The sequence below is a fragment of the Coenobita brevimanus genome, chromosome 59, assembly GCF_032717465.1.
Source record: "Coenobita brevimanus isolate Jiangsu-jjx chromosome 59, ASM3271746v2, whole genome shotgun sequence".
NCBI lineage: Eukaryota > Metazoa > Arthropoda > Malacostraca > Decapoda > Coenobitidae > Coenobita > Coenobita brevimanus.
The window spans coordinates 29,402,744-29,546,922 of NC_137012.1; the positions used below are offsets into that span (position 1 = coordinate 29,402,744).

At 39.3% G+C, this 144,179-nt stretch overlaps 8 protein-coding genes across 14 annotated transcripts in view; 3 read left to right on the forward strand and 5 right to left on the reverse strand.

Annotated features, from left to right (window-relative positions):
* The window catches only part of LOC145402882 (neuronal calcium sensor 2), a 123,951-nt gene extending 120,537 nt beyond the window's left edge, over nt 1–3,414 (forward strand). Inside the window, exon 5 of the mRNA XM_080274790.1 lies at nt 2,219–3,414. Within this exon, the coding sequence (XP_080130916.1) occupies nt 2,219–2,401 (183 nt within the window). The 3' untranslated portion in view covers nt 2,402–3,414. The remainder of the gene's footprint in view (nt 1–2,218) is intronic.
* The window catches only part of Nca (neurocalcin homolog), a 171,095-nt gene extending 135,729 nt beyond the window's left edge, over nt 1–35,366 (forward strand). For 2 of the 3 annotated variants that reach the window (XM_080274792.1, XM_080274791.1), the window contains exons 2-6: nt 21,132–21,194; nt 25,727–25,839; nt 26,663–26,781; nt 32,754–32,945; nt 33,767–35,366. In XM_080274792.1, coding sequence (XP_080130918.1) covers nt 25,770–25,839; nt 26,663–26,781; nt 32,754–32,945; nt 33,767–33,964 — 579 coding nt within the window. In that variant the 5' untranslated portion in view covers nt 21,132–21,194; nt 25,727–25,769 and the 3' untranslated portion in view covers nt 33,965–35,366. The remainder of the gene's footprint in view (nt 1–21,131; nt 21,195–25,726; nt 25,840–26,662; nt 26,782–32,753; nt 32,946–33,766) is intronic. The other variant, XM_080274793.1, reaches the window with a different exon arrangement.
* A 16,953-nt stretch (nt 35,367–52,319) lies between these two features.
* LOC145402822 (uncharacterized) lies at nt 52,320–62,129 on the reverse strand. Of its 2 annotated transcripts, XM_080274730.1 has the most exons (7): nt 62,022–62,120; nt 61,517–61,697; nt 60,240–60,397; nt 59,677–60,046; nt 53,815–53,891; nt 53,206–53,363; nt 52,320–53,125 (listed from the first exon to the last, which is right to left on the reverse strand). In XM_080274730.1, the coding sequence occupies exons 4-6, from the start codon at nt 59,836–59,838 to the stop codon at nt 53,252–53,254; spliced, it is 351 nt and encodes a 116-aa protein (XP_080130856.1). In that variant the 5' UTR covers nt 59,839–60,046; nt 60,240–60,397; nt 61,517–61,697; nt 62,022–62,120; the 3' UTR covers nt 52,320–53,125; nt 53,206–53,251. The 2 variants fall into 2 exon arrangements, 1 of the variants encoding a protein (XP_080130856.1); XR_013897879.1 differs by lacking the exon at nt 61,517–61,697 and having other exon boundaries at nt 62,022–62,129.
* A 1,736-nt stretch (nt 62,130–63,865) lies between these two features.
* Nucleotides 63,866–71,838, reverse strand: LOC145402821 (116 kDa U5 small nuclear ribonucleoprotein component). The gene is made up of 5 exons (XM_080274729.1): nt 71,810–71,838; nt 70,832–71,125; nt 69,553–69,740; nt 68,326–68,494; nt 63,866–67,457 (listed from the first exon to the last, which is right to left on the reverse strand). The coding sequence occupies exons 2-5, from the start codon at nt 71,120–71,122 to the stop codon at nt 65,178–65,180; spliced, it is 2,928 nt and encodes a 975-aa protein (XP_080130855.1). The 5' UTR covers nt 71,123–71,125; nt 71,810–71,838; the 3' UTR covers nt 63,866–65,177.
* A 1,481-nt stretch (nt 71,839–73,319) lies between these two features.
* mRpS18B (mitochondrial ribosomal protein S18B) lies at nt 73,320–86,617 on the reverse strand. 4 transcript variants are annotated; one of them, XR_013897880.1, is made up of 8 exons: nt 86,483–86,617; nt 84,813–84,931; nt 78,260–78,376; nt 77,640–77,805; nt 76,638–76,735; nt 76,430–76,475; nt 75,324–75,454; nt 74,683–74,820 (listed from the first exon to the last, which is right to left on the reverse strand). XR_013897880.1 is itself a non-coding variant. In XM_080274731.1 (7 exons), exons 2-7 carry the CDS (start codon nt 84,858–84,860, stop codon nt 74,661–74,663), a joined length of 720 nt encoding a protein of 239 aa, XP_080130857.1. In that variant the 5' UTR covers nt 84,861–84,931; nt 86,483–86,617; the 3' UTR covers nt 73,320–74,660. The 4 variants fall into 4 exon arrangements, 3 of the variants coding, with proteins under 3 accessions (XP_080130857.1, XP_080130859.1, XP_080130858.1); XM_080274731.1 differs by lacking the exon at nt 76,430–76,475 and having other exon boundaries at nt 73,320–74,820; XM_080274733.1 differs by lacking the exons at nt 76,430–76,475; nt 86,483–86,617 and having other exon boundaries at nt 73,320–74,820; nt 84,728–84,853.
* LOC145402825 (tetratricopeptide repeat protein 5-like) lies at nt 80,281–88,705 on the forward strand. The gene is made up of 11 exons (XM_080274734.1): nt 80,281–80,408; nt 81,597–81,721; nt 83,381–83,513; nt 83,804–84,015; nt 84,276–84,368; nt 84,735–84,884; nt 85,105–85,158; nt 86,498–86,683; nt 87,392–87,508; nt 88,077–88,277; nt 88,404–88,705. Exons 2-11 carry the CDS (start codon nt 81,698–81,700, stop codon nt 88,521–88,523), a joined length of 1,290 nt encoding a protein of 429 aa, XP_080130860.1. The 5' UTR covers nt 80,281–80,408; nt 81,597–81,697; the 3' UTR covers nt 88,524–88,705.
* A 20,658-nt stretch (nt 88,706–109,363) lies between these two features.
* Nucleotides 109,364–116,384, reverse strand: Atg13 (Autophagy-related 13). Its single transcript, XM_080274794.1, has 8 exons — nt 116,150–116,384; nt 115,682–115,900; nt 114,793–114,922; nt 113,120–113,312; nt 111,879–111,992; nt 111,425–111,626; nt 110,184–110,318; nt 109,364–109,582 (listed from the first exon to the last, which is right to left on the reverse strand). Exons 1-8 carry the CDS (start codon nt 116,300–116,302, stop codon nt 109,364–109,366), a joined length of 1,365 nt encoding a protein of 454 aa, XP_080130920.1. The 5' UTR covers nt 116,303–116,384.
* A 3,210-nt stretch (nt 116,385–119,594) lies between these two features.
* The window catches only part of LOC145402826 (uncharacterized), a 44,399-nt gene continuing 19,814 nt past the window's right edge, over nt 119,595–144,179 (reverse strand). Inside the window, exons 10-11 of the mRNA XM_080274735.1 lie at nt 136,974–137,267; nt 119,595–128,076 (exon numbers count right to left, since the gene is read on the reverse strand). Of these exons, the coding sequence (XP_080130861.1) occupies nt 127,337–128,076; nt 136,974–137,267 (1,034 nt within the window). The 3' untranslated portion in view covers nt 119,595–127,336. The remainder of the gene's footprint in view (nt 128,077–136,973; nt 137,268–144,179) is intronic.

Sequence of the window (144,179 nt, forward strand, 5' to 3'; positions counted from 1 at the left end):
AGAGAGAGAGAGAGAGAGAGAGAGAGAGAGAGAGAGAGAGAGAGAGAGAGAGAGAATTATTAATAGTAGTACATGCAATAAAATTCCACTTATCATTCTCTCTCTCTCTCTCTCTCCCCCCTGTGTGTGTGTGTGTGTGTGTGTGTGTGTGTGTGTGTGTGTGCTTATCTTTTATTCATTTTTTTATCTGTACCTCTAAACTTTTCCTTAATCTCTCAGTACGATAAGAAAAAAACGACGAAAGAAAGGGGGAACTTTAAAAAAAATGAACGAATAAAAGGGGAAACTTAAAAAAAAATCCCTTGCTGATGGACTTCTAATTACTTCGTTCAGTTCGCTCGAGTGCATCTGTCAACACTCGTTCTGGCGCGGGTTTTTTATTTTTTCGTCTTTTTTTTTTTTTTTCCCTCTTCGACGTTTGTGTCTTAATTAAATTTCAAAATGGCTGTGTTTGGCCTGGCGGGATGGGTGCGTTGTTTTTGCCTCTGCCTTTAAGGGATTTCCTTGGTGGATATTAGACTCTGAGATGGGTAGGTGGATTGACAGGCAGATTGATGGATTGATAAATTGACATGGAATGAAGGTGATTTCTTTTTGTCCTGAAGGGATTTTTTTGGTGATATTTTTACTCAGATTGTTAGATAGATGGATTGAAGGTAATTTCATTTTCTTCGCTTGTCTTTAAAGGATTTTCTTGATGGATATGTAGACTGGAGTGGTTAGACATAGACAGAAGGATAGTTAGATAAATAGATAGGTAGATGGATGGACTGAGGGTAATTTCGAAGTGTGTCTGTCTTGAAGGGATATTCTTGATGGATAGACTCATAGATGGTTAGATAGACAGACATTGATAGATAGGTTAGGGGTAATTTTCTTTTCTTTGTCTTTAAGGACGTCGGAGCTAAATATAATTATCAGTTATCTATTTATTTATCGATCTATATCAGTTTATCCATCTCTTATTTTTTTGTAGTTAAGAGGACAAGCGCAAAAAATTTAGCGATTTTTTTTGTTTCGAAGGTCGTGAGTGAATTTTTTTTTTTTTTTTGCAAGTAAGACAATTTCCCCTGCATAAAAAAAAGTAATTATTTTTTCATAGGTAAGAGGACGTTGAAAAAGAGAACAATATTTAGGGCATTCGTAAAAAGATATAGATTTTTTCATATGTAAGACAATTTTCCCTGCTTAAAAAAAGACAATTATTTTTTTTCGTAGGTAAGAGGACGAGGCATTATAGCAAGTGGGTGAATGAAGTGGAAAATAGGATGAACAGAGACCCGGAGTCCATTCACCAATTTTGAGGCCCATTTTCTGCCCCACCACACGCTGCTATTAGAGAGAGAGAGAGAGAGAGAGGAGCAGAAAAATGAATACAATATGTGATTAGTGGAATAAATGTAAGAATAGATTATGAAATTAGAGAGAGAGAGAGAGAGAGGAGGGGGAAACAGAAAAATGAATGTGATTAGAGGAATAAATGTAAGAACAGATTATGAAATTATGATAGACACACCACAGAGAGAGAGAGAGAGAGAGAGAGGTTGAATGATCGCTGACTTTACGTTTCTTGATTGACGAAGACTTGAGTAGGGAAAAAAATACCTGCCGTTTTCCTATGATGTCTAATTTTTGGCTGCAGATGAGAAGAGCAACATTTTTTTCGTTTTTTCACTTTCTTTTTTCTTTCTTTTTGGTGTGAAGTTCTGTTGTGTGTAGCATGGTGTGGTGTGGTGTGAAGGCAATGTGTGATGCAGTGTGGTAGTAAGATATGTAGTATTATGTGATGTATGTTGGTGTGAGGTGTGCAGTATCATGTAGTGTGTAGTATATGACAGTGAGGTATGTTGTTATTGTTTGATGTGGTATGGTTAAGTAGTCCTTGGTGTGGTGTGGTGTAGTGGTATGGTATTTATTATTATGTTATGTAGTATGTTAGTGTGTAAACTGGCCAAGATTTTTGTCCTTTTGTTGCTAGTTACACATAGCTTGATGGCACAGTGATGCAATACTTCAGCTTTACATACTTTCCATAGCACCTTTTCATGACTAGCATCATATTGTAGTGCTTAATCATTGTTACAGCCAGGCATTCAAGATGGAGAGGTGTCAATTTTAGGCCAAGTTAGAGTAAAAAGGAGTATAACATCATTAAGCATGTAGTGAAGTGCTGTCATTCCCCCCCCCCTCCCATCTAATACTGCCAACTTTCCCACAGGCCATCTACGATATGCTGGGCACCAACTCTGCCAGCCGACCTGCAGACAGTGCCGAGGAGAGAGCCAAGGCCATCTTCTCGAAAATGGATGAGAATAATGATGGCAATCTCACTCAGGAGGAATTCCTCAAGGGATGTTTGCTAGACGAAGAATTGTCAAAGATGCTTACCCCGGGAGCTTAAAAGTTGCAGCATCTTTTTTTGTTTTTTTGTTCCGAGAGGATGACTATTGGTGTTTAGTTTGAGCTAGACTTGAGTTGTGTAGCTTTGGGACTCGGAAGGGGAAAGGACGCAAGCCGACTTTTGGTTTGTATTTCAGGATATCTTTCGAAAGCCTTGGTGGAACGATCCTTTTTGTTTTTCTTTCTCCTTTCTTTAATCCCCCGAGGCACTTGAGATGTTGTTTGGGTATGTGGATGGATAGGATGAATTCTTTTGTTGCTCCCACGAGGTGGAGTCAAGTAGAGTGACCTACTGCTTGCTCCTGTGTGCTCATACTGGATTTGTTGTATGCCCAGGAGTCTACACATCTCTTTATTGTAAATCGCAAACATTAGTCTCAGTAGCGGAAGTAGAACATTTTTACCTTAGCGACTGTGTGAAGAGAGTACGAAACTGGTAAAATATGCACACACACTTGAAGGCCTCATGCAAGTATACTTTGCACATACACACACAGTCACATGCACACCCACAGACACACATACACTAGCACACACAAATGTACATAGACACAGACACAAGTACATTAACACACACATAGTCACATACACAGCCACATATATAAACACACATACACTCATACACACAGACATAGACACATGTACAGCCACATACGTGTACACAAGCATGCACATTTGCACATAAAAACAAAGTTTTTCTTCGCCTTTCTTGTATCCGGGATGAGCACAGAAAATAATTTCTCCAGTTGCTACCCTAGTCCAAGACAGTCCCTCTCACCAACTGTCTGTAATCCTAAGAAGCCATTTGCGAAGATAGTGAACGAGGCTTGCGAGGAACCAGAAGGATAATTTTAAGAGTCCGTAGTCATTTTGAATATGCAAACTGTAAACATTAGGGTCCTGAAAGAATTATATATATATATAAATATACGGTACCGTGTAAATGATACGACGTTGATGATTCATATGAGTAGCTTAGTGTATTATTGATATTCCCATGCATTTAGATATGAGGGTCAGGGTATAGTTTATATATGAGCCTCTTAGCAAAGGTTTTTTCTATGTGTAATGTGGCGCTATTAAAGTAATCATTAAACTCGACATTTTTCTCATTCTGGTATATCCGTATGTTAACTCTTTTAGCACAGAATGCGAGGTAGACCAAAAGACACTGATAATTATGTATTTAAATGTGGGAACTTTCTGACTTTGTAGAATGTAGGTGAATGTAGACTTTTCTTCCTTTAATTGTTAGCTGTGAGGTTATCCCAAATGCACAAAAAAAAACGGAACGATCGGAGCCACATATGGTATGGAAAGACGTTGAAGTAGTTGGAGCGTGATCGTTATCGTTTGCTGCGGCACACTGGTAAGGGGAAACAATAGAGTTTAAATGTAGTTCGTTTATGATAACCCTAAACTTTGCAAACTTTTAAAAGAGCCAATTGTTGCATATATCTCCCATGGTTTTTGGTCCATACACCAATAAATACTGGTAGGTTGAATATTTGCGTGAGTGTGATGTTAATAGTCATTTACAACGATCCGCCTGTAGGTACTGTTGATATGCATTACCCTGGTGTTCTGAGGATGACGTTGGGAGGCCCACACACTGGGAAAGTAAACACCAGATCGTGCAGTTTTAAGGCTCATGTTGTCATATATGAACTAGAGTAGCCATACGCCCACCATTCTCACCCGCGATCTTTTCGTGGTCCTTCATATTTCCTCCGTGATCCGTTGTGAATAAGCGACCATCCTTTCACCCATTTTCCATCTTCTTTTGATGGGATGACACAGCATTAGTGTAATTAATGCAGCTTCTGTATTTCCAGCCATAGCAGACATTATCTGACCCTCATAATGCCACTACGAAGTTTATGTCCAGTCACAGAGATTAACCCAGTTCATGAATAATCTTTCCCAATGCCAATATGAAGTTGGTTCATGTCCAGGATTATGAAACCCCAAACCAACATCAAGTTCGTTTATAGTCATAGGAAATTTAGCCTCTCAGCATCTTTTTAACACAGCGCACAGTGTTGATGTTGGTCGCAGAGACGATGAGTCACAAAGCCATAATCTTGAAGGTTTCGGTTTTCATTTTCTGCCAGCGTGCCAGTCACTCAGTTCCAGCAATACCAGTCACACTCAGGAGCCGCACTTTTGGTCTTTAGTCCAACTCCACCTTGACAAGCCTGTGCATATTTGGCCTAAAGATGATGAATGATGTTTAAATGTATAGATGAATGATGTATAGGCCACTGTACTTCATATAAAATTGAGATGCATTGACTGCTGTGTAGACAGCTGTGTATAGAGTCATCATATGATGAATGTTATATAAGCAACTGCTTATAGAGCCAAGAAGTGATGAATGTTGTGTAGACAACTACATACAGTATAGAGCTGGAGGAGGATGAATTATGTATAGGCCGCTTACCATGTTGAAATATGGTAAGTGCTGCATAGTGCCAAGAGATGACTAATGCACTGCAGACAGCAGTTTGGATTTCATATTTACCACCCTTGACAGCAAGGGTATTCATAGTCAGTGTTGGAAGAGCATGGGAGGAATGGTCCAATGCACAGTTTACACGAGAGAATGGAGGAAAATAGTGAGTGATGGGGAGAGAGAGAGAGAGAGAAAGGAGGTCAGAGAAGGAGTAGAGGGAGGAGGATGACAAATGAGACGAAATGAAAACAGTAACGAAAGACAAGTGCAATACATACAACACCAATAGTTTTGTTTGTCTTGTTTAAACAGATTTATCATCTAATACTTTGTGGTTAGTAGATGCAGTGTGATGAAATGTAGAAAGGAATGGAGGAAGGATGATATGATAGTAAAGATTAGAAGAGAGAGGATTGCATGGACTTAGAAAATATGTAGGAAGAAAAGAGAGATGATATCGAAAAAAAGCAGTATATGAGGAAAGGAGGCAGGAGGAGATGCAAGGGGATTACACATGGGATATATTGTTTCATTTTCATGGCTCCAACGTGCTTGCATATGTCAGCCTTGGTCACCTAATGGTGACTCTCCATGCTTTTCTCTGTAGGGAGAAAAAGGGAAGATGACACAGGAAGGAGAAATAAAACATGTAGGGAGAAAAGAGAAAGAATAACATATAATGAAGTATATAGGGAGAAAAATAGGAGTAGAAGAGGAGGAATACACGTACACATAAAAGAAAAATATGCAGGGAGAAAAGAGAGGGAATTACACAGAAAGAAAGCAGTGTGCAGGGAGAGAAGGCAGGAGCAGAAGAGAGGGGATTACACATAAAAGGAAAATAAGAGGGTATTACAGAGAAAGAATGCAGTATGCAGGGAGAGGTGGCAGGAGAGATGGGGAGACAGTAGCATGCACAGACTTCTCATGGTGGACAATTTCTGATTGGCACTAAATTTTAAAAGTCCGGCCCACACCGTTTTCCGCTAATTGAGTCCCGCCACTGACCACTTAAGTTTAGATCCCTCCTCTGTAAATAGAAATGTAGAGTGATAATTGTTTTACACTCAACACAGCGAGTCCCATTGCAGTCATATACTGTGCTGATTCTTTTACAGCAGCGATGTGTTTTCAGAGTTTATTCTTGCTACATCCAGATTCAACTTAAAGCTCTTTCGTATTGGAGAGGTTACTGCAGGCTGTATCTGACCATCCCCAGTTTGAAAAGTTGCTCTTAAGGTGGATGTCATCAAAAGGTAGCAACAGTAAAACAGAATATATCGTCATTGTGAAGGGTTGAAGCCAGCTGTGGTTTTCTTTAGAGATTTATGAAGGAGTTGCAGAGTAATTGCAGTAAAGGAAATATGCAGCAAATGGCACTGCATTATGTCAGTTTAATAACTTACAGGTTGCCAAAGAAAGGGCATTGATGATAAATGAAGATTAACATGTAAATGAAGGCTGTCGTACATAATGTTTTGTTTAAGCCGATGTGCTGCAAAAGTTACTCTTAAGCTAATGGAGACATTATAAAGCTTAAGGATGTCATTTATACAGTTACCAATACTTTTTAACCATAAGAAATAATATATCTCAGCTCACAACTCATACACATGCAGTAAGAAAATAGCTTCAATACACACAATTTTTGCATGAAAATTCATTCAGATACTTTTGATAATGCAGTATGGTATATACGGTAGCTAAAACTTGTTGTATGCATTTTGAAATAGAAGATACAATATACTGTAGTAGTACAGCAAATACTCAGTCTCTGTATTCTTGTTTACTTAATGTGAGTTGAAGCAATGGATAAAAGTGTGGTAACCTGGATAATATCACCAAAATACTTATAGACAGTGCTGTAATGGGAGAAAGGCAAGTGTGGCCATATGTCTTTACCCATTTTAATATGTCTTATACCCACTTTACTATATCAGGAGCACCAAATGAGCAAGAGGATACCAGTAGTTATATGCTGTTATGCTTGGTTGCAGGAAAATTAAGTGAAATATTTATTTAGATATACATATACAGTATGTTGCATTTTCCAGTAAAATTATTTAAAAAGTTTTATTGATGGTTTGCAAGATTCAGTAAATATTCTGATCACTGCAAGCTTTAGCACAGTTGACATGTTCAGCTCTTGTACTGTATTACTAGCATGATACCACTGCTGTGTATATCCTACCTAGAATCCTGAACATTTACACAACATTTAGAATGGTAACCACTGTTTGGTGGTTGAGCTCTCTGGTAAATGGCAGTACATGGTGGTACTCCATGATATTTAAGATGTAGAGCCAGATCATATTAATGGTAACACTGTGTGATTGTTATGTTTTTTCTCAACCTGAAATGGCAGCCACTGTTATTATGAAGAAAAATGGTAAACGTTTTTAGTGCAGTGATTGCTCTTTATAGAATTTATTACGTATTGACTAAAAAGTTTTTGTTTGTACATGTTTCGCCATTCACAGGTGCAATTCATTTTACATTAATTTATTATCAGGATAAAATTTTCTCTTTTATCACTTCCAGATGCAATATGTACTGATAATTACAGCCTTGCAGAATGTTAAATACAGCACTGGTATTGGTTGTGGTGAGAGCAGCATATGGCCAAGAAAACCATTACCATGACAGCACTGCTTATAATATTGATGGGCTGAAAATGGGGGATCTTTGTTATGTTTCTTTGATGTCTCTATTTTATTCATATTGTGGCAGCTTTAATAACCATGGCTCATATCCATAGACAAAGTTCCGAATAACCCTGTGTCATAACTCAGATGTTGATTTACAGGAAGAACAAGAGTTATGGGAGGTTTGTACACTCTCTGTCTTGGTCTTTCATGTAAAACGATTATGACGAAGGTGACCATAAGCATGTTTGTGGATTTAGCCCCTGGTTAGCAGGAAAAGCACAGCCAAAAGCTTTCTTGTAATGTGCATTTACTGAGTGGTTTGTACAGTACAGTACTTGTGTAACTGAATGCTACAGAGAAGTGTGTTTGCTTTCAACACCTCAGTAGAGTGTTTAGGAAACTATTATGTATCAAGAATAATATATTGTACATGGTGTTTTAATTCATCTCCAACTATCATGTATCGAGGAAACTGTATTGTCTCTTAATTCATCTCAAAGTATCATGTATCAAGGAAACTGTATTGTCTTTTAATTAATCTCATCCATTGATTTATTTTTTTTAGGAAACTGTGAGTCAGCTTGAACGAAGTGTTTACTACAGGTTGGAAGGCAAGCTTGTAAATCCCCTTAACCCTCATGATGTACTTTTTCCTTTACCCTTGCTGCTGCCAGAGAGGGACACCTTCATGGGGTGGCACCAATATGACTGGGTGGTGGAGCTACCTGGGTATACAAACATCCCTCATTCCCTTCCCAATCCCCCAAATGGAAGTTTGCAAACTGTGGAAGAGGGGCAACTTCAGCCTCCATTCCACCAGGTTCATGTTCAGGTGAGCCAAGGGTTGCAGCTACTACTACTACTACTGTTAGTGTTACCAGATCATTTTATTGAACTTAGGAAAGGCCTCTCATATTGATGGGGTTTACTAAGGCTACATAAAACCCCTGTCATTCAAAAAGTCTGTCCTAAGCTGAAGAAAATTATCAGGCAAGACTAAAATGAAAAAGGCATCCCCGGGCTCAGTGGGTTATTTGGCATTTTGTATTCATCCGTGCATCGTGAGAAACCTTAACCCCTTCTGTGTGATGACAATTTCTTTATTTCATTCCTGCTGTTGCCAGGCTATTATATTTCTTTTTAAGGATGAGCTGTCAATGAAGGGGTATTAGAGACTGCTACTCCCGCAGTATACAATGTTTTTAAGTGTTTCAGTTTATGAGGACTCCTTTAAATTGAATAAAATCGTTTGGTGGTAGCAGGAATAATGATAAATTGATGCCATGGTAGCAGATTGGTTTAGGTGGTGTGTATGATCAGCAGCTGTATTTTCTACCCATGATAGGCATCTGTATGATAAACAACCTTTCAGTCCAATGGTGTATAGTATAGCATTTTTTTTTTTCTACCTCCCCATGATTGTATGCAGCTCTTGGGGAAACTGCTTGTACTGAGGGTTGTCGGATGCATCTAATCCTTCCAGTTCTGAAAGTTTCTCCTAAGCTAAACAAAACTGCCTCAAGGTAACAAGAATAAACTAAAAAATATGTCATTGTAATGAAGGGATTAAAGGTTTCCCTCTGTGCAGCTTCCATTGTAAATGTGATTAGATTGAACATGTGTCTCAGAGCCTAGCTGAGTCAGTGTGTGTGTGTTTGTGTGTGTGTGTGTGTGTGTGTGTGTGTGTGTGTACTCATTATCTCATTCTGTCTCCCATGATATAAGGTGTCAGAGAAGTAATTGCAAAAGTTAACTGTTTGATTGTTTCTCATGTTTTATGAAGTTTATATTTGTAGTTTATGCCAGTGATTGTTTTGATAATTAACTGTTATACTTAAAGTGTGTTTAACAGGTTTATTTTCATAGGTTTATTAAAAGGAGCACCCAGAGCATTAGCTAAACTCAGCACAGTCAGTCCTCATTACAGCGTTCCTTTTATTTTTTATTTTCCTCCTAAGTTTTCAGTAAAAGGAAAAAAAAAAAAAAAGTAATTTAAGTTTCAGGGTCATATTCTAAGTGGTTTTGGAGATTTCTTAACATCACTTCATTAGCAGTTTATTTTGCACATAACAGTTCAATAACCTCATTTTTGTCACTAATATGAACTGTATCAGCATAAAGTACATACAGTAAATGACATAGCAAGAGATTATTAAGGTGTAATTATTCTGCACATTTTAGCTCAATATCCTCCTCTATGTTATTGATACAAACAATGGTATATTCATCTTAAAGCATACAGAGTAAATAACACAAAAGAAACTGTTAAAGATATACAAAATAAGTCACTAACGAACAGGTGCTACAAACTCTTCTATACCACCTAGAATACAAACCTTACTCTAACTGTGAAGCTGATACTCAAAAACTCCCCCCAATTCATGATAACTATTCTACTTAAAAAATTTTGAAATTCTGTACAGTATTCTGTTATAATGCGAACTGGCTGTATAATGCAAAGGGAGCTTCCAGTAATTTATTGCTCATTCTGTCTATGTTTTGTTCAATTTTGTGATGCCTCTGGGTGATATCTGTTCACTAAGCCAGCATTCCATTGTTCATAGTTCATCAGTTTAGGCAGCCTCCTAACACCTCTTCCTTACCAGTTTATTTATGCATATGGCACATTAATATTCTTTTGTATGTTATGTATGCAATCTATGACATTACCGGAAAAGCAGAAGTAACGTAAAAAACAATAAATTCTCTTGTATGTTGTTCATGCAAGCTGTGTCATTATTATACAAAGCAAGGCAGTATAAATGCGTAGTATGCAGAGTAAATCACCGAGGAATAGGTGCTAAGGAACTTTCTTAATTGACAAGAATGTGCACCCCAGGTAGCTGTGTTTCTCCCCTCACTATATCAAGCATGAATTTTTGTGTGGCAGAACAGGCTTTCATTTTTTAACTCAATTATTCTGTACTCAGTTCCCTAACTCACTTGTATAAACTCTGAACTTTTGAACATTCCTACCTGAGTCAAAAATTTCTTAACTCATATAAATTCTAAACTTTCAGACATTCCTTCTTATGTTTAGCATTTTCTAACACACTTGTTTAAATTATAAACTTTCAAACATTCCTTCCTAAGTTTAAAATTTCCTAACTCACTTTATGATTTCTAAACATTCAAAAATTTCTTCGTACAGTAAGTTTAAAATATTCACACTCACCTGTATAAATTCTAAACTATCAAACATTCCTTCTGAAGTTTAAATTACAAGTACTGTACTTAAAATGATCTTTGGAATAGTCTGGAACTTTTGGACATTCCTCTTTATGTTAACATTACTTAACACTTAATTTTTGCAGAAATAATAAACTGTCATTCCCCCTTACATTATTACTTAAACTCGATTAAGGGAGTAACATTCACCTTTGAGCATTCCTTCTTATGTTTAGAACATGTCACAGTTGATTGTGGAACAGTTTTGACATTTGAAGCATTCCTTCTTATAATGTGGACTGTGGTACCGGTACTTATTTGTTGACCAGCATAGTGCAGTGCTTTGAACTTGTAAACACCTTCTTGATGCAGTTGTTGGGTACCTGGCATAAGGTCACTTCTATAACTTTGAAATCTTTACGATTTTTACCATTGCTGAGCCTTCTGAGTAGTCAAGCATCTTTACTGATCACTGCAATGTCGAAATTACAGAAAAGCAGTCCACTGTTGTGCTATACAGGTACAGTAGGAATTTGAGCTCCAAAATCATGATAATTGACATAAGCTGCATGGATTGCTGTACACAAGCTTGCAAGTTATGCCCTATCAGTTTCAAGAAAGGCCACCATAGTCTCAGACATTACTACTGTACTGTGGTCACAAAATACTCCTTATATATTATTGAATGATGATGATGATGATGATGATGATGATGGAATTCTTAAAGTCACACACACAAACATACTTGGCTGTGTATCTATATATCTGTCTGTCTCTCTTACTTACTGCACCAAAACCATATCCAATCTTCCATCCCCTCCCATGACATACCACTTCCCTTGCCATTTGTACTCTCCATCTGTATACACAGCACAAGCCTAAATTTAGATGTACTGTAGTGTTAAATTATGAGTGTATGCTGTCTTTTCACTGCATTCACACTGAGCACGGAATAAAATAATCTAATTCAGAGCAGAACTGAAAGGATTTAAATGTGTTGGAAGTATTTGTAGAATCCCAACTTTATGTAGCTACCCAATGTTGTACTTTGAAAACTGAAAATTTTGTCACTCTACCATTACCATAGAAATGTCAGCTCATCAAAATTGTTTAGGCGTAAGAGAAACACGAATCACATCACCCCATTGTGAGGCTAGACCCCCCCCCTTCCTCCCCTTGCTACTATTGCTCGGGTACCTCAGCACCGTCATTTTTGTAGGCACTGGACTGTCATTGATCTACTACATTATCGTACTGTCAGTGTTTGGGTACTGGTACATTATTAGTGTGCAGCTGGCTTGAAGAAATTGATGTGGAGGAGAGGCCAGATTTAGTCTATGTTTTGCCATAACTCCTTTAATCTGATGACTTTTATTCTCAGTACTGTGACACTAAGCACTTTTTATTACTTCGATGGAAGGTTTTCAAATTTGATCCTACAATAACCCCTTTCACCAACAGTGATTCTTTATAAGATGAAGAGAATTGTCTATTGGTGGCCAGATTAAAATAAAAAGCTTTCATTTGACAGTAGGAGTTATCGGGTATAACATAGAAAACCTGGTTCCTTGTTTACATTTGTTGATATTCTGAAAACATTTGCAGTGTACACCGAGCCTACCCAGTGTACAGGTATGTCGTTGTCTGGGTACTATCATTTTCATGTTATTTCGGTGCCATGATGTAATTAGGAAAGTGTAACCCCATCAAGGTACCACAATACAGTATTTTGTATCACTGGTGTGTATTCCCACTGGCATAAGCTTCTTAGTATTTCCTCCTTAGCGACTGTCTTTGCATACATAACCTTAATATTGTCTTGTATGCCAGCTGTATCTTTTTAATATTGATATATCTTGCTTCAGTAACATATATCTATCTAGTTATTGTAAGACACCTTATTCCAGTAAGGGGTAGCCACAAACTAATCACCCTGCCATTTGACAGCCTTCCCTCCAACTTACACCCAACCTCTCCCATATATATCTCAATTCCATCCCTCCCTCTCATCCTTGGTCTCCCCCTCCTCCCCCCAGTAACATACAAGAGGATATGAGGGTATAATGTGCAAAATTAATCATTAAGGAATAGATGTTATGAGGACTCCTATGCCACCAAGAACACGATCTGCTGTCATATTTGGATACCCTTTTACTGTTGTGTTGGTACAGTATTGCACAGTTGGGAATTAGCTTTGGAAACATATTAGGGGCTCAGCGCATATACACTCAAAAATAATAATCAGTATCCCCCCCAGCATACAAAGCCAGGGTCACTGAGCATCCCGTGGAAGATAAAACAGATGGCAAAAAGAATGTGAGGGTTAAAGTTCAGAGTGAGATGAGAGGGAAGACCGTGGAAGATGATACCGTACCTATTGACTGTGAGACAAAAATGCTGAAAAGAGGATATGAGTGAGAATGAGCATCCAGTGAGATGGCAGGGAAGATTTTATTATTATTATTATTTTATTTTTATTTTTATTTTTTTGGGGTACAGTTCTGAGTCATAGTTTCTGTTCACCATCTAATCCTACGCTGGGCTGAAGGGAGGTGGAGGCTATGGTTTCGTAGTGAACAAAGACCCATTGTCCAGTGATAAGGTGGTAATTCAAAGTGTATTTAGGCTGCATCAGGAATAGTTCGTAATGACTGCTATTTCTCTAACATGGAAAAGCTTCACACCACAGTAACAGGCCTATATTCAGTGTGGTATCCTGGCTACAGCTCCCATTTGGCCACCAGCAGAGGTGAACATAAGATAACAGAAAATATGACATAAGTGTACACCAAATATGGATTTTGTATGCTATGTAGACTTCTTAGCACCCCTTCCTCAATGGTCTGTTTCTGCATATAGCAACTAAAATTCTCTTTTTTGTAATTTATGTATACTGTGTCATTAGGAAAAAGCTATAACTAATGTCAGTCTGTCTTTAGCTCTTTAGCCAAATGCCTTAATACTGGAAGGGGTGGCCACAAAATAATCACTTCCATGTCACCCTGTACATTGCCATCAGGCTGCCCTCTCTTCAGCTCACATTACCCTCACTCATATACCTCTCCACCCCATCCCTCCATCTCATCCTCAGTTTCACACTTCCCCTCTTCCTTGTATAAATAACATACAAGGCAGTAATAAAATGTAATGCACTAAATAGACCACTAAGGAAGAGCTGTTATAAGCCCACAAAAATACAGCCCCAGGACAGTAATATCTGTCACATTGAACCGTACATTCCTATCCATATTTCATGTACAGCAGATACATAATTGTTAAAATTAAGTGAGGGACTAGATTTTGGTTTTGCTGAGCACATTCATATCTCTAACTCTTTCCATATACAAATACAGCATACAGATGAAAATATTGTACCTCATGACGATGCACAACTCTGCCATTTTAAGCACAAGATCAGCACAAAAAAGATAAACCCTGAAACACTTGTACAATACTTGAGTGTATCATTAAGGACTATTGTACTATTGACTGAAACAGATAGGATTATAGGTATGCACAAATAGCAATAATATACCAGAAAGTTGTCCAGGAATTGGTACTATAATGAGAAAAAATGTAATTCTTGCATTTCTGTAGGTAACACATTCAGTACGGTGATGTCTGGAGATTATTCATGTTGCCTTCAAAAACTGTTAAGTCTGCTTCGCAATGGCCACTCACACTGAAGAGATTAATGAAGGCTATATCTGATCCCTCCAGTGTATATATATATATATATACTGTATATATATATATTAAAGCAGACCAGTTTTTTTCTGGTAATTAGTGAAAAGAATGTCATTGCACTGAAGTGGTGGATGCTTTCAGTCCATTGATCTCTGTTATAGATACTCATTACTACCACTTAACCATTATATAGCATTCATTTTAGGAGAAATGTTTCTTTTGAAAGGGTTTGGAACAACTCTCATGAAACCCTTCACTACACGAGATCTCCCTGAGACTGAATATGATCGGAAGGTACGAAAAATTAGATAGAAAGAGATGTCAAGGCACTGAATTCATTAAAAGTTATTTGAAACATAATTCAAAACATTAAGCCTCACTGATCAGTGAAATGAGCCCCTTGCCTGCTTCCTGCCTCTCCATCTTGCTATCATTTGCCTCATTCTAGCACCAGGCACCCATCCTAGCCACCCCACTACCCCCTGCTCACCCCTACCACCTCCTACCCTACCCTCTCCACTCCGTGCCTAGCCCCATCCACCCCTACCCAGCCCCCAACTACCCTTCTGTGATATAGCTGTTCTGTGGCATGAGTGCGGTCCTCTTTGGAAGTTAGTGAACGTGGCCTGTTAACCCAAACGGACCCAAGATTCTGATGTAGAGAGGAAGTTAAGGGAGCTTGGGTCTATAAGATGTGTGTTTATTTTACGAATGATTAGTGTATTTATTCATTTATTATGTACGTTTGTAATGCAATTGAGTCTGCCTATTTATTGTATTGTATGCCTGAATTGCAGACCTAAGACTTTGGTCCTGAAAAGCTAGGAGGGTCCATAATCTGTGTCAGCTTTGAGTAAGACGGTACATTCATTGATTTACGGTTTGTCACGGTGAGCCAATTGAGTCTCAGCCTGTGTATGGTAACTTTACTTAAAATTGGTGATGAGCATTATGAAACTTATGACCACTTATCCAGTTTTTAAGCTAATTTAGACTTAGATTTGTTGAGCATTGCAGGATCTATGATTTTTTTTTTTGTTCCCTCTGAATATTTCTTGGTGTGTCTCATGTAATTACAAAGTTTAGGATGATCATGTCCAAGAAAAAGTCATGATATTATACTGTTGATTTGCCTTTGCTTGGCTCAACTTTTAGTAGACAATCTGCACAAATGGTAATACTTGTAAATAATACTCTAGGATAAGGGAATGTGCCATTGCTTCTGAAAATTATGCCCAACTTTGTTTTGATACTGTTGTGGTTAAAGGTTGTATTTTCGCTGGCTTGAGAGCTTTATGTCCTTCTTCAGCAATTTATTTTCACTATCACCTCTGAATATTCTGCTGTGTGTTACAGTTGCAAGCTGTGTCAATATTAGAAAGGCATAACAAGATCATAAGGTATAAAGGTAAAATGTTACTTTTTTTTATTTTAGCAAGGCACAAATGGCACACAAAGTAATACTGTATTAGGGTGAAATATATTAAATAAATTGCTTAGACAGAAGTGCTACAAGGCCTCTGATGCCAGCAAGAATATGACCCTGGGAGGTCTTCAGTAGTTCCCCGTGTCAGTCAGTACTTAACAACTTTCTGGTTGCTGTTTTGCCAGGAAGAGTTGGGTGGTTCTTGGTATGGTTTGGTACTGAGGGCTTGTCAGGAGTAACAACTTTAGTCATTTGAAGTTAGAATTACTCTTGGACACAAATTGCACCTCTCCACACTTGCCAATACTCCTTCACTTGAACTTCACTTATACTGTAACCATAATTGTAATCTGGACTATAATTACAAGTGATGGCGTCAGAGTCAAGGAGTATGGGCAGGTGTGAAAGAGTATGAGTCACAAGAGTAATTTTGATTTGAAATAGACTTTACCTGTGAATATACCATGATCTTGTGCAAGTTATGCCCAATTTTGTTTAATGCTGTTGCAACCGAGAGGTCTGCAGTAATGTCCTATTTGGTTAAGCAGTACCTATTTCCTTAGCACAAATTGAATGTTATAGTCAACATTCAGTAGCCTTTCTCATCATTATTACAACATTAAGGTATAGTGGAGTAAATTACCAGGTTATCATGGAGCATAAACAGGAGTGTACCTGTGCTGTGACCTTCAGAGAAATTACTGAAGACCTTTCGATGCCAGTGGATGCCTATAAATTTTCCAAGAGTTGAGCTAGTGGTGAGATCAGTTGTTCTGGGTAATATTGTTTTCTATATACACAAGACCCAGATGTTTGCAAAAATGTACTGAAAGATTTATTCTGCTTATTTCAGTGCTGATCTCTCTACTTGAATGATTTTTTGCAACAGTGGAAAAAAATGTGAAGAGAAATTCAGTTGCCTGCAGATCATCTGATGACAAGTTCTTTACAGAATACTGTTAAATAATACTGACATGAATTATGAGGAATGTAAAGTGGTGAAGAAAGCCAGTTAGCTCAAAGAGTAATTCTGTATGTAACACTTAGACTAGTTTTGTTAAGAACCTCGAGCCCCCCAATTTTTGAGTGTCTGCGCCGTCACTACTGATACGAGCGGCCAAGAGTAGCCCCCAAAGGTAGCTTCTAGACCCATATCCCCCTCACATGTAGACCAGAGTTGCAACCCAAGCAGCTATCCAGCATGTGGTGAGGCCGACATGCAAACCCCAGTCCAGGTTTTGTTGCTCGTTAAGTGTTAGATCGCCTGCCCAGTGATGAGATGTTATTTTCCCACCCATCCTTCCTTTTCTCAGCATTTTCCCTTTATCCTTGCCCATTTTTTTTTTCCTTATCCATCCTTCCTTTTCTTTTCCCTCTCTTTTCTACTCTTCCTCTTCTTAATTGATTATTTTCTGTTTCTGCTTTCTCATTGAGATTTTATATTGTCCTGGGTTTTATTATGTTTTCAAATTTACTTTCTATCAGCAAAATGTCTCAGAGTTATTCTCCCTTTATTTCTTATTCCTTTCTACCAGCATTCGATTATCGTGACATTTCACTTTCACACTTTCCCTTTTCCTTATTATTTTGATCTTTTATTTTAATTTCTTATTTTTTATTTATCTCACTGCCACTAGTACTACTGTATACCATCATTCGAAGCTGGAAATGCTTTATCTATATAGGTGTTGCAAACCCAAAAAATTAATTGCAATACTTCATAAGTTAATGCCCTCTGTCCCACGCCTTAATGTCTGTTGGAATTGTTGTTTGTGAATACCTGCACTGAATGTTGATTTTATTAAGGGTGAACTCTGGTGGATCCTTCTGCTGTTGGATTGGTTGTTGCAGATTTCAGATATTTAATGTTGAAACTGTGAGTACAAATTATATGTAAAGCACAAATGAGGGCTGCAGTATATTGAGAAATGCTTAATTAGAGGGATTAGTTTTGCCTGTATTCCATATTGTGTGACTTATTTATTCTCTGTGTGTGAGGTAAATACTCATTATATACAGTAATGCAATGTAGTGATAATCAGTAAGTTGCAGTGTTGCTCTAAATGTATCAGAATTTCAAATGACTGTTTACTGTATCCTGTACTGTACTGTGTTAAATGAAACTAGATGTGGGAGATTGTTCATGCCTAGAAAGGTCCATAGAATTAGTTAAAAATGGCCACAGGAGCCATGGTGAGAAACACAAGCACTGACAAATCTATTACTAAAACCTTTTGTACTAGGAGAAGGAATTTTTTTTGCAAATCACTACATGTTTTGTCATCATTCACAGTCTTGAGCTGCAAATGTTATGGCCAAGACTCATCACTGGGCAGCTGAAGAAGAGGGCATTTTAACACAGCTGAGAGATAACTGACCTGTGTCTTGCTATTAGTGCTATGTCCTGTTGAAAATGAAGAATTGTACTCACACATGGAAAAGTTGTTGACCAGGGAGACAACTGTTTTGACCTGATTTGGGCCCAAAATTGCTTTATATCCCCAACAGACAACTTTTCCTTGAGTGAGAATTGTATGATTCTTCTACAGTTAAACCTCTGTGGTTCGCATGTCGGGCTTCACCGGGGTCGGAGATTGAGTGGAAAACTGTACACTTTGCTCAGGGATGCTGAGATCGTTAATTCCGTTCTTGACCACATATGGCACAGATCAGTCAAACTTATGATGCAGTAAGTTCAGATTATTATTAATTATTATTATTATTATTATTATTATTGTTATTATTATTTTTATTTTTAAATCCATGGTAGATTAAAGAAAATTACTTACTATTTTTCCCATGCCTTTTTTTTTTTTTTTTTTTTTTTTTACTAAGTCCATGGAAGGTTACAGATAATTGCTTATTAAATTTCTACTGATAATGATAAAATTGCTTGACTCGTCTAGTTTACAGTTTCACCACTTAATAAAAAAATAAAAAAAATTGTAATAATTTAAGCACATCTCATACTTACGAGGGCTGTCTGTACTGTGATTATTTAAATGAAGTTTTGTGCTTTGGTTCATGTTATTGTTTTAAAATTATATACTGTACTTTGTTTATTTTCTTGTGATTTTATGATGTGCTCAATATGCCCGTGCTTTAAATTTATGGTGTTTTTTCCATGACATTTTGTGCTGTGGTTGATGGGCTTTGCTGCAGTGTTTGATTATATAACAATCCGGGGGCTGTGTTTCAGTGATTAAGTGTGCAGTATTATGGTGGATAATTGGATAGCCCTCTTAGGCCCTTCAGGTACCGTGTTATCTGCAGTTCATGCCGTGAGACATTGACAGTCGCGTCTTGGGTCAGTATTTTTTGTTGACTGTCGGCCATGAGTGGTACCGGTAACTGTATTTTCTGTTTATGATTAATGTTTATTGTTTATCATCAAGTTAAGTGTTGTTGAATTTTTAAAGGTGCAGTATAGGTTATGACAGCTTCAGGTTAAACATAAAGACTATTGCAATGTTTTGAGTTAGATATGATGATCTCATAATATACTGAGTACATTTTGGGAAGTGTATATCATTGTCACAGCCACACCTGAGCTAAGTCTAATACTTGGTAATTATCACACCCATGAGCCAGATTTTTACCTCTTCTCGGCAGAGCACTGAGTTATTTATTTTTTTTACAAGCTGAAAAGAGGAAAGAATTATAAAAAAAATCCCATCAGCCAAATTTGGAGCCCAGTTACAGCACTTCAAAGAGTCCATTATTTTCACAAGTCCAGAGTCAAACTTGGACTTCAGTACCAAGGTTTCCCTGAGCTAAGTGAGCAGTTTTTGTCCCAATCTCTGTCCCTCATCTCACTCCTCATCTCACATGGGTTGCACCGGCCTTGTTGGACTATAAACTCATATATATATATAAACCTTGTGTTTTTTCCAGTAATAAATATAATTGAAATTTTAGGAGTTGGTTTGATGTCCATGTTAGATTTAGAAACATGTAGTATTGTCAGTGGGAGTAGCTAATGATGCCAGTATGTTTCTCTATCTCTGTCTCTCCTTTAAGCCTAGCCCTGAGACCCTACACTCTTGCTTATACAGTATGGGATTAAATGGAACTGATTGATGATGATGATGATGATGATGTACTGTGTGGTTATCACATAAAAGTTATGGCATTCAGTGAAAACTGTTATTCAAAATATCATTTCCATATTAAATTATCATGGCATTTGATAATTATTGGTAAGGTTCTCTCATACCAACACTTCCCCCATCACACCCTCAGGATGATGATGATGATGATGATAATGATGGTCATCATTATAAATATATGTTTTATCATATGAAAATTGCAATCATGGAGTAAAAAAATTTCATGGCATTCAATTATTACAATATTATTATTATTATTATTATTCATGGCATTGATTTTGTGATTCTTCCAGCAGTTTAGCCTAAAGTTTTGAGGTGCAATGATAGGTAAGTTTCTGGCCATTTGTAAATAGAGTGTCATGATTATTGATTAGCGTTTCTCGCAGTTCTTTTAAACTGTGTTAGGTTAGCTGGATATGGTTATTGTACATGCAGTTAATGACATTATTTTAGCCCTGTATAATGTTTGGCAAGGTATTGATAATGTTTATGCAATTGGTGTTTTAGCTCATGTGTTTATGCGATGTTCACTTTAACTAGGTGGTGTAAAACTGCTATATCTCCTCCTTGAATGCTGATCTGTGACAATAGATCAGGGTAACACTAGATTCTGGTGCTAGTCATGAAGTTTATGCAGAGGATGTTGAGCTACAGCCCTGTCCTTTTCTGCCACTGAGCTACTGGAAATTAGCTGCAAAAAGATGAATATCTCCTCCTAGTTAGAGTCAATGCGCTGCAGTATTATTTTTATGCATAATTGGTGAACAAAGAGATAAACTAATATAAAATGACAAGGGATTAATTATTATGTAGTGCACTTAATGTCAGTACTAACTTTATAATTTACATTAGCTTCTGTAACACTGTAACCTCTTTAGTTTGATGATGTTTTTTTGATTTTGTTCATGCTGTCTCCAGATTAATCACCTAAGATAGACTTTTCAAACTTGAGGGATTAAATACAACTGTCATTAACTCCCATCATTGCTTGGAGTCTCATCTAAGCTAAAACATTATCTTATAGTAGGAACAATACACTGGTGTACACAGTACATCATTCAAATGAACTGGTTAATTGAAGCAGCTTTTTTTTTTTTCTGAGGAGTTATAGTCATACAGTATTGTACATAGAAACTATTACTATTATTTCTAGTATTCTACAGTATTAGTATTATCATTATTTATTTCTTTCATTAATTTCTTTACTTATTTATCGATGATTGTGTTTTGTTCCCCAGGACTGAATACCACCAAGAGTCAACCATCAGCACCGGGTGTCAGCTAGTCCACAGTATTTAAGTGTAAGCAGTTACTTGGTTATATCTATTTCATTTTATTCATACCATCGCCTAGTGGTGTTATTCAGCTTTGGGTATATTCTTTGATCTGAAGGAGTAAGATACAAGTACAGTATAGCCTTAAGCCTTTCGGGTCGCAAGTAGGTCTATACACATCCGGTCTGAAAAATCGCATTTTTGACCAAAAAATCATGGTTTGCAAATTTAAAAAATATATATTCAGTAAGACCTCGATATAACGGACTTCAGTAGACCGGAATTCGCTTTTATCAGAATCGAGGAGATATTGGACTAAATTCCTATACATTGGAATAAGTCCGATAAAGCCAGAAGCAGTTCGGACTGTCTGACCACTTCAGCTAGGTTCATAACAATAAGGTGAATAAAAGACACGTCTATCAGTGAACAGTACAGTATTATTATATATATTATACCAATTGATTATTGTAGTGATGGTATAATGGTGTATAATACAGTACAATACTGCAGTGGTAGTGAAAACAGTTTAAAAATCGTTGGTGTGATCTGGACTAATGTCTGATATATTAGAAAAAGTCCAGGTTAGGAGGGGGAAGTCTGGATGTCGCTTTTATCAGAATTTCACATTTTCGGAATAGCTTGGGCCCCGATTAGTCTGTTAAAGTGAGGTCTTACTGTAATGTTCATGTATAAGGAAATGATATGCATCTCTCTACAAAATATTAGGGCTCTACTACCATACAAGAGCCATATTAACGATGGTGAAGTTGCATAGCAAGTGATGTGTGGTGTCACAAATAAATGCATTTCTGTATCCAAATGATACAGAAACACTCCTACTAAGCTAAAATCATAAATCTGAGTTTATTTCTTCTCAGTTGTATTGTCCAATACCCAGGAAATCAGTAAATATTGAGAGAAATACTGATAACATTCACCAGCTTCCTATTACAGTTTTAAGATGGGGGCAAATAGGCGAGCCACAATCGTGGCCAGGACACCCATACCGATAAAGCCACAACTGTGACCAGGAGACCTGTACTGATAAAGCACGATCGTGGCCAGGAGACCTGAAAGGATTAATAACCCTTCAGCAAGAGAGGCCTGTCAGTGAATTAAGTTATCTGTGAAAAACAAGAAGTTAGAAAGCACTCGAGCACATACAGTACCTCGGTCAGCGACAGTAAAATTTATTATTTACTCCTGTAATTCCCGGTCTCACATAGGCATTTATTACATAATGCTTAAAGACCATGGACCATGCAATACCCTTTTCCTTTAATGTGGCCTAAAATCACCATGTCTTCATCCTGAATGCAGAGTTGTAACAGTAGATTAACACTAAAATATGATACTAGTCATGAAGAAGTGATATGAAATGGGTGTACAGCTTTCGTATTGTATTTTTCTGTCACTGAGCTACATGAAAGAAGCATCCTAAGAATGAAAATATGGATCAAGTTAAGGTGAAGGAACTGTACCTGATGGCAACACTGAATGTCATAATCCTGAGTCATTTTCCTTATGTCTTACTTGCTCTGAGTCTGGGCATTTTTCCCTCCACATTCATGACTGAAGCCTTCTTCAGCTAGTCACCGTCCCCCATCCCTTGAATGTGTCCAAATCATCTTAATGTACCTGTTTGGATCTCCTTTCTAATATCTCTAATGCCAAAACTCTCTTGCGTAAACCCTCGTGTATAATCACCTGGTATAAAGTAATTCATACAATCAATAAAATTCTTGAACCTTTATATATATATATATATATATATATATATATATATATATATATATATAGGTGGTGGTGACCATCATCCACTCACTTGATGTAGTGCTGCCTACTTCTTCCTTAGCTTTTATCATTCTTTTTCTGTGCCTGTCCTCCTCTCTTCTTATATCTCCCATCTTTCCTGTCACTTCTTATTGCTCTTCTTTCCTTTACAGGTGGCTTTACATTGAGTGACAAGCCAAATGGTTTCCTGTAAGCCAAGAAACCATTTACAATGCTGGGTGGTAACCATATAACCAACTCATACGTGCTCCTTACGTGTCAACAAGTGGGTTGATGTAGGGTTAGTGCCCCTCCCTGTAAAACCAATAACTTAAAGTCAAATGGCCACCCCTTACGGGATTATGGCATCAGGCAATAGATATATATATATATATATATATATATATATATATATTTAGGAGTGGCAGAGGATGTGTGGACCAAATATTTGCAGTGAGACAGATAGTAGAGAAGGCTTGTGAGAAGGACCATAAGGTGTTTATGGCATTCATGGATCTGGAAAAAGCACATGACAAAGTGGACAGAGAAGGATTGTGGAAAGTTTTGCGCATGTACGGTGTAGAGGGTAAGCTGTTAGGTACCGTCAAGAGTTTTTATGATGGTAGTGAAGCATGTGTCAGGGTTAATGGGCATCTAAGTGAATGGTTCACAATCAGTGTGAGCGTGCGACAAGGTTGTGTGATGTCCCCATGGTTGTTCAATGTATATATGGATGGGGTGATGAGAGAAGTGAAAACACGAGTAATGGAGAGAGGGATGGCATTGGTAATGAATGGTGATGGATGGAATATCTCAAATTTGTTGTATGCTGATGATGAAGTACTGCTTGCAAGTACCGGACAAGAACTTGGTAGGCTAGTGCAGAGTTTTGCTGATGCCTGTAAGCGTCGTTCCTTGAGAGTAAATGTAGAAAAGAGTAAAGTGATGATTATTGAGAGAGAAGGTGACTCCCAGTGCAATGTAACAGTGAATGGAGAGAGAATGGAATTGGTGAGAGAGTTCAAATACCTGGCTACAGTGATAAAAAAGAGAGGAAAATGTGCAAAAGAAGTTGAAAGTAGAGTGACACAAGGAAGAAAAGTAGCTGGTGCAATGAAGGCCTTGATAAGAAACGGAGGCTTGAGTGTTGCAGCTGCACGAGGCTTACATGAAGGAGTGTTAATGCCAACTTTAACATGGATGTGAGACTATGGTGTGGCATGAAAATGAAAAGTCAAGAGTAAGAGCAGTGGAGATGGGACTGCTGAGGAATGTATGTGGAGTTCAGAGGGTGGATAGGATACAAAATAATGTGATTCGTGAAAGATGTGGAGTGAGGAAGTCGGTGGACACCAGAAATGAAGAGTATGTACTGAGATGGTATGGTCATGTGGAGAGAATGTTTAACAATAGAGTGGTGAAGAAGGCATATCAGAGCAAATTCGATGGAGGGAGGAGGCGAGGTAGGCCAAGGAGAAGGTGGAGAGATATGGTGGATGAATGTGTGAGGAAGAGAGGTTTGGAAGTCGGTGAGGCTAGGGAACTGACAGGAGATCGAGCTGGCTGGATGAATTTTGTGAGAAGATGTGCATGATCAGGGATTTTCGGCACCCCTTTTTAACGTGGCAGTGTCTGGATTGACTCTGTCGGATACGATATGTAAAGCTACAGAACGTGGTGAATGTTTTTGGCGTATCCGATAGAGCCAGGATTCTGGGGGCTTGAATGATGAGTGAATGGAAGCGTGGCCCATTGGATTGGTCAATTTTGGGCTGTCTGGACATTGCTACTCCTCATCCTGCCCTTGGGTGGGAAAGGAGGTCCGAATGATGATGATGATATATATATATACAGTATATATATATATAGATATATATATGGAGCCTCTGTGGTACAGTGGTAAAGTGTGCGTTTTCTTACACTGAGGAACGAGGGTTCGCACCCCGCCAGGGTCATAAACTTTGGGAGCGTTCTTCTGGCCATGTACTGCATTGGCGGACACAAGGGGTGCTGTGGTTGAACCAGTGTTGCATACTATAAAGTATGCTTGCACCCAGTCGGCTTGCGCGGGCTGATTACACTTGGTTCACAGACTACACACACATCCAAAGCCACTCCAACACTACAATTACACTTACAAGCACGTCTCACACTACATACAATCTCTACTAGACAGCCTAAGCCACATGGTAGAGATACGTTGGCTGTATCATCCACACTTCGGTCAGGATAGGCCAGTCCTGCAGTGGACACTCAAACGGCTGATGAGATGAGATGAGATATCTATATATATATATATACTGTGTGTGTATATATATATATATATATATATATATATATATATATATATATATATATCTATCTATCTATCTATCTATCTATATATATATATATGATCACTGTCATGACTGGTTTCTCATTATGTGAGTGTTTTCTCACGTATATAGTCACTACAGTGCTAAATTCTCTGTACTGTCAATTATTCTGTAATCAGTTTTCAAAAATACATCCCAGTTGTAAAACAAGGATGTACCGTATTCAGATTTTTTTTGGTCAGATGTGCCCTGTTTATCCATTTTGACATTCAGATTTCAGTGCATTCCAGTCTGCATGCCTGTCAGTTACCAGATTTCAGTGTATTCCAGTCTGCATGCATACTTTTCTGTCGGTTACCAAGTCTCACTGCCGTACAACACAGCACATGCTTTGTGGAGTAGTAGTAAGAACAAATTAATCAAAGAACATAACTAATTGAAGAAGACACTAATGAGTGGTTCTATCAGTAGGTGGTTGTGTGTTTGGGTGTGGAGTAACAACACAAACAACATGGGAAAGCAGAACAGCAAACTCAAGCCAGAGGTTTTGGAAGACCTCAGATCCAACACTGAGTTCACAGGTACAGTTCCAGTGTTATTCCTCTCTTTCATCATTCCCACCTCCCTGTTTTGTTCCATTCCTTTACCTTTACCTCCTTTCTTCTTTCTCATCTCATTGCCACTCCTCCACCTTTACTTTTCTCCCATTTTTCCTCCAATCCTCCATACCTCTTGTTTCTTGTAACCATGATAACGAAAGGGATAACCCGTAAACAGCAGCTGACTGTGTTTATATGGCTGTATTTCACTCGGGTAGTGCCAGACAATACTGCTCGACATAGAGAAACCTCCAGTCATTCAAGCACTAATCAAAGAACCATGCTTATGATGATGAGGAGGATGATAATGACAATGATGATGATGATGATGATGATGATTTTGTGATTACAACAGTCAAATACATAAGCACTCAAGTTGGTACTGCAGAGGCATAAATAACATAGAAAAAAATAGCAAGATGTAATATGCAAAAAAATCACCGAGGAAGATTTGCTAAGAGCCTCCATATCCATTCAGAATATGGCCCTGTCTTATTATCAGCCTTGTTTTATGATGAACCATTATGGAATAAATCACTTATATGATCTTAACATCTCAACATTTTAGCACCTTTTTTATATAAGGTCACCAATTACATTTATCTGATGACTAAGATCCCCTACAATGACAATTTTTCGATATACGATCACCAGTCTTGCATATACAATCACCAAAATCCCTACATTCAGTATATGTTCAGTCATTATTCAGTTGGTTTCCCATGAATGTAACCCAACGGCATCGTGAGGTTGACCCATACAAATATGTTTGGCCTGTCATTTTAACACATTTTCTCCTCTTCAGACTCTGAAATTCAGGAATGGTACAAAGGGTTCTTAAAAGACTGCCCAACCGGACACCTCTCAGTGGAAGAGTTCAAGAAGATATATGGCAACTTCTTCCCCTATGGCGATGCATCAAAGGTACGCACATACATAGGCAAGATAAACATAGAAAATAGTGTCCTTGCTCCCGTTTGTTGTAGTATGCGTAGGCTTTCTCTGACCTCTTTCAGTCCAGTGATGTATATTCAATTTTATTCATGCTATTTCCAGACCATTATATTCAACTTAGAAGAGAGTTTTCAAATATGAGGGGTTAGATATAGTCGTCATTAATCCCTTCACTCCTGTGCTAGTGTCTTAAGCTCAGTGGAAGTACCTGGAAATAACAAAAATTAAACAGAAAAGTACAGCATAGGATTACAGGGGTCAATACTGTTACGTCTTTCTTCAGCAGTAGAAAATTTTATGGTTTATTAATATCTTTCTCTTCTTATTTGTAATGTAGTTTTATAAATAGTGAGGACCAGCTTAAAGTGTTTGTGCTTTTGTCAGTTATACTCTATTTAGGGTAGTTTTATTCATTTATATTTATTTACTATTTGTAGCATTAGGAGGAGTATCTTTTTTGAATCACTGGTTCAGTTTCTTATGTTTTCATTTATTGTTTTTTGTATCAGCTTGAAGTTTCTCATGCTACCATATGTTATTAGGTACTGTACTCAGCTGTATCTGCATCAAGCTTTTGTCACTACATGACTTTTAACTCCTTCAGTGCCTGGATGCATTTTAATTTGTGTCCTTGCTGATAATATTCTTGTTTTATTCAGCCTTAGGGACACCTCTCAAGTGAAGGGGTTATTGAAGGCTATTACTGACTTCTCCAGTTCAGCACATCTCCCCAAAGCTGAATAAAATTGTCTGAAGGTAGCAAGAAGAAATAATTACGGTGGATCACCACACTGAAGGGGCTAATACAATACAGTAATCTGATTCTGCATTAGTGTCTTTGGTCATAACTTATAGTTCCTGTACCTTTACTTTGAGAATATTTAAGTTTGACATCTTCATTGGATTTTTCATTTGTTATTCTGTATTTCAGTTAACTTATTTACTTTACTGGATTCTCCTCTTGCTACTCTGTACTGTATTTCAGAGTTTTCACAAGTAGTTTTTACCAGTTATGTAGAGGAAAATTTCTTTCTTGTAAGACAAGAATTTACAACATAGACAGTATATAGTATAGTGCCTTTATAAGCTACAGTTTGGGTAGATTGCTTAGTAATTTAATAATCATGTAGGGCAATATTTAACTAAATGCATGTGTATATGAGAGAGGGGGGTGTGAGTTGGGAGCAGGGGAGTGAAATGGCGGGGGACAGGGCGACTTGGAGGCGATTTGTTTGTGGCCACCCCAAACGGGATTGAGGCGTCTGGCAATAGATAGATAGATAGCATGTGTTTCCCTGTAGAAAGTAGTTGTAAATACTTTTCCTCCTATTGTAATTTTTTTTTTTAGTACGGTTTAGTATTTTTCAGAAAAATGTCAATTTTCCCAGCAACTGCAGGGCCACTTTGTTTACAGTTGTTACCTTGATGTGTCATGTAGTATGTAACTCTTCAACTGGTCAAGATCTTACTTTGCTAAATCAGCCAAGAAACCCCTTCCAGTGTTGTCTTTTTGCAGTTACAGTATTTTTGTAACTTCTAGAAGATGTTATTCAGCATAAGAGAGCACCCTCGTATGAAGGGGCTAATTAAGCCTCTATTTAATCCTCCCAGTCTTGAAAAGTCTACCCTAAAGCTGAATAAAATTGTAGTAAGAGTAAAATGAAATATACATCATCAGATTGAAAGGCTTAATCTGAACTGGGTTCCCGCATTAGTATTTATTTCACTGTTTTCAAAGACTAGTTTTGCATTTATTTTTTTCATCTCCATTTCTTGTAGATTCATTCTTATTCATTCTCAACCATAAATATGTTCTGGCAGTATCATTATGAATAGATAAACAAATAGGCTAAACTGCGTTATAACTGGCTGTCTCTGTAATAGCATCTCCTACTTTTCTTCTTGCCTGTCCTTGTTTTTAGATCCTTAAAAAAAAACGTACTCAGTTCTGATAAAGAAACTACCATACTGTTTTTACCATTAAGGTATCAGCTGGTGTGTCTGTATGTTTGTTGCTTTATTCCAGAGAATAATACATTTGTCTTGCTTACCCAGTGTATAGGAAATATGCAGTGTTCAGTACAACCAAATTTCTGACCTTGATAGAGTTGATAATATGAAATATCTGACAAAATTTAGTGCCAGGTATGAGAAATTAATCCTACCTTTATACATTTTCAGATAATCAGACTCTACAATTAATTATTTGAGAGTAAATGGATATGTTACACCAACCATGTTAAACGTTCATGCTCCTTGGCCAAAATGTATGATACTTTTGGTGATGATGATGATGAGGCCAAAATATCAAACATTTTACAAGGAATAGGATTAGTTAAGTGAAAGGAAATGAATAATAATAGAAGCAAGTTATATCTTTATACACCATGGCTATAACGTAAGATATTTTTGTTGATGAATATGTTGAGGTGAAAATACTATACCAGATAATGTACCAAATTCTTGATGAGGCAGATTTACACCTGCAAATTCAGTGACATATTTTGTTGTTATACTCTTCCTATTTGCAAGTGATATTATTCTGTGTGAGGAGGGTCTATTGTAACAAAGGGGTTAATTAGAGGTGTAGCTAACCCCTCCAGTTGAAAAAGTCTCCCAGAATTCTAATAAAATTGTCTGGAGATATCAAGAAAAAAGAAAAAATGTACTTGGACAGAAAGGGTTCAAGCTGTTTCAATAGAATATGTTCTGAAAGTACAGAAACTGTAAGTGTATACTGGTACTACAGTACTGTATTTGTTCAGATTCTCATATCAGTCATTAGTTATGATCATAGGTAAAACAGAGTACAGTACAGTACATTAGAACACTTACTTAGAAAGATACAGATTTACAATTGAAAGAGATATTGTGTTTTATTTTATTTTTTATTGTATCCGAGTATATAATCAGTCATGTTAATCCCTTCATTTTTATAGCATTTTTTGTTTTGTTCATACTGCAACCAGATAATTTTACTTGACATTGGAGAAACTTTTAGGACTGGAGAAATCAGATATGGCATTTGTTATTTCCTTTAGTTCTAAGAGGCCTGCCCACGTGGAATAATATTGTCTACAGGTGGGAAGAGTAAACAGACAAAAAAATAAGAAGAAAAGAAAACTCATTGCAGAGAAGGTGTTATGAGAAGCAAGGCAAGACATTCCTTAATCTGTGGCTGAAGTGTTGTAGTGTAGTGTGATGGCCGCAGACAATCTTGGGGCAGTATTCACATTTTTTTAGCTGGCTTTCAATACCTTTTCCTTACTGGTGTATTTTGCAAAATACTGTAAACCATAATTGTCTCCCTGTGTTATTTGTCTCATTTTAAGATTGCCATACTTTATCCTGTCATTTCTTTGTCTCCCTATGTTAGTTTTGTCATTTTAACATTGATGTACTTTCTGCTGTTCTTTTTCACCTTATACTGTAAGATCAATTTAATTTGCATAAGTAACATACAAGGAAATATTACTGTAATGTGATATATGCAGTGTATTGTACATAGTACATCACAGTAGTCTCCCATCTGATATTTATTTCTCTTTTGCATTGATATTGTTTGTATATGTAATCTGCATGAGAATATTTATGTGCCATTGACAGAAATAAACTGTTAAGGAAAAGGTGATACAAAGCCTGCTAAGTTGATGAGAATACAGTCCTTGGTCACTCCAGGGTCCTAGGCAACTACACTGGCTGATATGAACCTCAGAATTATACTTAATATAAGTTGCATGTTAGTAACCTACCAAAATAGACTAATTCCCAGTCAGTAGATCTCATCTAAGTCTTTACTGAGCAGTATTCTCTTTTATTAAGTCACAATTTTACTATATAACAAACTTTAAATGATTGTAATACTAAATGTATGAAAAAAGTACTCTGTTTTCACATTGTGAATGTCAGGACCAACTGCCTAGCCCCGGGCTCCTACGCTCCTCATTGGGGAATGTGGGATTGGATGATGGATGGATGGATTTTTGGTGGGGAAAGCAGCCTCACCTTGAATTTGGCTCTCTCTTGTATCTTGTTTTTCTCTTGGAAGGAACAGTTTGCAGGCTTGTGGTCTTTGCTTCCTTCTTCCTTGCATTTAAAAAAAAAAAAAAAAAATCAGTGATGAATTAGCAGTTGTATTTTGGTCAGCCAGCTGTGTTGCATGTGTATGACCCTGGTGGTGGTCTCTGGACATGGCTGTCATAATCATTTAACTGTCACTGGCAGGTAAGAATGGTACCAAAAGAGACAGAGCAAAATTTAAGAATGTCACCTCAGTGTTTTGGCTACTGGCAAATTTAGAAAAACATTCTTAAGAAGCCATTAGCTAAAATCCTGAAAATAAATGGGGCATCCCTCACTGAAAGACCCAACACCGCACCCTAGCCAATACATGAACTTTGTTGGATAACAACATTTTAACATGAGGTGGTGAGTCTTTTTGATGGGATAGGCCTTAAATACATACTGTACTCTTAAACATTGCACTCTCTCTCTCTTTGCTGCCTTTCATACCTTCTATAAAATATGTGTCAGTATGACTTACATTAACTGTCTCTATATCTTACAGTTTCAACTTTTGAGCCATTTTTGTACCCTTGCCCTTGACAACATACTGGCTCTGTGACGCCAAACCAAACGTCAAACCTCGACCCTCGTAACCCCTATTAAAGGTTTGAATGACATACTTTCCGGAGTGAGCAGCATGGTACTAAATATACTGCAGGTAACAAGACATTTTTTGCATTGTACTTTTTGAAAATTGGAGCTTGCCTGAGGACAGTGCTTGTTTACTAGAAATTACGTGGAGAATTAAGTAGGTATTTATGATAAATGTGTCCCACCCAGTGCTGACTTTGAACTCCATCAACACCTGATTATGACTTGAAGCAGTGTTGGAACCTGAGTGAATTAATCAGTTAGTCTGATTGTTCACAACTAATTAATAAAAAAAAATAAACCACATGGTAATTATGAAGCATGCAGAAAGCTGAAACTAGATATGATCATTAAGTTCCAGAACTGAGTATAGTGTCATGAGCAGAGGCTTTTACCGATATGCCATGGGAAGGGAAAAGAGACGAGTTACAGTCTTTTGGGGGGATGCAGTCGTCCGAGATCAGACAACTGTAGTTCTGAACATTGAAGGATAGGAGATCGGCAGGTGCCACTGGCAGCATATACTGTACTGTACATGACTGAAAAACCTTCATTTGTCTCAAAGAAATTTGAATTTATGCTTACAAGGTAATACTGTCACATGTGTTGGTATATTCAAATTCAAAACCTTCATGTGGCAGTACAAACAGTTATGGCAAGAACCAGTCCCACAGGTTCTCATATTGGTACTGATATAGGGATGCAACACCTGCCACTGAGTATTGTGTTGTGAACAGCCTTGTACCTCCTGTGATATAGGAAAGTAGGGCCAAGACTTTGTCTTCCCTTTGATTTCCGTTCCTATTGAGAGTGAGCCATACTTACAATCTCCCCACCCTGTATGAATGTAGGAATTGGATCACCAGAGAATAACTGATAGAAAATACAATTTTCAGCTATGATGATACAGCACAAAAAAATGCATCAGCGCATTCAGCACCACCTGTAGATTACAAAGCACAGCCGTGTGTTCCAGCATCTCTGCAGTTGACAAATTCAACTGCTGAAATTGCACAGTAAATGATATTAGGCCAGCTGTGCAAAAAGTTTTTAGATATACTTTTAACTAGGGTGATAACAGTTGCACATTTTGTTTGTAGTCCTGGAACTTATTGATCATGTCAAGGATGATTAATCACTCAAAATTTCAATAAAGGACAAATAAATAACACTCAGGCATTACATAAACAAAGGAAAAGCTTATAAAGCCAAAAAAAAAGGGGGTCCCCATCCGCTCGAGGTTTGACAGTGTGTATGTGCAACCCGTCATCACTCCCCCTCCCAAGCAGTTTGCCGAGCACGTCTTCCGAACCTTCGACGCGAATGGGGATGGCACCATTGATTTCCGGGAGTTCCTGTGCGCCTTGTCTGTTACGTCAAGAGGCAAGCTGGAGCAGAAACTGAGGTGGGCGTTCTCCATGTATGATTTGGACGGCAACGGGTACATCAGTCGGCAGGAGATGTTGGAAATTGTTACGGTGAGGAGAGGATATGGATGGTGATTATGTAAGCTTTGCCTGCATCTCCCCAAATCTGTCTGATGGTCTATCTATATGTCTGTGTTTATCTATCTACATCTGTGTATATCTGTATCTATCTGTCTACGGTATGTCTGTTTTTGGATATATACCTGAAATTGTTGCATTGAGGAAAGGATATGGATGCTGACTACAAAGATCTATAGTGTATATTTACTGTACCGCTGCGTATTAAACCGTGTCAGTCTATCTTCTGGAAGTTATTTATCTCTTTATACGGTACAGTGTATCCATCTATCTGCTTATCTATGAATGTTATTGGATATGAGAGAGAGAGAGAGAGGGGGGGGGGAGTGGAAGATGCATTATGACGGTACAACAGTATTGTGATCCCCACAGAATCTGCAACGTGTCTTACAATACAACCCTGAACATTTGCGTCCTTGTTGGTTGTATACAAGATGATGGTTAGCATTGTATGGATGGATAGTTAAAGTAGTTATGGTAATAAATGATGATGATGATGATGATAATGACGACAACGACGATGATGATGACAGTGATATTAATATTGATGATAATACTGATGATGATGATGATAATGATGATGATGATTACAGTGACACTGATGATGATGATGATTACAGTGACACATGATGATGATGATGATGATGATAATGATGATGATGATGATGATGATGATACTGGTAATGATGATGATTTTTTAGAATGTTCTTCTGCTCCAGAGATGCCAAATGCCTCACACAAAATTTCATACTGACAAAGCGAGAAGGTTCCTACATGATGTTTGCCATTTGCAGGCCATATACAAGATGGTGGGGTCGGTGATGAAGATGCCCGAGGACGAGAGCACCCCAGAGAAGCGCACTGACAAAATATTCCGCCAGATGGACAAGAACAAGGACGGGAAGCTTAGCCTGGAGGAGTTTATCGAGGGTGCTAAGAGTGACCCATCCATCGTGCGTCTGCTGCAGTGTGACCCTCAGACTTCGCAGTGACCTCCCTAGACCCCCCTTACCTCCCCCCTAAATGACCCCCTAATCCCCTCCTAAGCTAGGTCATCAAACCCCCATGGCACTTTGTAAACTCCATTATTAATCCGACAGGGCCTTCTAACCTCAAGTGATTCCCTTGTTCTCAAAGCTAACTCATCACCTAACTTTTCTAGGTTACTAAAATGACAAGACTTTCTACAGAACTGTTTTACGAATCTGAAATAAGACTTTTATGCAGTATACTCTTAGGCTACTAATATGACATGCCTTTCTATACTACTAATATATCACTAACCACACAAAACTTTATACTGTATTTCCTTGTAACTAATTTGGTGAGACTATTTTTTTTTTTTTTTTTTAACTCGTACACTGAGACTTTTCAAACTTTAAAGTGAAAATGGTAGAACAAGACAGGTGTACTGAAACAAGATTTTTAAAACTTCAAAGTAAACAGACGCTGATGTGACTCACTGCTACAGATAAATCCCTACACAATGTACAGTATTCTAAGACTAGACACAGATACATATTAACTTTAAGCTTTGCATAATTCACTGTTGCCGAGTAACACGGATGTACATTATACCCCACCGTTTGGAAAAGAATTAACAAAATCCGTATGTCTCAATAAGCGCAGTCTTGTTTTTAAACTTTTTCACTTAATACAAGGAATCAGTCTTGAATCCACTGAGACTGACTGTAAGCCTTCGCAGTCTTTGTAACGTAAATAACAGAAGCCATTTTTACACTCAATCTCCTACGTACTTTGTAAACTCCATTTCTATTACCTTTCCCTGCAAGCATTCCGATGTCCTTCCTTTCCCTCTATCCCGTCCCATAAACGTCTTGTCTTTTTCAACAACTGCAGAGAAATTGGGCCATAATCTGGTTCGTTTGGGAGCTATCATAACACCTCTTCCTTAAGTATACAGCTTGCATTTTACACCTCGATAATCTTCTTGTATGTTACTGACTCAAAGTATGTCAATACTGAAAAGGTGTAAGTAAGATTCAGGAGAAGACTAAAGTGTAATATGCAAAATAAATCACAAAATAAGAGGTGCTGTGAAGTCTCCCATGCCACACAGACCACTAGTTGCCCCCCTCCCCTTTTCTCTCTTGTTCGAATTCTTGTTGGCTTAAGAGGCTTCCTGATGCCTCCCCATTACCAGTTTATTTTTGTGTCTGGTACTTTAATGTATTGTTATATGTTATTTACTCAGATACAAAAATTATAAACAACATACATGGTATTAGTAAGCCATAATATGCAAAATAAATATCTAAGGAAGAGGTGTTTGAGAACCTAAGCCGACGTGGATACAACCCTCTGTTTCTTTATCTGTCTATCTAGCTATCTCATCCCAAACACATCTTGCCTTTTCAACAACTGTAGAGACAAATCTAGTGGCACCCCCCCCTTCTTCTCACGTCACTCGAGATTCTCCGTTTTATACGTTGCCTTGAAAAGATCTTGTCACCGCTCTCCTTCCCTGTCCTGAGCATTTAGCCCCTGGTGGGTTAAGAGAATAGGTGCTTGCAGTCCGATGGCACTGTCGTCTGTCTGCGTATTTCCCAGCCCTTATCCCCTTCAGTCTGGTGATGTATTCTTTATTAATAGCTATAAATGGGGGACTTTACTTAACTCCTCCAGTTTGTAAAGCCTCTGCAGTGCTGAATAACATCAACTGGTAATGGCTTTATTGGACTCCAGTTTTCGGAATGTCTTTCAAGTTGAATAAAGCCACCAGGATAGCACTGAACAATAAATAATACGTCATCACATTGAAGGGGTTAAAACACCGCCATAATGTGTAACATTGGCATAATTCCCCACAAACTGGGGAAGATAGAACTTCTTAGGATTATTATATGGGCTGATTGTTTAGAAGGGATAATTGATTTTTTTTTTTTTTCATCTAAGCCTGACTGGGGGTAGTTTCGATTTTTTTTTTTTCTATCTTGTAAGTGCCAGAACACGGATAATTATTTGTTCTTATTCGCAGTGCCCGTATGGGAATAATTTTTCTTATTTCCACGGGTCTAATGGAGTGAATTATTGTACAGAGCGGGAGGACTTTAACCCCCCCCCACCCCCTTGCCTTCTCTCTCTCCCTGTTTGTACTGCATGTTTACCTGCACAAAACTTCCTTGTCTGGTGCTCGCCACTGTGTCAAAGGGTCATATTTTCATGGGTTACAGAGGCCCCCCAGTACCTCTTCCTTACCTGTTAATTTCTCCATATGATACATTATTACTATCTTATACAGGGTGAACCGTAAATAGCACTCCACACGAAACTCACGCAGCTGTATCTTGTGTACTGCAGGGATGGTTCAGTCAGCTAGAGTGGCCATGGAAGGAAGGAATAATGAAGAATTAGCACCAGTAGTGTTGGCGTGGTTGTGACAGTGGGTGTAGGAAACGAATAAATGATGCAAGGTAGATACTGACAACACCAACTAAGCCGTCTCCACAATACACAAGATAACACCCCAGTGGAAATGAAGTGTTAAATATGGGCCACCCCATATGTTATTTGTGCAGTCCATGTTGAAATTAGCAAGACATAACATAAAAGGTACATTAGTGTTCTCATGTGTTATTTGTGAAATCCGCTAATATTAACAAGATGCAGTAGAATACAGTAGTTGGGTGTAGTGTGCAATACATAGGAAGGGAATTAGAGGGAAGGAGGAAGGGAGGAATGAAAGAAAGGAAAGAAGGAAGGAAAGGAGGGTGGGGGAAGGAAGGAAGGAAAGCAGGAATGAAAGGAAGGGAGGTAAGGAGGAATGGAAGGGCATAATGTGCAAAATATATAACTTGGAAGAGGTGCTAAAAAGTCTGGTAAACCAATGAGAATATGGACCAATGAACAAAACCTATCAGGTGAAGCAGCACATAGGATTTGTAAGAATTTTTTCAACCATCCCACTTGTACTTAAGCAGACGAAAAAAAAAAAAAAGTTTAGCGGAGAGTTTTGGCTTTTTCCTCTGTCGGATGTTTCTGAGTCATATTACATACCATTTTACATGTATTCCATTTTTTATTTACATTTTTTGTCAACTGCATGTTTATGCTGGCAGGTGTTTGATATTCCCATATTCCATGAAATCCTCCTGACAGAAATAAGAATTTTTAAAATAGTGTAATGTTTTGTAATTTTTAAGATTATGTAAAGTGCTGGTAATGAGCTTTCTGGTTAGCATACTTGTAGCTTCAGTGGTTCTCATTATCATATTTCTCAAAAAAAATTCTGGATCATTTTTCATATTGATAAGTGACAAAATACTGTACTTGGATGTTGCTTGAGACTTTATGCTCTTCTTTATGACCCTAAGGCCAATTTTTTCCTCATTAACAGTGCTTGGCGAATTTTTCCGAGTTCTTGTTTGTCTGTCGTGCATGTCATTTATCTGGTAATGTTAAGACGAAACTTCACGCAAACATTTCTACCATACGACGAGTGAAGGAGGTTGCTTGGCTCCTTCAGTCTGGTGACATATTTTTATATTTTATTTGTGGGATTTCCAGACGATTCAGTTCACCTTAGGAGGGCACCAGTGAAGACGATAGCAAACCCCGCAAGAATGAACGGTCTCTTCTAAGGTGAATAAAAATCATCTGAGGGTAGCAAAATTAATATGAAAAGATGTCCTTGGATTGAAAGGGTTTATATTTCCCCCTGCAATGCATTTTCCTCCTCAGTCAGAAGTGGTGCGAATATGGGAGCTGCTCGGCTATCTGAATGTGATCCCAGGTTGTCCCTTGCCATATGCCATCAGTGTGTTTCTCCACCAATTCTGTTTCTACATCTGTGCCAAAGTGTCATAAGGATTTTTTTGTTTTAATTTATATATATAGAGAATAACTGATTATACTCCCCAATCCACTGACACTTAACCACAAAGAGGCAGTGGGCACCTTCCTTCATTTCTCCTGTTGGTGGTGGAAAACTGTGGGTATAAGATGCAGTATATAGAGGATGTAGCGTACCCACTGACGACTTGATCAGGGAAGAATTACCTGTATAAAACTGAATTTTGAGCCTTTAACCCCTTGAGTTGAGCAATGTCCTTTTCAGTGTATTCTTACTGCTACCAGATGATTTTATTCAACTTCGGAAAGGTGTCTCATAATCGTAGAGGTTTATTAAGGCTGTATTTAACCCCTCAAGTTCAAAGAGTCTGCCCTAAGCTGAGCAAAGTCGTCTGGAGGTGGCAAAGATAAAATGAAATGGACATCCTCGGGCTCGCTGGGTCATGGCACGTTTATAAAGCGAATTTATATCCTGTCTGTGTTTTCTCTCTACGGGGATTACAGCTGTGCCCAGAAATGTAAACATGATTGCTTGGAGTCCCCTCATACTGTTTAGTCCATGAGAAATGCTTATATCAAATTGGTTGCTTTTTGATGCTCTTCACTTCTTTTGTCAGCATGTAAAGACTGTGTGAATACACTATCTGGGTTTTATTCTAAGTGGCATTGGAGATTTCGTAACACCTTTTTGTTAGCAATTTATTCTGCACATTACACATCAGTATCCTCTTGTATATTATTCATACAAATATCAATATTATGATTACATAAATAACATACAGTAAAAAAGAATGGTGAGGTGTAACATGGAAAATAAATCACAGAGGAAGAGGTGCTATGAAGTCTCCTATGCCACTTGGAAATGACCCCAAATTTCCTTCCACTTCTCAAGATCTATACTTTATATACCATGTAAGGACGATGTTGTGAGTTTCGTTCTGCCTTGTCCTGCCAGACTCTCCTCTGTTTCTCTACAAGTGATTAGGAACCATGGCTAATGGCAACCCTGTACTCTGAGAAGGTGGTCAGTGGTTAGTTCTGCCATTACGCATCCAGATTCACTCACTCCAAGGTGTTAACAACTGTAATTAGTGCTTGTAAAAATATTATTTATCCCAGTTACATAGACTTTTTAGTCCACAAATTCATTACAATATTATCACGGTATAACCGTCAAAGAAGTTAATCAAAAGTAGGAATTTATAACTGATTCTAATAAAATGGCAGAGTTTGCCCTGAAGCTACAAAATAAACAGCCATGGTTCTCTCCTGTTTCCCCCCTGTTAATTTACCATGTTTAGTACAGTAATGTTATTTTAATTTACCTTGTTTAGTACTGTTATTCTTCCCTTCAGTTGCCCCTCACTACCATGAACACAAAAATGATTTCATCCAAAGACCCATTTGTGCCATTGTATAAAATATGAGTTGAAAGTTTTAATTTAACTTGTTGATTGGGTGATGTCCTGTTTCTTTAGTTCTTTCTGCTACTGGGCGATTTATATTTACCGTAATTTAGGGACGATCTCTTTTGTCGAAGGGTTTAATTATGGCTGGTGCTGGAGATGGATGTCTTCAAGTGGTGGCACTGATATAACTGGATGGAGGGATCTGCCTGGTTTTACAAGTGTCCCTCAACTTCCTTCCTGCCCCACGAAAGGAGGACGGTGGGCTGCAGGAGGGAGGCAACTTCAGTTCTGCAGCCCACCAGGTTCACATTTCAGATAAGCCTAGGGTTGCAATTACTACGTGCTACTACTAAGGCTGTATCTAACCCCTACAGTTTAAGAAATCTATCCTAAGCTGAACAGAATCACCAGGGGCAAGAACAACATGAAAATGACATCCCCCTTGCTGAATGAATTAATATTTATGTTGCTAGACAGAGGATGTTTGTGTTTCCTGGATATGGTGGCCATCTTACAACTTTCATACCGTAGTGGACACTGCAATATATATTTTCCTTATGATCTGGTGTACGTTATGAGCGGCTCTGGGATATATTTTTACATAGTAATTTGAAGATATATTTTGAAGCATATTTTGAAGTATATTTTTCCTTGTAATCTGGTGTACTTTATGAGCGGCTCGGGGATATATTTTTTCTGTCATATCCATCATAATATGAAGGTGTAAGTTATTAGTGGCTCTGAAGTCTATTTTTCCTCTTAATCGGGTGTAAGTTATTAGCGGATAATTTTGTAGATGTGTAGCTGTACAAGGACTATAGAGATGTATACTTTCTTGACTCTGGATTTGACTTTTTATATAGCTTTTGACTCTACATCTATGGTGAATGCTGGAAGATGCCCAACTTGTCTTATTTGTTTCCTGATGTATTGTGTGTAGTGAATCCTCATTATGTGCAGCCTTTTTGGTTTATATTTTTATTTTTCTGTTAAATCCACAGTAAATTGCAGAAAGATAACCCATTAAAATTCCAGTGTAACAATGTAATATCATAGTGTATGCTGCATTATTTTTATGTTTTTATTTCTTGTTAACTTCTAATGTAATTGCAAAAATGTACAATAATAATAATAATAATACAGTAATAATAATAATAATAATAATAATAATAATACAGTAATATAAAATTCAATTTGTATTGTATCTATAAAGCTGATTTGTCATTCCCCCCCCCCTCCCAGATTTACAGTAACAATTGTATGAAGTTTGTAATAATATATGCTCTCCTTTTTTATGTATGTTATTTCCTGTTAAATCTATAGTAAATTGTAAAGAAAAAATTATCTATAAAAAATTTCTACTGCTATGAATAAAGCTGATTTGACAGTTTCCATAAATTTACAGTAACATTTGTGTAAAAAATATTGTGAAACAGCTGGTCTTTATTGCAGTTAACCTTTATTGCCTTTATATTGTGTTATATCCCCAGTAAGTTACAGAAAACTTTTTGTAGTAGGCAAAGATCAGAGTTCTCTCAAACTTCCAAGGGTTATTACTGATATACAGGACATAAAACAAAAATACGATATTTGGAATTGTATGGATAAAGTTACAATATTTTGGAACTGTATGGATAAAGTTACGATATTTTGTACCGCATCCCCGGCTTATAATGAGGATTTCCTGTACCATGTATCCTATTCCTGAAAAGCACAATGACCCGATGTTTCAGATGGACTCATGGTATTCAGATGTGTATTATTCAGATGTAATTGGTTTATCTGTAAATGGTAATATATCCTGAACTGAGACAACCTTCTATTCCAAATGTAATTGGGCTGATACAGAGGTGTTGTAAGGAACTGCCAGGAAAACAGGCTTATAATGAAAGGTACAACAGAATGCCAAGGTATGTAATGTTTCTGCTGGTTAACCCTCTTGAATCTGAATTTTTTTTCTTTCTTTCTGTTTTCCACCATGAATGTTTTTTTTATAGTATGTTCTAGCTGCTACCCGATTATTTTATTCATCTTTGGAAAGGACTCGCATATTCTAAAAGTTTTATTGTCTCTAACCTCTCCGGTTCAAAAAGTGTAATTTGAATAAAATCGTTGAGAGAGATCAATTAAAATGAATACTGTAATACTGTATATATGATACAACTGATGATGTTAATTTGTTTCTGTTGGATACTGCTTCTTAACTGTGTTCCTGTTGGTTATTGCATATTGACATTTGTATATTGCATACTGATGTATCTATTGGTTACTGCATATTAACTGACATTTCTGTTGGTTATTGCATACTGACATTTCTGTTGGTTATTGTGTACTGACATTTCTATTGGTTATTGCATCTTAACTGGTGTGTCCATTGGCCATGACTTGGTAGTATTCTGAGAGAGGAAGTTCATCTTACATACAACAACAGTCTGGGTTGGTAGTATTCTGAGAGAGGAAGTTCATCTTATTACACATACAACAGCAGTCTGGGGGGGTATTTCCTTGCTGGTTAACCACTTCAGTCAGTGATGTGATTCTTACCTCATTCTTGCCACCAACACACAACTGTATTTCGGTTTACGTAAGATCTCGTACTGAAGATGTTTATTAGGCTATATCAAACCCATTTAATCTGCAAAATTTAAGGCTATATTTAACTCATCCAGTTTGCATAATATTCTTTATGCTCAATAAGACTGTTTGGTAATAAAGTTGCAGTGAAACAAAAGTGATGTCCCTGAGTGAAGGGTTGAAGGAGGCTCCCCAGCATCTCTTTGTTATTGTTTTACTTCTGCATTTGCCTGTTGTCTTATATGTTATTTATGCAAACTATGTCTCATCATAACCCCTCCGAACTAATAATGTACTTTTGATTTTATTTTTGCTAACTCTTTATAATTTTATTAAGCTCAGGAGGGTGTTCTGGAACTGGAGGGATTAGATGCAGCTTTCATTTACCTCTTCAGTACAGGATATCTCCCCCAAGCTAAATATAAGAGTCAGGAAACAATAGAAGGAACAATACATAAGTGAAATAAAATAATCATATAATGGAAACAGTAAAAAAAAAAAAAAAAAAAAATGAACTGAAGGGGTAAATTATTTGCACTATCCTCTTCCTTGGTTATCCAGTTCATATATGAGATTTTTATTGAAATTTTCACTTGGTTTTGTTGGGCAGAATATTATCAATTCTGAATTTTACATATACTATTATTTTTGTCTCTCAGTCTAGGTCTTTTGTGTGTGTCATCTTCTCACTTCACCTCTCATTTTAGGACAGTGTCTTTGAGTTTTAACCATGTCTTGAGAAAATGTAATCCACTCTGTCAATTTACTACACCTCAAAACCTACTTGCTGACTGGGTTTTTCAGTCTGGTTATGTATTGTGTGCATTATTTTTGTTATTTCCAGATGTTATTTAGGGCAGGAGAGACTTTTCAAACTGGAGGGGTTATGTACAGCCTTCATTAATCCCTTCAGTACTAGAGATCTTTCCTACGCTGAACCCAACCATTTGGATGTGGCAGGAATAAAACAGTAAAAGATGCCATCAGACTGAAAAGGTTAAACTTCAAGTCGAAAATGCAGTAAGCTGAGATTTTATTGGGCTGTGACTTGACTTTAGGCATGTTAGTGGAACCTCATCCTTTGACAAAAAATAGGTGTTGCTATAGCTGGTTTGTTTTTGCCTGACAGAATTGGGCCACTTCCACGACTTGTGTGTTGTGGTTGCATGAAGATCAGCAAGCCTTAGTTAAGAGGTAGGAAAGAGTATCCTTGGTTACTAGTTAAATTAACACTTCAATCTGACTACACTCAGCCATTATCAGAGCTGAAAGGTGAAAGGGGTTAGGGATTTTTGCCAGATCAAATCAAGTGTGATGTAATTCTGCAGTCCATGCTAATAGTGGGTTTATCATAAGTGCATCTGACAGACATGGTACCTTGTGATTTATGTACAGTATATGGTACGGTACACACCTGAAGGCAATAATTGATAAGCTCTTGAGCAGGCAAAACCAAGGCAAACTAACTTGTCATTCACTCTAACCCCCAAGAAAAATGCCCAAAGAGGATGAAAGTAAGGCTGAGTTCACAGTGAGATGATACAACAGAAACTGGAAATTCATACACATCACTAGCTTATCGGTTTGTCTGCAGGGAGACTACGATTATTGCTTTTGTATGCGCAGTGAAATACTAAAGTTTGTTTGCCTCACATCTTTTTCATCGATGGATTCACAAATGTCTGCATGTGATGTAATGGACTGAGGTACAAACTGTCATTCATCTGTGGGTGGAAATATGCACCTTGTCCATTATGAAATTCAAGATCCATCGATGAGAAAGATGTACAATTCTGTACTGTAAAGGGAAATGAACAGACTTTAGCATTTGACTGTACATATAAATTCTGATGTCCCTCCATTAAGTTTATTTGAAGAGGGAGGTGCCATGGTCCCAAACAGGGGCTGCTTTGCAAGTTTCAAGAGTATCGTCATCATGAGAACTGTACTCTTTCCCCCCCTCCCCCCCACTTCATGGAAGCCACTATAACGTGTATTTAGAGACTGCAGTGTAAGAGATATGACAATTCCACTGTTTGGCTTTGGCTTACAATGGTGAAGTTTACACAACAGCAGCATATGTCTGCTTTATGTTGGGTTTGGTCCCCTGAGAAATCCTACACAAACTGACCAAAACAGTGGTCTTATAAGCAGATACCAGTCAGTAACAATATAAAGACTATGTATAGTTCTTATGTAATATCACTTCAAAAGCTGCTCAGGTAGCAAAATTCTGTGGAAATTAGTCATCCATTTCACTGAGCTGAAAGAATTACGTGAAGAGAAAAATTGTAACCAGGAAATTAACATCACACAGTAAAAGGATGTAAATAAATAGACAAAGTTTAGAAATACTACACACTGTCATGTAAGAAAAATGGTACCTTGTGAAACTTCCATATCATCACATTTGGCATTAAAAAATGATCAGAATGATTTTTTTTAAAGTGGAACTGTCTTATTACTTTTACCGCAGGTTTTCCAACCTTCATCCACTAAATGCTTCTTCCCTTCAAAGGTGGATCAGTAATGACAGGTTATTGTGGATTATATGCAGTTTGTAGCATTATTTAAATTATTTTTCTAAGGGGGAAAATCCTCATCTACAGTATTGCTACGTAATTCCATTCCTCTCTGTATACCACAAAGAGTTGCACAATTCTATCGCTGTTTGTACCAACTTGGATATTTCTGCTTGAGCTCCGAGTGTGTGGCTGTGCGTCTCCTATTAGTAAATTTTCTCCCGTGCCTCTCCGCAAAAGATCAAGTTGTCGGAAGGAGATAAACACAGTGCAACTTTATATAGACTTTCTTTGTGGTTCCTGCTAATGTGATCGGAAGAAGTGGTTCCGGATGGCTGTGTTTGAGCTAAGGCCTCTAGATAAAAGCTTGCTGTTTTGTAATTCACTAGCAATTTCTGTGCAAGGTTTCCCTAACATCCTTATGCAACCTTAAACTCCAGTGACTTTGGATTTACTGTACACACCGAAAGCACACTGTAGGAAGAAGTAAATGGTATCACTGTATATTTCTAGTACCATGTATATAGTGCTTTATGTGCTGATCCTGAATGATTGATATTTAAAGTTGCTGAAGGATTTATGAATCCCATGGATAGCATAATATAAACGAAGCATATATATATATATATATATATATATATATATATATATATATATATATATATATATATATATATACACAGTATATATATCTTGGTAATAAAAAGCTTGGTGTAGCCTGTCACGAGTATTGTAACAACACCTCACGCAAAGACTGGTTGTACAGCAAGCCTAAATAAATACAGTTCAGTATACTGTACTCTCATAACATTTAGATATCACTGGGATTGGTACATCTCTGTGAAGCTTAAAAGTTATACTATCAATTCACTAAAGCTTAGCAAGTATAAATATCAGCATTGCATCACTCTGCAAGACTTGATAGTTGTACCGTAATCATCATCATGAACAGCTTGACAGTTATAATCCTTTACTTACAAGGCTTAATGATACTACTAATCAGCTTAGCATCATTGAGAGGACAGTGGTTGCACGGTATGGCTTGCAACGTTAGAGGCCAGAGCTGACACACACGTCTACTCCCACGCACATTTACAAAAACCAAAGTTGGTGTTTTCGTCTGGTTTCTTCCTTGTTGTGTTTTCCTGTGAGACGGAGTATCAAATAAAAGTACAGCAACATGAACACCCACAAGTTTTATTTAGTAGGCCACCTCATAATTTGGTGATTGGTGATAGAGCTCTTGAGGTAGAATGGTCTGTGGATTTGCCTATTCACTATGTTTAGAGTCCTAGAGGTGACAAGGGTGTTATATCGAAAAATATTACCGGGGGAGTATGGTGGTCCCCTACTCCAAAATGTTCTGGACAATGATAGTCAAGCCTCAGGCCCCTATGCTTCAAAGAGGACACAATGGAACTGATGGGTGCTGTTTACCTACTTAACCCCTTCATCACAATGATGATGTCTGTTTATTCCTGCCACTACCAGTCAATTTTATTCATCCTACAAGAGCCTTGTGGCAGTGAATGAATTAATGAAGGCTGTATCTAACTCCTGTTTGAAGCGATTATCAGAGGATGAATCAACTCACCAGGAGGAAATGCGTACTTTGTGCTGATTGAGTTAATGCGTCCCCACGAAGAACTCACAGACTGGGCAACAGATTCTTATACAACATACGTCTAGGTATCTCACTGTTATTGGTGAGAACACAGGCAACATTGGTAGGTACTTGAAAAATGTGGTGGACAAGGGGTTGCAAAGTCTAATTATGGGGTGACCCACGGAGAGTTCTTTAGGGGGCCTGTGGGATTTCCCCCTCAAATTTGTGGTGGCCAGCATATTTCATATTTCAGGGCCTCAGCCACCCTCCGGCTACACCAGTAATGAGTACCGGTAGACTTTGAGGACCAAGTAGTGGCTCACACAGTTTCAGATCTTATAATTATCCCTGAGTTCCAAGAGTTGCTGGGAAGTATTTGGTAAAAAAAAAAAAAAAAAAAAAAAATGCTGTACAGTACTAAACTATGGCCAACCCCGGTATAGAGATTCCATAACAAGAACTGTTGTCACGTAATATGATCACTTTATTATAATCTGTCAACAGACAGATAAGGCATGTCATTCATTATGTTGCAGTACAGAATATAAGGTTTACTTATATCAGGGGATGAAGGGTGACAGAAAAGTTGGAAAAAGAAAAGCTTAGAAGAGGAAGGAGGACAGGGGCTCCCCACCACCTCGACTATGACGTATGGAAGAAAAAGATGGGTGGGAGGGTGGGGGGATAAGGATGGGGTTGGCGGGGATAAGGATGGGGTTGGCGGGGATAACTATGGGGTGCGGAGGGAAAGGGGAGAGGGTGAGGGGGAAGACGATGAGGTGAGGAAGGAAGGGGGAAGGAGGGTAGGGAGGAAAAGCAGAGCAGGGGGACTGTGAGGATGTCGAAAGGAGAGGGAATCAGAAGAGAAGGACGAGGTAAAGGACCAGATAACATCCATACATCTGCCATACGCTACACACAGACGACAGATGTGACAACCTTGCGTATGTACCGTATACTTTTCTCTAACTTGGTGTATGGTTGACACTTCTCCATCTTGCATGCTGAGTTGCAAAAAGAGATTCACACACCAAACTAGTGCAAGACAAAATGACGTGCCACGGTTGTAGAGCTGTAATATTGTCTTTGTGCCACTGAACTACATGAAATAAGATATAAAAGGACGAAAATCTGGGTTATGACGTATGAACAATTATCATCTGGAAGAATTACGGTTCGTGGTTTGCCTATGTCTACGGTGGTCAGAACTTGAGTCTGGGAATGCATGAAACCCTGGGTCGAACTCTGGGCCGTGTTAGAACGTCAATTAATGCCATTGTATAACGTAACGCACAAATATTTTAGTGCACAACCCCGTAATGTTTCGCGCTAATGAACGAAAATGCTTGGTTTCACGGACATTAAAAAAAGAAAGAAAAAAAAAAAAGTGCTGATCAAGAAACGTGTGAAGCTACTTCGTACATGAGGAATGACCTAACGATTATGATGACAGGGATGTCTGTAGAATATGATTGTTGAATATTTTTCCAGTAAAAAAGAAAAAAAAACGATGCTTGGCTTTCGGAGTATACCTCACGTAAAGATTGGTTGGACGCCAGTGCAAATCTTTGAAGTTTAATATCCACAGCACACACAGCAGTTTGGGAGATAACGAAGCACCTCTTCCGTAGTAATTAATGCAAACTGTGTCGATGCTCAAACTATATAAATATGCAAAAATTAGTTATGTGATATGCCAAATTACTCGCTAAGGAAGAGGTTCTACGAAGTCTCCAACACCACCTACAGATCAAGCACAAACTGTTGCTGATCCTCGGTAAGGATAACAATGCATAGGGCATTTTTGTCAAGGCAACTTACGTGAGTTACCAGGATAAGCATACAGACCTAAGGACAAAGCATTAAATAAATTTGTAAATAAATAAATACATAAAACTCAACAAAAACGATAACATAAATGCACACATAAACTTGGAAGAAAACTACAAAATCGAAAACATGAGCAAGCCCGTACTCAGATCGCATTCACATAAGGGCGGCTTGCGTGGATAACTCGAAATATACCGGGGAAGGGGAGAAATTAACTTGCATTGCGTGGAAGTGGTTTATGTAATCACTACAGCCATGCCTTTACGTGACTAAATAAAGGCGTTTTATGTAATGCTGTCATCAGTTACTTTATGTACTGTACGTATAAGTGGAATTAAGAAAGGGGGAAAGGAGGTGACGCGCAACTCCTACGAACACAACTCGAAATCCTGAGCAAGGGCTTGCTTGCGTGGACATCTTTCCTTACCTTACCGTCTCCATCAGGTTGCATCGGCCCCCTCGTTGACTCCTCAGCTTCTTGGCGACTTCAACGATGCACACACACTCGAAGAAATGATCGCAACACCGTAAATAAGGCCGCATAATAAGCAGGACGCGGACAAGCGACCCACACTCGTAAGTGGCAACTCATAAGTGCTGGGGTCCACACGAGTTACCGCACGGCACGCCATATCTCACGCTTGGCCGATCTTTAATTTTGGCGTGTGGGCTTGCGAAATCCAGCCTATATATCTTAGTAAGGAGTTCTCCGGGCATCTTTAACTATATAGCACAACGGACTATCACTTCTGCCATTGCCTACGTAGGTTCAAGTCGTCTTGTATATGAAAATAGTGAAAGCTATTTTAAAGCGCGGAAAAATTTGGCTGGCGTAAGTGGGAGCCTCTGCTGGTGACGCTGGCACGATATCCTCAAAAGTTATAACATCACATTATGAAACTTCTCACAGGACCACCAACTAAAGCTGCATATTAAACCATGATAATTTTCTGTGTGTTACTTGTAAATATCAAAGCTTTCAAGCATCTTTCCGTTGATTATATATTTTTCCTGTTGCATGTCTGTCCTTACTGTTGTATATTGTGTCATTTTAATATGGCCATTATATGCATGTGTCCACACGTGCTCACATTAGTGGACACTTGTCAACATTTGTTGGAAGATGATAACCTAGATGGTATTCTTATGCGTCATCCACACTTTGGTGGGCGTTAATTTGTTATAGACAGCGTGTCCTGCGTGGCACGGGCCCCTGTACTCACCTCACATATGGTAGCATGGCACTGTAATAGGTTTGTCGCCTTCGGGCGTAATAAATTAATCAAATCAAATCCTCATTAGCGACTTACTTTGCATATTGGACTTAGGATGCGACATACGACCTCTAGTGTTTAGATACCGAAGCAGATGATAGCCTACAGGTGGGAGATGGTGCCTTCGTAGTTCCTCTGCATTGACGATTCATTTTCCTTACGAGACCTGAACATACGACCTCCGCTCCTTGGATATCGATGCAGAGTCGACCACAATAAACGATCTTTGCCGATACAGTTGCCTGTCTGGGTAAAGGTGGTGGTGACGTGACGATTCAGAGATGATGAGGCCAAGGTCATCTAAGGAGGATATTAGTTTTATTTCAGATGTTGGCCGGATCCTTGGGACTACCGCAGGGGCTACCACACGAAGGCTACGCCTCCTCATGGTATGTTGTGGTGTTTTGCTTTTTTACTGGATGTCCCAGTTTTTTAGGTATTTAAGCGTTACTTTTGTGTGCATTTGATAGCACGTATGACACTGGAGGTTTGATTTGACTAGGAAGCAAGTAGACTCATTCGTAGCAAAGGCAAGAGGATTTCTACAAGTACGATTCTGTAAATGGGAGTGGCCCAGTTCCCCTTGGTGAAAATGCAGGTAGTTTATGTAAGCTTTATTACCGATATCGTTACTTACAGCCTGGCGTGGTAGTCCCTGTAGTCCCCATAGTGATAGTCCCCGTTGATAGCCCCCTGGCGGATAGTCCCCGTTGACAGCCCGCGCGACGGTGATAGTCCCCGTTGACAGCCCGCGCGACGGTGATAGTCCCCGTTGACAGCCCGCGCGACGGTGATAGTCCCCGTTGACAGCCCGCGCGACGGTGATAGTCCCACGGTAGTTGATAGTCCACAGCCCTGTGGTTGATAGCCAGTAGCCCCCACCCCATCGCGGTGTGATAGCCCGTAGCCCCACCCCATCGCGGTGTGATAGCCCGTAGCCCCCACCCCATCGCGGTGTGATAGCCCGTAGCCCCCACCCCATCGCGGTGTGATAGCCCGTAGCCCCCACCCCATCGCGGTGTGATAGCCCGTAGCCCCCACCCCATCGCGGTGTGATAGCCCGTAGCCCCACCCCCCCGCGGTGTGATAGCCCGTAGCCCCCCCCCCATCGCGGTGTGATAGCCCGTCGCCCCCACCCCATCGCGGTGTGATAGCCCGTAGCCCCCACCCCATCGCGGTGTGATAGCCCGTAGCCCCCACCCCATCGCGGTGTGATAGCCCGTAGCCCCCACCCCCCCGCGGTGTGATAGCCCATAGCCCCACACCCCCCCCGCGGTGTGATAGCCCATAGCCCCACACCCCCCCCGCGGTGTGATAGCCCATAGCCCCACACCCCCCCCGCGGTGTGATAGCCCATAGCCCCACACCCCCCCCGCGGTGTGATAGCCCATAGCATAGCCCCGCCCCCCCCCCCCCGCGGTGTGATAGCCCATAGCATAGCCTCCACCCACCCCCCCGCGGTGTGATGGCCCATAGCATAGCCTCCACCCACCCCCCCGCGGTGTGATGGCCCATAGCATAGCCTCCACCCCCCCCAGTGTGATGGCCCATAGCATAGCCTTCACCCCCCCCCCAGTGTGATGGCCCATAGCATAGCCTCCACCCCCCCAGTGTGATGGCCCATAGCATAGCCTCCACCCCCCCACGTGTGATGGCCCATAGCATAGCCTCCCCCCCCCCCCAGTGTGATGGCCCATAGCATAGCCTACACCCCCCCCCAGTGTGATGGCCCATAGCATAGCCTCCACCCCCCTCCCAGTGTGATGGCCCATAGCATAGCCTCCACCCCCCTCCCAGTGTGATGGCCCATAGCATAGCCTCCACCCCCCCAGTGTGATGGCCCATAGCATAGCCTCCACCCCCCCCCAGTGTGATGGCCCATAGTATAGCCTCCACCCCCCCCCAGTGTGATGGCCCATAGCATAGCCTCCACCCCCCCCAGTGTGATGGCCCATAGCATAGCCTCCACCCCCCCCCAGTGTGATGGCCCATAGCATAGCCTCCACCCCCCCCCAGTGTGATGGCCCATAGCATAGCCTCCACCCCCCCCCAGTGTGATGGCCCATAGCATAGCCTCCACCCCCCCCCAGTGTGATGGCCCATAGCATAGCCTCCACCCCCCCCAGTGTGATGGCCCATAGTATAGCCTCCACCCCCCCCAGTGTGATGGCCCATAGCATAGCCTCCACCCCCCAGTGTGATGGGCCATAGCATATCCTCCACCCTCCCCCCCCGTGTGATGGCCCATAGCATAGCCTCCACCCCCCCCCCCAGTGTGATGGCCCATAGCATAGCCTCCCCCCTCCCCCCCCAGTGTGATGGCCCATAGCATAGCCTCCACCCTCCCCCCCAGTGTGATGGCCCATAGCATAGCCTCCACCCTCCCCCCCAGTGTGATGGCCCACAGCCCTTGGCCCCCCCCCATGGTGAAGCCCATAACCCATCCCCCTCCCGAGGTGTGATAGCCAAGAACCCTCTGCTCCCAAGGTCTGTACCTCGTTTACACTAACTTGGCCAAGATTTTGGTCTTTCTGCAGTTATTTAATGTAGGTTGAAAGCAGTAAAAGACAATGCCATATTTCTCTTCTTTCCACAGCTTTTCTTCATGACAAGGACCATATATCAGCGTTAATTTATTGTTAAAACTCTGAAGTCAAGATGGAAAGATGACAAAGTTAGAGAAGCTAACAGTCACAAGAGCTCTAGTAGTTGTAGTCTTGGCATCCTTTTTATGCTGACTTGTGAAATATTAACAGTAAATTTCATTAAGTTTTAAATCGGTATGTTATGGAGGCTTCACAGCAGACTTTCTTCACTTATTTACCTGTATTAAGACCTACTGTGGCATGCAGAAATGTCTTGTGTCAACCACCATAGTCTGAACTACTGATATATTAAGACTTTGTTAGGTTTACTAGCATAGCACCAGATGAGGTTTGATAGTGTTAAAGCTGTTTAAACAGTATAACAAGATAGCATAGACTAACTAAGCTTCTTCCCCATAGGTTTCATGTGCTGGCTGCTGACCCTGCTGTCCTGGCATACTACTCTGGTCTTTACCCTGCCAAATGGTGCAGAAGGACGTGCCCTGCATGGATCTGAACTACATAGAAACTCCATTGGTTTTTGTGCCTACTGCTAACCCTGTTGTGGAAAAGAATCTGCTCGTACCCCTGCGAAGTGGTTGTGCCTCTGCCAAGTGCTGTTGAGAACTAACGGTGAGTGCTCTTATCCTTGTGAGGTTTAAATTTCTTGTTTATAATGCTGATTTTTAATTAAAAGTTGTTTATAAATGATATTTATTTGTATAAAAGGCCGACAGATCTGAATTAGAACACCTATACTCCGCAGGTGTTGTGCGTGCCTGCCGCTGACCCTGCCATCCTGGCGAACTCTGGCCTCTCCCCTGCTGAGCAATAATGAACTCTAGTCATGTCCCTACTGGAGAACTCTGGTCGCTGAAACCTCAAGGAGTGATTAGCTGGTCCTGCCCCTCCTAAGCGATGCCAGAGGATTGTGGTGGTCATACCCCTGCTGAATGATGCCTGAGGACTCTGGTGGTGGTCATACCCCTGCTGAATGATGCCTGAGGACTCTGGTGGTGGTCATACCCCTGCTGAATGATTCCTGAGGACTCGGGTGGTGGTTGTACGCCTGCTGAATGATGCCTGAGGACTCTGGTGGTGGTGATTATGCCCCTGCAAAGTGCCACTGAAGGGCTTCAGTGGTGGTGGTTTTGCCCCTCAGTGCTGCTGAAGGACTGTGGTGGTGGTCATGCCCCTGCAAAGTGCTGCTGAAGGATTAGTGTGGTGGTGGTGCCCCTGCCGAGTGATGCCTGAGGATTCTGGTGGTTGTCCCTTTAAGTTTTGTGGGGAACTGTTGGCGAGTACAGTATTCTTCCACTTAAAAGGTTTATTTGCTATAATGTTCAATAGTGATTCATATATTAAAAGCCAATTAGGATTTATACTACTATGTTTCTGCTCCATAGGTGTGTACCTGCTGCTGACACTATCCTAGCAAACAACCTGGGCTTTTCTTCTTGAGGACTGCTGAGGATTCTGGTTGTTGGTTGTGCCCTCTGGTGAAAGATGAACTGTGCCCCCTGCTGAGTGATGGCGAAGACCTCTGGTCGTGTTGGACCCCTGCCGAGTGACGGCGAAGACCTCTGGTTGTGTTGGACCCCTGCCGAGTGACGGCGAAGACCTCTGGTCGTGTTGGTCCCCTGCAGAGTGACGGCGAAGACCTCTGGTCATGTTGGCCCCCTGCCGAGTGATGAAGAACTTTCGCTGTGGTCCCCTGCTAAGTGATGGCGAGAAACTCTGGTCAAGACCAGCGCCGAGTGATGAAGGACTCTCGTCTGCCTGCATCAGATGTTTCTGCTTGTGTATTTTTTTTTTAATGTATATCTTTTAATATGCAATATACAATTGAAATTTACTGTCTTGTTTTCTTAACTTTCATTTTAGTTGATCTTCAGTTGAACCTAAAATCTCCAACTGAAATGACATGTCCTTTCATCAACTTAACATATTGAATACCAGACTACTTAAAGACTATTATTTAAAAAAAAAAAAAAAATATTTCAAAACTATCATAGAAAAAACTTAAAATATTTTTATTTGACGAAAATTTATAAACCAAAACCCAAAAATATGAAAAAAAAATTAAATATAGAAAAAATAAGAAAAATATTTAAAAAATAGGAAATAAAAGGAAAAAATAGCAGAAAATAAAAAAAATGGTTCCAATTTTTGACCAAAAATGGTCCAAAATGGCCCTAAAATTTGCCAAAAATGACCCAAAAAAATGTACCTAAGTCGATTGCGAAGATTAATGGAACCAGGTTTCACGTCAAGCCTTTTGTAATCTGAAGAGTGTCCAGAGACGACCTGAAAGAAAAGAAAGGTGTTAATAAAATGATAGGTACCCTTCAAAAATAACCCACCCCTTTACCCTTCCTCCCTCACCACAAAAAGTAGCAGCAAGGCTAGAGAGGAAGGGCAAAGGAGTGGGGGAGTTTTGGAGAGGATACACAGAGGAAAACTCGGCAAGTGGGAGTGTCTGTACAGTTGCAGACATAAATACTGATCCACTTCATGAATGCTATTTATCAAGGAAGTGAGCAATGACTTCCGAAACCCAGTGAGGCTACTACCTTCAAGCATAACGAACCTGTCTGAACATTATGTACAAGTTTCAAAATTCATGGATTAAAAAAGTGGAGCAGTATTCTTGCATGCAACTGTACAAACCAGGCTCACAGCATCAACACACATGGATGGCCATCTTGGAAATGACAGTTGCCAGCTAGTATTTTTATGGGCAAATTTTTCGACTTTGTAAAATTTTGGGATGCCAACCAGCATTTTTGAGAGACTTTTTGGACTTAGTATTTGAGATGCCAATTACAGTACTAGTATTATCAGTGAATTTTTCGACTTAGTAAAATTTTCAGATGCCAACAAATATTACTGGGTGAACTTTTCGACTCTGTATTTTTCGACTTAGAAAATTTTTTGAGATGCTTAGATACCAATAACAAAGAACTGTTGCAATCTTGGATTTGAAAGCTGCTCATCAATTTTACCAAAAGCAAATTTTTGGACTTAGTAAAATTTTAGTAATATTTTCTGATGCTTAGATATCAATGATACAAGAGTGGGGCATCAATTAATTACTTTACGAATAATTCGAGGGACATTCATAACAGCAATGATAGCTCTGGCTTACAAATTACCTTTTTTTACTGAAAAAATTACTTGTAAAAAAATATATATACAAAACACTGAAACGAAAGGAAAATGTTGCCCATAAAATAACTATTTTCAGATTAACCAAATTAATGCTGGCTTGTAATTAATACAGGGTGGTCCATGTATTACACTCATCTAATCTTATGGGGACAGGAGTCTGGTAACGAGAGGAGCAAAGACGATTTCGCTGCTGCACAAAATTAATAATCAACCATGAAATCAACGGATATTACAAAGCAATTACTTTAACACTCAAATGGGGTTATACAAGTAATGAATATGGAAAAACAGATATTATTACACTAAGCATAATAAGGATTATGCAGTCAATGGACAGGAACAAACAGATATTATAACACTAATTATGAAAAGGGTTATGGGAGGAGAAAATGATACAGATCACTTAGCCATCCCCACAACTAAGATGTGTAATACATGGACCGCCCTGTATGACGTGAGAGGCCGTAAATATGTGTTGATTCACAAACACGATAAATTTACAATCGTAACTATTATTGAGTTTTTGCTAGAAGGACAAGGAATAGAGGGCACAGGCTCTCACTTGTTCTTCTGGCAAAAACATAATATATTTCTTTCACCTTAACTTGGCCTAGATTTTTGTCATTTCGCAACTTATTTCATGTAGTTTAGTGTGGAAAAAGATAATACAGCACTATGGCTGTACATTCTTTCCACATCATTTTGTAACTAACTTTTTGCATGAACAGAGTGAGTGAGAACACTATACAGTACTGAGGCTGAAATGTGTAAAATTCATGTCCCATAATGCTTGTAAAATTTTCCTGCTTGAGAACCACCAAAATTTCCTTTTCTTCTCTGCTATGGAACCAATCATGATAGGTTGTACCATTTTGAAACTGTCATAACAATGTCATAACAAATGTTTTCTATTGGTACCAAACTTTTACTTCAAAAGAGCCAAATACAACCAAAAAATGGTCAAATCATTTTCACTTGGCAAGAACAGAGCAATGAAAGTTTATTTTTATCTCAGCTATTACACCAATCATGGGACATCATACTCTGATGTCATAAGTATTGCCTTCCAGTGGTATCATTAATTTTCTATAAGTTAAATGTAGCCTCAAAAGGCCCAAAATACAACCCTGCACACTCAGGCATGTCCCACATTTGCGGTGTGGATGCATATTTCTTGATACCAGAGTTTAGTGTTAACCTATAGTTACAGCTCTGTGGGAGAAAAAAAGAAAAAGGGGAGGGGGCTCTACATCCTTTTCACATCACTAGAACCATATTCTAGTGTTATTCTGATGTTAAAACCCAGCATCAATGATAGAGGAAAGGCAATTTTAGGCCAACTTAATTTGAAATGAGTATAGTTACGAGAAAAGTTATCACAAGTCATTCTGTGAGAACTCCCAGTATGGAAAGACACATGGCCACATGGAACTGACTGCATACAAAAGATCATAATCTGGTGGCAGGTGGAGATTTCTTAGCATATTTTCTTTAGCAATATAACTGTTTGAGTGAATGAGCAAAGCAAGCCACCAAGACCACTATCAGACATAAAGTTGGGTGACAGAGCACAGAAACTAAATTGCTACCTGGAAAACTATAAAAGCATAAATGGATCTATGCAAATCAACGGAAAGCTTAAGAGGTAACAGGTGTTACACGTCACTTTTCTCAAAATTTGCCACCATGTGGCTGAAAAAAGAAACCAAACCACCAAAACTGTGCTATCTCTGAAACTATCAAGGTACAATGGATATATGCACACTTATGGAAAGCTTATGAAAAAGCAATACGTGTTAATAAACTCAGTTTTCTCAATGTGTGTCACACTACTGCTGTAAAACACCCAATATATGCCAAACTGAGCACCAAACTATGATGTCTCAAATTATTAAGCTACTGCACATCTACACACAGTGTCTGAAAACTTCCTGAAAAATTATGGGTAACACTAAGTAGTTTTCTTCAAAATTTCAAAGTGTGCATTAATAACAAGCAGGTGGAATGGTGGTTTCTTAAAAATTTCCAAGTTGCATTAATATTATGCAAGTATGATGGTGTTCCGCGAAATTTCAAAGTCTGTAATAATACGAGGTAAGTGGGATGGCACAAGTCTTCTAGCTAAAAGAACGATGTTAGCAAGCTTGCTCACTCATACAAACTCCGGTTCCACAGTTTAAAGTGTGAATGTGTATACCTTGATTTTACTTGTTAATAGCACACTGATGACATGCAAGTATGCAGTTAATCCCATGTGACCTCATAATACACACAAATATAAATAAGATGTGCACAAATACATATAATAAAGAGACACAGACAATATAAAACAATGAAATCTAAACCCTAAAATTAATCAAATGAAATCTATCTAACCTCTAAAAGTTCTAGTCAATATCTATCTAACCTCTAAAAATTCTCGTCATATGAAATCTAACTTCTAAAAATTCTGGTCAAATAATATCTATCTAACCTCCAAAAATTCTGGCCAAACTTCTGCTTCACTAAATCTCCTGAAAAACTCATAAAACAGGATGATCCAGAGTGTTATCAATTACATGAGCTCTGAGTAGGGTAGGATAGTGCAGGGTATGGAAGGGTAGGGTAGGGTAGGGTAGCGTAGGGTAGGGTAGGGAAGGGTAAGGTATGTTGCGCAAGGTAGGGTATGATAATGATAAGGTAAGGTAAGACGGATAAGGTAGGGTACGGTACAGTAGGGCAAGGCAGGGTAAGGCAAGGTTGGATGGGGTAAGATATGTTAGTGAAGGTTACAGTAGATAGGGTAGGGTATGTTAGGCAGGGTAGAGTATAATACAGTTACATAAGGTAAGGTGAGGTCCCGGGTAGGGTAAGATCTAGTCAGGTACAGTAAGGAAGGACAGGGTATGGTTAGGCTGGGTCAGGTAAGGTAGGGTCAAGTATGGTAAGATAAGGTAAAGTAAAGTAAGGTAAGGTAAGGTAAGGTAAGGTAAGGTATGGTATGGTAGGGTAGGGTAGGGTAAGGAAGCCAAGGTCAGACAAAGAAAGGTAGGGTAAGGTGAGTTACTCTGCATCAGATACATTGGGGGTGAGTCCATATAATCAAAAACTTCTTTTAATCATCTTGTAAAGTTTTTCAAGTGTGTTTTTTTTCCCCTAGCTCAATGAAAACAAAAAGCTAATAACTAGGAATCTGGCATTTTACTTTACTGTCAAAATCTGGACTGACCGCTCTAAAACTGAGTGTACGATGGTGTAGGTCCCTAATTTCTCATGGTCACTTATGGAACACCTGCAGTTTCTTCTGCTAACAAAGTTCGAGAAGACTAGGTATTCATTCAATTCTGTCCGTCTGCCTGTTTGTGGACATAACAATGTTATCTCAAAAAGCTATTATCAGATTTCAAAAAAATCTCGTGGATATGTTGGCACTGGGTCAGGAAGTTGCTTAGATTTTGAGGTGGATCCAGAAGCAAGGGTAAATAATAATTTTACTGGCGTCAGTGGAGGTATGCCTACTTCTGACAGTTTAACAGGGCAGATTACGACCGTTGAATTAAATACCTCACCCCATCAGGTTGCATGGAGGTTGGTCTATATGACAAACCATGAATTACAATGACACTGGCAAAGATATGCACTTTCTGAATTCTTTCTAGTTGCTAGATGTGATCATCCTGCATTCCACCTTACAGATTGCAGTCAGCAATGATACAGAAAGGTCAGACACGTTGTATTATCACGCTTAAGGGACGCCCGTAACTGTCAGATGTCATCAGCCTGGACACAACATTAAGGCGTAGACAGCAACAATACAGAATGGTCAGACGTTCAATCATTGTCTCACTCTAAGTGACTGTCAAACCCTATGAGCTTGTCCACACTTTCACACACTCAGTTTTAATATGACCCTAACACCTATGTTACTCAGGGTCACATTCTAGGTGCCTTTGGAGATTTCGTAAGACCTCTTCCTTGGTTATTTATCCTGCATATTATAAGATCTTTTACCCAAGCGACTGTACACAAGAGCTAGAATCCAAGCAGAGAATCTCAGATTGTTACAAATCGATTTACATATCTCCAGTTTCTGTTTTTCCCCCCAACAGATTCCGGCAATTGCTGGGAAGTAATCTGCTGGAAAAGGCTCTTGGTTTAGCTTCCAGTACACTATCAGCTGTACCATGGCCAACCTCAATACAGGAATTCTTTAGGTGGACACAAGGTGTCATTTTTATATTAGATTAGATTGGATCTCAATATCCTCTTATATGCAATGAAAAACCCTGGTGGCTCCCCTGCCTGCTTAAACAAACATTCCTCAATTTCCTCCTTATCCCCAAAAGGAGGATGGTAGACTGCAGAGGAAGGGTTCATATTCAATTGAGTTGGAGGTTGCAAATACTACTATGTTAACTGATGTTACTGAAGTCAAGGGCTTGGATTGTGAGCGTGGCCCATTCAACTGGACAGACTTAGTTATTTTCTTTTCCTTTCCTTTTTATTTTTTTTTCTTACTCTTTATACCCTAACTCACCCCCAATCCAAGAGTAGGAAAAGAGGTATGGGTGATACTGATGATACTGATGCAGACTATGCTGATACAGTATTGTTATAAACAGCATACATGAAAACTGTTACCATGTAGTATGCAAACAGTAAATCACTAAAAAAGAGATGCTACAAAAACTCCTTTACCACCAAGAAATGTGACCTTAATTCTAAAATATACAGAAACACTAGACATATGGGATCTCAAGGGCCTTTGCTAAACTAGTGAAGAACCTTATGCCTGAAAGTTCTTAAGGTGTTAAAGCTAAACTGAATTACCATATGGGCCCTTGCTAGTGACATACGGTACCTTGTGTATAACAATTCTTGAGGTGTGGCTGACTGACCAGGCCCGCATCAACACAGCATATGAAAAAGAAATCTGGTTTACCTTTAACATCACTGCAACATGCATGGACGCTGATGGTTTTGGTGCTGATAATTTCTTGTAATTCCATCCATCAGCAGCAGTAGCAGCCCATGTTAGTCCATTGCAGAATAAAGGTTTCTCCCATCTTGTTCCAATGATGTACTGGATGTCAGCATGTTCCATCAAATCCCAGTGAGTTTAGTGCTAATAGATTTCTTGCAATTCCGTCCATCTTCAACAGCAGCAGCCCAAGTCAGTCCACTGCAGAATAAAGGTTTTTCCTATCTTCTTCCACTCTGATATATTGGATGTCTGCATGTTCCATCATATCCCAGTGAATCTTGAAGTCAGAACAAGACGGCAAGACGAGATTTGGGATACACTCCTCCATCTGCCGACAAAAATCATCATCAGTATCACCATCATCATCATCTTCAAATCTATTCTCATTATTATACATGGAGTAGTTATGATCCAGAAAAAAGGAAAATATAGTCATTACCATCAGTATTTTCGCTCATCAAGCCTTGCAGTTTCCACTCAATCACTCAGGGTAAATAATGTGGGGTGTACACTTTACTCACCTTCTCACTCCATCCACAAAGGTTCCCTCATGCAAGTGTCACCGCCACAACTCTTCCCACATTCAGTACCTCCTGACAAAAATGACTGACAGTGTTCAGCCAAGATTTGCAGCCTTCTTGGTGCCCTCCTTCCCAGGTTGATGCTTTAAGATATCAACCTGTGAAAAGGATCAGTCTTAGGAAAACGTGCCATGTGCCCATACATCTTGAGAAGTGGTTCATATATTGTGCAAGTACAAAAAGTAAAATAAAATGTAAAACTTAAACATTATGGTACTATTTTCTGGGAGAGATTTGGTTAGATGGGGAACTCTCCTAGTTTGCTGGCAAGAATACCACAGTTCACTCAGCACACATTTTGGTGCACACTATTTCTTGATTTTAGCTCTACTACTTTCATTACTTGATATTCATCTGCATTTCTGCCTGCTAATCCTGTGATGCTTTGTTGGGTACAGCACACCCTGATTTTACGAATGCAATGCATTTTAAAAACCAATAGTTTAATGAATTTTGTGTTGTAATCATGTAAGAAAAAGATCACAAACTGGTAATGAAAAATAAGGCATCACAGTGACTGTATAAGAAAAAAAAAAAAAGTTACATTCATATTGCTCTCATAAGCAAATGACTATACACTATAGTGACTGTATAATGTGGGGATGCTGTATATATTTCTTATGGTAACTGCCAAACACAGGGTATACAGTTTTATGTTTTCTATGGGTTCCTCTCATCAATAGCAACAACCTCTTCCTTTACCATTTCCTTAGTTCGATGAAGTTAGATTAATGCTTCAAATTGCCAACTTCAGTCTCATTTTTTTTTTCCCCCCCAAGCATTCCGAAAAGGGTTAGATTGGCTTCAATTAAAGCTTTGGGGGTCTTAGAAGCAATGGCACCCAGTCAGGTTAAGTGAGATGTGGTTAGGTTTGGATAATATATGGGTTTCCTGATTTGTTATGCAATTCATGAAAATGCTCCTTTTCTCTGCATGGGTTCCCACATTCAACACAGGGATGTAGGAGACAGGAAAAATAGGGAAATGAAGCAATTCTGAGAAAAATGAGTCAAAATCAAATGAACCACAAAAAAATATAAAAATCCTTCTTTCATCCACAAAATTGTTTCTGCCTAAAAGTATGAAACTACAGTATTCTTTGGGGACTTAAAATTCTACAGTAATGGGGTCATGAAGTTATGGGGGGCAACAGCACTACAGTATATAGCATACAAAAGAAAAATAGCAAAAAAAGAGCAGAAAAAGAAACTCCTTACCCATCTCAGCAAGAAGAAATGTACAGCCACTGCCAAGCCTTAAAGAGGTGATAATAAAATCCTTCACTACATTGCAAGGCCCATCTTGGTGAATGGTAGTACAGTATCAGCCAGAGGTCTTTGTGTGTCATCGCTGGTTCACTGAGGTGTGGCTTTTGAATTGGCACTTACTCAGGACATCCTGCCAAAACGGAAAAACGGAATTAAGTCTTTGTGAAAAACTAAGAGAATATTGTTGTATAACCTTGTATTTCTACTTCTCACCAGCATTTGGCCCTCAAAGGGTATCCATATCTTACGCCACATTTGTCTGATGCCTAATTTTACTCATCTTACCAAAGCAAGATTTCTCTCATAATAAATACATAAATTCGTTCATCTCTAACTACTGTATAATATACTGATACCGGTCTACGAGGCCCCCCAACAGACTCGGAATTGGGGGATACAGTTTACTTCCAGCCATTCTCTGAGTCACATAATCACAGTACAGTACATGACTTACCTTAATGTAACAGTGTCTGCGACTTCCATAGTACGAAAAGGCAACCATCCAGCGTGTATCTACGTGAAATTCACAGGCATTGCAGCACTTGACGCCCGTATTGTTTATTTTATGTATCTATACTTCCTCTGAAAAGACGATCATGCTTGGGTTTAAGAAAGGATCGGAATCTCTTCTCTAATCCTCCAGTTCTTCTTAAAAGTTGTCTGAATACGCACAAAATCTTCAAAACTAATGTTGGAATTTGTTTTTACAATAAAAGGCTAAGCCGATTACGAAATGTTTCCACTTTATCTCTGCGGAGTTAGATCCTTGTTTACCCGCTTTGATCTATCTATCTATCTATCGCCAGACGCCTCAATCCCTTATACGGCGTGGCCACAAACAAATCACCTCCATGTCACCCTGTCCCCCGCCATTTCACTGCCCTGCTCCCAATTCACACCCCCCTCTCTCATATACCTCTCCACTCCATCCCTCCATCTCATCCTCGGCCTTCCCCTCCCTCTCTCCCCCTCACTCACATACACTCTCCTCGTCAGTCTCTCACTCTCCATCCTCTCCACATGGCCAAACCACCTCAGTGTGTTTCTCCTAATGCTTCCTATCACATCCACCCACACCAAAACGCTCCTTCATATCCTCATTTGTCAGTCTGTCTCTCCATGTGACTCCACAGGCTCCTCTCAATTCTCATTTCCACTGCTCTCACTCTTGACTTGTGTCCTTCCAACAACGTCCAAGCTTAAATTCCATACGTCAGAGTTGGTATCACAATACTGTCATGTAATAACTTTTTCACTTCCATGCTCACTTTCCTGTTTCTTATCACTGCCTTCAAGGGGCAACCTTTCTTCCTTGTTGTACCCATTCAAGCACTTCACCCTACAAACTTCCATCCTTACTAATCACACAATCCAAGTACTTAAACGTACCCAAATTTTCCATTTCTTCATCATCTAACCTCACTGTACATTCACTGACGTCCTCTCTCTCGAAGACCATAACTTTACTCTTCCCTACATTCACCTTTAGATTCCGTTTCTTAGAGACTCTCCCAAACTCATCTACCAGGCCTTGCAGCTCCCCTTAGTCTTCACTTAACAACACAGTGTCATCTGCAAACAACAGTACAGGGAGTTTCCAAACACTGCCCTCTCTCTTTAGGGCCACTCCAACATCCACTGCCCTACCTTGTATCTCTTTTATAATCCCATCCATATACAGATTGAACAACCATGGAGACATGACACATCCCTGTTTTAACCCAGCCTTCAAATAGAAAAACTATCCACACGCACTGCAGCCTTAGCACTCTCATACATACTCTTCACAGCATTCAACAACTTCCCATCTACTCCATATATTCTTAATACTTTCCACAATCCTTGTCTATCCACCCTGTCATATGCTTTCTCCAAATCCATGAAGGCCGCATACAACTTCTTTCCCTTCTCTAGACACTTTTACACTAAAGATCTAAGAATGAATATCTGATCTACACAACCTCTTCCCTTCCTAAAGCCTCCCTATTCTTCTCCAACTAATTCCTCTGTTATTTCCCTAACTCTGTCAATAAGTATCCTACCGTATATTTTTCCCATTACACTAAGAAGACAAATGCCCCTATGATTACCACACACTTCTTTTTCTGCTTTACATTTGTAAACACAACTGTACTGTATCTCACTGATGATGACACCCGGGGTTAAAAACATCAGATATATGAGAGGTTTGAATCTATAGTTGACATAATCTTTACATTTGACTCACACTGCATACTGATGTTCTCATTATTTATAAACTATACATATTTTGGCATATACAAAGAAACTAGACTGATATATCAGCAGCAACATAATTTAATAACATGATTCTTGTACATAACTGTTCAGAAAAATACTCTTCTGTACAAATATGGGGCTGTAAACTGCACATGAAAATAGAATGGTGACTGAAGTATTTGGTTTACCTAAGATAAGGTACAATAGCAGCTAAGCCAGTTTAGTTATTCTCCGCAGCTGAGGAATTTGCTGCTTAAACAGTAATGTACTACACCTTCCCTAATTAGATGTTATACGGGGATAATACTAAAGCTGCATCACTTGATCCATTTTCATGAAGTACAACACAGTACAACAGTTTCTCGTTTGTATTTACTGTATATATCTATATAAGCTACAGCCACTACTCGTTATACGTTGATTCGGTATACGATAATTCGCTACAACAATAACAGAAAACTTCCACCCCAAAATCCGATTTGCGATGAATTTCCCGCTATAACGATTTGCCCTCGGGAAATTTTGTACGAAGTGCCAGGCACACGCAAGGCGACCGTTGCTTGTCTCAGGCAAGATGGCGGCCCCAGCGTGCAGAGCATTATTTTGGTTCATTTGTAGTCCTGCCACCCCTTTAAAGCTCTGACTTTTCCACTCGTTCACGTGTGTCCCCCTGCTATCGTCACCTCTCAGCCAAGCATCGTGCTACAGTAGGCCTATACATCATGTAGCACCAGGCCAACGTTACGCAAGTGTGACTGTTGTGTTGATGAAACGATTTACTGTACGTGAGTAATGCCGCCTGTACTGGTGCGACGGTGTTTGTTTTGGTCTTGGAGATGAATTGGACCGACACAGGAAGTGATTAAGGTGGGTTGTCATTTTTGTTTCAGTCTCAGGTAGGTGACTTTGGGAAGTTGAGTTGACGTAACCTGCCTTTTATAACGTATTTCAATCTCCCAATTTACGATAAAATCATTACACGTTAAGGTATGACCTGACGTAACCCCATCGTGTAACGAGTAGTGACTGTATTATATATACCATACTTGATAGATAGCATTAGTCAGTTTCCCATTCTTTCAAAGGGATGGGTGTGATCAAGAAGTAAAAGAAACATACATATGTTAAATTTATCAACAGTGTATAGTGGAATGGGTTTTACATCCATTCACTCATCTATCAAGTCTTTTGAAAAGACTTATATCCAAAACATGCATGTGCAGATATATGCATGCACACACATGCAAAAACACAAAACTTCATTAGCCTAACTCGAGTGAAATCACAGATGAAACATAGACAGGTGATGCATGAAGTACTAATATATGTGAGCTATAATACTGCAGTGCAAATGCATACCACCAGGACCACTTTAAGCATAGTTGAGCGTGACATCTTGTCTGGCCAACTCCAACAACATAGGATCGTCGAAGAATTTGTTGATGGATACATCCTCTGAAAGTCCCTTCCTCCTGCGGGTCTTGATCATAAACTCTCGTGCTAAATGCGTGGCTGGCTGAGGTTCGAGGGGCCGGATAACAATGCTCTTGTCCAGTGGATCACCAGGGACAATCTGCCAGTGATGGAATACACTTAAACAGAAGGCCTGGCCCTGTGTGTGCATCCGCAGATCTGTTTCAAAGCCAAAGGAATCTATAGCAGGTATGAAAGCCTTGATGGTGTAAAGTGGTGAGCCTGCAACAGGTGCATCCTGTGTTACATGTCCTCGTCGCTTAGTCAACACAGTATATACAGATGAAACGCAGTCAGCAGGTGCCTGAATCTCTACGAAATAATATGGTTCCATGAGACGAGGTGTGGCCATGAGGAAGGCAGAGTATGCCACCCTCCTGGCTGTGGGAATGACCTGCCCTCCTCCTCGGTGAAGGGGCTCCTCAGCAATGACAGCATCAAGGATTTTAAATTTACAATTTCTAATTGGTTCTTCACACAGAGGGCCTTCCCTGGTGCCCCATTGGAATCCCTGAACAATGGAATCTCTCACTGATGACAAGAGGTTTTTATCTACTTCTGAGGGCAGTGTATCATCAACAAGAATATTAGGGCCACTGTGGTCAGGGCCAAATGCCCAGATTGATCTGGCAGCCAACACATCCCAGTCATACCGTGTCTGAAAGAACTCTCCTAGACGTCTCCTGTCCCAGTTTATTTGCACTACCTCGCCTTCAATATCCTCTGCCAAGCCTCTTTCCAGAGGCTCAGCAATCATTGTGATCTTATTCCTCTTGTTAGGGGTCTCGGCAAAACATTTCAGGGATGACGTGTCCACTACAGTTTCACAGAAACTAACCACGGGATCAGCCACCTTGATGTCAATCTCAGAGTACATTTTCCGTAAATCATGCATGACACAATCTAAATACAACTCTCCTGTTCCAAGGATGATGTGCTCTCCAGACTCCTCTACTCTGTTGCTTAGAAGTGGGTATGACTTGTTAACCTTCCGCAAGCCATCTAACATCTTTGGGAGTTCTGATGGATTAACTGGTTCAACAGCAATTTTGATGACGGACTGTGTGTTGAACTTGAGAGGTCGGAATATATGCAGCTCACTGCTAGGGGGTAGGTCAGTGATGGTGGAGGTTTTGACAATAGGCTCATCAATTCCCTCAATCAGCACCCAGTTTCCTGCAGGCACAGCATTTACTTCAATATTATACCTGCCTTCAGACACCCAGAGCCTCCCCACAGTTAAAATCCGTGAATCTTCTTCGTCCATCAGCGTGTACTTCTCACCTAGCACACGCACATCCTGATTTGCATGAATTGTTCCTGACAGTACCCGTCCAAAGACATGGAAAGCCGTTGCATCCTCGTTTGGGTACTGTTTGGTGGTGTGAACAACAAGGGGGCCATCTGGGTCACACATCATCATACTAATAGCGAGATCTGAGTCCTGGGGTCCTGTGTACGTGTTCTCAACTTTGCGTTTCCCATGGGCCTGAGGGGAAGGGATGTGTTGGACACACATGTCAACAAATCCATCAAAGTTTCCAATAAATTTAGTCATGAAGAGTTTAAGCAATGGTCTGATATTCATGCGCTGCTCCTCCTTGCTCATGTGAATCCCCAGCTCATCCATCAGTGCTTCCAAATGTGTATCAACATCCCCAACAATGTGGGCGAAGATCTTGTACAGCGGCTCCAGGATAAACTCAACAAAGCTCCTCTGTGCTGTTGAGGTTGGGGGCTTCTTGGTAAATTTCCTAGTCCTTGGGTTGAAATAGATGTCTCCCCATAGTCTCCTTGCAAAGTCCTCCAAAGGCAGGTCATAGCCATAGTGTTGAGCATACAGCTTGGCAAAGGACTTTAGAGTAAAGCAAAGAGAATATTGAGAACTGGCAAAACACACATTTCCCAGTAGAGGTGATATTATCTGTGGGTTTTCTTGATCAGAGTACTGCTGTAAGAGAGAGTTGACCTCTTCCACAATATGACGCAGTTTGTAATAGGCATCCTGGGGTGGAAGTTTGAGCTCCAGGATCAAGCGGTCAACCTTGTTTATGCAGACAGTGATGGCAAGACGCTCCTGTGCAGCATGTTTGAGAAGGCGCTGTGTGTTAAGCATCACTCCCTCCGCTGCGTCAATAAACAACACAACACCATCGCTCAGACGCATTGCAGCCGTCACCTGTGAAAGTATTAAGTTTCAATACAATCATCCAAGAGGATGAATACAGAATTAACTGTTATTTTCTTCACCCACTGGGCTCAGGGATGTTTTTTTCATTTCCTTTTTGCTATATACCAGGAATATTTTTCTGCTTAGGATATACATTGATCATGAAAGGTTTGATATAACCTTAATAAATTCCAACACTAGAACACTTGAGGGTCTTCCTGAGTTTTAAAAAACTGTCTACGAGCAGTACAAATAAGCTAAAAAGAATGTCATTCACTTGCCAGGCAATAATAACAATCATCACCCTAACTTTCACTATTTTGTATGTAAAGTTCAACAATGCATAACTTTTTTCTTTCTGGACATACAGTAGTATACTCCCAAAATGCCTGCAGGAAACTAGAGTTATATATAAAATAAAAAGTGTAGCATCAATTAGTATAAATGGAAACAGCCTATCATTACCCCACTTGGCCCACAGAAGCCTCAGATGTACAAGGCTCCAAGGCTATCCTCTTGTACTCCAAACATTTATCGGTACCCATTTCAATCTATTGATGTATATTCTGCTTTATTTTTCTATCTCCTGACAATTTTATTTACCTTTGGAAAACCTTTTTGAACTAGAGAGGTTAGACAAAGCCTTCATTTACTCCTTCACTGCAACTGGATTAAAGGGATTCAAATACTGGAAGCTACCACAAATCCCAGAAATTGTTTACAGGATCAAATTTAAACCTCATGCCACCTTGTAGACATAACCCTAATTGTGTTCACACTCAGCTATCTTCTGACCTAAGACTTATAAGCATCAAGTAACTGAGGCATCAAAAAATAAGTTAAAGGCCAAGAAAATTAATGGCCAATAAAAACTGACCTCGTCTGAGAAGTTGACATGTCCAGGTGTGTCAAAGATGTTAAGGAGGAAGCTCTTGTTGCGTACATCCTGCATGACCAGCGTGATGGGTGTGGCCTTTATGCTCAGTCCACGTTCCCCCTCCGTGAAAAGTGTGTCTGTGTAGCGCACAGGCACATCCTCTTTGCACCTGGGATGTGAGGGAGGGTTGGCAATAAAGTGAGTCGCCATTATGTCTGACATTTTTTCATAGAATTTTATTCCCTCCTAAGTCCATGACAATTACAGAAAAATTGCCTTTTTAGTTCCATTATTACCTATAGATGTCCTCCCTGCTCCTGGGATGGGAAGAAAGACTGCCAATATACTGTAGCTTTTTTTTTTTTTTTTTTCCCCATTGTTCAAATTTTCTACTTGCTCCTCAGGTGTGAAGGAGGGTTGCAGACATTGTTGTCCTTGTATGTCAAATCTTTTTCCTGGATGTATCCAAGTTAATATGGAAAAAGATGGCCTAACCTTAGTGCTAGGTGATGGTGACCATCATCCACTCACTAGATGTAGTGCTGCCTACTTCTCCCTTAGCCTTTATCTTTCTTTTTCTGTGCCTGCCCTCCTCTCTTCCTATTTCTCCCATCTTTCCTGTCTTTTCTTATTGCTTTTCTTTCCTTTTCAGATGGTTTTACATTGAGTGATATGCCAAATGGTTTCCTGTATGCCAAGAAACCATTTACAACGCTGGGTGGTAACTGTATAACTGAACTGTACATGCTCCCATACGTGTCAACAAGTGGGTTGGTGGAGGGTTAGTGCCCCTTCCTGTAAAACAAATTACTCAAAGTCAAATGGCCACCCCTTACGGGATTATGGCATCTGGCAATAGATAGATAGATGGCCTAACCAGAACTCTGGATGTGTCCAAATGAATATAAGAAAACATGGCCTAACCTAACCAAAACACTTGTGTCCAAGTTAGTAGGAGAAATATTGGCTAAACTGAAATGGAGTGTATCAAAGGTAATATACAATGGAAAACAGGGTCAATCTAAAACTCTGGATGCATCCAAGTTCATACGAGACAACAGGGTTTCACCAAAACTCCATGTGTCCAAGTTAGTATGAGAAAACATGGCCTAAATGAAACTCTGGATGTGCCTTTACTAAGCTGAATAAAATAATCTGCAGGAAGCAAAAATGAAATACAAAACAGCCCACAAGACTGAAGTAGTTAATGAAAGTAAGTGAACTTGCCTAAACTCTGGATGTGTCTGGTGCACAAGACAGTCAACAAAGGTGCTCTTGCCATGGTGGAGGTGGCCCACCAAGGAGATGTTACGCACAAGGTTGGGGTTGTCCATCAGGTCAGCCAGAAACTCTAGGTTGTAGCTGGTGATGGGCAGGTCCTTCTCCACATGGCTGAACTTCTTGACTTTGATGGGCTGTAAGGAAGTATATACATCATCATCATAACCATTTCACACCCAAAGATCAACCTAACCTAAATTAACTAAACTAACTTTAATTCACGAAATGAACGATTTCACAATCACTCGGTAACATACATATCTATATATCGACCTATAATTATCTATAGGTCAGTAAGACATCCAACCATCTTCCTGACACATGTAATTCATAAAATGTTGTTGATAAATGGCACAATACTTGTGATAACATGCGGATACTTTAAACATAACAGTTAAAAGGGCACTCAGCGCATGCGCACTGAGTGGAATGGTAACTTCCAGCATGTTTCTTTGAGCTGACGACACCCGGGGTTGGTCAACTGGGCTGGCTTTGTTATTGTTCAAAGCTGGGAAAAATATTTCGGTATAAGTGCGAGATACTACATAATGTACAGTATTACTATGATTAAGAAATGACTGCCATGTAATGGAACGTGCTACAATGAAATACTTGGATGAGTTCACTGAATGCTGCTGCTGGATTTAAAGAAAAATGAATGAAGTACGTACTGAATATATCCCACGACGAACACACTCAACAACGAACACAAGGACAGAGAAGCACTTACAGATATCGTACAATACTGCATATATATCACATTATACAGAAAATAAATGAGAAAAATATGTTCGTCAGAAATATATACATATATATGGATATTTCGAGTTGTCCACATTTTCAATTTTCTGTCCGGAAGCTACATTATGGACACCAAGCGGGCTTGGCCACGAACTAGAATTCGTGAAGACTCCAATTAGAATGCTTGTAACATTTCAAGCAGTTATAAATATCTTACTTAAAAATATTTCAATTTTCATTACAGAACTGCCTCACATTTCTGCTTAAAAGTTTCTAATAATCACTATACTCAGAGATATGTCAAACAAGGTGCCACACTTCCAAGACACCTATTGTAAAGACAACAATGCATGAAAACTAAAGCAAATACCGATACTGTTCACTGTGTCCCCACTTTAAATCTATGGTGTGTGAACACAAAAGGCTACTAGATGCATTTTTTTTTTTTTTTTTAGTTCAATAAAACACTTTAAGCCTAATTTACCTGTATAATGGGCTGTGTCAGTGGCTGTGCATCTTCCTCCTGAACGATGGTCTCCACTTCAGGGCCGTACACATCAGCAGCACTGGGGTAGTACTGTTTATCCTCATGCAGCACCACCGCTTGTGACGCCACCTCACCCTCCTCCTCACCGCCACCAGCATCGTCGTCATCATAGGCATTCACTTCCTGGTCGGGGTAGTCCTCCTCCTCTTCCTCCTCCTCCTCATCTTCATCTGAGTCCAGCTCCGGCCCGATGTAGTTGCCAAACTCATCATACAAATCAACATCCATGGCCTGTCCAGGTTTACTGGGTTTCAATTCAGCATTCTCAGTTTACCTTTCACAAAAAAAGTAGCTAACTGGCTAACATCAGCATCTTCAACCTAACCCATTTCCCACAAACAAATTAGCTAAATAACGAAAAAAAAAAAAAAATGGGAGTACAAAACCATTACAATTTAAGATACTGTACTTCAAATGCCTGTGAAACAAGCCACACATCTATTTAGGCTACTCATCACTGAAGTCAACTAAATCATTTCACAAGTCAAACAATTCACACACGGCTACTAGTACACGATATTTATAGGACAGTGACCAGTCCTGTAATTATTGCTGTGTTTTCTGGTCCGCTGCTTTTTCCTGATAAAACTGACCATTTGCTATGGCAGGCTAACACTTCCCTCACTGAAACTTCAGCAACCCTTCCTCAAAATCAAAATCATACTAATTTCACGAGTGAAGCAGGGTGAACTGGATGTATTACGAAAGTAGGGCCATCCTGACAGACCAAAATGTGCCGACACAACACTGATACCTGCTATGGCAGCACAAGATAATAGTTGGTTCTACATACCCCTTGCTTAATTTCTTAAACAATTACAGTATAACTGAATCATTAAATCAAAAGTAATCATAATATGGGGTTATGATTGATGAATAAAGTTTAGAATTGTGTAAAAAGAAAATTTACCCAACCTTAGAACCCAACCAGGCGGCAGACGCAGTCGCTTATTTCACGAATACGGTACAAAACAAACACATAATTTTCAGATTCAATACACCGAGAATGAAAACTTTCATGTTCTAGTGGAGAATACTCTATGATTTTCGAATCGATATTTCATAAGAACTATATTATTCCTTGATAACAAAATCCTTGTCAGCCTCACGAGAATTTGGATATGGAGTGTATGCTTTTAACTACAAACGTTCTGCTTCGTTTCTATATTCCGCACACGCTGCCAAACCATTCTGACGCCTTTATTTCCTTCCTCCTCGATTACACTTCTTTCATTTGCCCTTGAAAACATTACCTAGGCAAATAAATACCAGCTTCTTACCTGTGGTGTACGTAAGGCGCTGTCCTACTACCTTATTACCGAAAAAGAAAAAAAAAGGCTTGACGGTACATTGGGCTTGCACCCTCACTCCATGAAACAAACTGCTCTCTTGTAATACAACTTAATTTAAACCGTACAAGCACAGTTGCACTGCATGGAGGTCAATTCACTTACCATATGAGCAATAAATACACTAGTTAGCTTTAATGATTACGTATATAGAAGTCCCAGTCATTTCTGTTAGACACGAGTTGCTCGACAAGGTAGGGTTACACTCGGCCTGAAATCAGAGAAGCCGCCAGCATCCTTCCTCAAGTACACTCCCATATGACATTACTTTCACTTACACAGCCATAGCAGCGCATCATGAGGATCAATTAACGTACTGTCTTGTTTTGCCTCTGAGCTTCAGGAAATAAGCTAACATGAGGTTGAAAATCTGGGCCAAGTTAGAGTAAAGGGAGTATGGTGTCATATTAAGTGCCTCAGCCCCTTCTGCCAGTTACTTCCTTTAGAAAAACTGAACTTAGCAATGGCATTTTCTTAATTGGAAGGGTCAGATACAGCATTTATTCCACTAGTGGACAGGCTCTCCCAAGCTGAATAAAACCTCATGAAGGTAGCAAGAATCCAAGGAAAAGCATTTTGTTAGTGTGAAGGAATCAATGCTTCCTGGTTGTCTCTATAAACACATCAGTTCAGTAGCGAGGACGGAGAATTACTGTATACTGAAGTGGAAGAACAGGGGAAAAAATAAAAACCTGTAATCTGAAAGGCAAGCAGGAATGGAGTAAGAAAGGTGGAAAGCTAAAACAGCAAAAGGAGGTGGTGAATTATAAAAGGGGAGAATTATTTATCATCATAATCATCTTGAGAGAATTTGGTGAAATTTGTACTTCATCTACAGTCAGTAATATCCATCATCATCATTATCCGGACCTCCTTTCCCACCCTAGGGCAGGGTGAGGAGTAGCAACGTCCAAACAGCCCAAGTTTGTAATATCAAATGAAATTATTTAGCAAATCCATACACTAAGGCTTTCTACGAGGTGACTGCTCGTTTAATTTCGTTATGACTACAACATGAGTCATACTCAACCTTGCATGAACCTCTTATGCTCTAGGGTTGAAACAGTGTAGCTTTTCTCCACCTTTATTTACAAATTATGAACACTGCATTTGATATGCAATTAATCCTTTGAATGGGGTGATGTTCTTTTTAGTTTATTTCTGCTGCTACCAGGTAATTTTATTCAGTTTATGAAAGGCTTCTCATACTGAAGGAGTTCATTAAGGTTTTATCTAACCTCCCTAGTTTGAAGACTGTTCTGTCAACAAAACTGTCAGTGAAAAATACATCCCCAGGCTTAGTAGGTTAACAAGTATCAACAACAGTTATACTAATTTCTAACAACAACAACCAAGCAACGTACAGACAAAGAAATACCAATAAGTATCTTCCCAAAGTTTGACAAATGAATAGCAGACAAACTGAACCATCTGAAACAGGCAGTAGTAGAGATTGGGTTTTCACTGTGCTTTGTCAGCTGTACATTTGCATCAGACAGAACATAGCTGTTTCTTAAACTGTACTGTTAAATACTGCACCTCAAAATGAGCTCTTCTTTTCCCATTTCTAGCCCTTTCAACCTGAGGAGCTCTCTTCTATAACAGAATAAGATCATCTGGCATTCACCACAATAAAATACAAAAGTATTAAAAGTTCTTGGGCTCAATGGTTAAGGAAGATTGTTGTTAACTTTTCAGACCAAAAGGTGTCTCTCAACACTTTCCTATTCTTTGAACAACCCAGGGCATCAAGGTTTAATGCACAACTATTCTTTGGATGCCCCTGGGTGTGTCTGACTCCATTATCTAAGTTATGGAAAAAAAAAAAAAAGTACTCGAGATATCCTTAATCCAAAATTCTCTTGAGAATCTGCATTAAGTGCTCTGACAGCTACACAAGAAAGAAGCCAGGCTGAGTTGGAACAGTAATGTGTTAAGCTGAATACACTTCTTTGTCACATAATATGAACAAATACAAAGCAAGTCCTTTGACTGGCAGGATTAATACAGCTATGAAAATACTACAATGGTTTCACTTTCTTAACTTCATTGCTGGGGGAAGGGTTCAACCACATGGGTGTTGTGAATGAGTTAAGCTCCTCTATGTAATGATGTATTTTTCATATTCTATTCCAACTACAAGAGTGCATTTGTTCTCAACTGACAAAGATCTGAAACCCTTTCCAGCTTAGATGATGGTCAACTTAAGTCACACTGAAGGATGAAGCTGACTAGTAACCAAGGGCACTCGTCCATGTCTCATAACTAGGGCTTATCAAGTTTCACACAACCATGAGTTAATTATTCAAGTCACGGGAGTAGCCCATTTCTATCAGTTAGTCCATGATCAGCAGACTTCCTTACTGTTCTTCCCATTGCTTACAATACACTCTATGATATTTCAAGTACTTAAACACCTAACTAGTGGCCTTTTCTTGTGACTCATCCCAGTGTTGGTAATATTCCTTGTAGTTGTACTGGCGGTGTGGGACATCGTGGGTGAGCAGGCCATAATCCCGAGCTTTTAGTACCGCCACCACCAGCTCCTGATGCCGACGCTGACACAAGTTCGTTTGACTGCAAGTAGGAGCATCATTCGTATCATCAAAATCTTTCCCACCAAAGGATGGGGTGAGGTATGGTCCAGAGAGCAAGAAAAACCTGATAGTACAATATGGTTGGCTAATACCGTTTTGTACATTATTTATGCAGAGTATGGTGATACAGTATTAGAATGTTTTAAGTAAAACAGAAGTGGATGGCAAGGGGTAATAAGGAAAATAAACTGCTTAGGAAGAGGAATAGGGGGCTTCCTTAACAGACAAGAATACGGGCCTGGGTGATATGGAGACGATTTGTTGTGCTCATCCCCTTTGGGACTGATGCATCTGGCCAAGCTGAGAAAGATACGGCAGACAGACAGATAAACAGACAAACAGGTACAAAGACAGAATGACAGATAAATAAGTACAGACAGAAAGGCAGACAGACAGATGAGTACAAAGACAAAAAGATGGACAGACAGACAGATATAAAAAGATATGTAGATAGATAAACAGAGAGATGAACCAGTGCCTTACACAGGAGGCAGGATGGCACCAGTGAAAGGAGAGATGAACTGCTTGATTAGGTCGACATTGCGGTAGTCCAACACCAGGTACTCATCTCGGCACGCTGGACATGGGTTGCCGGCTGAGATCATACCACCACGCTGGAATTAAAACAAAAATAAATTAATAAAAAGATAAATAAATCACCAAACAAATAAAATAAATAAATGTCTACATCATTAATCACCTTTCTTGATTTTCTTTTTGCTGACTTTGCATTTTAAGTCACCTTTCTTGATGGAAGGCCAAAAGAGACGTGGGTGAGGACAATGAGACAGGAAGCTGGAGATGAGTGTTGGGGAGATCTTGAGGAGTTAGCACAAGATAGGATGTGGTGGTGTGAGTTCATCGAGGCCCTATGCATCCCCGAGGGTGCCACAGGAAATGATTGATTGATTGATTCTTGATGTTCTGTTTCGCAAATAAGTACACATTACATGACAGGAAAAATACCTAGTGAAGTTGTTACTGCCCATAAAGTATCCTCTGGTTTCTAAAATCCCCACTTGCTTCCCCAAAACTATCTGATAGGAGTTGAGATAATTTAGAACACATCCATTGCATATAATGAAATCTACTTGTACACTGGCATCCAATTCTCTAACTACTGTACTAAGATATCACTGTCTGTCCTTCCAGAATGCTACCTTTCACTTCTCTGATTACAAACACTTGAAATAAAATCTGGATGTATGGACATGGGCTTCCATCATCATCATCATCATCCTGTCACGTATTTCCTACATATGGATAGGGTGAGGTAAGGTCCAGATAGCAGTGAATGAAGAAGCATAAAATGAGAGAACTATCAACAGCATGACTTCTGAAATGGGCCAGAAACTCATTCACTTGACACTCAAGCCCAGAATCCTGGCTCAGCCTCACAAAACTAACCTCTTGTAGTTACAGGGTTAATGAAGGCCACCACCAACCCCCCCAATTAGATAGGTATTTCAAGTCAAATAAAATCACCCAGTGACAGTAAGAATATAGTAAGACATCATCATAATGAAGGAGTTATAGTAGCAGTAATTAGTAGTAGATGCATCCCAAGGCTCATATAAACATGTACTCACAAGGCTGCAGAATGAACCTGCGCCCCTCCTGCAGTCCACCATCCTCCTTTCAGGGGAAAGGGAAGCAGTTGAAGGATGTTTGTATAATCATGCAGCAGAGATGATCAGTTATATTAGTGCCACCACATGAAGGCATCCCTCTCTGCCACCCGGAGCAAATGTTTAAAACACAAAAAGCGGAGACATGCCACACCTGCCCTATACTTACAATGCAAGTTTTTCTGGTTTTCTTTTTGGGTCTTTGTCCTTTGAAGTTTCTCCGATACTTCTTCCAAACTGGATCATCCCCATATGTTGCCTTATAAGCTGAAAAAGAGAACATGAAAAATATATTTATTAAAAAAAAAAAAAAAAAAAAAAAAAAAAAAAAAAAAAAAAAAAAAAGAAGAAGAAGAAGAAGAAGAAGAAAAGTAACAGCCAATTCCACACTGCCCCTTTGAGGTGTAGGGTTCTGAAGGTAGGTTACCATAGTCCACTGCAATTAAGGCTGGATGACCAGCTTACTTCCCCTACTACAGTGTACTGTATTAAGCAAAATAAATCGCTTACCTCCTTGACTAATGACAATATGACCCCAGGTGCTAGAGCATCATATTCTTATTGGTTAAAGGCAATCCCCAACACCTTTTCCTTAGCAGTTTTGTTTGCTTATTGCGCTTAACTGCCCAACTGTAAGGTCTATCTTGATCTGACGCTTCTCTGGCTAAAGATGAGATGGAAGGATGAAGTGGAGATAGATATATGCGAGAAGGGGGTGTGAGCTGGAAGGAGGACAGCCAGATGGCAGAGGACAGAGTGATGTCAAATGATTTGTTTGTGGCCATCCTTTACTGGATTAAGTTATTTAGTCACAAAATCATTATTCTTGGGGAGGACACATTCTGCCACAAGTAAATAGTGTTCAAGTCCAAGCTGAGATTATTATACTGTTACAACTCTTACAACACACCTTAGGTTTCTTTTCATCCCAACAGCTTCCAGCAGGTGTTGGGAAGCAATTAGATGGCTTGGGCACTTAGTTTAGCTTCCACTCCATAGTAAACATTTACTGTACCGAGGCCATCTCCAGGAGGAAGTAATGCATCACTTATACTTACACGGCATGTAGGAATACATACGAGATGATTACCATGCCATATTCAGAAATAAACTGGTATGGAAGATGTGCTAGAAGGTCTTGCAATCTAGTAAGACCATGTGCCAGACTCACCATCACTCAGAAGGTATCGTATGCTGGTGTCCACTGGTATGACACGGGTCCTGTCTTTGGATGGGTCAATCTTCTTGCCCTCTGCCTCAGCACCTTCCTCCTCCTCTCCCTGATATCTTGTCACACCGATGGTCAACCCTCGATAGCTGCCAACATTGTTCAGTATCTGTTTGGATGGTGTTGGTGCTGAGGATATGCCTTCATGACATGGCACCAATAAAGCAACAAAACTGGGCAGTGGAGCTGTCCAGTTAAACAGGATGCTTTCAAACAGTGATACCAATATAACTGGACAACTCTGTCCAAACAGCTGTGCAGATAAACTATGAGATACCTCTAACCTGCTGTGAGCTACCAGGCAACTTACAGCTTAAGATTAATCTGACACAGGTTATGTTGGGTGGGTGACTAATTTTCAGACCAGTCTTCTGTCAGATGACAATTTTTCAGTTTACATATAGCTTGTAGTGAAGGATAAACAAAGGTTGCATCAAACCTCTCCAGTTCAGCAAATCTCTCCTACTGTGAATAAAACTGTTTGGATACAGCAAGAATGATATACCAAATACATCCTTGTGCCTACAATACTAATAACACACATCATTACATTTATATTTCACCTGAGACTGATGTGCAGTACAAGCGGGAAGGCACACCAACTCTCTGGCTCTCAATGCTGTTCGTACTGACTGGGCTGGCAGGAGTCGAGCTAGGCCTTGTCCCAGTGAACGCAGCATCTGAAATAAGACAAAGCTGTAACTATCATTCCCTTTCCAGTGAGGTGGAATCAGGATGTTGGAGGCTTGAATGGTGGGTTGATGAGTATGTGGCCCATATCACTGTGAATGTTGTTGATCAGTTCTCTCCTTTAATTTTTTTCTTTCTGGACCCTGCCACACCCCACCCCATTCTAAGGACGGTTAAGAGCTCAGGATTATGATGATAATGTGACACTCCTTTTCATATACTGCCCTTCTTTTTTTTTCCCCTATTTAAAAAAAAAAGAAAAAAAAAAAAGAGCCTATGAATCTTCCATTTCTACCTGTGCCAACTGTATAAAAAAGGCTGTGTTAATTTGATGAACATCCCTGACTTCTACTTATTACCTGTTTTTATATCAGACATACTGCCATTAAGCCCTGCCTCCTGATACACCTTAGTACCTGACTGCAGCAGACTCACAACTCACAGAGACATGGAGCAAGACGGTACAGCTGCGGAAATAAATAGCAATGCACCTTACGGTAGGTGTATCACAATAATGAGGCTGTGGGAACTCCTACACTAGCAAATGTACTGAGAATTAATTTGATTCACTTTTGTGAACACATGAACACAAAGGCTACACAGAGCCTACAGGATGAGTATTCTTGACTTTTAACATTATTTAAACACTCTCACCATAACATACCGTTCATGGCTCTCTGACATGAATCACAGTGGAAGCATCCAATGAATACCATAATATGAAAGTTCCCGAGCTCCTAACGCTGAAACTGCCAACATTAATATAACAAACTAAATTCACTACCAGGTCCATGAACCTACCGTCAGCAGATAATACTGCACCCTAAATGTACAATAATTTATGCAGTTACTTATTACGGTATCTGACATACTGATTTATCTGACGCCAACAACTTACTTTCAACTGAACCAGCTGATGTTGGATGAAGTTCGTCTGCCTCCCTTCCGAGTATCACCTCGTTTTCTTCTGTGTGAATCGTAACGCCAAACAAGGGTCTTTCGCAGCGGTTCCGGAACTTTCACTTCATCCTTTAGTGTTAGGCTAAATACGATACATTAGCGTTTATATAATTGTCTTATAACAGTGAACGGCTGATAAAAGCCGATGATATAAGTGTGTGAAATATTTACATTTTGGGGGGGGCGATCAAACCGGATAAACAAGGGTCCAACTCCGCAGAGATTAAGTAGAAACATTCCCTAATCGGCTTAGCCCTTTAATGTAATACAAATTCCAACATTGGTTTTAAAAGATTTTGCGTATTCAGACAACTTACAAAGAATAACTAAAATTCCTATATATATAAAACGGAGGGATTATACAAAAGATTCCGATCCTTCCTTAGACCCAAGTGTGATCGTCTTTTCAGTGGAAGTATAGATACTTAAACCCAGGTAGGCAAAGTACGGTCCAATGGGTCCATTCCTTGAGGCAATGGGACTTTACACACCGTACTGTTTCCAGTGCAAAGAAAAATGGAAATACTGGAGCCTCTTCCTTCTACCTCTGTTTAATTAAGCTCAACCACTTTGCCTGCATTTGCTAAGGCTCAGCCATAACTTTCCCCACGATTTGCGTCCGCTATGGCCGATGAGACGCAAGATATTATTTGAGATGAATATGTACTTTTATCTCTTCAAAGTCGTTTTAAAACATACCCAGGATGTTGTATAATGCCAATAAAAATTAATGAGGACTGGTATGGGAACAGCGAGGCAGAAACAAGTTAATTATTGACTAATTGTGCAACGTATAAATAATATCCAAAGCTGACGCCATTGAATGAACATAGACCTCGATAGTTCTCCACGAAAACTAATTATTTTAGAATTAATTAATATTAAGTATATTTACAGAATGACGGGGAATCGTCCAGGGAGCGAATTGTCCTGACGGAGAACTATGTTTTGACGGCGAATTGTCCAGGAACCGACGGAATTATGTTATGGTTGAGTTTATTCACCGTGAACCACTCATTTGTAAACTCACAGAACAGTAAACTCATGTCAAAGCCTTCGTTGGTGGGTAACTATGGAAATGACAGATGTTTATGTAGAATTAATATTATGGAATATGACTAGAAGGAATGCTGACTCAACAGTGCTCACGACATCAACCTTTAATGTTTTATTCACAGTACTTCCGACGATTTTATTCAGCTGAGTGAGTCAGTCATTGGGGTAATCATCAAGAGGGCATAGGGCAACCTTGTTTTGTGGGTTATTGTTCTTATGAACGCCCAGCCTTGTGATTATTATTATTTTTTCTAACATTCCATGAGAATATTTAGCACTCAACTCTTGGTGAGCCTGAATAGTATTGTGGGACACTTATCGACCTATGATTTCTGTTCACACGCACACAAATAAAACTGGTGATTCATTAAAAAATTCCCTTACATTAAGCATCTGTGTAGGCTTACTGGAGAAACTATATTTTTTGCTTAATCAAGAACTGAAATTTGTGAATCTGTCTTTACTGGGTAGTGTTTGCATTATGAGTTTTTTTGTAATTTATATTTTTTGTGTGACCATTCTTCATTCCTAACCTTTCCCCTACTCTAGTCCTAATCTTGACATCACTCAGCCCTAACCTTGGCATTCTTCAGTCCTAACCTCACACCATGGCATTCTGTTGGGAATCATATAGTGAACCCTAAAAGAAGCTAACCTATCCAGAAGTGTAGGTTTCCTGTGGCAGACCTTTTCTATATATTGGCTTCAACCTTTATTTACCTGTTATTTGTGGGAAGTGCTGGAGAGGAATACCATGATGTGTTCTTGTATTTTAAGGAAGCTCCCTAGCACCTCCTCCTCAGGTATTTAGTAGTGGATATGGCTGGTTAATATCAGTTTATATGTTATTTATGCAGAGTACAGTTGCATATGAATAGGTGACACAGAAGACAGTAAGGAGTAATATGCCAAATAAATCTCCTTGGAAGAGGTGTTAGGAAGCTTCTGTGACTGGCCACAGTACAGGTGGATCTGCTGCCTGCTATTATAAACCTGCCTCACCTCCCCCCAGAGAGTAAATGGTGGACTGCAGGTGAAGGGCAACATCAGTCTGCATTCCAGTGGGACGTGGGTTCACATTCGAAAGAGCCCACAGTCAACAACAACATGAATCAGTGTCCCCCTAACTCTCATCATTTGTTAGTCATAAATCTGTACATAAATGTCTGTACTGATGACCACCTCATTCTACAGATATCTGAGTAAAGTACAACCTGGAGTGGCAAGTGTTGAGGTGTATATGAGGGTGAGGAAGGAGGTACATATGGTGTGAGGTCGCCAGTCACCTCACCATCATGACTGCCATTGACGAGATTCGGGTCAGTCACCGCTACTCTTACATTGGCTGTGTTATGATGAATGTGTGTAACGGCACAGCCACACCTGCTCACCACATGTGACTGGCAAGATTTAATGAATCTCAGCATTCTTGCCCCTGAACTAACAGTTGGAACCCAGTATGGTACCTTGTTTCCCATTGTCTGTCACATATTTCAGGCAATTGTGGCAGTGCCCTAATAAACAAGGTATGAAAGCTGATTGCTTAGGGGAATGACAGGGGACTGAGTTAGTTGGGTGAATAATGCACTGAAGAGCACATGACAAGAGCTTGGCACCCCTTCTTAACCTGACAGTTGAATGACTGATTATCTGGCAAGTGGTCTTAAGCACATCTGGAAAGAACAAAAAAAAATCAAAAATTGTTTTGTTTTTGAGGTAAAGTCAGGAGTCTAGGGGGTTTGCATGGTGTATATTTGAGTGTATCCCATTTCACTGGGTGTACTGTTGACGGACCGACAAAATACTGGATCGGTGGTCATTTACCGAATCAGCACGTTTCATGGAAGAATATTATAATTTTTTTACCATGTGGATTCATACACGCCAAATAATCCGAAATTCGAAAAAAAAAAAAAAAAGTGTTTAATTTAACCATTAATAAAAAATCAGCATTCAAAGAAAAAACAAAGTTAGTGGGTATTTCCCCTTTACATTGCCAATGCTCCTTGACAGACTTCTATTTTGTATAAATACTGACTTACAATGCAGATAATGTATTTGCAGATTAAATCAAATTTATACAAAGCTGAAGCCTGTTAAGGCTACTTGTCAGGCTAAAGGCAAAACACTTCTGCCAACCTTAACAAAGTTTTGCTCTAAATCCTGATTTTTTTTATCATCATCATCATCTGGACCTCCTTTCCCACCCTAGGGCTGGGTGAGGAGTAGCATGTCCCGAGAGCCTAAGTTTGCCCAGTTCAATGGGCCACGCTTCCACTCACTCATCATTCAGGCCTCCGGAATCCTGGCTGTATGTGATACGCCAAAAACATTCATCACATTCTGTAGCTTCCCATAAACGTATCCTATCTATCTCTCTATCTATAGCCCGACGCCCTAATCCCGCAAAGGGTGGCCGCAGACAAAACGCCTCCAAGTCGCTCTGTCACCCACCATTTGACTACCCTCCCCCCAACTCACCCCCCCCCCTCATATACCTCTCAACTCTATCCCTCCACCTCATCCTCGGTCTACCCCTCCCTCTCCCTCCCTCCACCTCACCTACATACACCCTCTTCGTCAGTCTTTCATTCTCCATTCTCTTCACATGTCCAAACCACCTCAGTGTATTTCTCCTAATCTTCTCAACCACATCCACATCCACCCCACAACGTTCCATCCAATAGAGCTAAATTAAACACAAAATTTTTACCGGATTTCAGGTAATTAGGTGTGTATGATCTTATATGGTGATAAAAATTATAATATTGTCCCATGAAAAGTGCCGATTTGGTAAATGACTGCTGATTTGGTATGTCATCGCACCCTACTGTTCATAGTGCTCCCACTTTCATGATTTATTTTTTCTGTGTTTTCCTGATCTTTGCTCATTCCATCCTTAGGTGGGGAAAAAAAGGCCATGATGATAATGATAACCTGAGCAAATGACTTGTGTGATGTTATAAAAACTCTGACAGGAGAGTGTGCGGAGACTGTACCAATTCCGTGATGAATACTTCAAGACATACAGCATTCAGGAGGCTGCCAGCAAACCTCAGCGAGTGCAGGAGGAGATCAGAAAGACGGTGGAGGAGATTGAGAATAAAAAAGGTATGGTGCTGTACTGGAACAGAAGATCTTTGTACTCTAATTTGGCCTAAAACTGTCATCTCTCCATTTTGAATGCTGAGTTATAACAATAGATTAACATAAGAATATGATGCCAATCAAGGATAATTGCTACAGAAAGGATGTAGAGCTGTAGCATTATGTTGTCCTTCTCTGCTATGGTACTGTCCTATGTGAAGTAAGCTGCAAAAGGACAAAAATCTGGGCCAAGTTGTGAATAAAAACAGTAACTACAACACAGAACTGATCCTAAGTCTATTTGTGAATCTCAGACCAGGTGAGCCCAGATGTGAAGGGTGAGCTGTACCTGCTTCACGGCCGTGCCCTCAACGCTGGCTCCGAGTACAGCAGTGAGGCGGAGGAGATGTTGGGTCGTGCCACACGCTTCAACCTGCCCGATGCATGGAATGAGCTAGGGGAGTGCCAGTACAAGAAAGGCGACTTCACTGGGGCTCACACATGCTTTCAAAAGGCACTCAAGTTGGTCAGTTGCAAAGAATGGGAATACTTAGTACAATTCTGTATCTGATGTTCATATGCACACTGTAAGTTGTCTACTATTAAATTTTCACATGGATATTTTCACTATTATTATCCGAAACTCATGCCTGCGTCCTATAGGCTCAGAAGTTGGTCAGTCTTATTTGTGCGGGAGTGGTAAATATAACTGTCACAGAGAAATAAGGCAACATTATCGATTACTGCAAATATGCTACATCTTCTTATGGTTTATTTTTTGTATAGGCGCAGAACAAGGTGTACTTTCGCAACATGTCAATGCTGATGAGAAGCTTACCCTGGAAGACCATCACAGAGAGGGAAGAGAATGTTACTAAGGTGGGTTGGGCCCAAATTCACTATCATCATCATCATCATCACACTAGTCTTCAGACTCAATTCTTCTCACTTTTTTTTTTTAAGATACACATCACTAATGCCTAATCCAGGAACTACCAGACCACAATAGGTCTCCTGCTGCAACACAGAAGTTTCGTCATTTTGCAGCTTATTTCCTGTAACACAGTGGCAAAGTAAGGCAGTGTTATTACTGTATATCCTTTTTATCATACTTCATCATGACTAGCACCATCATCTAGTGTTCATTTCTTTTTACAACTCAGCATTCAAGACAGAGACAGGGCAAATTTAGGCCAAGGTAAAAAAAAAAAAAAAAAAAAAAAAGTATGACATCTTACCTCTCAGGGACTGGAGTATGCACGTCAGGCCTTGCAGCTCGACATGAGTGATGGACACTCGTGGCTGGTGCTGGGCAATGCTTACCTGGCTGCGTTCTTCACTGTTGATGCCAAGTTGGAGTCTCTCAAGCATTGCAAGGCTGCATACACCAAAGCTGTGAGTGTGCGGTTGATTGTTGAAAGGAACTGGGCCACTCCCACAACCTGGATGCAGACAGTTTTCATTATAGTATATGACAGATACAATGTGATCCAAAATATTAAAACTTTTCAGACAACTCTTACTGCTGATAGGAAGGAAAAAGCCAAACTAAATTAATGTAGGCAATTTTTCTATAATAAAGAACTAATACCCACTTTCTATATATATATTACAGGCAAATGACCCATTAGCTGTAGTTCTGCCAGAGCTTCACTTCAGTAAATTTCACGTAAGTTGTAGCCTAGCCCCAGACCCCTACACTCCTGTTTGTACAGGGCAAACAAAGGGTGATGTATTAATGAATGTATGTATGTATGTATGAATGTAAGTATGTATGTAACCTAACAGTGTACCCTTCTTTAGTACATCACTGCACTTACTGAACTCTCTTACTTGGCAGTGCAGTACAGTGTTGTTATAAAAGTTGCTTGAGATGAAGGGTACAGGAATCATCAGGGTCAAAATATGGCCTGTTATTCCACTGTATCTACTTCACTCTTAGGGTTTGTCTTTCACTCTCCTTAATGCACCATGTCAAAGAGAATTGTCTGTGGGCAAAGCAATAAATATACCAAACCTCCCTTCACCTCAGAAACACTAGCCACCAGAGGAAGTAGAAGAAAAGTAAACTATTGGTTGAAGTTTTGTCTTTGAGTGTACTGTACTTGTCCTTTACGGCAGTCTTGCTTAAATGTATTTTACTGTGACGTTGCTCAGGAACTAAAGTTGGTTTGTGTTAACCTGATAGAATTGGGCCTTCCCCACAGGTTAAATACTGTATTGTACAATACGAAACTTGTGGTAGCATGAAGTTAAACAAGCCCTAGTTATTAGGTAGGACTAAATCTTCTTGGTCGGTAGTCATTTCAGCTGCCCAGGTTGACTCAGTCTGCCATCAACTAAGTGGCAAGGAGTTTGGTATCTTTGCCAGATTATAGTTCCTTCAACTTAATTTGGCCCAGATTTTTTCCTTTTGCAGCTTATTTCACATAGCTCAGTGGCAGTAAAAGACAGTACTGTACTACAGCTGTACATCTTGCCACAGCATTTCTTCATGACTAGCATCATATTGTAGTGCTGTGCTAATCTGTAGTTAGAACTCAGCATTCCAGATAGAGAAATGGCAATTTGAGGCCAAGTTTTTTTTTTTTTTTTTTTTTTTTTTTTAATGTGTCCGACTCTGGGCATAGGCTTCACAGCCTGCTTTCAAGGCCCAGTAGCCCTCCTACGTACTGCACACCTCTACATGTCACCACTTTGGTGCTAACACCCAACGTCCATATTGAATACATGCTAGGGCTGTCTCATACAGGACTGGTGTATTGGTATTAGCGGGGGTATTTTTACGACTTGTCGGTGGGTCTTCTAGTAGATCAGTAAAGTCTGATTTTTTGTGAAATTCAAATCCTTAAACTGTTCCCTGCTCCAGCGGGATTTGAACCCGGGTCCGTTAGGACTACAAGCCACCTCTCTACCGATTGAGCCACCGCCTCCCCCAAAATATAATAAAAATGCTCTATAATGTAGGTACACAGTAAGAGATAATAACTTGCCTTGTGGGTATGCAGGTTGAGTGGTATGAAGAGGACTACTCTAAGGCGCTGAGCAGCTTGTGGCGCGCATATGAGTTGGAACCCACGTGGATGGAGTGCCGCAACAAGTTTGACGAGTGCCACCGCTTCTTACAAAAGCTCTCGCATATGGTCGCCACCAGAGGACAGCTCAACCAGCGACGCATCAACTCCCTTATGGCTGTAGGATCGACGAAAGAGATCAATTTTTTTAAGGGATAGGTATCTTGATGAGTAGATCCATAAGACATTAAATCGTGACTGATTATTGTTTTTAGATGTCTATAGATCAATTCTCTCATGGCTATAAGTTCAGCAAAGAAGATTAATTTTTGTTAGTAATAGATCTCTTGACAGGTAGATGCAAAAGACATAATGACTGATTATTATTTTTAGGTGATCTTTGCTCATTTTTTTGAAGGGTTTGTTTCTGGTAAAGAGGTTAATTATTTTAGGGGGGCATAGACCTCTTGGGGTCATATTTATAAATGCTGCTAACCAGTTTTTTACAATAAATGAGTCTCCATAACAGTTAGCTTTTATTACAGATGTTTTTTTCATATCGTGTCATCGTAATATTCACTGTAGTTTGACAGTGAAGCATTTGTTAGCTGTATAATTGAGGAGAAGTACTGTACATTTAAAGTGAATCTTATTAAGCTTATGAGAGTTTATGACTATAGCTCTTGATGAATACATACAATATATAAAGACATAATGACTGATTGTTTGTAGATGCTGAGTGAATGAGAGTCTACAACATTTAATATTTGTACAGTACTTTCTTTTTCTTTATTTTCAAAGATTCTGACTTCCCACCTATGTATGGGTGGGGAAAAAGGCCAGGTTAATAATGACAATCAGGATGATGATGTACTAAACTGACCACAGGACATCTGTGTGAACCAGCTGGGTCCATACGAGAAGGGTGGCAGCAGCCTTACTGGGGGAGTCAAGCCTGACCTAGTCCCTCTGGCACTCCTTGCTGAAGGCACCAACCATAACAAGGTCAGGTCAGGTCAGGGTAGGGTAATCTAAAGTCTAAGCAGCACCTTTTCAAACACACAAACCTAATGTGTAAATTCTACAAGTGTTCTAGTTACTGGAAATTACTTCTCTTCGATCACTCACTGGAACATATTTTTGTCAACTTACGAGACATCCCATCACAGTGTCCTTACCAATATATTTTAACAAATGGAATGTTATCATTTTGCTCATAATCTGAATACAAACCAACCGGATAATAAAAAATACAAAAGGCATACAAGAGATTGAGGTATGAAGGTGAAAGTGGCTAAATATATCATGAAGGAGGAAGTATTGTGGTTCTTTCAACTTGACTTGCCCAGTTTCATCCTTTTACAGCTTATTTCATGTAGCTCGGAAAAAAAAAATACAGCTCAGTATCCTATTAATAACACTTCTCCATTACTAGCATCACATAGTGATAATCTGTTGTTACACTCCAGTATTCAAGATGGCGAGATGGCAATTTTAAGCCAAGTTAGAGTAAAACAATTATAATTAATCTTTGACATTCCTTTCATTTCTCCCTATTTCTTCTCATGCACAGATAATTCTCGGGAAGGTGGTGTGTACGGTCATCCCCGAGTCTGGCATTCCGTTTTCCTTATGCCTGGTGGACCGAGACGGGGATTGTGTAGGGGTGACCGTGTACAACTGGGCCAGCGGGTGTGGGGTCAAAATTGGTGACTCAGTGGCAGTTGTGGCTCCTGTCCTTAAGACACATTCCATTTCGGTTCCCAATCATGAGGTTAGTTGCTGTCTTTTGTGTTCTTGTATTTCTGGAATGATATTGATGATGGTGGTGGTGTTGATTGATGATGATGATGATGATGATGATGACGATGATGGTGATGGTGTTGATGATATTTTTCAGTCACTGTCATTCCGTTCGGTGCGAGTGGCGGTGCCACTGATGCTGGTGGTAAACAAGAGGCCTGTGGGTGTAGGGCAGGTGGCTACATCCCAGATTGTGTCCCAGCAGAAGCCTGAATGAAGCCCAGGGGGGAGGAGGAGGAGGCGAGGTTAAGGTAAAGAAGGAAAGCTGCAAGCAAGAAGGAAATGGAAGAGATGGATGGAAATGTATTTGGTATGAGAATACAACTAAGCAGAAAGCTGAGAAAAGCTGCATCAGGGAGGGAAAAGGGAAAAGCTGTGGCCAAGAAGAAAATATGACTAAGCTAAAGGTTAAGAAACATGGGACTGAGTAGTGACGTAGAGATAAGGCTGAAGATGGAAGGTTGGAAGGGTAAGGAGGGGGTGAAATGAAGTTACGGTAAAGAGGAAGAGGAGAGCTGAAGCCAAGAAGAAGGAAATGGAAGAAAAAAAAAAAAAGTGCTTGGAAAAAAAGTATTACCCAGGAAAAAGTGTTTGGAAGGAAAAAGTTGTGAAAAGTAGGATTACACAAAAGGGACCTTGAAGGAGAGAAGAATCCAAAAAATGTGGATCAGAATGATCAAGAAAAAGGCATTGGAAGAAAAGTAACCATGGAAAAGGAGTCTGGGAGGGAATATGGGGCCAAGTAAGAAAATTCAGGGAGGAATGGAGGACTGCAGAACGAGAAGAAGAGGAAATAAAGCTCAGTAATGGATGACTGTGAGCTGTTAATTTTTTAGGCTTGTGATCTCTTATATGCAACTGCAGTCAATAGTTCCCTTGCATTGTCTTGAAGGTGCTGGAGAGGGACGCCTTCACTGTATGGCATCAATACGACCAGGAAGTGGATCTTCCTGATTATACAGTACAGTTGTCCCTCATTACTCCCCTTTTCCCTGCAGTTAAGTGGGTTACAGTGTAGATGAGTCTGGTGTTGCAACTACTACAGCTGTTACATTGTCTTGAAACAGTGTCAAAATCTAACAAGATCGTGGTAAACTAATCAGTAAAAATCAAACCAGTTGGGATCTTGTTCAGAACCCAAGAACTGTCAAGGAACTATTGACTGTGACTGTATACTTTGCTCTCTCATGACATGGATGATTATGGTAGTGTTATTCATTTTTGTGGTGCACTGGAGTCTTAAGTCTGAACATGTATTTTCAAAACCAGTCAACATTCTGAATTATAGATTAATGAAAATATTAAATCACAGTAATTATACACAGTCAGATACAAGTGGAAACAGTAATCCAAAATAGCCATCAATAATCCAATACAGTAATGGGAAAAAATAAATACAAAATGGTTCTCAATAATCCGAACATGGCGTAGGCTATCAGAGTTCGGGTTTGGGAGACATGACTATGCTGTATCATATTAATTTATTGTTAGTTACTTTATAATCTTGCTTGTTTATTTTAATTATTCACCCACAAACACCATTCCATAAGCAGTAAAATATGTCAGTTTTCCTGCCAGTTAGGAGTGAGAGTGAGTAATATCATGTAGCTAAAAATTCTGACTGTTTTTACTTTAACTTGGCCTAAAATTGTTACCATCTCCATCTTGAACACTGAGTTGTAACAGTATATGAACACTAGAATATTATGCTGCTCATGAAGAAGTGCTGTGGAAAGGATGTGGAGCAGTAGCATTGTCTTTTTCTGCCACTGAGGTACATGAAATTAAGTCTAAAAAAGATGAAAATCATGGCCAGGTTAGAATTAAAACAGTAAAAGTGCTTTTCCTCAGTGGCGAGTGTTGTTAAAGTGTCGGTTATTGTAAAAAATTGTGTAATGTCACCTTTTCTGAATATGTTGCTGAATAATGTCTACCTTTTTTGTTATCGAATGAATATTTTACAGCACTCTCTTTACTTATAACCAACAATGAGGATTCTTTGTGTGTGTGAGAAGCCAATGTTTATATTTTGAGCCGCTAACCCCAGCATGTGGGTGATTCATATATTGACATATACTGAAACACATTAGGGGTTAAAAGGAGAGTAAATGATGTGATATAGGGGCTTGGAGGGGTTTTGTTGTGGTCACCTCAAATGAATTCTGTGATTAGGGGTCTGGCAGTATATAGGTACCTAGTGATAATAATAGATTCCAGTACTTTACACAGTACAACTTATAAATGCGATAGATATATAATTATAATTCCATCTCATTATTGCTTTATCCCTATGTTTTAGAAGAGTAATTCTAACAAGCCTCAAATTACCTAGCTCAACACAGGCCTGTAGAACCATAGCATGATAAGTTGGAAAGAACATCGTATTTTAGAAATCCTGTAGTAATTCATAGCATCAGTTGTCATCCAGTTATTTGAATACCGTATGTGCAGTAGATGACAAAATGTGCCAAGACTCATCAGATTTTACAACATACTCTCATGCTGACATCTCCCTTAACTTTATCAATCCGAGTATTTGTTTTTTATTCTAACTACAGTATAACCTCACTATAACAGACTAACTGGGGCCCAGGCCATTCTGAAAAAAGTTAAATTCCGATAAAAGCAACATCTAAACATCCCCCTGCTAACCTGGACTTTTTCCGATATATCAGACATTCATCCATATCACACCAACAGTTTTTAAACTGTATTCACATCCATTGCTGTACTGTACTGTATGATACATTCATTACAATATTCAGATGGTATAATATATATAATAATACTGTACTGTACACTGATAAACATGTATTTATTTACCTTATTGTGGTGAACATAGTTGAAATGGTCAGGCAGTCTGGACCACGTTTGGCTTTCTTGGAATTTTTCCGATACATAGGAATTTAGTTTGGTAGCTCCTCGATTCCGATAAAAGTGAATTTTGGTATATTGAAGACTGTTATATCAAGGTTTTACTGTACTGTCAGATGATTTTGTTTTGCTTGGAAAGGATTGTTTGAACTGGTATGGCCTGGTCAACTGTGTCCCTCATTAACACCTGCAGTATGGGAGGTTTTTCTTAAGTTAAGCTCCTTATGGGATTAAGGCGTCTGGCAACAGATAGACAGAAACAGAGTCATTTGTTAGTGGTTTGATTAAAATGAAAAATATGTCATCAGAGTGCAGTGGTTAATGAAATCTTGTGGAAATTTGTAATGAATGTGTTGTTGAGTCTTTATGGTATATGTTTCATTTTTCTCTTCCTGTGGTATAACAATGCCTTAAGCTTGATACAATGAACTATATTCTTTGTGGATGTTTGTTGTGCCAGTTGACTATAAATTTTGATGTATAATTTGATCTGAAAAAAATAATTCAGTTTGGCTATTAATAATAGGTTACATGCATCAGACAACACTCATATCTTCTTGTCACCGCTTTCTTCTTGATTAATCATCATTTGTGACCGAGGCATTATATGTTGTGAAATGTGCTATACTGTACTGTGTCACCTAAGAGTTTCTCAATAGTTTTAGTAAACTCTTTGTGACTCGCTGAATTTAACGTGATAGATGTTAGTACATATATATATATATACACCGGTATATATATACAGTATATATATATATATATATATATATATATATATATATATATATATATATACTGTATATGGTATTTCTGCCTGCTGAGCCTTAATACACATATCCCTCACTTAGTAAAGGATTGTGTTGCCCCAGACCATGACATTAAGTGACTTAACATTAAGTAATGGCATTATGGGTTCAAAAGGATATTTCACCTCAGCCAAGTCCAAAACCAATATAAACTTTGTAACCACTTAAAACACCACATACTGCCTCTAGAAACCACTGTAGGGGTAATGTTAATTGAAAAACATAATGAAAAATGACACCAAGTAATGTGAATGTAATGACAAACCAAGCTGTATTCACAATTACTCCCAGTAACACTGGAACTTTATGTACAGATCACTCACTTTGCACCTCAGAAGGTATTATTTATCACACTCATACTGTATTTTTACCTCTTGAGTTATTGTTACAGGTAAAATTTGGTATTACCAACCAGAAGGTGGAGGGATATGGTGGATGAGTGTGTGAGGAAGAGTGGTATGAAAGTCGGTAAGGCTAGGGGACTGACAAGAGATAAGTTGGCTGGATGAATGTTGTGAGAAGAAGTGCATGATCTGGGATTTGGCACCTTTTTTTTTAATGTGACAGCGTCTGGACTGACTCTATTGGATACGTTTATGTGATGCTACAGAACGTGGTGAATGTCTTTGACACATCAGATACAGCCAGGATTCTGTGGGCTTGAATGATGAGTGAATGGAAGCATGACCCATTGGATTGGGCAAACTTGGGCTGTCTGGACACTGCTTCTCCTCACCCTGCCCTAGGGTGGGAAAGGATGTCCAGATGATGGTGATGATAATGATGATGACTGTTGTTAGTAATGTATTCTGTTATATCCATCCATTACACTGAAACTTGTAAAAAATATATAGACAATAAATCAGTTACTGTTCACAGTTTAAAGCCCCAGAATGTCTCCTACTATCACGCTGATTAAATCCTGTTGATACCTTTGTGCACTGCATCTTAACAGGTAATTCACAGGACTAATTACTTCAAAATCACATAATACAGATCATTGGACAGTAACCGTATTGGCAATGGAATTGCCAAAATTTACAAATGATATAGAATGAGGAATACTAAATATATCTCAGCCAGCTCCTGTCAATGACATGCATCAGATGACTTACTGGTATTACTGTATATTACTTTTACTCTTGCTCCCTCCAGGTAATTTTATTCTGTTTAGACATCCCCGTAATAATGACGAAGCGTTCATGAAGGCTACATCTAACCTCTCCAGCTTCAGTTATATATAATGCTATGTAAAGTAATCTGAGGGTAATAACTGTCAACTAAAGTAAAGTACAAACTCTCAAATCCAAAATGCTGAGGCTTTGTGGAAAACGGAATACTGTACTCTCAAATATGGACTCATAATGGTAATCTGTGAAAATTTTGTAATTAGTAGTTAACAGTACCATTAACAGTAAATACAGTGCAATAATTTGTATAAGTAATTTAGTGTTTGTTCTTATATGTTTGTTGAAAAAAAAAAAAATCTTCAAATAAGTACAGTATTGTGAAAGGACAGAAGATACAACAGCCCTTTTGTCACATGGAAAAATATTTTGGAGCATGGCTATTTTTTTATTTTGGCATTTCAGATTTGGAAGTTTGTATTGCTGTATGTCATGATACTGAGTGGTTTACCTTAATAACCTGCAGTGCACAGGAATCATATAACACAAAATTATCCTTAAAAAAAAAAAAAAAAAAAAAAAAAAAAAAAAAAAATCTGGAACCACTCAAATACAAAATATATTGAACTAATATACCATGGAACAAAGCTTAGCTTTTGCCTTTAAAAATATACTAAACCTTTAAGAGTAAAGAAATGTAGGGCTCAAGAAATAATTACATAGTACTGTACTTTTATACTCGATGCAGTATATTTTTTATGTAAAACTTCTACCATTGCCAATGTTCTACTTATTAATACTCATGGTATTTACAGGAAGTCCTTGTTATATCTTGATTTTTTATTTCTATATGTCTTTTTTATAATTAAATCTAGTGCTGAAGAGGGATGCTTTCAAGTGGTGGCACTGATATAACTCAGTGATGGAGCCACCAGGTTATACAAACATCCCACACCTCCCTCCCTGTCCTCTGAGAAGATGATGGTGAACTGTCAGAGAAGGGTAACTTCAGCCTGCAGTCCACTGGGTTCACATATCAGATGAACTTGGGGCTGCAGCTAATACTGTTACTGTACTACTATAATTAAGTCCACGATGAATTACAAAACAATGGGCTATTATGCATGCATTCCAGGTGATCTTTTTAAGTTACCTCTGCTGCCAGCAGACAAATTCAGTTAGTTTTGGAAAAGCATCTTATACTGAAGGGGTTTGTAAATGCTATACCTAATCCCTTCAGTTCAAAAAGTTTGTCTTGAGCTGAATAAAATAATCAGAAATAGAAGAATAGAAACAGTTGTAGGCCCAAGTTTATATCTGTAACATGAACCCAATGGACTGCATGCTGATGATGCCCTTCTTCCACAGTCCACCATCCTCCCTTCTAGGGATAGGATGGGAACTAAGGGATGACTGTATAACTAGACAACTCACCGCCCAGTCATGTCAGTGCCACCATGCGAAGGTGTCCCTCTCCAGCAAACTAACAAGAATAAAAAGCAATATACATCTCTGGAACTCAGTGAATTAAACTTACATTGCTACTTCATAATGCTGACTTACCATTTTTCCCACTTTACAGTAAGATATAAATAAAATTATGATATACTGTAATTGCAACACAACCTGGCATATAATGAGGACTTTCTGTCTTGTGTAATTTTCAGTACTTCATCACTTACATCCTTCTCATTTCCATTTCGAGTGGTTTATACAATAGATGTGTATGATGCATTAAAAAAAAAAAAAAAGTTTTTTTTTTAACCTTTTCTGTCTTATTTGGTTGTCCTGTATACTGAATTCCCCACCTAATGTTAACAAGAAACTCAGTTATAAAGATGATGATGAATTGGTTTGGCCATGAGGAGAGAATGGAGAATGAGAGATAGACCCTTTTCATTTTACTCTAACTTGCCAAAATTGCCATCTTTCCATACTGTACGCTGAGTTGTAGCAACAGGTTAGCACTTGAATATGGTGCTAGTTACACAGAAGTGCTATGGAAAGGATGTAGAGCCATAGCATTGTTTTTTTTTTCTCCCAACCCCTGGGGGTAGGGGGGTTTCAAGAACACTCCCCCAGTATCCCTGCTTGTCGTATGAGGCAACTAAAAGGGTTGGTGGTGGGTTAGTGCCCCATCCTGTAAAAAGAACTGACTAAATAAGCGAACAAAGCACCTCAGACCAGGACGAACCATACGTTGATAACCAAGGAATGGACAAAGGACATTCTATGGATGGGAACGTGGAATGTGAAACGAGTAAATGATGAAGTGAAAGAGGGAGAGATTGTTCAGGTGTTTGAGGATGCAAGAGTGGATGTATGTGGATTGACTGAAACTAAATGAAAAGCTGAAAGGGTGAGAGAATGGGAGTATGGTTTAGGAATATGAGTGAGAGTTAATGAGAATGAGAGGGCCAGAGAGGGGGTATGTCTGTTGATAAGCAAGAAGTGGAAGGAGAACATAAGAGTATGGAAGAGTGGGTGCAAGGATTGTAAGGGTGAGGATGAAAGTAGGTAAACAAGCTAGGGTGACTGTATATACATATGCACCAACAGAGGATCAAGTGGCAAGAGTGAAAGATGAGTTTTAGGCAAGTGTAGAAGAATGTATGGATAAGTCTGAGTGGAGCAAGAGAGTGTTTTTGATTGGAGACATGAATGGTAAAGTTGGGAATGTACGAGTGGATGGAGTGGTTGGTTAGTTAATGGGGTGTGCCAGCTGAAGTAGATGGGAATCGTAGTGCTTTGATGGACATCTGTGTAGTAAGGGGTTGGCAATAGCCAACACCTTCTTCCAGCATAAGATGATCCACAGGTATACATGGAATGTCATGAGGAGGATGGACGGTGAACTTGTTGAACGAAAGGCAATGACATTACTTGTGCGTGGATGTGCGAATGAGAAGACAAGTGTTGGATGCAAGAGGGTGGAGGAATGGAATCTCGGACCATCACTTAGTGATGGCCAAGGTAAGGCTGCAGAGAAAATGGGTGAAGAGACGAAGGGGAAGACAGGACGAAACAGCTCCTGTGAAAAGAATGGAGAAGTTGCAAGAGAGTGAGAAAATGGCAGAGTATAAGAGCATAGTGGAAGAAAGATTGGGAAGAGCAGATGGAAGGGGTGGGAGAAGTATGCAAGATATTCATGGAAGAGATAGGTGTGGCAGGCGAGGTAGTTTGTGGAGTAAGGAGGAGATGCAGGGGTGTGTAAGGGACAGCATGGTGGAATGATGAAGTGAAACAAGCTGTGGAACAAAAGAAGAAGGCATATAGTGACTGGCTAGTGAGTATAGGTAGGGGAGAAGATGAGAGAGAAGAGAGGTCTGTGTGAGCAGAAGGGAGATGAAGAGATTGGTGAAGGAGAGTAAGAAGAGAGTGGATGAAGGGTTTGGGAGGAATCTGAGTGTGAAATGGAGGGAGAGTAAGAAACTGTTTTGTAAGGAGGTAAAGAAAGTAAGACAGTGTGAAAGGGAAAATAGTAGGGGAGTGAAAGATGGGATAATAGATTGCTGGTGGAGAAGAGAGAGAATATGAGAATATGGAAAGAGCACTTTGAGGATTTGTTGAATGTAGAGAGTGAGAGCAGTGCAAGTACAAGTGGTTCGGGAATGGGTGGGAAAAGAAGAGATGAGAGGGGGGAGGAAGATCAAGTGGGGGAGAAGTAGTTGAAGCAATGAAGATCAAAATGGGAAAGGCCCTAGGAACTGATGGAGTATGTGGTGAAATGCTGAAGTATGGGGGTGAGATTGTTGTGGAGTGGATATGGAAGTTGTGTAGATTGGCTTTGGAAGAGGGAAGGGTTCCAGAGGACTGGAAATCAGGTATAACTGGTCCTTTATACAAAGGAAAAGGGGAGAGAGAAGTATGTGGTAACCACTGGGGTATTTGCCTTCTTAGTGTGATTGAAAAAATATATGGTAGAATACTTATTGATAGGGTTAGGCATATAACAGAGGAGGTAGGTGGAGAAGAACAAGGGGGATTTAGGAAGGGGAAAAGGGTGTGTAGATCAGATATCTGTTCTACGTTGTTTAGTGGTGAAGTATCGAGATGGGAAAGAAAGTGTATGCTGCCTTCGTGAACCTGTTGAAAGCATATGACAGAGTAGATAGGCAAGGTATGTGGAAGGTATTAAGAATATATGGAGTGAAGGAGAAATTGCTGAGTGCTGTGAAGAGTATGTACAAGGGAGCTTGGGCTATGGTGCGAGTGGATGGTGGGCCGAGCGAGTTTTTTTTATCTAAGTGTGGGACTGAAACAGGGATGTGTGATGTCTCCATGGCTGTTTAATATATTCATGGATGGGGTTGTAAAGGTGGTGCAAGGTAGGGCAGTGGATGTTGGGGTGGCTCTATTGAATGAGGGTGAGGTGTGGAAGATTCCCGTGCTGCTGTTTGCTGATAATACAGTATTGTTGAGTGACGATGAATAGGAGCTGCAAGGTTTGGTGAATGAATTTGGGACAGTGTGTAAGAAGAGGAATCTGAAAATTAATGTAAACAAGAGTAAAGTTATGGTGTTTGAGATGAATGAAGTCACAGAATGCACAGTGAGGTTGGATGGTGAGGATATGGAGAATGTGAGTGCATTCAAGTACTTGGGTAGTGTGATGAGTAAGGATGGAAGTTTGGGGGATAAAGTGCTTGAAAGGGTACAGCAGGGAAGGAAGGTTGTTGGTTCACTGAAAGCAGTGATGAGAAATAGTGAGGTGAGTATGGAAATTAAGAAGTCACTGCATGACAGTATTGTGATCCCTACCCTGACACACGGAAGCAAGGCATGAACCTTGCTAAAGGGGAACAAGTCAAGAGTGAAAGAAGTGGAAATGAGTTACCTGAAAGCAGCATCTGGAGTGACATGGAGGGACAGGTTGACAAATGAAGAAGTGATAGAATGTAGTGGGGTGGATGTGGATGTGACTGAGAAAATTACAAGAAATACACTGAGGTGGTTTTGACATCTGGAGAGAATGGAGAATGAAAGACTGCCTAAGAGGGTGTATGTAGGTGAAGTGGAGGGAGGGGGAGACCAAGGATGAGGTGGAGGGATGGAGATGAGGTATATGAGGGATGGGGGGAGGGCAGTCAAATGGTGGGTGATAGAGTGACTCGGAGGCGTTTTGTCTGCGGCCACCCTTTGCAGAATTTGGGCGTCAGGCTATAGATAGATAGATAGACAGACACAGTTGCGATATAAGGTTATGGGAAAAAATCTGGCCAAGTTAAGGTGAAAGAACTGCAGAGGAATGTAAGTGAGGTGAAAGGGAAAAGAGGGAGGGGGAGACAGAGGAAGAGATGGAGGGATGATTGGACAGGTACTGTATATGAATAAGGGTGGTGTGAGCTGGAGAGAGGGCACCCTGATGACAGAGGACAGAATTATGTGGAAGTGATTTGTTTGTGGCCAACCGTTTGGGATCAAGGCGTGTGTTCACTTTCACTAAGCATAATATTACCATCTCTCCACCTTGATTTCAGAACTGCAACAAAAAATTAAGACTAGAGTATGGTGTTGGTCACAAAGTAGTGCTATGATAAGAAATACTATGGAAGGGATGTAGACCCATGGTATTGTTGTATTTTGACACACAGCTACAAGAAATAAGCTACAAAAGGATGAAAATATCTGCCTAGTTACAGTGAGTAAACTATAGCCTATATAAACAGTTTTTGCACTTTACTTACCTCACTTTTGATGCCACAGTATTAATCAGACATCATAGGAGCACACCATTCATGAACTTTTTCTTGCAGCAGACTAGGGATGGCTTCTGGTTATTTTGACACAGTTGGCATTCCACTTGTTTCTAACCATCAGAGCTGCCAAGTCTGAATAAGTTATGGGGACTTTTGAAATTTAGTGATTAAGAGTACATACATATATTTCCATACTTAAAAAACAAAAAAAAGCCTAAGAAAATGTATATAACTTCCACCACGAATATCTGATTAACAATAACAAGATACAGCCCACTTGACAAAGACTACATCTCACATTAGCGCAACTTCCACATTACAATACGGTCCCAAGCACATTAATACTTACAGCATTGAACACCACTGGATTTCCATCATCCATCTTGGTTTCACTGAACTGCTGCTGCTAAAGTGATGCTGGTTCTGTCAATTTGGTCAAAATGAATATGCCAATATGGAGATGCTGGATAGAAGTTTACAGAATTAATGCTTATGTGATGACAGCTTTAAAATAATTATAAATGATTGTGAAAGTCAGTCTCATTTTACCCTTTTTGAGGTGTAGGGGCCTGAGGCTAGGCTATGGTAGTCCAGTGCATGAAAGGGTAGGTGACCAACCAAACCCCACTTGTAGCATTATATGACTGACAAACGTCCAGTCGCTTCTTGGGATCAAACCTACACAAGGTCATCACCCCAACTAGGGCATTCTAACCACTAGACCACCAGGAAGGTAAATAAAACTCCTTCATAATAGTAAACACCATATGATTATAGGTTTTCAGTTGTTAAAGATTCCACATTTGCTCAAACCAGTACCAACACCAGAACCACTCCACTGCTGAGTTATAATCTGTATTCTCGTCAGACAGTGATGCCTCATAGCGCCTCTCCCTTACCAATTCATTTAGCTTATCACAATTTACTTGTCTCTTCCGTGTTATCAAACTCATTCTAACCAATATACATTGCATAAATAACTTGCAGAACAATATTAATCAGCTATATGCACAAATAAGCCATACTCTTTTTATTCTAACCTGGCCAAGATTTCCATCCTTTTGTAGCTTATTTCACATAGTGGTAGAAAAAGAAACAGTATGGCTCTACATCCTTAACACAGCACTTCTCCATGACTGGCACCATATTCATGTGTTAATCTTAGGTTACACCTCAGCATTCAAGATGGAGGAATGGCAATTTCTGGCCAAGTTAAAGTAAAAAGAGTTCAGTAAGGAACAAGTGCAAGAAGGTCCACTAAACTGACAAGAATATGACTCCGTTTCACACAGTCAGGCCTCTATAAGTAGGGGACATGGTCTAAAATATCAAAAGTTTTTACGTACAATTGGTACTACCGTAATGTATAAATCTGGGTAACAGTACAGCCAATCCCAAGGTATTCTCTTCGAAGACTTGACAAAATAATAATAATAATAATAATAATAATAATCCAATGATCATCCAATCCTACGTTGACCCATGAGGAGTGTAGGAGCCCGGGGCTAGGCAGTTGGTCCTGACATTTAAGATGAGAGAAATAATAATAATAATAATAATAATAATAATAATAAAAAAGTAGCTTCACTGGTTACAATGAAGTGGCTTGGGGGTGAGTCTATTAAGGTAATTTCCTAGTGAGGGGTTTCCAGGAGAGGATAAGGTGTCAGACAATGATGATGATGATGAACAAGGCAACTTATAATGAGGACTTCCTGCACATGATTACATACAACTGGATAAGACCATTTTCTTGCTCACATAGGTACACCTTTTTCTTTTTTGCACGTGATGCTAACCTCGTACACCATCAAGCTGCACATTCTTGCCTAAACATTACGTACTGTACAACCAGTATGTTACCTGAAAATCCTAGAGTAAATAGCTGAATCAGTTTATCTGAATGAATTACCATTAAACCTGGAAGTTTGATCGTCTTGATTGTGTTTGATGAAGACTATGAAGCTTTACAAACAAGCAGTGTTCTTAAATAAATCTTGGGTCTACTGCTACAATATTTTCACTTTAGCAATACTGACTGTAAAAATAATGCTCTCATATGAAGCTACAACTTAACATCAGCTGGTTATAACACAATTTAATCCCCTTCAATCTGGTGATATAATTATTTTTTATTCTTGCCTACAGATTATTTTATTCAGCTTTCGGACAGATTTTTTGAACTGGAAGGGTCAGACACAGCCTTCATTAACCCCTTCACTCCTGTAGTTCTTTTACCTTAACTTGGCCCAGACTTTCGTTCTTCTGCAGCTTATTTAACGCAGCTCAGAGGCAGAAAAGACAATGTTACAGCTCTACATTGTTCTGATAGCTCTTCTTCATGACCAGCATGTTTTCTAATGTTAATCTCTTTCTACATCTTAGTATTTATGATGGCAAGACAGTAATTTTGGGGCCAAGTTAGAGTGGAAGGGGTATAGTCATCATTCGAACGCTGAATAAAGCTCTCTGACAATAATAAGAATAAAATATGCAGCACAGGGAAGCCCATATATAACACTCTACTTCTGTTCCACTGCACTATTTCTTAATTGTTGTGGGGATGGCTTGGTTGGCATTATCAGTGTCCATCCTATGTCATTTATTCATATCTCCTCCCACTGCCACACTCACATCAGCAGGCCGAGCCATTCCTACAACACATAAGACAGAAGATAAATTTCTGGAGGAGCCCTATCTATGTACCAACTCTGAATATCACCACAACAAAGGGGCTGACCATCCAACTGTCAGTAAATAACACTACTAAATACAAGAGGAACAAGTTACATCATACGTATGGTACTGTGACCCGCATTCTAAGTGGCAGAGTAGGCTTCAGAGCACATTTTCTTTTGTGATTTATTCTGCGTATGAAACCTTAACTTTCTCTCTGATATCTACACAGTTTGCATCAGTAACACAGAAGAGGATACTGAGGTGTCATGTGCAGACTAATTCACCAAGGAAAATGTGCTACAAAATCTCTCACACCACTTGGACTACAACCCTGTGTTCTACTATAGGCATATTCCTACACAGCAGCATGATATGAGAGTACTATCACCAGCAAATGTCTGTCAATAATTCCTAACCAGCATTAGGTTTACAAGCATTTTTCATTCCTCCCTGAATGTCAGAGAGTATCCTTCCTTCTCATACTTTTCTGTTCTGGATTTCATTTTATATGGTACACATTTTTCCCGTAACACCTCATACTGCCTAGGCCTGCATCTGTGAAATTTTAATCATGATATTACTGTTGGAGACAAGTTTACTTAATATATCACCTCTTCAATTTATCACTCTTTCCTTTGCTGGCTCATATTCCACAATTTTAAGAGATTTGGTATGTTTCTCTGCCCACAGATGACAACTTTGATATAATGCATCAGGGAGGACAGTGGCAGACATGCCCATAAGTATGAAGTAGACACAATGGATTGTCGGCAAACTTCCATCCCTGACTACACTATTATGGACAAAACTCTACCAACACTTCCCTCCCAGCCTTGGTGATGAAAGGTGTTAGGTGAAAATTCTTAATGTGATAGCAATGACGCACACAAGAAAAATGATCTGAAGGATACTTGCTGATGTGCAGGGAGGAATGTGAAATGTGGAAAGCATGACACAATGTTGGCTTCAAAATACAAAATATGGAAGGCGGGATACTATACTGGCAGGGAAATGGAAATATGGAAGGCTGGACACAACGCTGGCAGGGGAACTGTTGGAAATATTTTGCTCATCCTATACTCCTTTTACCTTAACTTGGCCCAGATTTATGTCTTTTTTTTGTTTTTTTGTTTTTTTTAGTTTATCTCTTGTAGCTCACTGACAGAACAACACAATACTACAGCTCTGCATCATTTCCATTGCACTTCTTCCTGACCTGCATCATATTCTAGTGCCACTGTTACAACTGAGTATTCAAGATGGATGAGATGGTATATAATTTTAGGTCACGTTAAAATAAAAAGGGTATAGTATCATCCACAGGTCCAGCACTCTCTTACCTGATAGTACAGCAGAATGGCAGGTTCAAATCCCTTGGCTGTTATTCTTGTCAGCTAAGGAAGCTCCCAAAAACCTCTTCACAAGCAATTTATTTTGTTTACACCTTGCAATCCACTCCTGTGCTATTTAAATCATTATAATAATTTTATACTCTTCATAAATAACACACGCACTCACATTAACCATCCATATCCAAAAATAAATTGCTAGGGAAAAGGTGCTACAGAGGCTCCTTACACGACAAGAATATGAGCCCTTCTCCTGCACTCACACAATGCAGTTATACACAAAGCAGACACCACTCCTGGGAGGCTGGCAAGTTATAGGGAAGGCCAAGTGGTGTGACCCTCTCCTCACCACACACACACTCAACTTGGTGAACACAGCTGAGGTCACTTGTGCTCTGGGGTGAAAATATATACATGAACTGGCTGCTTTGTTGCTTGTGCTCACAGTTAATATAATGACTGCAATATTTTCTAGAAACTAAATGCAGTATTTTCTAGAAACTGAATGCAATGTTTTCTACACACTAAATGTAATGTTTTCTAAAATGTGAATGCATTATTTTCTATGCTCAAACTGTGTGGGACTGATTAAAGCCTGGCCAACTAGTGCGGGTATCACAGGTTGTGGTTCAACCTCTCTAGCAGTTGATCAGTCCCTGTGCACTAACTCTTTCAATATGGTGACATCTTCTGTTGGTTAATTATTACTACTATAAAATATATATATGACAGATCTTGAGTCATGAATGGGTTAATAAAGGCCAAGTCTTAGCCCTTCAAAGGTCATATCTAAGCTCTATGAGGGCCACATCTGAGCCCTCGAGTTAGAAAAATCTCTGAACAAATTAAAGTGGCCGAGAGGTAACAACAATAAACTATGAAAAGTTGTCACCAGACCGAAGGATTTAGTAATGCAAACGACAAATGTGCACTACTGAATCTAAAAGTAGTAGTGATAAAAATGTCGCTCACGTGCACATACACATATTTTAAGGCTTTGGTGTTCTCACAGAATTTACAGTATACATGTAAATGTCAAGTACATTATATCAAATACAAGTACAATAAAAATATTAAAATATCTATACAGGTAGTGTCCAAATGGGTGGAAGCATTAAGTTTAATCACATACGCAGCTGTATGATAATGTACGGACAGAGACACAAGTATCTTCCTAAAGTTTGATCATTACATAAAGGAAAAATTATACCATCTGAAACATGCACTTGATGAGACAGGGTTTTCACTGTATTTCATCAGTTGTAAATTTTCTTCAGAGGGAACTGGGAAGACAGTTGTTTCTTTGACTGTACATCCTGCACTACTGTATACTGTAATATTTCAATGTCATTCAATTAACAAGTGAGGTACACAAACTCTTGGCACATCCACAGTTCTGTTTCATGTCTTTAAAATCAAGATATAGTTCAACAAAATATTAAACAACTTACTGTTGTCACAAATCAAATTACAGCATGCACTATAAGAGGTGTGACAAAAAAAGTTGTGATAACGGTCCTACCAATTTATAAAGACTGACCAGAGACCAACACTGTTGCTTGTGATACATCAGTCACCCTTCTAGTTTCCATATACTGTACATCACCATAGACTACAATCCCTAATTCTAGTGTGCCACAACATCTGTGAGAAAAGATCTTACTGCTTTCATTTTTGGAGAAGAAAGGAACTATGCCAACAGAATTTCTCCCCGTATGAATTACTGTGAATGCAGCCTCCAACTTTAAAGTTTTGAAACATATGCACAAAATAGCAAGACACGTGAAATGGAATGCAGGTGGCTGTTTCACCATGACACCACAGTCAGTTGCACAACACTCATTACTCAGAAGTTCTGGACTGAAAAAAAATTACATCTGTTCCAAATCTACCTTGTTCACTTAGCACCATGCAACTTTTGGTTATGCCTCAAACCGGAGCTCATGATGAAAGGATATTGTATTGACATAACTGAAGACATCCAATATGAAGAGCACTGAGATAAAACAATTCCAGCAATACCTTCACCAGTGGTGGGAACACTGGAACAAATGTGTGGATGCAGGAGGGGTGTACAATGAAGGGATAACTGAAGTGCGTCTAACTAACCAAAAAATCAATCAAACGATGTCATGTTTCCTCTTTACAGAATTCCCATATTGAGGCTGGTTATTGCACAACTGAGGTTTTCTATGAACTGGAAGCTAAACCAAGAGCCAAAACCATTTAATTTCTTTCCTGCATTACTAGAACTGTTGAGAAAAAGGAAATCCAAGATGTACACAGCCAACGTTCAATAAAACTGAATTTGTCAACCATTATCAAGACTCTCTTACCACACCATGCACTGTAAGTTAGAAAATCTATTAAATGACCTTTTCCTTAACCTCCATCAAAATTTATTAAAAATACTTGCAATTTGTGAGAGTACTAGTGACTAGGCAGCAAGGTATGGTAAGTCTTTCATTCTAAAGCAAGGATGTATTCCAAAATACTGCAACTGTTTCCATACAACCAGACATGTAAATTTGGGGAAATGGGCCAAATTGGCTTTATAGGTTGCCATGGAACTGTAATAGGCAGTTTTTAACATTTACATTTAAATTAGTTTAACAAAATGACATAAAAAAGATAAACTTCCAACAAAGACTAAATGTTTTTGTTGATATTCTTGGCCCATGCATATCTGGATGTGAACCTCGTGGACTGCAGGTTAAGCTGCCCTTCTGCAGTCCACCATCCTTGTTTGGGAGACAGGATGGGAGCTGAGAAATGTTTTAATAACTGGGCAGGAGATCCACCCAAGTACACTAGTACCTCTCCAGCACCAGGACTTATTGCACTATAAAGAAAAGAGAAAGCAGACAAAAATAAGTCATGGTTATGAACACTTCTAAAAATACGGTAATAATTCTTTAAAATATTACAGGTTTGTATTTCATCATTACGAATTACTGTACACAGTAAGGCCTTGCTATAAGCATTTTTTTTCTGGTGTGCTTTATACAGTATCATTAAGTTCACAGTCAAGAAAAACTGAATAAGGAAATAACTGCCATTTCAAAAAGTATCTCCTAAACAAATAAGAGGATCTAGTGGTGGCAATAACAAAATAGTGCATCATCAGACTGAATGGGTTATGGCAAAAGTTGTCAATATTATAAATTTCATGTGACTAAACTCACAAGGATTCAAATGCAGAATGGTACAAGCTTATTATTTTATGGGGGGGAAAAAAAAAAAAAAAAAAAAAAAAAAAAAAAACAATAATCCTTTTTTTCGAGCGTGTACAATATATCAATATACCCTGGCTGTACTTCCAGACATGCACCTTGGGAAAGATCTCTCATACTCAGTGGCCTAAACTCTTCCCATCAGTGATATATTTTCATTTTATTCTTGTTACCTACCAATAATTTTAACTTAGCAGAGAATTCAAACCAGAGAGGTTATATATAGCTGTCATTAACTATCCAGCTCAAAAAATCTACTCTAAAGCAAATACAACCATCTGGAGGTAGCAAGAATAAAAATACAAAACTACATTAATGAACTGAAGGGGTTAATGAAGGTTCTATCTAACCCCTCTAGGTCAAAAAGTCTCTACTAAGCTGGGGGGGAAAAAAAAAAAAAAAAAAAAAAAAAAAAAATCATCTAAAGGTAGTAAGAACAAAATTAACAAATATAAATCATCAGACTGAAGGAGTTTAAAGGCTGGTTGGAAGATTTTTAGAATTTTGAAGAAAATATGACTGGCCTTTGGCATCCCTGTTTAATTAGTGATGCGATAGTCACTGAACTGACTCTAGATGCAAGGTAGCTGGAGGTGCATAAGTGTGGATGCTTATGCCAGTGAGGTGGAGGAAGGATTCTGGGAGCTTGAACGATGAGTGAATGAAGAGTGCGGACCATTTAGTTGGGCAGACTTTTGCTTGTTCTCCTTCTATCAGGTTATTATCTGCTCTGGACCCTAACTCACCCCACCTTTAGGTAGGAGGAGGAATGTTAAGATGATGATGATGATTATAAACCTATTCAGTCTTATACTTTTACTTTTACTCACACTATCTTCAAAACATTTTACATATGTTAAAAAAAAAAAAATCTGAATGTAAGGGTTTACATGCAGCCTTCTTTAACCCCTTCAATATGAGAGGGTTTTCCTAAACTGAATACTCTCACCTGACATCAGCAATAACAGCAGTAGTTGTTGTAGCCCCTGGTTTATCAGAAATGTGAACTCTGTGAACTACTGGTTTAAATTCTTCTCCCAGTCTACCATCCTCCTTCTGGGGGCTAGGAAAGTAGTTGGGCGACATTTGTATATCCAGGTAGTTGAGCCTCCCTGTCATATCAGTGCCACCACATGAGGGCATCCCTGTTTAGCACCAATAGTAATGAGGTAATGAAATAAAAAAATGCATTTAACTACAGTATACACGCTGACTGAAAGGCTCGTAAACTCTCTCTCTTATTCTCTTCAGTACTAAAGGTCCCTCCAAAGCTGAATAAAATTATCTGGCTATAGCTATAAGTAAATAATGACATCTTCAGCTTGAGTGGGCTAACCACCTTTAGTCTGATGACTTATTTTACACTTAATTCTCACTGCTTCCACACAGATCTGTTCATCTTAGAATATACACTTCACACTGGAGGGGTTAGATATAGCCATCACTAACCTCTTCACTATACTCTCTTTACCCTAACTTGGCCTGAAACTGCCATCTTTCCCTCTTGAATGTCGAGTTGTGACAGAGTAACACTGCCACATAAAGCTACGCACAAAATAGTACCATGAACACGATGTAGAGCCACAGCATTGTTTTTTTCTGTCACTGTGTTATGTGAAATAAGCTGCAAAAGAATGAAAGTCTGGGCCAGGTTAATTTGAATAGTATGTAAAATTTCCTGGTGTTTTAAGTCTCTCATGCTCCTATGGCTCACTCTCAGCTGGTTATAATCCTCTAGCATTGGCTGGAATGAAGTACTTGTGTATTTCCCACCATGAAAAGGTTAATGGTGACAGTATTTACTCTTTCACTGAGTCATGTGAAACAAGGCGCAAAAAAGAATGAAAATCTGGGAGAGGTCTGGGTAAAAAGCGTATAATCGGGTGCTATCCCAAGCTGAATAAAATTGTACAGTACCAGCAAGAATATAACAAATTACATCCTTGAGTTAAAACCTACACATTGTCATCACCATAAATAAAACACAAAAATAGCTGTGACAGCAACAGCATAAAACTAAATATCACATCACTGTACAGCAGTGCATATTCAAAAATAAAAACTATGTATAAGTTACAATCAATAATACAGTAATACCTTTTTATTTCAGTTTCCCAGTATCAAGCTTAAAAAAAACAAAAAAAGCCGGGGTCCATGGCTTGGCTATCAGTCTATTACATTTAATACTAAAGTCCACCTGCCTCTTCTGTTTCTATATCATCACTAGATTTTTCTATCTATGTATCAATCTAGTGCCAGGCATTTTAATCCTGAAAGGGGCTGCCACAAATAAACTGCATCCACATTGCCCTCTCCTTTGCCATTTGCCTGCCCTCCCTCCAACTCACATTCCCCTCTCTCGTATCTTTCTCCACACCATCCCTCCATCTCATCCTTGGTCGCCCCTCCTCCCCTCCACCTCCACTGTACCCACATACACTCTTCCAGTTGTCTCTCATTCACGGACCCTTATACAGTATGTGATGCAGTGGTCTGAGGGGTATATTATCATTTATTCGTGGATGATATACAGTATGCATCTATAGACCCAGCAATGAGAGAAGCTGGGAAGGTGAAAGGATTGTAATATTTCACTGTACATTCAACAGTCTTGCATCAGTGTGGCCAGTCCAATTTATTTAACATTCTTGCAGCAAACTGGCCAGTCTGGGACTCTTAACATACTTGCATTAATGTAGCCAGAGTGACTGGTACTCTAAAATTCTCACATCAGTGTGGCCAGTCAGGCAGTCAAGCATTCTTGCACTGGTGTGGCCATTCCATCATTTCATCAACCTACCAGGTGGCCATTCCATTATTTCATCAACCTACCAGGCTAACTGGGGAGGAAATAAAGAAGTATTACAGTATAGCTACTCCCATACTTGTGAACTTTCAGAAATATAATAATTTAGAAGCATTATCACGTTATTTTCTCGTTGACATAAAAATACTGGTACTGTACCGGTAGCATGGTAAATGGTGTACAGTACTTATTTTGACTTAATGACAAAGTTACTAATGATAACATTTCCTTGAAGCAATTGGGACAACACTGGTCAGTTTCTACCTGTGTTCATAATGATCACCTATGATATGTACATCTGGCTTCTGGTATGAACAAATTCTGGTTGAAGAAATAAGAAAATAATCCCTGGAACCATTTAAGTTTGAAAGCATGGGAATAACTGTTTACATTTTTTCTGGATCCTACCTCACCCCATCCTTAACGGGGGAAAAAAAAGGGGTCAGGAAAATGATGATTATGATGATGATAATGATCCTTAAGTTTAGTCAGGGGTGTTTGGACTGTTTTCCGAGTTGAGGGACCGGACCAGCTCATCGTACTCATCCTGGTACCCCTCAAAGGTCAGCAGCTGCTCGGCAAGGTCACTGATCTCGTCCTCGGGAGTGTCAGCAAACATACGTAGTGGTGGCGCACTCTGACACTCGCGATAAAATGTCCCAAGATCACTGCCACTCTCACACGTATCAGCAAACGGAGTTTTCTGCGGAGCGATGATAAGCTGTAATTACTATACATCAAGACCTTGCCAATCACTAACACTGACAAAGCTTGTAATTATCCTCTTTTAACTTGGCCTAAAACTGCCATTCCTCTATCCTGAATACTGAGCTGTAATAAAAGACCGACACAGATCATCATGCTGGTCACGAAGTACAGTACTATTAAAATGATGGAGTCATGGTATTGTCTTGCTCTGACACTGAGCTACATTTACACATACATCAATGGGTGGCCCTTAAGGAATGCTGCTCTGTCCATATCTGTTAAGCGCATTAAGTGGTGCCATATATGTTTTGAGAGGTGCAGTGTGAGAAGTGGAAGCAGAGAGGGCACAGGAAGACCAAGGATAAGATGGAAGAATGGGGTGATGTGGTATAAGAGTGAGGGTGGTGTGAGTTGGAGGAAGGACAGCCTAACGGGAGAAGACGGGCTGACATGGAGGAATTTATTTTTGACCACCTGCTCCAGGACTGGGGAGTCTGGAAAGCCAGACTGATAGACAGTGACAGACAGGCAGATAGATACAGGGACATTACAGAAATCAGAATAAGGCAGTGAAAGGGAAGCGAGGATGTACCCACCAGTTCGACCATAACAAAGTCTGTGTCATCCTTGAGTTGTGCTGATGTGGTGGACTTGTGGGATCCATCAGAGCCCGTCATCACTATCTTAGCTTCGCCATCGCCCCCACCTGTGCCACCACATGCACCTCGATCCTGTAGACGTACAATGCATGTGATAATGGGTAGATAAAGTTACAGACTTAGGGCTGTTAAGAGAAGAGTTGCTGAAAGCAAATTAAAAGAAAACTTGGAATGAGGCCATATACTGTGTCCTCTGGGGTAAGGGACTGAATAGAGAGGCTGCTACAGATCTGGGAGTCATTAGGTGACAGCAATTATTAGGTGACGATGGCAGATGCAGGCATGCACGTTGGAGCCTTTACATCCATCCATCATCCAATCATAAACTGCCCCATGAGGAGTGTAGGAGCCCAGGGCTAGGTGAGTTGGTCCTGGCATTTAAGATGAGAGTGACCAGGCTCACTCATCGCCGAGTGGCATTAGGCTACGTGAGCAATAAACCCCAACCACCCCTTGGATATAAACTTTTACCGGTTTAATCCGATTAGAGCACTGTAATTACCCACTAAAGCACCAGATGCCAAAATTTGGTTATATGGTTACCACCCAGCATAGAAAATGATTTCTTGGTGTACAGGAAACCATCTGGCACATCACTCAGTGTAGGGTCACCCATAGACAGATGGAAGAGGAAAGAATGAAGGAATGAAAGACAGGAGAGGAAGGATGGACAGAAGGAAGAGAGAAAAAAAGGGCAGGCACCTGGGAGCAGAACTACATCGAGTAAGTGGATGGTGACACGCTGAAGGTCAACCTGTCCATTCCCTCATGTTTAGCAGTCCTTTCAAATGCAATAAACCTTCACAAGTCATCACACTGGTGTAACACCCATCATCCACACTGAATACATGCTACAGCTGTCTCATTCAGGATTAGTATGATGTTATTAGCAAAAATGACAAGCCAGTCCACACCTTTTTGTGAGAGCATCAATATAACTGGGGGATTAACTGCCTGGTTATACAAATGTCCCTCAGCTACTTCCCTATCCTCTAAAGGACAATGGTGGATCGTGGATGAAATGCAACATAAGCCTGCAGTTCACTGTCTTCACATTTCAGATGAATGTGGGGCTATAACTACTACTACTACTACAACTGAACTACCACTGTCAGTACTACTATTACTCCATTACCACCACCATCACCACTACTACTATACTACTATCCTAAGCTAACCTGAGTCTTTTCCTGAGTAGCTATGGCTGTGGCCCCCTCACACTTGTCCGCCTTCTTGTCCTCTAGGGTGGAGGTGAGCAGGTTGGAGAAGGGGATGTCCGGCAGGAAAAAGTCATCGGGATTGGGTGGTTTGGGTTCAACAAAGGCCACGGACACTTTGCGCTCTGGCTGCGGCTGAACATATCCTCTCCCACCACTCTCGCTGAAACATTATCATCATTGAAACTCATTATCATCATCATCATCTCCCGTTTCATTTCAAAGCCTGCATAGCACTAGCCACTTTTCTTCCCTTTCATACTTCAATTTCTATTTCCCCAGCACATTCTCCTCTCTTCTCCATCACTGCACCCAGGTACTAGAACAACAAAACTTCTCTAATTAACAAGTAGCAAACGTTTTTCAATCCCTTCTATCTAGGTGGATGCTTCTCCTACCTGCCAATGTGATATACCTGTTGGTGCGAGAGCGTGGGGTTGACGGCTGGTCTGGTGGGGACGCAGTAAACAGTCGGGCAGCATCTTGACTGTCATCTGATGCCTGGGTCCCTTCAGTGCTCTCACAACCTCTGCAGAAATATGATACTTCTCATCCATCCATCCATCCATCATCTTAATCTGTGTTGCCCCATGATAAGCGTAGGAGCCTTGGGCTAGGCAAGTTGGTTCTGAAGTTTAAGATGAGTGACCAGCCTCACTCGTCCCTGAGTAGCATTACGTGAGTAATAAACCTCAACCACCCTGTGGATATGAACTGACACAGGCTCAATCCGGCTGGGACGCTGTTATTACCCGCAAAACCACCAGGTGCCATAGTTTGGTTATTTGGTTACCACCCAGCATTGTTAATGGTTTCCTGGTGTACAGGAAACCATCTGACTCATCACTCGGTGTAGAGTCACCCGTATATGAATGCAAGAGAAAAGAATGAAGGAAAGAACAATGTAAGAGGAAGGAAGGAAAGAAGGAAGGAGGAGAGGAAAGGGCAGCCATCTGAGAGCAGCACTACATTGAGTGAGTGGACGGTGAGTGCCCCCATCTACCACCATATAGTATTATACTAATTTCTCTCTGAATATTTACATGTCTTACTTAAAACTACCAAGGTCAGTGACTACCAAGTTAAAGAAGGATTTTGTTCTAGGAAAAAATATTATCTTCTGAAATAAAACAAAAAAATTATTCAAGGCAGAAAATCAACACACACTGTCTAATATGACTGGATGTGTCTATTCAGCCCGAAGTCTAAAATCAATTTTTAAAAATGATATTAAAATTCCACTCATCCAACTGTTCTCTACCCCAAACTAGGACTGAATTATCATCCTTTCAAAGAAAAGACTACATCTCTTACCACTCTACCAAACAGGAATGATAGTACAATTAATTTGTGTTGCACATTGCGTTCTACCTTATTTTGATGCTAAAAGTAATGTTAAAAAGGCAACTACGCACAAAGACTTATGGTAGCAGCAGTACTTGTATCCCCACGTTCACCTGGCTGTGAACCCAGTGTGCTACAGAGAGAAGTTACCTTTTTCTGCAGTTCACCATGCTCCATGTGGGGGAAAGGGATAGCTAAGAGAAGATTTTATGACCCAGCAGTGGAGATGCCCTGCAATAACAGTGCCACCACATGAAGGAATCCCTCACCAGTATACACAAGGAACTAGCTGAAAACAAACGTCTCGTCTACCTCTCAGGTCCACGTCGGCAGTGCCGCGGAGAAACCTCTGGTTTGAAGTGGTCGCTCTTGAGCATGATGGGGTCATGTGCAGGGGGTCGAGATGGAGGGTTGAGGGTGATCTTTGTGCGGTAGCTGACGCACAGTAGCAACGTTGACTCAGGGGTGGTTACCTGCCCTAGACGAGCTTGTACCGGGCTCTCTCCTGCAACACAGTCAACTTAGTGGGAAGACAAGCAATAAAGCTACTTCAGTACATTATGTATATCTACTGAGCTGCGAGTAAATCACAAGAAGTCTGAATGCTTAACTCATTTGTAGTTACTCTGTGCCGTGAAAAACTATTCAGTACCCTGCAGCAGCTACAAATAATTTTGAACAACACACCGTTACCATCCCCCACAGATCACCACCTAATGACTATAAACAGTCACAATTTTAGCGTGATGGAGTAAAAAAAAAATACGAAGAGTATACATAAGTATATATAAAAAAAAAAAAAAAAAAAAATGCATAGGCTGTCAGGATAGGCATGTGAGGTAGTCAGAATTTTGGAGGTTTTAATAATGTAGAAATAAGAGTCTGGCCCATTTACTTGGCATGCTGTTGACAGTTTCCCTACTTTTGTACATCCTCTTCCCATGTTTTCTGGAACCTACCTCAACCCATCCTTGGGTGGGAAAAACGAGATCAGGATGATGATAATGATGATGTGCTCAAACAAACCTCTAGCCCTTACTGACCACAAGGCATGATCACATACTCCACGCTCACCTCATTAATGCAGGTTCACAATCTGACACACTTCAAACTTTTACTTGCTTTATTAACATTAGCTACATTATGAGTCAATAAACATCATTACTAAGTATATCATATGCTCTATCTGTCTGTTGTCAGATGCCTTCATCCAACAAGAGGTGGCCACAAACAAATCGTCTCCACATCGCTCTGTCCTCTGGCATTTGGCTGCCCTTCCTCCTATTCCCACCCCCCTCCTTCATATATCTCTCCATTCCTCCATCTCATCACAGTACTGTACACTGTAGCTACTAATATGTAGCTACTAATATGACTACACTGTACTCATTCTTCTCTTAAAACACTACACTACACTGAAATATTACATTCTCAAAATAGAAATCTCTTCCCCCTACCCAATCTTCTAATTATACAGCATGCTAGAAAAAAAAAAAAATGCATCACTATGTTTGCATTATTCTAAGTACCATGAAAATTAATGCTGTGTGAAGTTATCTTAATCCACTTAATCTGATGACACGTATTTTTATTTTTTATTTATTTATTTATTTATTTATTATTATTATTATTATTATTTTTTTTTTTTTTGGGGGGGGTGTAACTTTGCTACTTCAAGATGATTCAGTAAATGAAGGATACATTTCACATCTGTAGTTTGGAAAGTCTCTCTAAAGATGAACAAAAATAATCAGGAGAAAAGAAGAATAAAAAAAATGATGGAGGTGGGGGGGGGGGGCATCACCAGAGTGAAAGGTTTAATTTTTTTCTGCTCACACTCTTTAGACACCAAAAAATCTTGTTAACTTTTTGGACAGTATGTGAAATAAATATATGTAAATAAATAAATAAATGAATGATTAACTGATGACTCATATCAGAATACAACCCTACAGGCCAAAATCTGAGATAAAGCACAAACTTACCTAGCAATTCATAGTTGGGATCACCAAGATAAACTCTGTAGCAGATAACGAATGAGTCTGCTCCCTGTCTGAAGGCCAACTTGTAGGCTGGTGTGATGCGAGTTACCGCCAACAGTGATTTGAGCAGCACCTGAAAATCATATTAGAGTATATCTGACTACCAGTACTAAATGAATTACACCCTGTCATATGACGATGGTGGAGATGATGATGGTGAAGAAGCTGATAGTGATAACGAACAATGTGTAGTTGTAACAGCCCATACATTGTTCATTACAGGCCCTGACCTTCTCAGAGGGGAGAATGTCAGTCAGAATTAAACCTTTCTCATGCTGGTGAAGTCTGAATGGGGATGGGGTATTATTAAGAAAAGCACTGTAAAAATCAGTGTGTTGTAATGGCTTAGAGGTGACTGGGCTTAGATGCCAAACTAAATTTATGTATGAAGGTGATGGATTGGTGAATTCATGTGGTGGCCATGATATAACCAAACAAACATCCCTCAACTCTCTCCCCTGAAGGAGGATGGTGGACAGCAAGGGATGGGCAACTTTAGCTTCCACCAGGTTCTCTATTCCCTAAATGGAGGATGCTGGACTGCAGAACACTGGATCAGCAACTTCAGCCTGCAATACACCAGGTTAATACATGATCCTGGGGCCACAACAACAAAAACAACACACACACACACACACAGTCATCCTGTACAATTCTTCCCTCAGACATACCTAATCAAAGCTAAGCCAACCTAACTACCACAGCCAAATCTGAACTTATCATATGCCAACCTAACACAACCAAACCTTGTTAACCTAATCTAACTCAGCCTAACCTAACCAATCAGAGGTCACTGGGTTTGGGTGGGAGGCTACACTCATCTGACACGTACAGTCATCCTGTTATATATAGTGGGATTGATCCTGGCCGGTGAGGTGTCAGCCGCATCTAGGATAGTCAGCGTCCACAATTCCAGCACCAGGACGTCTGACTCGGGTGTCCTCAGCAGGATCTCCACCACCAGGGGCTTACCCACGTCCGGCAAGTGTCCACCCAGCCCGCGCTTTGTCTCTTGTTGGATCTCAGCAATATCCTCGATCCCAAGGTTGAACTGTAGGTAAAATTAAACTCTTCAGCACAGGCGCTGTTCTTGTCACTGTGGCCCCGAGTCTGCTTGTCTGTCGTGCACGTACACACACACAAAAGTGGTAAAATCATACAATGTCAACTGAAGTAAAATGCTAAGTATGTAATCTGCAGCCAAAGAAGTTACTAAGGCCTGCTTGAAATATGACAGATTTCTGGACCAAATTACAGTGAAAAGAGTACTGTACTGTGTAGTGAACTGTGCAAAACTTACCCAGTCTGAGCCCTGTTCTGGTGTCTTTGACTTTGTAAAGGCCTTTTCCCCGAGGCGGCTCTGCACCACCACCTGTACAATCTTTTGTGTCAGGATCTTGGTGAGCCGGGCCAACTCACGCCGATCTTCTGAGCTTAGATGACGCCCCGACATCCTGGGCTTCACTTCTGGCTTGACCTCATATTCTTTCAGCGATTTGTAACGGAGTCTTAAATATGTCTCAATGAGAGTTTCCTGGTCAAGTACTTTTCATTAATTTCTGCATCAACCACTTTTTGAAACTACAATTTCCTTATGCAAACGTGCGTCTCCACTGGTAAAATTTTCATGCAAGCATTCCAACAACTTCTGCAGTTCAGTTAGATGTTCCTCGAGGGCCAAAGGTACAGTAATGGTATACGAACACTAACACCTTATGAACTACACTACTGGAATAGCTTGAACAATTAGCTAAACATTTCAAATTATGATATTAGAACTGCATCCGGTCTAACATTTCAAATATGATAGAAAAGTTACGTTCATAGAGGTGCATTTAGATTATTAACAGACTGCATGATAATGTTCAACGCATTCCTTCACATGCCTGGTAACAATATTCCAACCGCCTCTCCTGGGCCTCTCTCTCACAACCATCTGTCAGGAGCAACACAGACTGGTCAGGTAAAGTCATGGACACAACTAAAGTTTACTGAACTACACACTAATGGCTTTTTATTAAAACTGAGTGCATAAGGGTGTAAGCAAGCCTTAAAAGTCTGAGTATCATATTTATCAGACATTGTAATTGTTAAATGTGATCAGCCTGCATCCCAGGTTCTACTGAGACATGCCTTCACACCGTGGCACTGATAAAACCAAGCACTGGAGGGTGGTTCCAATGCCTGAATATACAGATGTCCCTTGGCTCTCTCCTTATACCCTCCAAAGTTCATGTCCAGATGTACACCCTGACAGCAGTCAACATTGATATATATGGTACAGACAGGCAATACATTCTATCACCATCATAAGCTTAAGATATGATCATCCAAAACTATGGGTTTATCCACACTTATGCACTCTCAGTTTTAACAACATAACCCAATCCCCCATTTTATTTCATCCCAACTTACACTACAATAACACCCTGTACATTTTACCTCAAACTGGGTGAGTAGGTCAGTGAAATAACAACGGACAAAAATACAGAATAATATTAGTACATGGTGACAAAACTGAAATTTATCTCAACACAAGTGGAGGTTACTATTACTACTACTTGAGGCAAGTATGACAATATTTAATTTCTTACAGTTAATATTTAATACCATACATCTTCTACCATACAGTACAGGTACAGTACAGAATTGGAAATCTTGTCTATCTACGTCATGCTGTTTCTACAAAATTCTAACACTGGTTAATCTCCTTATGCATCCCACCACCTGCACAATACTGAAGCACACAGCTTACATTAACTAACCACTTTCACCCAAGGATATCATTTCCATTTTATTCTTGGTATCTATAGGAACTTTCTTCAGCAAAGGAGAGAGACCTTGCACTGGATAGGTTGGATGAAGCCTGCATCAATTCCTTCACCACCAGAGGTTCTCTCATGATGAATTAAATTATCAGGCAATGACGAGAAGAAACAGTGAAAGACAATCACAAACATTCAAAGGAAAAAAGGGCTGAGTTACAACTTCTTTGAATCGAGAAAAGTCACATACAAAATTTTGACCAAAAGTGCTCTATTAACAATATCAGTACAGGCTAATTCAATCCAGGGTAAACTCAAGAGTATTTTCTATATATGAACCAAAGAGAGGAGGTGCCTATCACACTATGCTTACCTTGCTCCACTGATAACACAGTAGGCTATAACAAATCCTGGCTTCAACTTAGCAGTGTCACTTTATGAATATTTACCTAATTTTGAAACAAAGCACAAAAATTAAGTTTATTTTTGGCCTCCATTTCTTTTGGTTGGTTCAATACATGGGTTTGGATAGGTAGGGAAAACTATGCAACTTTTAACTACAAAATCTTAGGAAATAATTGGTTCTCGACAAACATTACACAGGCACTTGCCACTAATACTGTACCACTGCCAACTTACAAATAAATGCGTCAGGATCAAACTCATTATGAAGTAAGGCTCACGACCTTCACTGTAAGCATCAGTGCGCAAAGAAACTTTCTGATTTCAACGTGATTTTCAATTTCTCATTCAGTGAAGAGGATGGAGGACAACTCCGTCTTTTAACGCAAAATTATATATAATTCCCCATGACTTGTAATTATTGCCGAACCTTAACTTTTTCAGGCATTCCTTGTCTAACCTATAAGAGCTCATATTTGAACATGCAGTCCCAGAATATAGCAAAAAAATAGAAAATACCTGGCGTCCGTCAAACATGGCAACGTCTTGTTTACATTGGTGTCAGGTCGCTTGTTTTCCGTCACGACTCACCCGCCGGACCTACCCCCAGAAAACGGGACTTTAAATGAGGAGCAAGGAAAACAAAATAAATGAATTAAGACTTCCTGTATCTGCCAGTATTATGTTTACTTGTCATATTCTGTTTTGATACTTCCTGCATGCGCCGGTTTTTTTACTTGTCATATTCAATCCATTCTTCCTTGACCTTAATATACATGGGTCATCAGTGTCCTAGGGGTTATTTATCTATATTAGATAGCCAGATGGCTCAAACCAGGAGGATGGTGGCCACAAATCCCCTCCATGTCGTCGCCTTGTCCGATATCAGGCTATCCCTTCCCCTAAACTCAACCACTCTCATCTCCATTCCATCTCTCCCCTCTACCCCTTCCCCTCCCTTCCTCACATACTAATGCAGGAGAATATCCATTTCACTTTGTGCCTGAAGAAAGTACTATTTATTTTTCCCACCATAATTGTCTACCACAGCACCCAAGAACTGTTCAGGAGGGTATGAAGGTATTCCCTCAATAATGTGGGGTGGCCACTGGGATGGCCAAGTTTATTTTAGGGGTGGCCTGATGGGCCACTTTTGCCATCGCCCTGGCTATGCCACTAAGTACACCCAAGGATTGAGGTTGGATTCAAAAGTTGGCCAACCAGTGCCTGATGTAGCATCCTCTACATTACCATTCATATTTCCAGACAACAGATCCCATCAACCTTGGAAGGTAGTACCATGAGAGTGAAATGTGGTTACAAGCTTGGTAACTAGCCACACTGTCATCATTCTTAGGCCAGAAACATCCAGCCACAAGTACAACCAAGATCAATAAACCTCATCCATCCTTTGAATTTAAATCCTTATGGACTACATTGGGTTGGGGCACCCTAACCCACCACAGTACTGTTTATGGTCACCACTCATTATTTTAGATGGTTTCCTGGGTTACAAAAAAACATTTCTTTTGTCACTCATGTAAGGTAGTTTATAATATCGCACAACAAAAACACAGGTGTCATGTAACATTTTATTTACCAGTATCTGTAACCAGTCACAAGTTTATTAATGAATGTGTTAACCATAACAGTGCAGTTCAAGAGATGAGCCCTACATAGTCAAATACTCAACATACCCACTATCCTACGTACCTAACTAGACCTTCAACCTCTTCATTCCAGTGACATATATTTTTTTGTTTATTCTTGCTACCTACAACTATTTTATTCAACTTAGGAAGCGCCAATCAAACTGAAAGAGTTATTGAAGGCTGCATCTAACTCCTCAGTTTCAAAAAATATCTCAAAAGCTAAATAAAATTGTCTAATGGTAGCAAAAATAAATTAAATATTATGTCATCATAGTGAAAGGGTTAATGAAGGTAAATACAACTACTGATGATATTAGAAGCAGGTAAATTTTCAGGAGTGATGTCTATGCTGGTGATGATAAAATGACAGTACAGTGAACCAGTAGCAATGTGATAATGCCAGAAGGGGAGGGGGAGAAAAGCAGACAATGAGAAATAAAGAGAGAGAGAGAGAGAGAGAGAGAGAGAGTTTATAAATTCTTCAACACTCTGAAATATTTTTACTATTCCTGCATCAAGGTATGGAAAATGAATGCTCACATTGAATTGAAAGATAACTTTAAGTGGGAAATTTTAGTCATGCAGATGTCCTAGTAATTATGTCTGTTATTTGAATGGTTATTTTTTACTGTTTAAGTAAAGCTGAATTCAGGTTTCAAACCTAACAATGTTCATGTGTACAATAAAACTAATTTATGAATATACCACATCACATAACATCATACTGAGAGCTTTGTTACCTTGCGTAGGTATTTTCATTTGATGCCAGATCTTCAATGTTGCAGTCTCGAGCCATTTCTCTACTCGGTTCCCTTCTATGGGCAATTAATGCTTGTATGTCTGTGAATGGAAAACAGGAGCACTGATCCTCTGTGACAATAAAGCTCTGCAATTTTCTTTGGCAGGTACAATAGTGCACAACTCAATACAAGGCATGTTCCTTCCCCACCTGACTATTAGTTCAGCCACTGAATCAAATGTACTGCAGTTTTCAAGGGATACAAGACTGATATATTTACTGGAAAATACAGATTGTAGCTGTAAATTGTTATGACAGAGCAGAGTGATATTTATTCAGTGACAGCAAATGATGTTTCCTAAATGGGATCGTTTATAAAAATCAACAGACATTACAACAAAATCTTGGTATGCATTTAAGAAAATATTTAAGTTGAGTGATGCACAAGGGCTAATTCCCACCAACAGGCACTACGTTTTGGCCTTGATTTCCACACAACAGGAATACAGCATACAGAAACATTAACTCCAGTCTGATTATGTATTTTTTATTCCATTCCTGTCATCTACAGGCAATATCATGCAACTTAGGATAGACACTTCCAACTGGAGGAATTAGATTGAGCTTTCATTAACCCCATTCAGTACTAGAAGTGTATCCAGAGTAGAATAAAACAATCCAGAGATAACATGAATGAAATGTAAAAGTATATCCTCAGATGGAAGGTAATAAGCTACTGTGGATGTAGAATTTCCCTGTGCATGGTGGTGGCAGGACTGTTTGAACACTATTGTACTAAACAGTTGCACAAAAGAGGTTAGACCTGGCAATAATTTACTCTAGGACACAAAGAGTAACGAGTTTTGACTTTGATTTTTAGGTACTGATGTGGATTTACATTACCATGATTCCCAAAAACTTCTCTATACAGTTATACTATTTTACCACATACATCACCACCACCATCATCATCATCATCATCATCATCCTGGGTGTGGGTGAGGGACATCTTTACAAGGTGACACTGATATCAATAGGCAGGTTCACTGTCCAGTTATACAAGTGTGCCTCAACTCCTTATATCCCCCAAAAGGAGGAGGATGAACTGTACATTAAGGGGAACTTCAGCCTGCAGTTCACTGGGTTCATGTTAAGACAAGCCTGGGGCCACAAAATCATCATTCGCTTTGTGTGTGTGTGTGTGTGTGTGTGTGTGTGTGTGTGTGTGTGTGAATACTCCATTTCCATACTTACTGGTTTACTCAAATATATTCTGAAACAAAGAATATTTAAAATCTTATTTAAAGAGAAATAAATAGTCTTATTACCTGCACATTATGGATCAACAAATACACTTCAGAAAATATTTTAATACAGTATAAATTAGATCACTGTATACACTGATACAGTTAGTTTCAGACAGTTACAATCTGATTTTAATGTTTCCTAGTAGGTCAGTTGTCTATGCCACAGCAAGACTGATACAGACTTAGATATTCTCAGCTGACCACAAAACCAAGGACAGGGTTCAATTTTAAACCTTTCAACTTGAAGATGTCATGCTTATTTGATTCCCATTACCACCATGCGATCTGATTTTGATCAACAGAATTTCAATCACTGGACCTTCAATACAAGAGCTTTTCCTCCTCCTCCTCCTCCTCCTTACTGCTATCATCATCAGCATCATCATTACCATTTTTTCCTACCTAAGGATGGGGTGAGGTAGGATCCCAAAAATAAGAGAAAGCAAAGTTCAATTAAATCATATAGTGACAGAGAGAGGGAGAAAAAAAAGGCTATCCTTAGGCAGGTAGTGTTAAAGATTTAGCTTCCAACCCCTCGAGATGCCTGACAATGAGTGTTAATAGGTCAATTCTGCACCACTATCCTTAAATCTAGTAAAAGCCTCATGTATTACTTTTTAATGCCAAAAATTTCCATGTATCTTTGAATCGTAGCCTCAGTGAAGTTACAGAAAAAAAAAAAAAAAAAAAAAAAAAAGGAAAATTGAAACAAGAAGAGGTGAAATATTAACCCCTCATTTTGATGGCTTTATATTCATGCTATCTCTGGACAATTTTATTCAATATAGACTTTTTGAATTGGAAGGTTTAGGTACAGCATTCACTATAGTACTTCATCCTTAACTTGGCCCAATTTTTGTCCTTTTGCAGCTTATTTTATATATGGCAGAATACAACATTGTGGCACTTCATCCTTTCCATGACTGGCATAATATTCTAGTGTCAGTGTCATGTTACAACTCAGTATTCATATGGCAATTTTGGGCCAAGTCAGAGTAAAAGGGGTATAACTTCTTTGGTGCTGGAGATGGGTGCCTTCTTGCAGTGACATATATATACCTGTAATCATTCAGGCTGGTTACACAAATTTCCTACCCCCTCCCTATCTTCTCAACGGGGGATAGTGGCTCGCAGAGAAGGGCAACTTCAGCCTGCAGTTCACCAGGTACAGTTTCTAATAAGCCTGTGGTCACAACATCTCCAGTTTCTCTTCAGAGTTAAATAAAATCACCTGGAGATAGCAAGAACACAATTTATATATCATTACAGTGAGAAGGTTGAAATAAAAAAAATTTCTCCCTAACAGTAAACTGTGAACTCAGCCAAATATGTAAAGTTCAGTGATTCTATAAAATAATAAAGCTCACAGCCAGATTACTCAAAATGTTACACAAATAGGTATCTCACCAACTTAAATAATATGTACACTCACTCAGCCAAACGACATCAAAATTTATCTGTTATAATTTTGAAAGGCCTTATCCCCCATAATTAATGACCAGTAAGGAAAGTTAGAAAATTTCATCATCATCATCATCATCATTACCCAATTTTCCACTACCCCATCAGGAATATAGGGGCCCTGGGCTAGGCTTTTCAGTCTAGACATTTAAGGCGAGTATTGTCATTCACCCCTGAGTGGCAACATGTGAGCAAAAACCCCAACCGTCCCTCAGATTTAAACCTTTATGGGCCACATCTGGTTAGAGCATCTTACTCACTAGACCACCAGGCGTCAAAAAATTTGCCTGTCACACGGCTGTATTCTGAATGGCATTGGAGGCTTTGCAGCACCGTATACTAAGTGATTTGTTGATTTTTCCTGCATTTCATACCTTAGCATTCTCTCGCACATTAATTACTCTGTATCACTTTAATATTGATATAGTTTGCATCAGTGACTTACAAGAGGGACTGAGGCACAATATGCAGAACTAATAGCAAAGAAAGTTGTGTTATAAAGTCTCCAAAATACTCAGAATACCACCCATAACCTCTAAAAGCCTTTACCCACTAACTGATAACTGGTAAGGAAGATAAAATAGTAATGCGCCTTACAACTATACTATGGTAACAACATGTATGTCCATTTTCACGGCTTATGCTCACTCTTCACACCAGAAACTGACAGTGTGTAATTTCTGTCTGATGAGTAATAACAACAACAATAATAATAATAATAATAATAATAATAATAATAACAATAATAATAATAATAAGCATCATCATCATCATCATTATCATCATCATCATCATCATCAGCCTGACCACTTTTCCCACCCAAGGTTGGGGTGAGGCAGGGTTGTACAGTAATAATGCTTATGGAGTGCAACTGACTATTTCCTGTACCCAAATTTTTGCTACTACAAACTAACAGTGGAAAGACTGTCAATGCCTAACTTAATCCTTTGGAGGTAAAATGCAACTACTCCACTAATCCATTCAGTATGACGACATCTTTTTTCTAATTTTGGTTGCCATTACATTATATAAATTACCTTGTGGGAGACTTCTTTAGTGAAGAAGTTAAGCAAGAGAGTAGGGCGATAAGTAGGATGGCTAATCCCTCCAATAAGCATTAATTTAAGCTGTCTTCCTCCTTCCAGAATATATGTAAATATTCCTCAGTGTACCTCCATATCTACAACCCTACCTTGCTACTGTCCTGGCCTTATCCACATTGCTTTAAGTACATTAATTGTGCCATGGGGATAATGTGTGTACTTTCATGAGCAAAAGTTTGCCGACAGGCTTCTGCCAGCAATGGGTCCTGACTTTCATATTTCTCAGTTCTCCCTTAACATAAGTAAGCATCCTTCCTTCACATAAACTTTTGCTGTGCTTTTTACATTCACATGCTGATAATATTTTATGTAATATCATTTAGATTATCCTTCATTTCTCATACTCTTTTGCTTGGTACTTCATACTGCTATCACATAATAATTTCATACAGCATCCCCCATCGCCACATCCAGCAGGGAAGTGCCAGTCAACTTTTGATCATGATAGTAACTTACTGTTGTCTTTGGTTCTCACACACATTCCTAATTTTTATACACCCAAGGAATATAAGCTGTAGTTAATAAAGTAGTTCTACTTTTTAAAGAAACATGATGTCAATAAAGTACTAAAAATAAATTAATTACTGCATAGCCCATTAAAAAGAGAAGAAGAAAAATTGTATACAGTACTTCCCTTTCCAACAGATGAATGTAAAAAGAGAAAGTAGAAACAATTATTCTGAGGTAAAAAAAACAGCCCATATATCCCAAGGTGATCATATTTAGGAAAATGCAAACTGAAACAGAAATGAGGTACCATACATCACACTGAAGAAAATTAAATCACACACGAATGATGAATGAGTCTTACTGATCAAGTATGCAAAACTTTTCTTTCATTTTTATTTCTCTGCATACAAACACTGACCATTTATGTACTACAGACTAATTCACAGTATTCAAGTTCAAATATATTTTAATTAGACATTTTGTTAAGCTTTAATTATATTTTGTGGGAGGCTAAACAAATCTGAATGTGCCATCATCATCATCATTATCATCATCCTGACCTTTTTTTCTCATCCAAGGATGTAACACTTTCATTATCATCATTATTTTTTTTTCCCCATCTAAAGAAGTAACACATTTCTGATTCTTTGGAACCTATTTATTTTATATGTAAAATAGTTTCATGTCAGTTTTTGCTGTCATGCACATTCGTCATTACTTATTACCATGTTATGTGTATTAAATTAGTATCCTAAGGTACCTACTCCTATATACACCAGCATTTTAAACCCTTCAATCTAGTCACATATTTTCCACTTCATTCTTCCTACTCACAGACAGTTTTATTCAGACTGGGAGAAGCTTTTTTGAGCTGAAGGGGTTATATATAGCCTTCCTTAACCCATTCACTACTTGATATCTCCCCAAAGATGAATAAAAATTATCTAGCAGAAGCAAGAGTTAGACACAAATGACATCCTACAAGTGAAGAGGATGACCCATTAAATCCACTGACAAAAATATTTTTCTATTTTATTCATGCTATCACCAAACGATTTTATTCAGTTTAGGAAGGGTCTGTAGCAGTAGTGAAGGGGTTAATGAAGGATATATCTATCCACTCCATATTGAAAGAGTCTCTCTAAAGCTCGACAAAAACTGTCTGGAGGTAGCACGAATGTAAAGGGGAAAATGTGATCTGGGTGAAGGGGTTAATACATAATGCTTTGCTGCCTGAGTCTCTATACAGTCATTCCAATGGAGGTTTAATAATTTAAGAAATGGATCAAATATATTCTAGGTATGTACAGATGCGGCAGACGGCCCCTTCCATGTAACTGGTAGTAGGTTAAGTAATAATGGCTGAATTATTAACACTGAGTGTGTGAGGGTGTAGATCCTTGATATTTGATGATCATTTTTGCAACACTTATAAATGTTACTGTCCTTTCACCTTAACTTGGCCCAGATGCTTCCTCTACTCCAGCTTATTTCATGTAGCCCAGTGGGAAAATAAGATAATACTATGGCTCCACATCCTTTTCACAGCACTTCTTCATGACTGGCATCATGTTTTAGTTTTAATTTATTGTCACAAATATGTATTCAAGATAGAGTGAAGGCAATTTTAGGCCAAGTTAGAATAACAGTAGTAAAGATATGATCAGTCTGCATCCCAAAATACAATGTACTGAGCAATGATACAGAAGGGTGACATATGCTGCCATCATCACATGCGTCAGAACCTATCCTAAAAAACTGAGAGCTTGGCCACACCTTCACACAATCAGTTTTAATACAACCCTAAGTGAGGATATTTGCAAACCACAACATTAGAGCTAACAAAGGTGTACTTGTATCATATAATATATTCACTGTTTTATCACCATCTTTCAGATACAGTATGTATGTTAGTTGTTGTAACTAAAACTAATTCATTAACTACACAACTGAAAACAGACCTGATTTAATAAAACTGACATTCAGAAGAGATAATAAGTGCATCTTTTACAAATCACAGTTTACATCGGAAAATTGCATCAGAACAACACCAGAATTCTCAGAGTTCTAGTTTAACATATCACCTGAATATTGTACTACAAAACAAGTTCCATATACACCACTGGTATTACCATAACTGGAAGTTCAGTTTACTTTTAAATCCTGGCATGATACAAGTACACTTCATTTGGCTCCACAGTTCCCAGTGAGACTAGCATTTGGGGCCTTAGCCGTAGTAATATTACACACATAAAAAAAAGAAACAAATCTACAAAGGTGTGCCAAGAGCAAAGAGACACCAATTCTTATCTATACAGACTTCATACAGTATAGAACAATGGGAAGAGTGTGGCACATAATGGAGTCAGTACTGAGTTAGGAACAAAAAGTTTTCCATCACATTCTGGGTGGTGAATATGTACAGATTCGCGTATTCTGTCACTCTGGGGTGCGGTGGGCTAAAAGGGTTCATTAAATATGCCACTTGTGTTCTTCCACCCATATACATATAAATTATGATTACAAATATGATTACACATATTGTACAGATAATCACATCACCAATCATCAGTTCTTCCAGTGCAGATGCTGGCATGTCCTGAAGTTATCATGACACCTGTAGGAGCCGAGTGAAGGAGGAGTGCGTGGATGAGAGCGAGGATGAGGAGGAGTGAATGGAGTCTCCCTCACGGACACAGTGTCGCAGGTTGCCAAAATCAGGACACGACTCGAAGGCAGAGGTCGGTGCCGGCTTGTGCGAGTCCAGTGCCCCACATGAGTATCGATTCAGAGATTTATCTCGGGATGGCTGTGGCCTTGTCCCCCTCAGCCGAACCAGCTGCAGTTCTGGCACCAAGGCAGCCATTGTCTCCGTGCCCTCAGATGTGGCCGAGGGTCTAGGCAGGCCAGGGCAAGACCTGGCACGATACAGACCCTCCTCACCTGGGAACGGTGGCTCACTACGTGCTCGGCTACACCCTTGGCCGGCCTCAGGGCATCGGCGTGAGGAATTAGCCCCTGCTTTTCTCCCAGCCTTTACTGCTGTCTTATCATCTTCTTCTAAGGTTGTAACGATGATGTGTGTAGTGGGGGCACTGGGACTCTTACTACTACTGCTGCTGCTGCTGCTGCTGCTGCCGCCTCCACCTCCGCTACTATTGCTGCTGCTACTGCTGGTAGTGCTACAGGGGCTGCCTATGCTGCTGATCCCACTGTCGGATGATGCATCACTCCTGCCCAGAAGTCGTATACGAGAGGACATTGCAGCCGTTCGTCTGCGTAATTCCCCCATCTCTGAGTCCAGCAGCTGCTCCACATCTCGTAGCAGCTCCTGGGCCCTCCGCACTCCTACAGACACACAGGCACGTCATCACACAATATTAGATTATACAGCAAGTTCCAGGAAATGCATAAAAAATTCATTAGGTTATTCTCGACTTAATTTTCAGTACTAAATGCTATATCAATATAGGTCCAATTCTCAACCATTATGAAGCCACAATTACTAATGACCTTATGGGTGAATTATGAGGGTCATTTTCACACAGAAAGTCATCATTAACTGTCACTAGGTAATGGCTGAAAATGAGACCTACATTGATATAGCTTTTATTTCTCAAAATTAGCCCAGGAATAATCTCTGGTAGCTTCTTACACATTTCCTTAGACACCCTGTATGATACTGGTTTTAATTAAGAGAAAATTGTACTATGTGTGAATACTAGTGTAATGACTGCAGTAGTAATAATAATAATAATAATAATAATAATAATAATAAAAACAATATTTCTGTACTTTGAGTATAGTCAGTATATTATCAGCAAATAAAATGAAGTAATAACATGTGGAAGAACTTCATACACAAAGGCAATTTTTTACATAAATAATACACGTACTGTGCCAGCATCAAAACTGTAATGCAAAATTTTAGCCATCATAAACTCATACTCAAATTAAAAACTGATATTACTAATGCAATGTTTATAAAGTAAATGGTTTAAGAAACTTTGAGTGCATACCAAGATACCAAATCCACCTCACCAATAAAAAAAATACTGCAAATACCAAGAAAATGCAATACAATACTCTACTCCTTGTGTTAACCCTTAAACTTCATAAGAGGTCTGAGTTCCCCCCAAAACAATATGAATTCGCAATCTTAATAAGGCTGTGCAGTTTCTCCTATGTTGATTATGCTCAACCTGCTTTGTAAAAATTGGAATATTTTGTAGTCATAACCCTTCATATCTAGGAAGCGACTTTTAAAATTTAATTCTTGCTATCTCCAGACAATTTTATTCAGCACAGGAGAGATCTTTTCACCTGGTGTGGTGGGATTTGATAATGGCTTCTTTTATCCCTTCACTACTTGAGACCTCCCGTAAACCACACCAATTTGTCTACTTTATAGCCAGAGGAAGAAAAGTAAAATGACATCACCGTACTGAAGGGTTACTGTAGCCCTGAAACCTCAGAGGGTAACATACAAAGTGGCCTGTGAATAGCATTCCACTAGAAACTCACTGGGCAGTCCCTTCTGTGTTATGGGGATGGCTCAGTCAGCTGGTGTGGGCATGGGTGTGGCAGCGGGAGTAGGAAATGAATAAATGATGCAGGGTACATACTGGTTTAAGTGAGTTTTCCCCACAACACACGAAAAATAACCCAGCGGAGTGGAAGTGGAGTGTTATATAAGGGCCATCCTAGATATAAATCACCTGGCTCTAGTTAATGCTAGATGAATTTACTCAATGGAAGAGCTTCCTGAGGTTTGAGAGTTGGTCAGCTTATACTAATTTTATTGTAACTTGGCTCAGATTTTCATCCTTTTGCAATTTATTTCATGTGGTTTAGTGACAGAAAAAAACAATGCTATGGCTGTAAATCCTTTCCACAGCATTTCTAAATGACTTGCATCAAATGGTAATCTATTTTGCAGCTCAGTATTCAAGATGGAGAGATAATGAACTTGCCAAGACGGGAGTGTGAAGGAAGTTTAAGGGTTAATTCGATAAGACCCGCTACCATTACCGTACGGCGTGACCACAACAACAACAATCCCTGGCGTGCGCTGCAGTGCTGTGACTCACAAGCCCCACACTCGCATCTGATCTTAAGTGAACTATGCCCAGTTTTACTTAACAAATGAAAAATCACCATACATATTCCATACAGTACAGTACAATAATTTATTCTTATATTTGCAATTACAGTATCTAAGTTTCAATAATCAGTTCAAAATGAACACTATTCTATAGCTTTACAGATGGTCCCCTACTTATGAACATGTTATGTTCCAAGAAACTGCTTGTAATTTGAAAAGTCAATAATGCATTTAATACACCTAACCAACTACCATAAACACCATAGCCTTGTCAGGCCTACCTTAAATGTGCTTAGAACACTTACTTTAGCCTATAGCTGGGCAAAATCATTAACACAATGCCTATTTTATAATAAAGTTTTGAATATTTCATGTTATTTACTGAACTCTGAAGTATGGTTTCTACGTTTGTTAGGTCAAAAAATCGTAAGTCGACCATTCATAAGCAAGGAACCACCTATATTTCTGTATCTGCCAAAGCCTAAGTACAATTAACCCCATGATTTCAATAGTCTTTTTTATTTTATTCTTACTGTTGTTTGATAATTTCACTGAGTTTACGGGTGCTGGAGAGGGATGTCTTCATGTGGTGGCACTAATATAAGCAGGATGCTCACCTGCCTAGTTATAACTGTCCCTCAACTGCTTCCCTATCCCTCAAAAGGAGGATAGTGAACTGCAGGATAAAAGTAGTTTCAGCCCACAGTCCACTAGGTTCGTGTTCCAGATAAACCTGGCGCTGCAGGTACTACTGAGTTGAGAGGAGCTCTGTAGCAGTGAAGGGCTTAATGAAGGATACATTTGACCCCTTCAGTTCAGATCATCTCTTCTAAGCTGAATAAAACTGGCTGAAGGTGGCAGAATAAAATAAATGAAGACGTCACTGGATTTAAGGGGCTAATTCTATAATTGTTATGGCACTGATGTCAGTCACATTCCCATTAATAAATAAACATGCAACAGGTACTGGACTTTAAAAAAAATAAAAAAAATAAAAAAAAGTATATCTACTGTACTGTTGCCTCAACTTTAACTTTAGGACTACATATTACTGTAAACTTAAAACTGGTTACAAATAATCAATACAGTGTTTTAAAAAGTGACATTGTATTATAAACATATACACTACAGAACTTTACAAGATCATGGAAATTTAAGTGATTCCAGAACTTTAATCACACAGTACATCAAAATCACATAAAAAAAAAAAAAAAATCCCTTAGCATCAAATACATACTGAATTAAATAACTTCTTGGATTTTACTGAATTTACCAGGGTATTATGAAACTTATATACTGTATGTATATTCTGAATTATGGTTGCAACTCACTTCTGATCTGATGCGGGTGAGAGATTAGTTCTTAGTTGGTCAATCTACAGTTTTAGATGGTTATTGGTAGCCAAGAGAGAAGTCCCATGTGTGTTTAGAAAGTAAGGTGTGTGGTGCATCAGCTGAAGTGAGTAGTGTTTATGTATGGTAGAGTACAATATTTATTATTTATCAGAAATTTAAGTTTATGTATAGTTAAGGTACAATTTTTATGCTTTCTTTATCTGAAATCAAATGAACTACTGCTGTGAACAGTAAGCTGACTCTCTGATTTTATATTCTTAAGAAATCTGCCATCTTTATTATACTGTATTCATTTATAAAAAAAATTCAAAACTTTAATTATGACATAAGAACCTACTGTTACAGAGGAAGGAGTATTCATACTTTTAACCCCATCACCGGTTGTTGAAATGGTTTGCTAGTATAAGTAGGGGTTAAGGAGGTAACTCTGGTTTGACAATGTGATAAACACTGTACAGCTGATATCCTAAGTCCTTTTGTCTCTCCTTTTCTCTCCACTGGGTCTCAAAATCAGTCTGATGAATCTGCCTATAGGAATGACTTTATCTGGTCACAAACCAGTGTTATGAGTGTCAGCTACTGCAGATTCACCACAGTGATTTTCAAAGTTCGTAGAAAGAGGAGCAAGAGATGTGAAAGAGCTTTTGATGTTAACTGTAGGCTACAATGTTACACTGTCATGGTTAACGAGGAGATGGCTGCTTTAGAATATAAAAAATGCTTTATTGTGATGTATAAACATGTAATAACTGAGTGAGGTGACGGAAGGTGAGATTTTATGTGAGAATACAAGAGACAGTATAAGTGCATTGAAAGGTGCATGATAAGAGAGTGTTAAGGTGTGTGAAGTGCAGAGAAAGAGACATGGTTCTTCTAAAAAATACAAAAGTCTGTAAGAAACCGAGGACCCAGAATAATGAAGGCCAAATCCAACTTTACAGAGTGTTTCGTTCTTGCTCATCCAAGGTAGAGTCATTTGCTGTGTTAACTTAGGAAAGCAAATAATACTGTATTCTGCATTATTTATCCCAGCTCATTTCTTGAATGCAATACTATGGTGCTGAATACGGTGAACATCATACACACTGCAACTGTTTAAACTGACTTATAAGATCAACAGCGCAAGCTGATGAGAACATTTACAATCACACAAATGGGAATTTCTCAGAGTACCATACTGAATACTGTATGAAGCTGTGTGTGTACATGAGGTATTTGTGCTTTGATTGTACTGTATGTACCTGTTTATCCTGATTGTCAAAAATTTGGAGAAGAAAAAGTCATACAAACAAAAAATCATGGGTAAGCACAAAATACAGTTCAATTCAAAGGGTATTAGACTCCCAAAGTCAGTGATATTATTTTCAGTTAATTCTTGCTACAGGATTTACGAATGATTTTTTTACATTTCAGGAAAGGCTTCTCATACTGAAGAGGTAAATGAATGCTAGATCTAATTCCTCAAGTTCGGAAAGTCTCTCCTGAGGTGAATGGAATCATCTGAAGTTAGCAAGAATGAATGAAAATAATGACCGCCAGATTCAGCGGATCAAAAACTAAAATTTAGTTAACAACAATGCAATCAGAGAAATCAGAGGGATAAATGTTTGTTGTGGAAGTTAACAGATCCAAAACTGAATCTACCTTGGTTTGAGCGAGCAGAAGGAAGTCAGTTTGTTGAGCCTAGACTTGCAGCCTACCTCAAGGTTCGGGGCTGATCCCTCTTCACCCGCTCCTTAAGGCCTAGTCTCGGTGAGAGGGAAGAGACTTAGCAGGGGTTAGGAAGACTGTGCTCTTTATTTAGCAAATCCAGGACATGCTGTACAAATGATGTGGAAACTGATCATGTCAGCTCATGTGCCACAGTTCCTGCTATTTTCTAATCTTGCTGCGGGCTAGAATACTGTTGAAGCCAGGATTACACTGAACCATGACCTGTTGCTGATGGTCCGGAGTTTTTCTAGATTGCAATAGTAACTACAGAAGTGTAGCTAGGGCATACAAAATGGAGTGGCCAAGTCTAATTATCAGATGGCCAAAGAAGAACTCTTCAGGGGGTCTAGCAGTAGTCCCCAAGAAATTTTGGGTGGCCAGACAAACTTCTGGAGTAACCCCCACCACAAACTGTTCCCTGTGTTGTTTAGTGACACTTTGATCTACTATCTCAACACCAGACAACAGTTCTTTATTCAGCGAGAATCTGTGGACATGACTTCCATCCAACCATGAATAAGATTATGGGGCACACTGGAGTAGGATTATGGGGCAACCAGAATATTTGATCCATGAGTGTACACGAGGTATGTGGGAAGTTACGGTCACATGAACGTGGCACAAAGACACTGATGGAGTAAGCCGGTTGATACTGAGCCAATCCACCTCCCGAATGAACTTGTTGCTATGTATCAACATTTAGCCAACTGGTATGGAGAATTAACAACATCTATTCAGTACCACATACTCAACTCTCTCATACACCTCTTGACAGCAAAATGTTGTTTCTCTACTCTTTAAGCTAGGAACATTATGCTACCTTTATTTTAGTTACTGCCAATTATTTCATTCAAATTAAGTGGTGCTTCTATTAATCAGGGGGTTAACAAAGGCTTTTACTCCAAAGGTATTTTATGAAAATATTGATGGCATTCTTTTTCTATCAGTCAGATTAAGAAAATGTAATGCTTATATACTTCTTGTGCCTTTTTTGGTGTACAGTACTGTATTCCCACTATAACATCCAACTTACAGAATTTTACCAGTTTTGCTGTTTTTATTTTGAATTAATTCATATTTATTAAACATTATAATTCATTTGTTTACTCTGTCCTGGATTAGCTTATAGTTTTTTCTTTCATCTAACCAACCTGTCCACCATTGTTAATACTGTACCTGTATACATCATGTTAACACTTATGTTAATCAGTGACTGGTGTTTGCTTAACCTGGATTCAATCAATGTATTAGCTGCCTGTGCCATATAATTAACTGTGTCCTCTTCTAAGTATCCCTTTCACTAGGATGACATATTCATCATATTATTCTTATTACCACCCAAAGAGTTATACACATAGCTCTAGGGAGATCTTTAACGGTGGAGAACCATAACCCCTTCAATCTCATGATGTCTTTTTCATTTTAAACTTGCCGCCTCTAAACCATTATACTCAGTTTTGGAAAGCTTTTCACATACCAGAGGTCAAACATAGCCTTCATTAACCCCTTCACTAGAGGAGGTTTCCTAAAGCTAAATAATAATTATCATTTGGAGGTAGCAAGAATCTCCTCATCATCATTCAGACCTCTTTTCCCATCCTAGGATGGAGTGAGGTAGGATCCAGAGAGCAAGAAATAAACTTGATAATAACAGAAACTAGAGTAGGAAAAAAAAATTGACAGAAGTAAAAACTAGCTAAAGTCTGCCCAAATGAATGAGCAACACTCTCATTCATTCACCATTCAAGCCCCTGGAATTCCAACTGAAAATATATCATCAGATTTAAGGGGTCAATGGAGACTGGTTCTATTCCCTTCAGAGTAAGGGTATTTTCCAAACTAAAAATTGTATGGAAATAACAAAATAAATAAATAAATAATAAATAGAAACTGTCATCACAGTGAAAAGGTTAAGTATACCTATGGAGAATGTGCTATTTTAATCATCTACTTTTTATATATTAATCTAACAATCTTACTTCATATTTACAAATCATTACATTATCACCATAATCATCATCATCATCATCATCATCATCATCATCCAATTCACAGGCTGCATAATTTCATTCCTATTTTCAGGTTGACTATTCCAAGGTTTAGATTATTATCAAAATCTTGGGACATATTCTGAATATTCAAAATTAAACAAAAACTACAACGTTTTTTCTTAATAAATAATCTGTGTATCAGTCATCTAAACCCCCCTTTTTTTTCCTGATGATATATTTTTCATATTTTACTTTTACTGATGAGACATTTGCTTCACTACGGAGAGTCCTCCATGGTACAGTTCATTCATTTTAACCTGGTGGAGATTTCTGTCCGTTGGACCTTATTTCACATTACTCAGTGGCTACAACACAGCATTCAAGAAGAACAGATGGCAATTTTGGACCAAGTTAGAATAAAAACAGCAGAGTAATGGAGGGGTCAATGAAACTTATATCTAACCTCCTGACTTTGAATAGCCCCTCCTATACTGAATACAGTATATACCATAGTAATTATTTGGAAGCTGCAAGAATATACAATACTGTACTAAAAAATACATGACCATATTCAAGGGGTTCAATCTATCTATCTATCTATTGCCAGATGCCATAATCCCGTAAGGGGTGGCCATTTGACTTTGAGTTATTTGTTTTACGGGGAGGGGCACTAACCCTCCATCAACACACTTGCTGGCATGTAGGGAGCAAGTATGATTTGGTTATATGGTTACCACCCAGCATTGTAAATGGTTTCTTGGCTTACAGGAAACCATTTGGCTTGTCAATGTAAAGCCACCTGTAAAGGAAAGAGAAGCAATAAGAAGTGACAGGAAAGATGGGAGAAATAGGAAGAGGTGAGGGCAGGCACAGAAAAAGAATGTTAAAGGCTAAGGATGAAGTAGGCAGCACTACATCAAGTGAGTGGATGATGTATCACTAATTTCTTCCAATTATCCTACCTGTATACTGCATCAAATTTTTGGAATATCTATTTCATCCTTATATTTAATCATCAATGTGGTAATGAGTCTGATAAGATAGAACTGAACAAATCCTGACCCTTTGATCAGTGAAGCTTATCATATCAACAATTTTTAGCCATTTAGGGGTCATGTCAGCACTTTTCATAATCACACACGACTTTTCTTTCATGCATAACATAAACTATTATCAGAGGAAAAAAAAACAAGCGACAGCAAAGACATATAGAAATGCTTGTTGATATCAGTAATTATCAACACTTATCATGCACTTCTCACAGGGTTAATAATTCCCCAGGTTAATCCAACTCCATCAGCCTCTATTGTTACACTGCCATGATCGATTTCACTGTAATCAACCAATCAATCAACATCTGCCTACTCTCGCAAACAGGAAAACCTGAGTCTTACTTCTCACAGGCCATAACTTATATCCTTGTGCTGCGATGAGGTGGAAAATTAAGTATGTACAGTATATAGTTAGTGAGTCCTAAATACAAGCTGCATGTTCAGCCCCTTCACTACAGGGTCTTATTTAAGCTGAACAAAATCATCTGGCAATAAAGCCAGTCCTTATTGAGAGTCTGGGATAATTTGCATGATACCACATCTTTCTCCATACAACTGTTACTCTAAACTGGGAGAACTGGCAAATCAGTTTACAGGTAGCAATAGAAAGGCTCTGTATGGGTCACCATCATTTTACAACTGACCATTATGCAATGGTTCGTTTAAATGATCTCATTTTAGCATATTTTTTTTTTATATATAATCACCATATTGTCTCATACAATCACTATGATCCCCTACAAAGAACCATTTTTTTTTATATATGACCACCAATTTCACCTATATGATTGCTACAACCCCTATGTTCAATATATAATCAACTGTTATCTGACTGGTTTTGCATGAACGTAACTTGACTGCATAGTATGGCTGACCTGTACTGTATAAATACAGCACTGTATACAAAGGCACCCTCATAGTGAAGGGGTTAAAATACATTCTCTGTAGCCCTAATACAAATAACCTAACCCTGGATTTGTCTTAAATGTACAGTGTTCCACACATACTGCTTCTCCTCCCAGCCACTCACCTGTGCCTATGGTGATGGGCTGCCGAGGGGGTGTCCATTGATGTGGCTCCACCTCACAGCTCCTCCTCTTCTCCTCATTCTCCTCCACACTACTTCCCCGACTCTTCCTCTTCTCTGGGGTCATGCGCTTTTCCGGAGATGCCCTGGGGTCGGCTGGGGGTGTGGGGGCAGAAGGGGATGAGGGAACATGGGTTTTGAGGGGTTCAGCACTGGGGGAGGGCAGGGTTTGGGACACAATGGATGGGGTGACTTGGAGGCGTAAATCCCTCGGCCGCTCCTTAGGCCGTGGCACACCTGGGGGGCAGAGTAAATAAAGGTAAACATTGTTATCATCATCGTCATCACCATCACTGACATCTTCATTGCCATCATCACTATCATTATCATTACCATCATCATAACTATTTTCCTCTAAAATAAAACTGAGATGGGAGGGATCCAGAAAGGAGAATAGGAAAGCAGTAAAGTAGGATCATCATGGTGTAATCAAATCTATCAGATAACAACTGCAGGAAAATACACAGCAATGTTATTACTCATCACTACAAAAATTTGCCTTGGAGAACATATATGGGTTAAAAGCAGTGTGAGCTGACAAACAACTATAGTTGTGTTTGACCGTAGAAAACACATTAAAACTAACAAAAAATGAGTGTGGGTGCATCATCCAATATTGTTCAAATTTTATACAACAAAGAAGCTGGAGTGAATGAACTAAACAATAAAAAACACCTGCACTGCTTATATGGTTGTTATATTAATTAACATAGACTGTTTCAAAATCTGTCAAATAAAAAAGACACTGTAATATAATGCTATTTATCCAAACATTCCTCTATACCAAGCAAATAAAGGATGCAGAGCTGTAGCATTGTCCTTTTCTGCCACCGACCTGTATGAATTAATGTGTAAAAGGATGAAAATCTTGGGCAAGTTAGTGTAAAAGATCTATGGTGAAATGGCATCACTCCCATCAGGTTCATGCATTAGTGGATACATATGTCTTTTCCAGACACTTTTAGCCCTAAATCTACATCATAAAACAGCTACAGTATTTAATCCCTCAAATCCACGTGATTTCTTGCCCTATTCTTGCTGCCACCAGATACTGTAATTTTATACAACTTGGCCAAGGCCTCTTGTACTGAAGGAGCTTATAAAGGCTATATTTAACCCATCCATTTGAGAATCTAACCTAAGCTGAGTAAAATTATCCTGAGATGTTAAGAATAAAATTTTAAAATGATGTCCTCAGGCTCAAAAAGCTAAAAGTACTGTACAATACACCAATAAATCAAGGAAATTATGAGTCTATCAGGATCGGTGTGAATTTTAGGTACCTTAGCTTCTATTATCACATCCCTATTACAAAACACAAATCACTTGAAATTATGTCTAAATCATGGAAGAATATATCTGTACAGTGTTCTCCATCAATCATACTGTCCCCTACGAGGCCCTAAGCATGCATTTTCCCTCTAATTGTGCATTCCTTTGGGAGGTTATATCATATCCACTATCATTTCAGTTAAATTAACTTATTTCCTTGCAATCATTACTGACATTAACCAATTCCCAGGTTAATAAGTGCTCGTGAGTGATGTCTTCATACAGTGGCACCAATATGACCAGGTAGTGGAGGTGCCTGGTTATAAAAACATCCTTGTCACTTCCCCTTCCTCCAAAGGAGGATGGTGGGCTACAGAAGGGCAACTTCATTCTGCAGTCCACTGGGTTCACACTTCATATGAACCTGGGGCTGCAACTACTACTGCTACAGTACAACCATGAAAAGGTGGACAGACATGAATTTTCACACCCGTCTGTCAAAAAAAAAAAAAAAAAAAGTTAACATTTTTCAGGGCAGGAACTCAGAACTCCCAATTAGGAAGTACAGATTTAGATGATGGAAGGATGTAAAATACTCATTTCAAATTGTAACCTGCAGCAGAATTATTGTCGGACCAAAACAAGGCCACAGAAAAGGGAGGGCTACACCAAAATCAGTTTTTTCAACAAATCAAAAATATCTGATGCTGAACAAGAAAATTCATCACAATAATCATAAATGTATACAGTATTGTTATTGTTGTTGTTGTTATGGGCCCCAGGCTAATTTGAATGTGAAACAGGGGGACTACAAGCTGAAGTTACCCTTTTCCTGCAGTTTACCATCCTCATTTTCGGAGATAAGGAGGGAGTTCCGGGACATTTGTATGACCAGGCAGGCTATATCAGTGTCACCACATGAAGGCATTCCTCTCCAGCATCTAATCATAACTTCATAAACCACAAAAAAAAACAATCACAAAGCTATAGGATGTAATGAGCCCACATTTAATAAACACAACCAATACAAGTCTACCACAGCTACAATGGTGAGACTTCCAACATAGCTTAGGCAGGGCAAATTATTCACGAGAAGCCATTATTTTTGTGACTTGTTAGCTATGACAAACGGCAAGTCTGTGGTTTGTATTCCTGCTGATTAAGGAGGATTTCTATCATGTCTTCCTTGGTGATTAATTCTGCATACTACACCTCACTACTATCTCGTGTGTCACATATGTCTCTGCATTACTAACACTGGCAGAATAAATGCTATATGTGAGAATAATGACCACTTCAATCAAATGACCTTTTTTTTCTTCATCATCATCCAGACCTCCTTTCCCACCTTAGGGCAGGATGTGGAGTAGCAATGTCCAGACAGCCTATGTCTGCCCAATTCAATGGGCCATGCTTCCATTCACTCACTATTCCATTTTTTTTCTTATTATTGTTATTTCTATGTGATTTTACTTACTTTTTGTACTTGATATTTCTTGGTAATTTTATTCACCTTAACACGGACATTTTTTTACTGGAGGAGTTAGATAATAGCCTTCATTAACCCTTACAGACCCAGATGTATCCATTAATCTGAACAAAGTCTCCTAATGGTAGAAAAAAATACGTCTCAGAATCAAGGGGTTACTGTGCCATATGCACAAATTAAGTAGCAAGGAAGACATGTTATAAACCCTCCTGATAACAAGAATATGGGCATAAGACTGAAATATGGCAATGAGCAACGTATATCTAAGGGCACCGGGATTATGACGTCACTGGCTGTGGTGAAAGCCGGTTTGTTGACGAGATGAGGAACTGAAGCAACGCAGAGAAGCCAGCAACTTGAGCTACCAAAGCCAACACAGCATACTATAACCAGCAAAGTTCACCGACAATCCCTTGCCAACACTGTGTCCTGCCCTCTATATTTCTAATATCTCCCCAAATGTCAGAGTATCCTTCCTTTTCATACCTCCCTCAACATCAGAGAGCATCCTTTTATCTCTTACACCATTGGTGTGTACTTTACACTGTTAGCAAAAAAATATTACATGTAACACTATCAGAGAGTATGCTTCTTTCTTATATAATTTTTTTTGCATGCTTCATATTACTATCACATAAACAGATTTCATGTAACATCATCTATTGTCACAGCCAGCAGGGAAGTTTCAGTAAACATTTGATGGTTACAGTACAGTAAAACCCAGGTTATAAACCATCCTCTGCTGAACTCCACACTTCCAGCTCAGTCACAGCACAACTGTACATCAATGAATACTTAGGTCAGTTCGTGGCTCATGTAATGCCACTCAGGGATGAGTGAGGCTGGTCACTCTCATCTTAAATGTCAGGACCAATCTGCTTTGCCCAGGACTCCTACGCTCCTCTTGGGCAACGTAGGATTGGATGATGGATGGATGGATGGACAATATAATTGGTTCTAACATTTTTTGCTGTTCACAGCAGTTTCAAACAGCTGTAGTGCACTCTTGTTTACACTCACTTGTCAACCAGACAGTATCTCAACATAACCATTTATTAATATTTTTTACCTCGGCAACAAGACATGAAGACATGACCAGCCAGCTTTAATATTCTATTCCAGATAATGCCTGAAGGTTTTATTAAGCTGGGAGTGTCATAGGAGCCTGAGTGTTAATATGAGGGCAGCAGAGGCATCATAATAACAATGGACCAAGTACAACCTGAGTGAGTCTGTGTGTGTGTCAGCCAATGAATGACCACAGTGGAACATTCAGGTTCAGCCCACACCCTTGCATTCCTTATCTCTCTCTTTTATATACATCTATGTACAAAATTCATACTTCAAAAATTCATATTTTGAGATTCAAGACTCTGAAGAAAAATCAGAAGTAACTAAAAATTGCATACATATTACTGTACTTTATATGTAAAATAGGCAATGAAATCATGATATGGTATAAATACTAAGTGATATCTAATGCCCATTCAAGGAACTTTATAATTTATATGTGTTTTATTATACAGCATTAATGTACAGCATTTCAAAAGCAATACTTGTATTTACAACTTATACAATGACATGACAAGGAATTTACAGAAAGAAAAAAAAATGAATATAAGTTTGCAACACTATATATATATGAAATTGTAGCTTAATACTGTTACAGAGAGATAGATGGATAAACAGATAGAAAGACAGAGAGAGAGAGATATGGGTAAAGCAGGTGTGGGTGAACCTGCCCCCACTGTCCAGTACCAGAGTAGATCCACCGGCTCGGATCATGAGTAGTTGACACGATGGTGGTGGTGGTGTGAGGGTGAGGGGACGCCACCGCCTCTCAACACAACACCACTTCCACTCAACCGCCCTGAAAGCACCCACCCATGAGGCCAACAATGACGAAGTTGTTGTTGTTGCTGTTGTGGCCCCAGGTTCTTCTGGATGTGAACCAAATGGACTGCAGGCTGAAGCTGCCCATCTCCTGCAGTGCACCTATCCTCCATTCAGGAGATACGGAGAAAGCTGCAGGACATTTACCGTATATGACTGGGCAACATAGCTGCCTGATTATATTGGTGCTACCACATGAAGGCATCCCTCTCCAGCATCAGTGATAAGATACAACATGTGTATTATGTTGCATTAGGATTTTCTCCAATCCCTTCTGTACTGTGAATGCTAAGTCTGTCAACAGCCTTCCACATTGTGTTACTTTTACTTGGTCCCATTAGCTTTTGATTAAATGTGTACAGTTGCAGACAAGAATTACAATCTAAGTTTTAGCTGAAAAACTGTGAAACTCTTAAACAATATTTTGAAAAGTCAATTTGTTTCTGACGATCACATCACTGGGTTTCAAAACTCATTATTCACAGTCTTACTATTCATCATTAAGGAGTGGATCGGTCTTTGTGTTCACAACTGCACAATTAACTCAAGACACTATACTGTTTTTACTTTAACTTGGTCCAAAACTGTCATCTCTCCAACTTGAATGCCAAGTTGTAACGATGGTTTAACACTAGAATTTGATGCTAGTTATGAAGAAACACAGGGAAAAACTTAATGCAGTAGCACTGACTTTTTCTACCACAGATATACATCATATAAGTGGCAAATGGACAAAAATCTGTGCCAAGTCAGAGTAATATGAGTATAGCTATTTCCTAAGCTGACAAACAGAATCTTTAATTACTCAGCATTACAGGCAATAATACTGGTAATTTGTTTATCAGGACTGATTTTTCGTTGTTTATAATATGATGTAATAAAGCTTTGAATAATCAAAATCTGCCATAATACATGCAAATCTACATGTTACAAAATAGGATGCAGTTCATCCCTAAATTTAATCTGACTACATTATTCCAGTTTCCCCCATATCTACCCTCAGCAACCTTGAACCCACTGACTCTAACTCATAAAAGAAATTTCTCTAATTCATTCTTAATTAGCTCTAATTCACATCTAATTTTCCCCAATATGCCCTTACCTCACTCTCATTCCATTATTGTTTTGACTTTAATTCACAACAACATATTCTCTACTTTGTCTAATCACTTCTAATAGGCTCTAATCCAAACCTAAACCAGTATCTAATAATCTATAAAAGTGTAATCATCCAATTCACATTTCATCTAGTTCATATTCACCTCTAATTTCCTTCTACATCCATTCCTCTAATACACCTAAAACAAATCCCATTCTTTATAGAGAACGTGCCAGATTCACGAACGTTATGATCAATTCCCAGTTGTAACTACAATTGTTTCTGCAGGAAGGGCAAGACAAGATAGTGCAGAGGCCTCTCGCATCTTCTGCTATTCCTAGGAAAACAAATCTTCCTTTTCAGAGCAAACTTATTAAAGGTCTTTATTTGATGTTGTTGCTTTACTCTTGTCTCTCTGGCTGAGCAGTCCCAGTGATCGCAGGTAAGCAACTGTGTAGGACCCTAGCACTTCCTTGTGGTAGACCCCCACACCAGGGTCAAACCAGGGTCCTTCCCCACAGTGAGGTGCAGGGAAATACAGGTATGAGAAGGATTGTCTCTTGAGTGGATGCCACAACTGCTTTGCTCCACCCAGGGTACACAGCACCACCATGTGTGGCTTACTTGCCAGTCCATATACTGTACTATTTATTTCAAGCAAGAATGGCAAGGAGGTGAGTGCACAATCTTTCCATGTCAACTTCTTGCAAAATCAAATCTTGCTTATTAAAGGGAATCAATCACAAATATGGTTGAGCATCCTCTATCATCATCCTCTAACGGGCCTAGAACTATCCTCTGCCCATTTTAACTTGGCCTAATTTGCAATCTCTTCATCTTGAATGCTGCACCTTAACAGCATTATCTTATTTTGCCAGTGAGCTATGTGAAATAAAATATGACAAAAATCTCAGCCAAGTTAAGGTGGACAGACTCTAATACTTTTCTCCTACAGAGTGGTAAAGGACCAAACAGCCAATGTTACCTTCACACTCAGGGTCAGGTGAATGTCATAAAAGACTTATCATGCCTGCAAACAACAATGATCAGGAATAAATAAGAAAGAATAGTCAGTATATTAAATAGGCAGTGCAAATGAACAGTGAATACATTAACCACAATGTAATACAAAGTAAGGGATTAATTAATGAATGATAATTATCAGTGAGTGATAAATTAGTCTATAATATAAATGATATGTATGTCACTGCACATTACTGTTCATAGCAAATGAAAAAATTGCAGCTAAAATGTGAAAAACAGCAAAGTTCTTAGACATATAAAATAATGACATTTTCTGACAGACACTGTGTTTGTATCTGCAAATTATTTTCTCATAAGAATTCTTTTTGCAAATAAAGTACATATATATCACCAAACTATCAAAGGACACTTT

What these genes read in the sequence shown, in the direction of transcription:
- LOC145402822 (XM_080274730.1), bottom strand. Translation starts at nt 59,838, where the DNA reads ATGGAACATGCTGACATCCAGTACATCATTGGAACAAGATGGGAGAAA. An exon ending in ATGTTGCAGTGATGTTAAAG is followed by an intron (nt 53,892 to 59,676) that starts GTAAACCAGATT and finishes CTTTTCTTTCAG; the next exon opens with GTCGTCTCTGGACACTCTTC. An exon ending in AATCTTCGCAATCGACTTAG is followed by an intron (nt 53,364 to 53,814) that starts GTACATTTTTTT and finishes CATCTGATGCAG; the next exon opens with GCAGACGAGAGTCCTTCATC.
- LOC145402825 (XM_080274734.1), top strand. Translation starts at nt 81,698, where the DNA reads ATGACTGCCATTGACGAGATTCGG. An exon ending in GGAGATTGAGAATAAAAAAG is followed by an intron (nt 83,514 to 83,803) that starts GTATGGTGCTGT and finishes TGTGAATCTCAG; the next exon opens with ACCAGGTGAGCCCAGATGTG. An exon ending in GCATCAACTCCCTTATGGCT is followed by an intron (nt 86,684 to 87,391) that starts GTAGGATCGACG and finishes AACTGACCACAG; the next exon opens with GACATCTGTGTGAACCAGCT.
- mRpS18B (XM_080274731.1), bottom strand. Translation starts at nt 84,860, where the DNA reads ATGCTTGAGAGACTCCAACTTGGCATCAACAGTGAAGAACGCAGCCAG. An exon ending in GTACTGCACATCAGTCTCAG is followed by an intron (nt 77,806 to 78,259) that starts GTGAAATATAAA and finishes CCATCCAAACAG; the next exon opens with ATACTGAACAATGTTGGCAG. An exon ending in AAACCAGAAAAACTTGCATT is followed by an intron (nt 75,455 to 76,637) that starts GTAAGTATAGGG and finishes TTTTAATTCCAG; the next exon opens with CGTGGTGGTATGATCTCAGC.
- LOC145402821 (XM_080274729.1), bottom strand. Translation starts at nt 71,122, where the DNA reads ATGGATGTTGATTTGTATGATGAGTTTGGCAACTACATCGGGCCGGAG. An exon ending in CAGACACATCCAGAGTTTAG is followed by an intron (nt 68,495 to 69,552) that starts GCAAGTTCACTT and finishes CTCACATCCCAG; the next exon opens with GTGCAAAGAGGATGTGCCTG. An exon ending in ATGTCAACTTCTCAGACGAG is followed by an intron (nt 67,458 to 68,325) that starts GTCAGTTTTTAT and finishes ATACTTTCACAG; the next exon opens with GTGACGGCTGCAATGCGTCT.
- Atg13 (XM_080274794.1), bottom strand. Translation starts at nt 116,302, where the DNA reads ATGTCGGGGCGTCATCTAAGCTCAGAAGATCGGCGTGAGTTGGCCCGG. An exon ending in TCCCAACTATGAATTGCTAG is followed by an intron (nt 113,313 to 114,792) that starts GTAAGTTTGTGC and finishes ACTGTGTTGCAG; the next exon opens with GAGAGAGCCCGGTACAAGCT. An exon ending in CTACTCAGGAAAAGACTCAG is followed by an intron (nt 110,319 to 111,424) that starts GTTAGCTTAGGA and finishes GTACGTCTACAG; the next exon opens with GATCGAGGTGCATGTGGTGG.